This window comes from Sander lucioperca, chromosome 15 (genome assembly GCF_008315115.2).
Source record: "Sander lucioperca isolate FBNREF2018 chromosome 15, SLUC_FBN_1.2, whole genome shotgun sequence".
NCBI classification, from domain to species: Eukaryota; Metazoa; Chordata; class Actinopteri; order Perciformes; family Percidae; genus Sander; species Sander lucioperca.
In genome coordinates, this window is record NC_050187.1 from 9,805,886 (window position 1) to 9,911,955 (window position 106,070).

At 41.4% G+C, this 106,070-nt stretch overlaps 3 protein-coding genes across 5 annotated transcripts; all 3 read right to left on the minus strand.

The window, feature by feature from the left end:
- Positions 1-8,218: 8,218 nt before the first annotated feature.
- Positions 8,219-9,692, minus strand: vent (ventral expressed homeobox). Its single transcript, XM_031296918.2, has 3 exons — positions 9,560-9,692; positions 9,261-9,460; positions 8,219-8,554 (listed from the first exon to the last, which is right to left on the minus strand). Exons 1-3 carry the CDS (start codon positions 9,690-9,692, stop codon positions 8,219-8,221), a joined length of 669 nt encoding a protein of 222 aa, XP_031152778.2.
- Positions 9,693-12,699: 3,007 nt separating this feature from the next.
- vox (ventral homeobox) lies at positions 12,700-14,186 on the minus strand. Its single transcript, XM_031296856.2, has 3 exons — positions 13,590-14,186; positions 13,259-13,473; positions 12,700-13,039 (listed from the first exon to the last, which is right to left on the minus strand). The coding sequence occupies exons 1-3, from the start codon at positions 13,867-13,869 to the stop codon at positions 12,779-12,781; spliced, it is 756 nt and encodes a 251-aa protein (XP_031152716.1). The 5' UTR covers positions 13,870-14,186; the 3' UTR covers positions 12,700-12,778.
- Positions 14,187-21,333: 7,147 nt separating this feature from the next.
- Positions 21,334-80,468, minus strand: LOC116047849 (kinase non-catalytic C-lobe domain-containing protein 1). 3 transcript variants are annotated; one of them, XM_035992316.1, is made up of 31 exons: positions 79,919-80,468; positions 71,622-71,820; positions 66,021-66,079; positions 63,249-63,395; positions 58,696-58,813; positions 58,466-58,605; positions 55,371-56,009; positions 53,530-53,644; positions 52,814-52,885; positions 52,545-52,606; positions 52,273-52,431; positions 50,950-51,027; positions 50,688-50,772; positions 48,914-49,106; positions 45,679-46,364; positions 44,605-44,743; positions 42,369-42,631; positions 40,473-40,816; positions 39,468-39,561; positions 38,577-38,674; positions 38,306-38,490; positions 35,472-35,582; positions 33,776-33,929; positions 32,316-32,471; positions 30,416-30,622; positions 30,184-30,266; positions 29,167-29,308; positions 26,080-26,202; positions 25,653-25,712; positions 24,753-24,910; positions 21,334-21,897 (listed from the first exon to the last, which is right to left on the minus strand). In XM_035992316.1, the coding sequence occupies exons 1-31, from the start codon at positions 80,021-80,023 to the stop codon at positions 21,669-21,671; spliced, it is 5,403 nt and encodes a 1,800-aa protein (XP_035848209.1). In that variant the 5' UTR covers positions 80,024-80,468; the 3' UTR covers positions 21,334-21,668. The 3 variants fall into 3 exon arrangements, with proteins under 3 accessions (XP_035848209.1, XP_031152715.2, XP_035848210.1); XM_031296855.2 differs by having other exon boundaries at positions 40,473-40,828; positions 79,919-80,467; XM_035992317.1 differs by lacking the exon at positions 71,622-71,820 and having other exon boundaries at positions 40,473-40,828; positions 79,919-80,042.
- Between the last annotated feature and the right edge of the window lie 25,602 nt (positions 80,469-106,070).

A 106,070-nucleotide genomic window follows, 5' to 3' on the forward strand; every position in this document is an offset into this window, starting at 1 on the left:
AAGGAGCCCAGCTAGACACTGCTTTTGACAGTAACAAGCCAAAAAAACGGTTGGTTTAATCTTTAGCAATGCACTGTATTATATTCACTTATCAAGTTTCCAATGCAAAACTGTAACCTGCAAAGTAACTATATCTGTCACATAAATGCAGTGGAGTAAAAAGAATAGCAAATTAATATTTCCCTCTGAAATGGTACTTAAGCACATTACTTTGGTTTGGTTGCTAAGCTATTTATTGGTTGGATTCTTATTTATTCGGGTCTTATTATTGAATGTCCTTTTTTAGATATGTAGTGATTGGCTGTAGTTTTAGTTGTTACTTGCTGTTCAGATTTTTATTTTAGTTATTATGGATTTATAGATGTCTGTATTTATTTATCTGGATTTTACTAGTATTGTACCAGCCCTTTATGATGATAAAACTGGTAAAAACTATGGAATTGTAGAACTATAACTATTTTAAATGATCAGAATGTATCATTGTGTTCGATCTGCTGATTATTCAGTGTCCCAGTCATGTGGATTTCCTTCTTTTGTCGTCTTATGTTGTGCTGTGTGTCTTACGGCCGTTTTATGGTTCTGCGGAGGCTCCACGCAGAGCTTTCGCCGTAGCCTACGTAAGTGGTCTGATGTTTATACTTGTGCGCTGGTGTGTGCGTCGAGCCGGCATGTGTGTGTGTGTGGGGGGAGTGTGTGTTAGAGCAAGGGAGAAGTGAGAGACTGACGGCGATTAGCTTCGGAGCGAGTACCGACTCTAGAGTCATATAGTGAGAGAAACAAAGTGTCTCCCCTGTGTTTTCTGATCATGGTGGGAAATCTGGAGCAGGAAAAGTTAACCCTCTCCTTGATTTCATGTTGTTTATGGAGAAGGAGAACAAGGAAATGAGTCAGGGGAAATGCAATGCTACCCAGCCACGGCCGAGCGACATGCGTCGCTGCAACGTAGTTCCATTTTTCGAGAGGTGCACGTCAGGCTACGGCATAGGGTCCGGCGTAGACGCAGAGGGGTCAGCAGGGGTATTCCGTCGATTTGATGCAGAAGCATAAAACTGCCTTTAATTGTCTTGCATGTGTGCCTTGCTGCTCCACAAATTGCCCCTTGGGGACACTATACGTATACATTTGACGTTTCCACCACTGACAAAGATGAGAGTTTTCCGGTCATAACTGTAAAAAAAAACATTTTCATTACTGACCACACATTAAAAAATAATTCCCCTGTCAGCCAGGGGCGGAGCGAGGGGGTGGGGGAGTGGTTGGGCTTCTGGGGATCCAGCCCCCGAATGTTTTCTTAAAAGCCCTGAATCTTTTAGGTTTTTAAAACAAAAGCAACTTTGTGTCATTTCTTCTCAGTCTCTTTGAATGGACCGGCAAATCAATGGATCAAAAGATCTGTTACTGGGGAAATAGCGCCATTTATTCTGTGAACTAAAAATAGGTTTCAAGATTAGTAATTCAGTTAAGACCAAATTCCTACCCTAACTATTCAGCTATCTTAAAAAAACTTTTTGACTTCTTTAGGTGGCAGGAGTGAAAATTAGTTTGTTGTGTTCTGGTTTCAGAATGATGAAGACAGTTGGGAAACAATTAGATATAAAACAGGATGTAGGCTCTACAGGATAATTGTGTATGGCAACTATTATGTTTTTCCCAAAGTATGTACAGATTTTTAGGCATTCTATTATCAATTGGTTTGAAAAATAGTGCATTTAGCTGCCATACATGGAGCATGCCCCCCAGACTCTCCTCTACGTTTGACTCCGCCCTTGCGTTCGCTGTATATACTGTAAGCTTGATTCCATCTCTATAATCATCAGCTGTTGCAGATCTCATTAGCGGCTCTCTCACTGAACCTGTGAACAACTCCATCATGATCATCATCATCATCATCCAGCCTTGGCTCCGGTGTGTCTGGCTTTTTCATGCCACTTTCTACTTCTACTCCACTACATTTCAAAGAGAAATATTGTTCTATATATTACTCCACTGCATTCATCTGACAGCTTTAGTTACGTGTTACTTCAAAAATTAAGATTTTTGCACACAAAACACATGAACTTACAGTGCGCATAGATCATCACTGAGAGCAAAACTGTTAAAAACCTTGGTTTTATTTTCAACTCTCAGCTGAACTTCCAAGACCACGTTAACTGTTACAAAAACTGCTTTCTAGCATTTGAGCAATATTGCAAAGATTAGATCGATTTTAACAAAGCACAATGCAGAAACTCTGATTCATGCCTTTGTGTCTTCTAGGCTAGACTACTGCAATGCCCTGTTTTCTGGCCTCCCTGCATGCTCCTTAGAACCCTGCAGCTCGTCCAAAATGCAGCAGCCAGGGTATTGACAAGGACCATGAGATATGACCACATAACTCCTGTCTTAACCTCACTCCACTGGCTACCCATACAGGCAAGAGCAGATTTTAAAATCCTCCCAATCGCTGAATGGCCTTGCACCCTCATACCTAGCCAAACTGATTAACCCCTATACCCCCGCACGACCACTTCGCTCCCTGGGTACCAACCTTTTAGAAATTCCTAGGGTCAAAAAGATATCGGCAGGCCACCGTGCCTCTTCTTATCGAGCACCGTACCTCTGGAATAACCTTCCGTACATTTTCCTGATGATACTTCCTACATACTTTTACTTAAGTAAAATGTTCAATGCGGGACTTTTACTTGTAACAGAGTATTTTTACAGTGTGGCATTAATCCTTTTACTTAAGTAAAGGATCTGAATACTTCTTTCACCACTGCTGTGGGGCCACTTGGAGGAAGACACAGAAAGCGTGAGAATAAAGTGCAAAATGGCCACTCACCTGGATTCAAAGGGATCAGTGAAACGCTCATTGCCATTCAAGTCACCAATCCTCTGCCCTCTCACAACGGATCATTTATTGATGCCAGTGTTGCCATTAGTGCCAGGAACTGTCCCAGTTAATGCTGCAAACTGAGGCTTTGTATAGAGGATATACGGCCCAGTAAGCCTTTAAATGAATAATATTCTTCTGATTATAGTAGTTATTGACACATGGAATCCCAATCATCTTCTTTGATAACTGTGCCTCCTGGTGGGAGCCGTCAGTATTTATTTTGCCTTTAAATCTACTTGTATATGCAACCCAGTCTCACAGCAGTTGTATGCATGTAATCTATTGATTCGTGTACACGGGCACGTTTTTCTCGTTTTTTTCGTGGTGGCCAGCACGAAAATGTAAACTAATGTATTTCAATGGGAAGTATATTTCGTGATCACAGCACGACTACGGTAGCGAGTAGTATGAAATGCCGAAAATCCGCGTAAGGAGGTTGGTTGGGGTGGTGGATGGGTCAAACAACACAGGACTTTCACCCAGGAGAGCGGGGATCGTGGCCCGCGTGAGGCGTTTTGTTTCCCCGTTGTTGTGTTCCTAATCACAACTGTCACGTTATTGTCGCGCCTCCCCTGCGCCCGTCTCCCGGCGTGTTAAGCGTCCTTTCCCCGTTCATCTTTTCCTAAACCCAACCTCCACCATCCGTCCCCTGCGGCCATTTCACGTTGTGTGACGCGTCCTTTTCCCGTTGTTCTTTTCCAAAACTCAACCGCCGCCGTCCCGTTGTTTTTCGTCGCGTGTCCCCCAGAGACTGCGGATCGTGTGACATTTGCTTTCCCCGTTCATCTTTTCCTAAACCCAACCTCCGTATAGATGGTTCCCATTTCGTGCTGGCCACCACAAAGCGTATTCTTGTACACGAATCAATAGATTAATAACGTGACAATTTCACGAACTGCGGTGAGACCACAAACCAAAAACCGATGTATTCGCGTTAGCCGGGTGCCATCTTGGATAGTGACTGACAGCAGGCTCGACCAATCACATCAAGTCATTCAAGGATCGAGTTTGCTCTGCCAATAGAGAGGCCTTAGAGGAGGGCCTTTCTTACTGTGTGTGTGTGTGTGTGTGTGTGTGTGTGTGTGTGTGTGTGTGTGTGTGTGTGTGTGTGTGTGTGTGTGTGTGTGTGTGTGTGTGTACTGGAAGGTCCTGGCAGAGTCCTGGCAGATAGATAAAGTGACTCCAGAATGAAGCCTGGAGGTTGAAGTGAGTGTGATTTAGCCAACTGATTAATATATGATAATATATGATATTATAATGCATTAGAGGTGACACAACTAACTTTTGGGATAAAAGCGTATGGATGTTTATGGGAACAAATCAAAATAGTTCAATATTTTTACAGTTTATTTTTGTTTCCCCTGATTGCCAAGACTTGGGATAACAATTTTCAAAAGCCAAAAGTTTTCGTTTTTATTGTTCTCTGTGTGATTTCAATACATTTCTGTGAGATTTCATTTCCGCTTAGTCTTTTTATGTGTCTTTATAGTCATATAACAAGTTATACATTCATGTGGCATCCCTGCAGCATGCATATCCTGATAGCCCAGGTTCTCTTGAAAGAACTGATGTATGTGCATCACAGGGTTGAGGTTAGACAATCATTTTTACACAAGGAGACCAGGCGAACCAAGTATCGGAATAAATGGCTTAGACCATTATTATCAAAATAGTTGGCGATTAATTTAATAGTTGACAACTAATCGATTTATCAATTCATCTTCGCAGCTCTATATTTAGCAATGAATCCGTTTTAGACCATTTAAAAGTTTGACCTGATGATGGCGGTAAATGTATTCTAAATTCCATGGCATTCCATCCAATAGTTTTTGAGACATTTGAGTGAAAACTACAAATGTGAACCCCACGGTCACACCAGAGGAAGAGTCAGGGGATCCTTCAAATCTTGAGGATTCATCCTCTAGGGACCAAGGATATGTGTACCAAACGTCATGGAAATCCATGTAATAGTTAATAGAACATTTCAGTGAAAACCAAAAAAAGTTGAAAGATACATTTTAAAAGTTGACGACTAATCGTTCAAACGACTAATCGCTGTAGCTTTAAACCCCTATCCTCCTTTAAATCAGGCATGTGTCTGTTAAACATAAAATCTGCCAAATGATCCCAGCTCTGACCAGTGGTGGAATGTAACTAAGTACATTTACTCAAGTACTGTACTTAAGTCCAAATGTTGAGGTACTTGTACTTTACTTGAGTCTTTTCTTCTCATGCCACTTTCTACTTCTACTCCGCTAGATTTCAGAGAGAAATATTGTACTTTTTACTCCTCTACATTATTCTGACAGCTTTAGTTACTAGTTACTTTACAAATTACGATGTTTGCACACAAAACACATGTAGTTTATAAAATACAATGTTTTATTATAAATTAAACTACCCAATAATATAACAGCCTACAAGTCCAGCTGAAATGATTAGCCGATTAAACACTTAGTTGATTGACAGAACTGTTTGGATCATTTCCAGTTTCTAAAATCTGAGGATTTAAAAGGAAGTACTTTTACTTTTAGTACTTTAAGTACATTTTCCCGATGATACTTACATACTTTCACTTAAGTACCATTTTCAATGCAGGACTTTTACTTGTAACAAAGTATTTTTACAGTGTGGTATTAGTACTTTTACTTAAGTGAAGGATCTGAATACTTCTTCTAGCACTGGCTCTGACTGACGCAGCATATGTCTGATAACCTGCAGCGAGTGGAATCCCTCCAGCAGCAGGTATTTCCTATTCTGAATCCCAATTGCAAATCATAAGTGAACCATGCACAGCCGCTTTATGACTGAGTGACTCAATCAGTTCCCTATTTAGCTGGTGCCACCTAATGACTCTAACGTGAGGCAATAAACACCTCGGGCAGACTTGAGGGCGCCGTCTCTCCGCGTCTCTCACGTAAGTGCGAATGGTTCAATCGGGAGACAATGGAGCTCAATGGATCTCAATGATCTAGCAGTTACCTCCGCTTTGATGTCCCTTTGAAGATGCAAATCTACAACGAGCAGAAAGCGATCACAGCTGGGAGCCATGATACCGGACGCCAAAGGGAAAATGTTTGCCTGCAGCAGCCGGAGGCAGCATCTCTTTGAGCCGCTTCACAGGGCCGAGAGACGGGCTGGTTGGGCCTGTGTTATCCCCCAAACAGCCGGTGCCTTTTTGCCTAATATGTGCTTGTATATTCTAACAAACAAGCGACAAGAAATCAGAGCACGTTTTTCTCCCATCCCAGAATGCTGTGTGGACTAGCCAGACCCTCCTCTGCAGCGTTGTGGAGGAAGGTCTGGCAATGTGAGACTAAAGCAGAAGTAATGCATCATTTTCTGTAATGCCAAGTGGACTTCTGGAACGTTATCAACTCAAACTCATGTTTATAAGCAGTTCTCATAAATTTAGAAAAAGTCATGAAGTATCAAAGTGTTTAAACAGTGTTAGGCATGTTTTGGACCTGTTCTGGAGGGCCCACACCAATGGTGGAATGTAACTAAGTACATTTACTCAAGTACTGTACTGAATTATAAACGTTGAGGTTTCATGCCACTTTCTACTTCTACTCCGCTATATTTCAGAGAGAAAGTTTGTACTTTTTACTCCACTACATTAATCTGACAGCTCTAGTTACTAGTTATGTTACAAATTAGGATACTTGCACACAAAACACATGTAGTTTATAAAATATGATGTTTTATTATAAATGAAACTACCCAACAATATACTTACTTACTTGTAATACTTTAAGTACATTTACCTGATGATACTTACATATTTTACTTAAGTAACAGTTTCAATGCAGGATTTTTACTTGTAACAGAGTCTTTTTTTACAGTGTGGTATTAGTACTTATACTTAAGTAAAGGATCGGAATACTTGCTCCACCTCTGCTGTGTGGTCACCTGGTTGTTGAGATTTCTCCACGGCCAACATGAAGTTTCTTCAAAGAAAAAGACGGAGAGACAGAAAGCGTGAGAATAAAGTGAAAACAGATTCACCAGACTGCGCCTTTTGTTCCGTTTGTAAAAGTTCACATCAGTGTTGCAACAGATGGCGACACACTGGATCTCCTGGTTCAGTAATGACTTTGATTGTGTTTCGACAAGAGTTTATGCGTTTTCTCTTTCACTTTTTCCCGTCAGTGACTTACTTTGGAAGTGTAATGTTGACATGTCAATTCACATATCTGAGTTAATTTACTAAATAATATATTTACAATGTTTATACAGCTAACTATTTACACTATTTGTGTTTACACCATCAGCATTTGCATATTTAGCCTACATGTTTCATTATTTACATCAGCAGTTATGAATCTACCTCTGCGGTTTTCCTCACATTTACCTCAGTCTAAGTTCTGCTATTATCTGATTGGTTAGTTCAGCTACATGTGAGTGAGAAACAAGGAAGTGCCGTCTCCATCAAGCTCCATCCACACATCCAACCTTCACGTTACAGAAGGATCAAATCACATTCCCCCATTTTTCAAAGATAATGTAAAAAGTAGGCCTATAGCCTAAATGTATACGTCATAACTCAAAATCTATTTGATAAGTTGTGATTGTAGGGGGCTGTGGCTAAGGGTTAGGGGTGTCAAAGTCTCTGTAGAAAAATATTGCACTATTCCTTCCCTCTCTATTTCTTGTCAATTTGTAAATTATATTGTATTGTTATACTGTATACTTAACAGCATTTTTTTTTATATTTCTTACTGTCATTTCTGTTTTTATTCTTTATGTGTTAAGTGAGTGTTGTACTTTGAGAAAGAAAGATTAACCGCAAAGATTAACCGGAGTCAAATTTCTTGTTCGTTTACGCAAACCTGGTTAATAAAGCTGATTCTGATTTTGATTCTGATTCTGATTCTGAATATTGAACCCCAAGTTGCTTCCCGGACGCTGCTGCGTGTCTGTCCGCCGCCCCTCGCGCTTAGGACGGGTTAAATGCAGAGATTACATGGTATTGTACGATTGTATGTGACGAATAAAAACAGTGTCTTCTTATAGTGTTTTTGTCTAAATATGAATTTGTGATACAACTGGAGAAAATGTTGTCAGCACTTAAGCAATTGTAACTGAAAGATAACGAAGCGATGAGGCAGTTTGTGTATTCGTTAAACCTATTTTATTTGTGACATAGAGCATATAATATTTTCAGCAAATACATTTACATCATTTCAACCATACATACAAGTTACGTCAATATCTACTGTAGTGCTTCAGGTAGGTCGAAAACGATTATATCCACAACTTTTAAACCTCTCTTTTAAATAAAGGAAAGGGAAAATATCTAGATTCTAGACACTATTATTTAGTCTGGGGTGCAGACAGAGTTCAGTAGAAGTGTGGAGCCATGATGGACGGGTGGGGACGGGGCTGATGGTGCTGGTGCTGGTGCTGGTGCTGGTGCTGGTGCTGGTGCTGGTGCAGAGGAGCGGCCAGGGCTGTAGTATGGAGCGGCCGCCGCGGCAGCTGCAGCTGCGGGAAGAAGCCGCTGCCGGCGGGGAACTGTCCACTCAGGCCGTGGAGCTGTCCATTCAGGGCGGGGAGCTGTCCCCTCAGGGCGGGGTGCTGAAACAGAAGAGCGGCCGGGACAGACAGGAAATCAGGACGCAGGTCCTGGACCTCCCGTTTCAGCTTCATCCTCCTGTTTTGGAACCACGTTTTGACCTGATGGGAAATACAAGGCAGCTGTTAACATATGCACTATAATCAGACTTTATTTATTTATTTATTTATATAGCACTTTTCAGACATGTAAATGCTTTATATAATACCCCACATATACACACACACACACACACACACACACACACACACATATATTATTTTGCGGTGATTTTCCTTTGACACCGTTGGCCTCCAACGCTCTGTAACCAGTGGTGGAATCTAACTAAGTACATTTATTTATTTTCATGTCACTTTCTACTTCTACTCTACTTCTACGCTACATTTCAAAGAGAAATATTGTACTTTTTACTCCACTACATTCATCTAAAACCTTTAATTAGTTACTAGTTACTTTATAAATTAAGACGTTTGCACACAAAACACATTTCCTTTATAAAATATGTTTTATTATAACTGAAACTACCCAACAATATAACGGCCTACAAGTCCAGCTGAAATTATTATTATAGTATCATTAAACACTTAGTTGATTGACAGAACAGTTTGGATCGTTTTCAGAAGTACTTTTACTTTTAATACTTTAAGTACATTTTCCTGATGATACACATTTTTACTTAAGTAACATTTTCAATGCAGTACTTTTACTTGCTATTTTTACAGTGTGGTATTAGTAGGCTACTTTTACTTAAGTGCAGGATCTGAATACTTCTTCCACCACTGGTCTGTAACATTGCCTCAAACCCACCTGAGTTTCGGAGAGGTTCAGCTTGTCGGCAGTCTTCCTCCTCTGCATAGCTCCCAGGTATCTGTGCTTGCAGAAGGCCTTCTCCAGTTTGCTGATTTGCTCCGAGGTGAACTTGGTCCTCATCCTCCGCTGCTGGGTGGCTTCCCCCTCGCTGTCATCCCCCACCTCGCTCTCAGACCCCGACGTGTAACCGCAACTATCTGGAAGGAAGAACACCATTTAATTGAATTACTCCAGCCCAAAATCAATTTCTGTCGCTCTCTGTCCACTCTGGAGACAAAGTTGATCTGTGAACTTACTGTTTGGCGACGTCGGGGAGTATTGGCTTCTTGATCCTTTCCCAAACCCCTCCATTTCGCTCTGGACTTTTGAATGAAGTGCATCGGCCTCGTAATAACTTTTGGAAAGCCATTCCACAGAGAAGTTTGCCATGTTGTATTAAGCAGTGGTCTCAAGGCGTGTGTGTTGCTGCTCCTTTTTTTTTGGTGGGTGACTCTTCTATATAGGAGGGCCACACGTCTTTATTTGCATATGCTAAGGGTTCTCAACGGAACGATAGAAACCTGATGGTCGTTGTAATTGAGGTTAATAGAGGCTGGGTTGTGGTTTTTCTCACCTCCGTGGCTGGCTGAGATGCGCTGGCGCCAGTAAGTCTGAGTATCAGTTACCTGGCATCAGCATAAAGTGATTCAGGGTGATATCCCCTATCAATACACGGCTGTTTACTAAAATGTTACTGTGTAGCACAATTACAAAGCGGTTTCTAGTTGTCTTTCAGTCCTACTGTGCCATTGGTCAAATATATTCCCTTATTGGATACAATGTCACAGTGTATCTCAAATCATTTTAGCCATATGTGGGTGTTTATTTGTTTAATTATGGCTGTCAAAACAGTCTATCAAATAATGTTAGGCATTTGTTGATGTTTTATGACGACTTAAAAGTAAAAAAAAAAAAAAAAAAAAAATCCAATTAAAATGTCTCAGTTCTGGGTGTCAAAGCAGTATCAAATAATTCAGCCACGTGTTGCTGTTTTAAGAAGCCAAAAGTCCCCAAATTGAAAATATTTCCAATTAAAATGTCTTAACCCTGGCTGTCAAAACAGTATCAAACAATCAACCATGTGTGTGTGTGTGTGTGTGTGTGTGTGTGTGTGTGTGTGTGTGTGTGGAGATTAAATAAGGGTAGCCTATATTTCTTCCCACTACTTTTGGGACATCTAAAAAGAAAAGTTGTTATTGTTGTATCTCTTTGCTTTCTATTTTGTGTAATATTGTTATTTTACGACATTCAAAATACATTTCAATCAATCAATCAATCAATCAATCAATCAATCAAGGATAAACTAAAGACACATCACCAGGGAGGGTGCCTGTCAGAAAGAGAGAGAGAAAGAGAGAGAGAGAATGAGTAGCACACCCTACATTTCTTCAATCTCGGAGCACCGGGCCCAGGTGCCACCAGAAAGAATAGTCAACTAAGCCGTCACGCAATCACACAATCAAGTTGACCAAACAGACACTGCTGACTACTAGCAGGGTCGTCACAATGAGCCAACGCACAATGATGATTCAATAAACCAGTTAAAATTTGTGCAAACTTTTTGTTGACACTTGCATGAGATTTATTTTGACTGTAAATGTTTTAATGAAATGCTCTGAGCTAAATTATGTAAAAGACCCACAGCTTTCGAATACTGTATATGACCTTTTAACTACCTTAACGTGTCTCTATATCTCCAAATCTCATAACACAATCAGGTTTAAACTGCAGGCCTCATTCAGACTTCAAACCAGAGATCAGATTCTTCGGCCACACAAAAGCCCAGACTCTCTGGAGCCAGGGCAGAGGGATCCTGCTGTAAGTGTAAACTCATCAATGAGAGGCTTAATTAGGACTAGTTGTTGACCATGATTTCCCCGTTAGTTGGCGTTTGAAGTGCAGAGATGGGGACAAACAATGCACGTGAAGGCAGAGCATATGGCACCAATCCATAGGTGTAGATTCCTGTGGGGGGGGGGACATGCATGGGATATGTGCCCCCCCCCCCAATATTTACAAGAGGTAGATTTGTCCACCTCAAAAAATATGAAAGACTACCCCAAAACAGGCAAAAAAATAACCGTTCAATAGGCCTACAACAATGAAGTGAACAATACTGGACAATCATTTCTAATAATAATTTCCTTTACATAAACAAAGACATTCTGGGGCAACCTCTACCTCACCCAGTAAGAGTGTGCGCCCCATGTAGGCTGAGGCCTTTGCAGCGGCCCGGGTTCGAATCCGACCTGCGGCACTTTGCTGCGTGTCATCCCCCATCTCTCTCCCACCTTTCCTGTCTATCCACTGTCACTTGAAATAAGGGGGAAAAAAGGCCCAAAAAATTAGCTTAAAAAAATAAATAAAGACATTCTAGCATAAATTGATACAAAAAAGGCACAAATAGTTGCATCAAAATGAACCACAATGCCGGAAAATTAAGTGTTGGATTACTGGTTGTAATGTGTCCCCACCAATGTTTTAACAAAACCTCCGCCCTTGCACCCATAGGTGCAATGGGAGAAACCACAATGGCACTGATTAAGAATTTGATGTTTGTTTGATGCATTTGTTACGGGTTTTTTTTTAACGCAAACTCCTCAGTGATTTCATCTATTTTGATTTGTGTACATAGATTGGTTTTACTGGGCTTAGGTCTCATATTAGGAGAGAATAAACCAGGAGATCCATACAATGAGTTGTGATAAGAGCCTTTAACCTTAATGGATGACTCCCAACTTTATCAGTCCTTTCCTCAAGACCTCCTCCCGCCTTCTGATGAAAGACAGGATGATCTATTCATGTTGAACTGATCCTGCAATACAGATAATATCATCAGCTGTATCTTTTAAGATACCCAGTGTTGTTGTAATCTAATAGCTTAGATGTTATGGATGCAAGGCAGTGGTGTAGTCTAATGTATTTTAGTGGGTATGCTGTTCTACATAAATATATGGACCAGAATGGACATATCAAAGTGGGGCATCTGGGTCTGCTCCCCCAAGGAAAATTTGAGCGTCAAAGACTTAATTTTCTGCATTTTGATACACTTTAATGCACCAATTTACAGTGGAAATATCTTTATTCAGCCTATGCGAAGGAAAACACAGATGACAATTCAAAATATATCAAAAATATTATGGAAAGTATGTTGTTATGTGCCCTTGCACATTTTTAGGTGGGTATATGAAAATCCTGGAGCTTTCTTAGTGGGTATACTGCCTATACCTGTGTATCCCATAGACTACACCACTGATGTAAGGCAAAGCAAAGCAAAGCAAAGAAAAGGCAGAGCCTAGTGCTGCAGTATAGAAGATAAACTTTATTCATTTATAAATAGACTTTTTTTTCAGAATTAAATACAACTTTCTATATCAAATATAGTACAAAATCACACATCAAATAAAAGCACTCTGGATTGCACTTGTTTGGACTCTTAAGTGTTTCAATGGGAAAAGTCTCTGGTTGACAGTTCTTCAGTAGAAGTGTGGGCTGCGGATCATGACATGAGGATGGTGGTGAGGGGGCATCTGCTGCTGCTGCATCACCAGCTGCGGGACTACTTGCAGCGGGTAAAAGGCCCGGCCGATGGCGGGGTAGTGGGGTCGCTGTCCGGCCACGCGGTGATACTGCACCGGGGGCAGAGGCTGGAACATCATCGGTGGGATGTGGGGAGCAAGGTAGTCCTGCACCTCCCGTTTCAACTTCATCCTCCTGTTCTGGAACCAGGTCCTCACCTGAAAGAAAGCACGAAATAAAGTTAGTATCCAGCAAGAGCAATGCAGACACAGGTAATCCGTCATTGTTGTTGTTCAACTGAGTTGAAAAAGCGTTGTTTTTTTTGTGATGTGAGCCCTATTTTAGGAGTGAAATGACATGTTTTGCCCTCCTTTACATGGGATCTTTATTCACCATTTGGAACAGATTTTTTTTTTTTGCATTCAGTCTCTTCTTACCTGAGTTTCTGTGAGCTTCAGTTTCTGCGCTGCCTTCACTCTCTCTCCAGCATCCAGGTATTTGTGCTTGGTGAAGATCTTTTCCAGCTTGCCGATCTGCTCGGGGGTAAACTTGGTGCGCACACGGCGCTGCGCTCCGTCCTTCTCCATGTCGCTTCCCTCAGAGGAAGCCGCCTCGCTCTCGTACCCGGAGGAATACCCGCTGATTTCTGAAACTGAAAGTGCAGGGGAAACTCTGGTTACAAACAGTGCTTGTGCGTAAAAACTGAATTGTCGGTTTAAAGTTTAGAGGACTCGTATGTATGCCTACTACTTCTACTGCTGTACTTACTTGGCGAGGCGCAGCGTGTTGGATGGAAAGGGGAGCACATCAGGCTGGAGTCCTGCCCGCTCTCTCTCTCCGCTGGCTCCATGTGTTCATCGGGCTTGGATGCTTTGGGTTTTGGCTGCAGGTAACCCTTGCCAAAAGCCGGCGGGCGCGGTTGCACCATGCAGGGAATGTGAGGTCTGCAGGTCGGCGCAGTATCCACGCCAGCTCCGTGTTCGTCCTCAGTCAGCGCGGTGTGCTGATGGCTCTGGGCCAGCCAGTCCACAGAAAAGTATTTCACCATGTTCGCAATGCTGCTCAGTGACCTGTAAATCCAGCAGATGTCAGAGGGAGTGTGTGGTAGCAGCCTCTGGCCAGGGTCGGCATTTATAGCGCCCTGGCCTTTGGTTTTTTTCCCATTTGCATATGTAGAGGCCCTTGTTAACGCCTGATCGATCCCGATGATTAGGGGTTAATGGCTCGTTATTGAAGTCTTTACATATCCTGTGAGTGTGTGAAGACCTGGCGCCGCCGTGTCTGTGAGAACCGTCCTGAGCTCATACATTTGTCCGCCCCGACTGACTGAAACCACTGGGGGCTCTGGAGAAACAGAAACAGCTGCATCTCCTGCAGAGGTGGAGACCACTTTCATGTTGCTGCTGCCTGCATACAGTAGCACCGGGGGAAAGGTGTCAAAATAACCAGTCTTCTTAGGCCGGGCTCAGTTAGGACTCTGACTTTAAACAATATAACTTAATTTGTCTATGACTGATCTAATGGCTATCTTAATTACCTTAAAACAGGCCTATTTAGTTGGATGAAAAGCATCTAGATATTCGGTGGAAAGTAACTTTGCTTAAGTGCAACTCTACTTTAGTGTTTGCATTTTATGCTTTTATATACTTTTACTTTACTTCATTTCAAGAGCTAATTCTGTGCTCCGCTATTTTATTATTAAATAAGACGTTACATGAAATATGGAGCTTTGCTACAGACTAATCTACCCAAATCCACCTCGAACAGCTGCAACAAGCAGCCTATTGCTTACATATTAATGCAGTGGTTCACACACTTTTTCATGTCAAGGACAAAAAAATTAGACCCCCATTTTATAATATCTCAACCAGGGTCCCTGATGGGATTTTTACTTGCAGATGTTTAATTACAGAAAGTGTATGAAACCAATGACCAAAATAGTCATACATTCCCCTTTTTGCTGGGGAACCCTTGGAATCCCCTTAAGGACCCCTGGGGGGTCCCCGGACCCCACTTCAAAAACCACTGTATTAATGCATCAGCAATATAAATCAATTATTATAACAATAGCATAGGCTATTCTGCACGGTGATTACTTTCAGTTTTGAAAGTACATGTTAGTAATATTAAGCACACTTTTAATTGCTGGACTTTTACTTGTATTGCAGTATTTTTTTTATAGTGTGGTATTGCTTTTGTATATTAAATACAACGATGTAAATACTTCCTCCATCCCCTGGATGATATGACATACTGTATATATCTGTATTAAAGTAGCAGCTCCACATTTGAGTTCCTAATCCTATAGTGATCCGTGTATTACACATGGTACTTGATCTGTGGTAAATGATATACCTCAGCTCTCTGCAATGAGCAATGGAATTGGAATGGGAGAAAGTAATCGTGGTTGGTTTGGTATTGACATGGCTTTGATACCCCGGTGAGTGCTGGCGCCGGCTACCCAAGAGCCAGTATTTGGCACAGAGGCGCTTCAAACATTACAGATCAAAGGTATTACAGTAGCAACACAATTACTGCTGATTGTCGGCCCGTTTATATAGAGATATGCTAAAACAAGCTTCGAGGAAGCTGGGGGTGGGGGTTGGGGGGGTGGGGGGCGCAAACAAGCTCATTGAAGGATGAGGTAATCCTCCGGTTGACTGCTTCACATACCAAAGGCTGCATATTTTACAGATAGCACTTACAGTAGGCCTATATTGTAGGGGCCTAAATACAGGGGTTGGTGTTTTGCAGATTGGCATGCAATCCTTTAAGTTCATAAGCAGTTAGTCATTTATATGGTTCATTGATTTAAAATGAACGTGGAAGGAATATTTACAATAGTAACAGTATTTGCAGCTTGCCTACAGTTCATATTTAAGTTTGATTGTTTTTATTGTTTTTGCACTTAGTATGTATGTGTGCAGATCATTTAAATTACATTTGTGATATTTTGGGAAATGTTATTGTGATTGGTAGTGTATTTGCCTTTCTAATTTTCTCAAGTGTTTTTTTTTTTTTTTTAATGTGGATTAAGACAAAGAGAATCAGAAGAGAGGCAGCTTCATTCAGTGGAAAATAAATGAATAAGATCCCTATAAAGTCAAATGATACGCTTTTCATTGGCGTTGAGTGCCCAGCCCTCTCTCCACTGGGTGTTAACACGATGACTGACAGTATCACATCATGTCTATTAGCTACCAAATAGACGCAAATACAACTTTCCAGCAGGCAGACAGACAGCGCCTAACCCTGCGGGCTATAACCTGCGGGTGCTGGGAGATTTCTCCGCATGCAGCTCCGCAGGGACAATGCGCTAAACTGATCGTTTAGTTATATGACAAAGCAGATAAGAGGCTGGGCCTGCTTGTCTCCTTTTATCGGCGATGTGTCGCTGTGGAGGCAGGAGTCCCTTCAGCCTTTTGGAGCTCTTTATCTCTGAAGCTTTGAAGATGTGCCCTGATCCCGGTAGATAACAATGTAAAGCGCCCGGGACGTCGCCTTCACACTGCGGCGATTTCCTCACCTCTGTGCCTGCATATGGGCTCTGCCTGTCCCGGAGGAAAGGCTAGGACAAGTCACTTCCCATTATAATTTTTTGTATCCAGGGATTTTAAGTTCTAATGGGAGCCTGGATACAAAAAAATTATAATCATCCTATAGGTTCTGTGCTGTTTGGAAGCGGCATTACAATCCTATATATTTTATAACTCACATGGCAAATATAATTAATGTGTTTTGGGCTTTCCATTGTTTTTATACGAGCCTTTTCAGGTTATGTATGACAATATTTACCAGGGCTGGGATGATGTGCTTTTGTACCGATTCAATTATTTCGTGATACATGGGTGCCGATTCGATTTGTGTCGGTTTTTATTTCCTTCTTTAACAAAAACAAAAGTTGAATAATACACTTCTAGAGGCAATAGATCATGATACATTCTAAAAACGAATTGTTGTCTAAGAAGAATGTACATCACAGGTCAGTCAGTCAGTCTGACATTTATTTCATTTGTAAAGAAGTACATAACATGGATTTTCTGCATGTTCTGCTTTCAGTCTGTTTAGCTGGAAACGGATATGATGTAGTCGCTGTTGGCGGTACCATATGAACAGAAAATATTTAGGTCAATCATTGGTAAAAAAATAAATAAAAATAAATATTGATTCTAGAGAAAAGAATCGATTTAAAAAATCGTCGCGGAAAAAAATCACGATACATAGGATTTTGTATTTTCTGTCAGTGGTGGACAGGGGTGGAAAAAGTCACTTATTCAAGCAAATCCTCCATTATCAGTAAATGTCCTGCATTTGCAAGTTTGATTTAAGTACGGGTTTGAGGAATGATGTACATTATTTGTTTGTGACCGAAGTTTGCAGCTACGGAGTTTTAGGAGTCAGTAGAGAACAAAAATGAGTGTAAATCTGTCATTTTTAGATTAAAATGACAATGCATAAGCATAATTTTAATGTTGAAGTGGAGCAGATTTTACATGCTTGATGTACTGATAGATCGAGTACTCTAGTTTTGCAAGTACAACCTTAATTTGCAAAGTAACCACAGCTGTCAGATACATGTAGTGGATTCAAAAGCACATTGTTTTACTGTTAAATGTAAGGAAATAGAAGTATGAAGTAGCATGGAATGAAAATACTCAAGTGCAAGTAGTTCAAAATTCTACTTGACTACAGTACTTGAGTAATTGTACACAGGTACATTCCACCACTGGTGTGGGCCCTCCAGAACAGGTCCAAAACATGCCTAACAGTGTTTTAACACTTTGATACTTCATGACTTTTTCTAAATTTATGAGAACTGCTTATAAACATGAGTTTGAGTTGATAACGTTCCAGAAGTCCACTTGGCATTACAGAAAATGATGCATTACTTCTGCTTTAGTCTCGCATTGCCAGACCTTCCTCCACAACGCTGCAGAGGAGGGTCTGGCTAGTCCACACAGCATTCTGGGATGGGAGAAAAACGTGCTCTGGTTTATTGTCCTTTTTTAAAAACCAATCACATTGGGCGGTGCTAAGCCCCGTACGCTGCCTCAAATAGCCCCATGAAGGAACTTGTTTTGGTGTAACATGTATACGTTCAAAAGTTGTTTTAGTCGTACAACAGAAAACTCAGTTTGTACAGATAGTCCTGCTAGCTGTCTGGATTTACCCTGCAGTGGTCTCGCTTTGCCAGACCATCCACAGCGCTGCGGAGGGTCTGGTTTATTGGCATTTCTTTAAACCAATCAGAATCGTCGTGGGCGACGATAAGCTCTGCACAGAGCCACTGTAAAATTGTTTGTGCAAGAGAAAACTCAGATTGGACAGATAGTCTAGCTAGCTGTCTGGATTTACCCTGCAGAGATCTGAGGAGCAGTTAACCATAGTCCTCATAAATCCACCCGAGTTTAAAATTCCAACACAAAGAAAGGGGATTGTGACATCTGGCGGAATTTCTCTACTTGTTTGGTGTGTCGAAGACCTCAGCTTTCTCTGTGGACTGAACGTTTTGATCCTTTCACAGTATTTATAGCACTTCGACCTGCTTTATAATAAATAAAAAAAAAAAACATGGGACCTTTAAAGCCCTACAGGAGGAGAGGAAGAGCAGCTATAGCTCCAACCGCCACACTCCACATCCCCTGACAGATTTAACAGGGCTGGAACCTGCCACACAGCCATTCCATCACGGATATTGTCTGACAATAATACGCTTTGGCAAGAGAGGGCTTAGAAAATCTCATTTATTTGGCTAAATTAAGCAAATCTTCATAGCACGTCACATTCCATCTCCACGGTGTGTTTCACGGCAGAAGACCACAGAGAGAGAAAGAGAGAGAGAGAGAGAGAGATAGAGAGAGAGCGGGCAGGCGGGGATATAGAAAAATAGACACTGACTGAACATCAACATTGTTCAAATAACATTGTGCACACTGACATCTCATTATGTTGTATCATTTTCTCCGTAACGGTAAGGTCTTCTCCCGACAGTAAGCTCGTCTGGCTTCGTCCCTTCACGACCATAGACTCTATGTTCCTGTTACATGATTAATAATGAATGCAATTATTTCACATTGTGCTGTTTGAACGGGATTCATATTAGATATTAATGGACCAATCTAGTCATATAAATCTCATTTGGTAAACTCCTAATCGGTAAACAAGTAGAAACAACGTGTCGTAGGTTAAGCAAAATATATAATCAATAAAACTTTCAGTACATTTAATACATTTTGCATTATTTTGCCGTGTTTCGAACAAGTCAAACATGTTTCAGCAACATCAAATATATATTTGTCATGGGTCTCCCCCCGACCTTTTCGCAGCTCTATATTTTGCAATAAATCAGTATTGGAGAAATGAAAGGTTTGAAGGATGATGGCGGTAAACACAAAGTGAAGTGATCACCGCTTCATGATTATCTGAAGCAGATTCAATGGCAATCCATCCAATAGTTGTCTAGACATTTTACTGAAAACTACAAATGTGAACTCCACGGTCACACCAGAGGAAGAGTCAGGGGATCCTTAAAATCATGAGGATTCATCCTCTAGGGACCAAGGATATTTGTACCAAACTTCATGGGAATCCATGTAATAGCTGATGAGATATTTCAGTCTGGACCAAAGTGGGGGATTGCCCGACATACGGACATTGCCAATCCTAGAGCCCTGGCTAGAAAAGCAGGATTCCACCTAAAGGCCCTCATTGTGTCAGTTGATATCCTGCTTTAGTGGTGCATATTCCCAAACAAAGTTACAATCGATCATATTACCACATTGCTACAAAGTAAACCTGTGGCGTCTGGGGGTCTCTGGCCCTGGTGCAGCTGCCCAACTCGCCATGTTGGTAATCCAGCCTTGATGTTGGACATGCAGTCTGCATTGCTGCTATGATCAGTCCACATGAGGCCTAAAGAGCCAAACTGCAGGGTCAATTCACAAATAATGATTAGAAATGTCAATATATGAGCTGAGAAAAAAATCATTGCAAACTATTAACGTTTAAAGTTGCCTGGGGTCTAAACTGAATGATTGACTTGCAGGAGACCTAGTATGCTATTTTCTGTCATAACTATAGTGTTACAATGTCCGATGTTAATGTTAAACATGGCCAGAGCTTTACATAATGAGATAAACATATTTAAAAGAAAAACCTGTGAGCCGAAAGCTCAGATTTCCCACTGTTCTGAATGCTCCAGCTTCAACAGTTGTTCTACTCTCGGCTCTGTATGATGTCATAAAGAGCCGATTTTCCATATATGGTCATCTGCTCCAGGCGGCACGCTATGGCAGTGTTTACGTTTCATACCCTGCCACATGTAACTACATGCTAACGCCAGGGAAAGCTATAATCTTGGCTGCAAATGGTGTGAATTTCTTTCAAATTTTAGGTCACATTCCTGCTGGAACATGTCCGGTTGTGTAGTATTTGGTTTAGCAGCCTTTATCTGTGATTTACGATGGTAGAAATTGCTGCTATACTACTATTATAATCCACTGCTTACTACATGTAGCTACATGCAACTGCCAGGGAAAGCTCTAATCTTGTTTTTGTGAACAGTAAAGCATGTTAACATGTTCTAATAGAAACACAAAATACAATTATAAACCTGAAAACGGTATATAATAGGTCTCCTTTAAAGTGGCTGTATGTAACTTTCAGTTTGTGATGATTTCAGCGGCCCCTTTGGACAAAAGCGGTAGTGTTTTTACCACGCCTGCTGTCGTAAAGGTCTAGGAATTAGCATTACGGGGAGGTCATATAGTCGCGATGAATGTTTGGCTCACACAGAAAATCATTCATTTACAATAAGAGAATATGTTACAGACGCATCGTTGCATTTCAAGTGTTGCATATGGTAACTTAGCCTACTTTGGATGTATTGTGACCTAAACCGGATAACGTTATCACTGTGTCACGAGCCAAAGCATTAAGAGTTTGTTGTAGCAACAAACGTAACAACTTAGATTAATATAGCATATTTCATGAAACCCACGGATGCTAGTATATATAGGCTCCTATAGTATAGGGGGAATAATACATCCGCGCTAAATAGAAGGGGGAGGTCATTTAATGTCTGCTACTGACGTACAACCGCATAGCGCAATCTAAAGTTATATTTTATAATAAAATAGACATATTGCATACCTGAGGGCCAATTGGGGATGTTTTTGAATCATTTACAATCCTGTAATTGTCTCTATCTGTAGAAAGCCTGACCGAGTGTGACTCGGATTTTTCCCGTCGTTAAAGTTCCTTCTTTTCTGTGATGGCCCTGTCCCAGTATCAGCCATAACTACAGCAGATAACTTGTAAAACAAAATAAAAACACAATTAGGCCTATATAAAGAAATCTCCTGCTACCCTTTACCTGGCTGGATACGCTAACACAGGCTTTTCCGGTGTTACACCGAAATCTGTGACCCGTCAGAATGTGTTACTGTAGCGCCGTCTACCTGCCGTAAATCGTTTTTTTGACTTTGCGGGAAAAATCGGACCGGGGCAGAGGCATTAATAAAAAAACATAGAAAACTAGTGTTCATTTCACTGTTAGTCTCATTTGTTACAGGTCATTTATGATCATCAGATGGAAAGTTACTCAGTTTCAGAAACATTTAAAAGTTACATATACATATTAGTTACTTTAGGTTAAGGGTCCTTTGCGGATAGTGAACATATGACAGCAGAAAAAGTTCTCCAGTCCGTAAGGCTCTGCTGTCAGGACAACAGAGACATGCGAGGGTCGTGGCTTGGGCATGGAGCCTCAGTCTGGGCTTGGACATTAGGCGTTGACCTGGTGGTGGTGACTCGCTCTGGGCTGTTAGATGTGACCGGGGGCAGGGCTCATTGGAATGTGGCCCTAACCCTCTTCAGCGTGTCCTGGATCCTCCGTGTCTGTCGCTCGCTGGACTGCTGGAAGTTGGCATCGTTGTCGGCGGCCAATAGGTGGATGTCAGAGGTGGCAAGCCGGGCGATGCGGCGCCGAAGGTAGGCCTGCAGCTCCCGGTCTGGGCTGTAGGGGTACACAGCCTCCTGGAAGGCGTGGACCTGACTCACAACCTTTGCTATGCTCCTTGAGCCAAGGACGGACAGGTGGATGAGCGGGCGGAGCAACATGAAATAGGAATAAAGAACAGAAGGAAAAGTGAAAACATTTTCACTTTAAGCATTTATATCTAGGTTAGGGCTGCAACTAATGATGATTTTCATTGTTGATTTTCTCGATTAATCGATCAGTTGTTGGGTCTATAAAATGACAGAAAACGGTGAAAAATGTGGATCAGTGTTTCCCAAAGCCCAAGATGACGTCCTGAAATGTCTTGTTTTGTCCACAACTCAAAGATATTCAGTTCACTGGCACAGAGGAGTAAAGAAACTAGAAAATATTCACATTTAAGAAGCTGGAATCAGATAAGTTTTACTTTTTGTTTTAAAAAAATGACTCAAACTTATTAGTTACTAATCAATTAATCTAAGCAGCTCTTATCTAGATGCATATCTTACCCAAGTTTCCTTCCTCTGGCAGCCTCACCAGGTTTGTCTGTGACCTGATTTAGAGAGAGCGGGGATAACCCTGGGTCCACTACAACCAGCTGTGTCTCTGCCTTTTCCTGCTAGATCTCCTGACCCCAACATCTGGCTACAGCCAGTCGCCTCTCAGCATCTGGCCTGAAACCTCCTTTCCAATCAAACCCCATCCCACGGGCGCCATCTGGTGCAACACTGGCACCCCCTACCAACAACCCAAATCCAACAGCTGTGCCATTACCATCCAACCGCCACTTGTTGTGACCTCGGCATCTGGACGGCCATATTGGAGTGAAGGAGAAGGACACTCATAGCGAGTTGGCCGACTTTGTCATAGATGGATTCTTGGGATGTGGGGAGAGAGAGAGAGCTCATTTTCAGTTGATGACACTGACTGTTAATATATTGTGTCACAGGATAGGATAAGTAGCAGGCTAATTTCACTGGCTGTACATCCATTTCAGCAATATCCCATGAGTGAAAATTACAGCATGCAGGATCAATCATGCAGTGGTGGAATGTAACTAAGTACATTTACTCCAGTACTGTACTTAAGTACAAATTTGAGGTACTTGTACTTTACTTGAGTCTTTTCTACTTCTACTCCCCTACATTTCAGAGAGAAATATTGTACTTTTTACTCGGTTATATTAATCTGATAGCTTTAGTTACTAGTTACTTTACAAATTCAGATTTTTGCAGACAAAACACATGCAGTCTATATATACGACGTTTTATTATTGCTAGAATAATTACATTATCAAGAATAGACAGAGACCACTGAAGAGATATTAAAGTTCATTTTACTTGAGAACCCAACAAGGAGGCCTTATCCGCACTACAGAATAGTACAGACAATGACCTAACAAAAAGCTCTCTACAGCTGCTTTTTATAATACAATGTAGAATGTGATAATCATGATACAAGAGTTGGTGTCGTCAGTTGTTATCTGGTAAGAGACGATGACGTCTCCCCTATCTAGTCAGAGAGCGCCTGTTCCTTCCTCAGCATCACACCGTGCTCCACACAAGGACACGCAATGGCTCCATGTTATCTTGTTTAGAGTATTCAGTATAATTTTATTCTATGCAAAAAAAGTATGTAAATCAAAATTTCCCTAACAATTATAAATTAAACTACCCAACAATATAACGGCCTACAAGTCCAGCTGAAATGATTAGACCATTAAACACTTTGCATTGAGTACTTTTACCTTTACTTTCCGTATATTTTCCTGATGATACTTTTGATGATACATTTTCAATGCAGGACTTTACTTGTAACAGAGTATCTTTACAATGTATTAGTACTTTTACTTAAGTAAAGGATCTGAATTCTTCTTCCACCACTGCAATCATGGTACTAATGTAAAGGCTCTGACACACCAACCCCATAATTGGCCGTTGGACAGTCTGGTGAGGTCGGTGACTCGAGTCTGTTCGGTGTGTTCCGTGCCGTCGTCAGTCGAAGGAGCCGTCGGGATCCATTTTGGCCGACTTGACTTGTTGAATCGGCCAGTGGGCAGTCGGACTCAATGACCAATCTGATTGGTGGAGTACTAGCCCTTGACTAGCGAATCAGTGCTTCTTCCACAAGAAGAAGCCCGAGAGCTGACAATGCGCAGAACGTACGCTCAAGTCGGCATCGCTTCGGTGTGTTCCGAGGCACTTTTTTGACCTCGGGGAGCCGACTGATCAGTCCGACTGCCTTTTCTGCCGACGGTCAGCCGTCAGGTTGGTGTGTCAGAGCCTTCATTGTTGTGTTTTTTATCAATGGGAAAATTATTATGTTTTAAAATGTGTTAGTTCTATTTGAAATAGTTTTTAGTTAGTTTATTTTCTTTATCTGTTTTTCATCAAAACATGAGGAGACCCTTGTTTAAGCCTTTTAGTCATTTGGCCTCCCTTGCACATTTTGTTATTTTTTGCTCGGCGTTAAAGGTGCAGTAGGTAGGATTGGGAAGATCCAGGACTTAGCCAAAAAATTTGAACATCAACAACTTCTCATTCCCTCCCCCCTTTCCGCTAAAGCCCAAAACTGTCTCCTAAGCCCCTCCCCCCACAAGGGAGAATGAATGCATGTGCATGAGCAGTGACTGACACGCAGTTAGACACCCCCCCCTGGTCCTGATTGGTGCATCTGAACAGGGAGCGGTGGATTTTTGCGAATCACACTACAGGCTGTAGGTGGAGCCAGAAGAACCAGATTTTTACCTGCTTCATGTAGTTCTACTGGAACATAGGGTCAGTGTCAGCAAATATGACAAAACCTTTTGTTTTCCATAGCAACAGAGACTGGAAGTTGAAAGACAAAAAGCAGAAATAGAACAAACAAGACATTGGCCGGCCACATGAGGTCAGTGGCAGCTTATCACAGATCTAAAAGTGATCTCCCCTCACCTGAGCTTGGGCCACTTGTAAGCTCCGGTGGTGAGCGTGAAGGCTCCGATCTCCAGCTTCTGGACGTGCATGGCCAGGATGCGCGCCGACGGCAGGGTGGGCCTCCTCCTCCTGGGTTCCCCCCCCATCAGACACAGGTCGTCACTCTTCAGAAACACCTGAGGAGACAGCGATTTAACCGCACAGTAAATAAATGAGTTCTCACTGGACTAGAACATTTTTGAAAATTGATTGAAAAGTGATTTGATTGAAAGAGTTGGAGAGGATTTTCAACAAATGTACATTAAAAAGCCAAGAGAGCATGGTTCTCTACTAGGGCTGGGTTCAAATAATCAGAAATCAATCTTTATATATATATATATATATATATATATATATATATGCCTTTTTCACCATGGATGTATAAGTAAAAAGTACTTTTTACTTTAAACTTTTAAACATACAATTCTTAATGTAAACATTAACCTGGTAAAACATTTGAGGGTGGCTTCTTGCTTGTACAATTTACAACAGAAGACATTTAATTGAATTGGGCCCTTGTGAATCGGAATTGAATCGATTCGGGAAATCATTGCCGATACCCAGCCTGATACAGCTAAATACAGAAAAGTTGGCAGGAGAGTGACGCATGTTGTTTGATGCATCGGTGACTTTCAGAAGCAGAGCCAGCTGTAAGCTCTCAGCACACAGGCGGCTTGCTTGAAGCTGTTTTTGTATTGATTTGTTTGCCCTGCAGCCTAGTTTCATAATGTGACCAGCCTTCAGTTACAAGCAACATACGTGTGTGCTTGCTCAAACACACACACACACACACACACACACACACACACACACACACACACACACACACACACACACACACACACACACACACACACACACACACACACACACACACACCTGCACAGCTCGCAGCTCCTCCAGGATCTCACAAACCTTGGAAGACAGATGTTTCCAAGCCTGTTGGCAAGAGAGGAGGCACTTTTATTTAACAGTTTACTAAAGGAAGACTAATTATACCCTGGCTTTAAATGCAACATAAGAGTCGATGAATATAATGAATATAAGCCATGGAAATACAGAAATTTCTTATATATTCTCAAAACAATGTCTTTTAATTGCGTTAAATGACTCTTATTCACAGGCACAATCCTCCTCACCGTGCTCACACTTTCTACATCTTATCTGAATGCATTAACGCATTTGTGAAACTAATTAAACACCACCCAATTCTATCACAGCTGAGGAAAACGTTTACCTCGAGGGCATCTGACTTATTACAGAAACTCAGTTTGTGTGAGGAGGAATTTTTGAGATGCAGCCTTACTGGTAACTGCCTGACAATCACGTTCTCCAGACCTCCGAGGACCTGCATGGCTGTGGCAAAGTTCCTTGATTCGTAGCAGTGTTTTCCTATCCACAGATACTTGGTCAGCAAAGCAACTTGTGTCTGCAAGGGAGGAGAGCTTGCAATTAAAAACAAGGAAAAGCTAAACGAGGCAAAATGCAAAACCCCAGTAGGTCTTTACAGTGGTATGCTTTTCTTGGGACTACATGAGGCTGCAGAATGAAGCATGCCAACTGGAAAAAAAACAACAAGAAAAAGACTACATATAGTCAAAGTTGTCAATGCACTGTGCAATGCAAGTGTGCTTGGTTATTTGTTAACAAAGCATTGTGAACAGGTTCAAATGTCTCAAAAAAAAGTTATTTGCATTTGACATTTTGAATGGGAATTGCAGTTTAAGAATGTTGTTTTTGAAGTAAGAACCTGAAATTAGTTGAAGTGTAATCACTAAAAGCATTTGGAACTTTTAATTTCAAGTTTAAGTTCCGTAAGCAGTTGAACTGTCAGCTTGTATGTAGTCTATATCCATGACGTTCAAATTCAGACGGATGTCCGTTACCTTTCGCTTTCTTTGTGTTGGAATTCTAAACTCCGGTGGATTTCTGAGGACTATGGTTAACTGCTCCTCAGATCTCTGCAGGGTAAATCCAGACAGCTAGCTAGACTATCTGTCCAATCTGAGTTTTCTGTTGCAAGACTAAAACAACCGTTGAACGTACACGTTCCATCAAAACAAGTTCCTTCCCGAGGCTATTTTGCAGCTGCACCTTGGCTCTGCCCGGTGCTTAGCACCGCCCATGACGATTGTGATTGGTTTAAAGAAATGCCAACCAGAGCACGTTTTTCTCCCATCCAGGAACGCTGTGTGGACTAGCCAGACCCTCCTCCGCTGCGCTGTGATGGAAGGTCTGGCAAAGGGAGACTAGCTTGTATGAGAGCAACTGAGCTACTAACTTGAATGGGGATTAAATAATTTAATTGTGCGGCCCTTCTAGACTTTCCAAATGTTATCAGATCGAACGGATCAAATACTTAAAGGAACACGGCGACTTATTGGGAATTTAGCTTATTCACCGTAACCCCAAGAGTTAGATAAGTCCATACATACCCTTCTCATCTCCGTGGGTGCTGTAACGCTGTCTGACGGCCCCAGAGGCAGCAGCCCATCACAGTACATGCAGGTGAATGGTTCCAGCTAGCCTACTGCTCCCAATAAGTGACAAAATAACGCCAACATGTTCCTATCATCATGTTGTGATTCGTAGAGTCACAGCGTGTACAAATAACAACGTAACATGAGACACAGCCGTCTTCTAACCGTAAACAAACCGGGAACTATATTCTCAGACAGGCTTGCTGCAAAGCAAATCATTCCGCCCAAGTACTATATTCTTCCGCCTGAGAATATAGTTCCCGGTTTGTTTACAGTTAGAAGATGGCTGTGTCTCATGTTACGTTGTTTTTTGTACACGCTGTGACTCTACAAATCACAACATGTAAATAGGAAAATGTTGGCGTTATTTTGTCACTTATTGGGAGCAGTAGGCTAGATGGAACCATTCACCTGCATGTACTGTGATGGGCTGCTGCCTCTGGGGCCGTCAGACAGCGTTACAGCACCCACGGAGATGAGAAGGGTATGTATGGACTTGTCTAACTCTTGGGGTTACGGTGAATAAGCTAAATTCCCAATAAGTCGCCGTGTTCCTTTAAAAAAGAAAGTATCCACTGATTAACAGACGTCTCTTTCACCTTTATGTAAGTCTATGGGAAATAGTCTGTTTGGGCCAGAGGGCATTACGGGACAGACCCAGCAGATGTTACTCCACTGTTTGGCCGCTATGTCAAATTGGCTTCAAAGCCCAGCGCTTCTCCTGGGGGCCTGATCAGAGCAGACTGGGCTTTTTCGGGAGGAGAGTTAAAGGTGCACTATGAGTTCCTGCATGGTTTCAGCGCGATTACATTTTTGTCTCAAATCGTAGGCATCTCTCCTTGATCCGCTAGCTGCCTGTCCCCTGAGTACACTGTGAAAAAACCCGGTCTCTGGAGACAACACAGGGGGCGTAAACGTCAAACAAACACTAGGGTCACAGGCTGTGCACCAAAATACAACAAACCACTCCAGCCAGTCACCGACAAGATGGTTGGGGGAGGGGGTGTAAACATGTTCTAGAAGAAACCCAAAACACAAGTATGAACCTGAAAGTGAGCGTAACATGTCCCCTTAAGGTGAAGTTGAAGCACCAGAGATAGTTGAAGTACAATAGCTGGAGTTAGAGCTGGGCGATATTTAAATATCACATATTCATATTTGACCAAAATACCTCACGACACAATATTACCAATATTGCGGTAATATTGTAGGGTTGTTGCTTTGACAAAATATATTTACACAATGAGATTTTTGATAAATAATCATCAGTAATGTGGATACATTGACTAAGTGGGTAAAGGCAGCTAGAACAGTCTGGTAAGTTGAGGAAATGACATCACTTTACCGTAATGCAGCCTTTAAAACCAGGAAAAGACAACACTTGGGTCATATGACGATATTATGATAAACAAAAAGATTAAGACGATACCTAGCCACATATATCAATGTCGATATAATATTGATATACTGCCCAGCCCTAGCTGAAGTATTTGAGCTGACACGTCAGTATGAAAGACATCAAAAATCTGAAAAGATGTCCTAAATGAGCTGATTATTTAAAAATCATAACATTCAAATTGAGTGTTTATTTGAAAGTAGCTGAGGGACAAAAAAGTGTCCATAATAATACAAATAAATTTATTTTTTTATTGAGTTTCTCAGCTTTTTGTATGACAAATGACAACTTATGAAGCCCAAAGAAGACAGGTTTAAGACCCATGTGTTCTTGTTCCAACCTTTTTTATAAACCATTCAACCATGAGACTAGAGAAGCGACAGAAAGCACATAATGGGTAAAGTCTGTGACTGACATCCAAATGAGAAGTCAAAGCACCGGCTGTGGCAGTAATGGCTTGTTTTTGTTTTTTCTCCCGCTGGCCCTCTTGCTTCCACGAGTTCAGGTCTCCTCTCACCTTAACGGAGTCACAGATGACTATTTCAGCCGAGATCCAGTTAGAAACACTGTCAGCATGCGTGAGCAGCTGCCGGAGGACTCCGTCCTCACATGTAGGTAGAGCGCTGCCCTCTGCTGGCGGGATATGCTGGGACACATTCCTGATGGGGGGGATACACAGAGATGTAGGAACATTTACACCAGACATTATTACTGAAACAACAATTATGATGATTAGTTAATTACCAGAAATTAATTACCAGAAACTTTCAGAATTGATTAATCGTTATTGCTATTTATCAAGCAACAGTGCCAAACACCTCTGTCTTTTTTTGTCTTTGGGTTTTGAACTGGATTTAGAGATGTCACCTTCGGCTCTGGGAAATTAGGGATTAGGTATTTTTAAACTAAATGGCAATTTTTGCATATTAACCTATGATATTATTTACATAATACATGGGTCGATTATCAGGGTGGTTGGCTGTGAGGATCATAATTAAACTATATTGAAAGATTCAGCCCTGAAGTGTTTGAAGAGTCATTTTTCTTTCCTTTATGTATGTGTGTAGTTATGTACATACGTGTGTATATGTATGTATGCATGCATGTGTATGTATACTGTATGTGTATGTGCGCCAACATAATAGCCTACTTTATTTCAACTGACTTTTTTCCTCTTTATTTTACGGTTATTTATTATTATTATTATTATTATCATAAATGTATTTATTTTCATGCTCTCTAATTTATTATTATATTATTTGTCATTATAAAATATATAAACGTCGTAGGAATACTATAAATATGAACAACATCATATGTAAGCAAATGTACGTTTTTAACTGACACACTCCTGCTATAAAGTATTAAAAAACAAAAAAAAACAAATGAGGGAATATTTTTTGGAGGAATGGTGTTCATCTTTCCAGGAGAAAAAAAATAATCTATGCCACCACCTCGCTAATAAACCTTCCATTTTGACCCGTCTGTAAGCAACATCAGTAAACGGTGTGTAAAGCCAGAACAGTATTCTCACCTGTTTGGGGTCGACGCTTTGTCCCTGACTCCGTGTATTCTGGAGTTGAGGAAATGAACTGGATGACATCCTTGGAACATTTCCTGCGTTGCAAAAGGTACAACTCTAGCATGAGATCAGGGGTTGACTGTATTCATCTATGCATTCATAAAGGCATGTCTCCCTCTAGTGGTGAAACAAAAAGACAACAGCAGCCTGGGTGCGGGCTGTGGGAGTGGACCTGTGTGTGTACCTGCTGCAGCAGGGTGAGTTGCTGGCTGATGTGCTGTGCGCTGTATTCGTTCTGGCTGAAGGGGAGTGGCTCCTCACTGTGCAGGCAGACGTTGGAGAGGCCCGCCACCAGGGAGCCGTAGAAAGGCACAGGCAGCGCCGTGGCGATGGAGAAGGTCTTGTCTTTAGGCAGGGATGCAGACGGCTCCACCACTCTCGAGAATCTCCACTAAAGAGATTTGACAAGAGAGGAGACATGCTCTTTATTGTTACTATAATTGCTATAATTTATTGTTACTATCATACCAACTGTATACATATACGTCTTTTACTAAGCAGCTGAAACTATGTTTGGTCAATACATATACATGTCAGCCCCAAAATGATTTATTATGTATGTATTCTGTTAGTTTGCAATGTCAACATGTATGAATTTTACTTATTGTTTCCTCTTAGTTCACTATTGCTTTTACTGCTCTCAACAGCTGTCCTGTCTGATCTATGTACTCTATTATCTTGTAACCTCTTCTGCCTTGTGCTTCGTTTTGTTGCTAATCTTTCTGCTTCTGTTCTGTGTCGTGTTTTGTGCTAACTTCTGCTTTGCTTGTGTTGCCTTTCTTTTTCGTTATTTTGTATTTTAAAATGGCATTTTTTTAACATTGAGGCCAGGGGACTACAGATGAACAATAGTCTTTTGGCTAATTCTTATTATATATATATATATATATATATATATATATATACATACACACACACACACACGCATATATATATATATATATACACACACACACACACACACACACACACATATATGCATATATGTACATATACATATATATACACACACACATGTACATATACATATATATATACACACACACACACACACACACATATATACACACATGTACATATACATATATATACACACACACACACACACACACATATATATACACACACATATATATATATATATATACATACATATATATATATATACATACATACATACATATATATATATATATATATATATATATATATATATATATATATATATATATATATATATGTGTGTGTATATATATATACATACAAGGGAGAAAAAAAAAAAGATTGGGAAGAACCATAGACAGTATATAAACTGGACCAACAGATCCCGTTGCTCTGGATGGAGACCAGTGAAGGATATTAGAAGCATTTTTCCGGTGAGCGCCGAGCGTTACTGAGCAGCCTCCAACTGAGAGAGACGACGTAAATGTGACGTGAGCAACCTGTCTGAAAGTTGGAAGTCTTCTGGTAGCTGTGCCAAGAGAAATCTCAATCATTCCCAATCTTACAGAGACGGAGAGCGTAGGTATATGTAAGGAGATAACATAGGCACAGGCTAATTACTGCTAACTAAAATGCTAGTTAACATTAGTAATTAAACTTAAACAGCTAATGTAAGTCCAAACTGCTTGCAAGCTTCTCCTGTACTATACGGTAATTCCTCTACTATGCGACAGTAAGTCGCGTGGTTATGACACAATCGTTAGCCTATTTTTATAAAAACGTCTGCTACGGAGCCATAACGTGAGATACAAGGTAATGGAGCCTTTTATACATTGTCGTGTTTCTTTAGAAATAAACAATGGACAAATAAAGTCTTTAAACGCTTCAGATGTAAAGTTATTCACTGTCAAAGTGGCGCCAAAATGAATGGGAGTCAATGGGATGCTAACGGCAGGTGATCGTTTGGTAGCATGAAAAAAATGGCACCATAGGAGGTTCGAACTCTGAAGCGAAGCTTACCCCCTTGAGAAGAACAGAGTAACTTTTGTTTTTCATTTGATGACCTTTCCTGTGTCCTTACACAGGAAAGTATTTACAAAACGCAAACAAAGTTGCAGAACTTGTCACCATATTATACTGACCCTTCTCCCAAGATCCTCAGTAGATGAATGCACACTCGTAGAATCATCATCTTCCTCAAAGTTGATTAGGCTTCCTCTTCCTTGGATCAAAGTCGTTGAAGGAGGGCTGTGGAGAGCAGCAAGAAGGGCCTCCCCTCGGCTGTCTACAGGAATCACCTATGGGGGAAAAAATACACGTTATGAGGCAACCACATATGGAGCATAGCGTAAGTTCCGGCAGGTCACGGAGTCAAGCTCGGCTATTATCTCAGCTCATAGCTGACAGTCCCTAAGCCAGCACACCAGCTGATAGCTCAGCTGATTCCCTCCTAAGCATATGATTGGATTTACAAATACAGTGCTTTATTTAAACTGCTTTTCCCAGCCTACCTTGCTGCATCTCTGCTAGCGCTTGCAACCCACCTCCACCCCAGCTCCTCCTTTTAAATTTATATTCATGTTGTCTGACTTAATCAATGTCGTGGCTGCTGTCATTGATGCTGCTCTGTTCTTTGCCCTGGGGGGATCCTGCACTGCTGCTCTCCCCGCTTAAGGCTTTCCATGTATGCACATGGAAGGGCAGGGAGGTGTGCCTCATGCTTTCCACATATGTTAGTGGAAGTGCGGGGAGGCCCCAGAACAGAGCCATACAGCCAAATACAAATTGCAGATGAATAAAATCTATTTATTGACAAAGTGGTCGTGACTGAAGTAATGTAGACATGGGCTGAATTTCACTTCTCTAACTTGATAACTCCTTGCTCCTCGGCTGAACCGGAAGTTGTTCTGTCCCTCCTTCGTGAAGGCTGTCTCAAAGCTCTTATTCCTGCCTGAGGAGCGAGGACTGAGGATGGAGGAGCGAGGATGGCGGAACGAGGATGGATCTTTAAGGAGCTATGAGCGGGGATACACGAGAGCAGCCTTCCCGGAAGACGTGCAGCTGAAAGCCGTTGCTAACTCCGCCCATACTGCTGACAAATTCATGTGACCCTTCAGTGGAAAGGATGTCTCATTTCCTCGATTACGCGCTCTTCCCATGATTTCCTCGAAAGGGAAGCGAAGTGAAGGAAACAGGGATGCAATTTAAGGGAAGGGAGATCCAGCCCCGGTTTCATAAAGAGAAGAAAATGTGACGTGATCGATCACTGTTAAACAGCTTGAACTGCAAAAAAAACTGATGCCTTTTGCACTGGTGATTTGAGTTGTATGCTTCATCAAAGACTTTAATTTTGGCTGTTCTAAATACCCAGTGTCCCATGGTCTTTTGACCCACAAAATATGCTGTCACACAGGAAGTTTGATGCTTCCAACAGCAGAGAGATTATAATTAACAGCAGATGAATTGTTTAGGTAGCATGAGCAGAAACAGCCCCCTTCAGGAACTCAAATCCCAGAGTTAAATACTGTACAGTATGTCACAGTGCAGCCATTTGACTGACAGGCCATCTCCGGAAAGTGCAGGGCAAAATATACGTGGTTACCTCAGCATTAAGGAAGTTTTCTAACGTTTCCACGAGGCTGGACTTCCTCTGGGGGGTGAAGTCCACCCGTTTACAGTCTGTTATCCAGATGTGGAGCAGGTCCAGACTGCGATGGAAGATCTTTTCACTGTCTCCTGACATGTCTGGACCCTGTCTGGCATGGAAAACAAACAGTCAGGGCCAGTACTCCCTAATACTGAGTACCAGCACTTCTGATTTTTGTCCACATGAGAACCCTTACTTCCAATTGTTATTACCAGTATTACTAATAGGCTGATATTATTATTTTTTTTTACCAAAATAGGCTGTATATTCGGGCTGCGATGATTATGGAAAAAATCATCATCACAATTATTTTGGTCGATATTAAAATCACGATTATTTAACAGGATTACTCGTTGACTTTTGGAAAAATATGTTGCATTTATTGAACTTTAAAAACAGTTCAACAAAGCAACAGTGAAAACACCTTGAACTGTGAAATTTCCCTTAATACTTTTCCCGTTTAAACTTTGTTTTTACATTCAGAACACAAGACAAACCAAGGGCTAAAACCAACTAGGGGACGCTATAGAGCAACCATACCATTCCCAAGCATAAATGTGAACTCAGATCAAAGAATTTACTATTCTGCACATGGCTGCACAATTTAGAGAGTTTTCGTGCATCCTAAAGTCCTCAAACAAGTGTTCGTAAAATGAAAATATTCGCACGAAAACAAAGATTGCCGACTTCCTGTCGGATAGAAAAATGTTCACAAAAATGCTCCATGGACTTCAAGATGAGACCTATGTTCCCTCAAAATTTGGTATATTAACTTCTCATTTTTTTTCTCCGAATCATGGAGCTCCATAGCGCTCCCTGGCAACGCCCGAGCCCAATCACTACAGAACTTTGTAGTTTTCGCCAGGTCTGACATGTTTGCAATTTTCCAGCATGCTAAGCCCCTCAAAAATGCGAGTGACTCGTCGGAATAATAATAATAATCCTTACAAAAACAATAGTTTCCTCGCACTTTCGTGCTCGGGCCCTAATAATTCCTTCAGTTTCAATAGGGCCTTCGCCGCTGTTGGCGCTCGGGCCCTAATAATAATCTGTACAAAAACAATAGGTTCCTCGCAACTTTCAGTGCTATTTGTGGTCGGGCCCTAATAAGAGTGTACTTGCAAAACGTAATGTGCAAAATATATATTTTTTTCTCGATACATACAGCCGAAATAAAAGTTGCGATCAAAATTTGATTAATTGCACAGCCCTACTATATATCATGATTTATTTGGAGAAACCAAGCAATTATCTGTCCCCCATATAGCCTGAATGGAATGAGCCTTTGTTTCATAACAGAATTTTGGACACTGCGAAGATTCGACTGTGAGATTGGTAGTTGAATCAGGCTCCTTAGATTGAATCGTCGAATAGTCGACTATACAGATACAAGATGCACATATGAATGTAAATATATCCAAGACACATGCAATGATCATGTTATGCAACGGCTGAATTAAGGTACTAGCACCTTTTTTGGTCCAATTCAGGCACTGGTCAGTGCAAGATGGTTCACACTGTGTGCTATTGTGCATTATGTTTTGTAGTTTCCAGGAGAGGCTGGACTGGAGATTTTCATGTTTTTTCTTGGCATACTGTACTGTACATAGATGTTTCTCGGTGTAATTCTGAGCTACTGGATATACCGTACCTTGCAGCACCGATGAATTTATCAGTTATGAACTGCAGTAACTTCTCAGGAGTGCAGAGGAAACGATAGGTGTACAGGAACTGCTGGATGTAGCCCTCCACAGCTGCATTTCTGGGATGAAAAGGGGCATAGCGACACTGAATTAAGTTTCAGAAAGCAACACAGTTTAACGGTTAGTTTTCAGTGAAATGTATCATTAAACATTCCACTGCAAATTAAGGAATATAGTAGCCTGTGGCAACATAGAATGGCCTTTTCTATCCAGTGCCTTATACTCCCAGCATATGCCTTTAACTCCAGGGTTTCCCCCAGTGTATTGCAAGCCTGGTGGCCCACTGGGCCTAAGATGCCCCCCACCAGGCCTAAGCCACAGGGAATTATTTTTTTAAAACTTCAAATGTCCAGTTAGCTTTTAGCACGGACTTAATGTAGGGCCCTATGGGATCTGTCTTATAGCTTTTTTAAATTCTCAATTTTGCGATTCCGTCCATGATTCAGTTATCACAGAAACTATTGGGCTCTACATTAGTGCTGCCAGCAGTCTGTAACTGGCCCCAGGCGGGCACTCGTCAAAAAAATCGATTGCCACCGGGCTAAACAACTTTTCTGGGGGGAAACCCTGAACTCCTTCCATGGGGACCCTTCCAGAACTCTCAGACCATGTGGGAGACGTACTACTTCCCAGGGTCTTCTCCCATTCAGTTGTGCCCAGAACATTTTTAAAAGCAGATGTCCCTGTGGCATCCTTATGAAGTGCCTGAATGACTTTAAATGGCTCCTTTCAGTGTGAGGCAGCGTCATACCAAAGTGATAGTGGCTGTCATGTGAGCTGCCAGACAAATGGGTATTCATGAAGATCAACAAAAAACTAAGTATACACATCATATAAAAGTTATAGTATATAGTTAACCACTCTCTACTGCTTGTAAAGGTTAAGTGTCTGTGAGTGCACATTAAAATAAACAAGGCGACTCAGATGAGAATTTGAACATTTTGAATTAATCTCAGAACTACTATCTTTGTTTCAGTGCATGAGTCAAACTGAAACTGTACTGTAAGTAAGGTAAACAAAAGTGGGATTTTGAAAAGTGTGGGGGGGCATGTCCCTCCCATCCCCAGAGGAAATCATACCCCTGCCTATGTTTTAGTTGTTACTGTAAATGGTTCTGCAGTTTGACTGAAATTCTAATAAGCCATTAATTAAGACACCTTTTGAGGACATAAACTGAAAACAAGCCTTATCAATGCAATTAGCAAAACAAAACAAAAAAACAGCTTCAGCGTGGGAACTATAAGTGGCTACAAAAATGATGGTTTGTGTTCCTGTTTCTCTGATTGTTGAGGCGGTTTCCCATATGGCAACAGATGCGAACCAGATGCTGTAACGTCAGATGATAGCGTCATTGTTTACAGATCAGAATTAGGGATGGAACAAAAGGAATGTAGCCACCTACACGTCCTAGTCTGAAGAGAGACAGCCTGACAGAAAGAGAACGCCAGTGGGAGTGCACGACAGACAAATTAAAACCTAAATGTAATTGGAGACAACGCATTTACTGACGTGTATTGTTAGGCTTAATAGTAACGGTATAAAAAAGGTCTCTAACCACAGTAACTGTGCAGCTTTGTAGCAAAAGCATGATATATCGTATTACTGTGTGCCATAGAGCTCCATTGTTGGACAAAAAACCTGTACAGGGTGACATGTTCCTTAATTACTAGGGATGCACAGGTTATGAAATTCTGGGCCGATGCCAATGTCTTTCATTTCCCCTTTTGTGCCAGGGAAACAAAGAAATCTTCATTATAAAAAAATAACTGAACCGTTTTAAAGCCACTCAGCAATTCCTTACACCATCTTTGAGTGAGCACAAATTCAAACATCCAAATGTATCAACCTAAACTAAATGCTTCAAAAGTCTTTTTCGCCTGCTATTCAACTACCTGATAAAGAAAATTTCAGCATTGATACAGCCCAACAACATTATTTTTGTGAAACATAAATTAAATGTAAATGCGATTAGAAACATGAATAGGCCTATCTTTCACAACTTGTGTTTTTCTTACAGAAGTTCTTGCCGCTGGTCGTTCTCTGAGACAGTGTTATACTCTCACACAGCCGACATTTCCTTTCACTTTTATCAGTCCCTCCAGAAAAACGTGATTATGCGATCGCATAATTCAATGCATAATCAGCCAAAGTCCGCATATTTATGCGGCGGCCGCATTTTTTCAAATACGCCGCACTTTTGGCGCTTAAATTGCCGATTTCTGCGCAAAATATGTAGGGCTTGCATGATTTCATAATCCCCGCATTTTCGTTGCAAAAAAATCACATATATCTTAGCAGAAAGTTGAAAAATGTTGCGTTTACTTCACACAAGAGCAGCCGTTTTCCCCTGTTGCCTTGGGAACGTTATGAAGTGATGTAATTACGTCATCGAAAAGCTGCAAACCCCGTGATGAAGTCATGATGAAACTGCAGTTTTTGCAAGTTCCCGCAATTTTTGCAAGTTCCCGCAATTTCATCACATAAAATTGCATAAATATCCCGCATATTCCATCGCATTTTTTAAGAAAATGTGCGGCATAATCAAGGATTTTTGCCCGCAACAATCACAAAAAAACTCCGCATTTTTCTGGAAGGACCGTTTTATTTGTTATCAAACCACACGTGCGTATGTCACCAATTCAGTTACCCACCAAATGTGAAATGTGGTCACAATATTCCCTTCTGTTTCTGAGTTATGGCATTGAATAATGCGACCTCAGGACTTGACTAGAGGAAAAAGCAAGGCTAGCACATTCCAAATGTGAACCCTCATCCATAATACCTGGCGTAGAGGTAAGCCATGAGGCCCAGAGGAGACCCAGCTTGCAGAGCGCTCTTCCCTTTGCTGGTACCAAAGCTCAGAACAGACGGGTCCTCAGAGGACTGGATGTCCACAGAGACAGGTCCACAGACAGCCAACGAAGGCAGCAATGAAACCTCCAAACCCCACTGGTCCACACTCAAAATCTGCAGAAATACAAGAAATCATATCAAAGGATAGAAGGGCCGAGTTGTTGTGTGGAGTGTCTGGAATTGTAGCACTTTGTAAGTACCTCAAGGTATTTCTTCACACAATCCAAGAAGACCACTTTGGACCGAAGTTCTTCAAACTGGGACGTGAGTTTGGACAGCATCAGTTTGTTGTCAGAACCTTTGGGACACATTCACGGTTTTGTAGATCACACTAGAAGCTGCAATGCCATTTCCGTATACTAGCAGTTAGGGCTGGGTACCGACATTTTTTCAGTCACCGGCCGAATTGCCTCCTTAGTATAGAGTATCAAAAAATGCCTTGTCGGGCGCCTGGTTAGCTCACCTGGTAGAGCGGGCCCCTATATATAGAGGTTTACTCCTCGACGCAGCGGCCGCGGGTTTGACTCCAACCTGTGGCCCTTTGCTGCATGTCATTCCCCTTCTCTCTCCCCTTTCAAATCTAAGATGTCCTAGCCAAATAAAGGCCTAAAATGCCCAAAAAATAATCTTTAATAAAAAAATAAAAAAATAAAAGCCTTGTCATTCAATATGAATTTGCAATACCTAAGGAGTGACTCTTATCAGTGTCAGTGAGCCAATAAGCATGCAGCATGCTTGTACCAAGATCTGATAAGGCTGCTGATTGGCTGTCTAACCTTACACTTCGAGGAGGCATGCAGGAAAAACTCTACGTTACGCACAGAGACAGGGCTAACGTGTGTGTGTATTTTGAGAGGCTTGACTATAGTGTGCGTCACTTAGGTGAATAAAGGAGCTGGAAAAAAAAAATGTATATGATTTGTACCATAATGTCTAATGTTATTCATTTCTTTTTGTTAAAATGGATTTTATAGAATTGCAACTGGAAAAAGTATTGTCCAGGAACCGGTATCGAATTCACGGTTATCGCTGCCAAAAATGTTTGACCGATACCCAGCCCTACTAACAGTGTTATGAAATGGGTAACCAACCTTTGTTTTTTAGCTCTTGTTGAAACAGCTTTTGATAGAACTTTCTCGTTTTCTTTAGATTCCTTGTTTCAATCATCAGCTGCTGCTGCAGTTCCTGTTCAAAAGGAAATCACGCAAAATCACACAAAAGGCCCGAAAATAACACCACATTGCTTTCACTGAAAGAACCCTTTGGGTGTTTGCAGTGCGTATGGAGCAGCACTTTCTGTTTTCTCTCTCTCTCTCTTTTCACCGTGGCAACAGAACACAGCAGCTCTTTTGAAGTGGAATGAGTGAGAAGTCGCAGCCACACGGCTCTTAAGGTGTGTTATTAGCTGTAACACAACCTTTTGAAGACGCAGTGGTGCCTTCAAAGTGTGCAAACACAAAGCCTGCTCATTAATATTCTTCTGCAAATGATAGTAACTTCCTTTGCCCAGGGCTAAGTTCAACATATTAATATTCAGATCCAGTTTGGAGAGAATAATATGCCAATTATCCTAAAGTCCCCCACATGTTCTCGTCCTATTTACCCCAAAGCCTGACCGTGCCCCACTTTATTACAGATAGTAAAATAATTCCTGCACTTATTCATATGAAACTAGGATGTGAAACTGTATTCGATAACCACATGGAGGAAATGGATAAATGTACAAAAAATGGAAATGGAAACAGTGAATTAAATCACAGCATAGCATTTTCAATCTGCAGTTTATAAACATGAAGTAATGAAACAATTCCAGAGAATCCAGAGAATATTTTGATGGAAATATATACATGTACCAAGAACTATCGTTTTTGTTCTTTTTGCTAAAAAAACTCTTTTTAAAAAACATCCACTCCATGATAGTATTATCAGCTTTTGCATTCATATACACAACTCACATGGGAACACATACTTTATGATATCCATTTCATTGCCTTAGTGTAATAGAATCTGATAAATAAACCATGCTGTCTGATGTTTGTTCAAACACATAAGGTCAAGTGTGACTCACTGGCAGTAAGCTCGACAGGTCTACCCACCTGTGTTTTCACATCCAGACGTGGTGATCCTGTGTGCTGCCCCAGATTCACCGCGTACTGGATCACCTCCAGACTGAAACAATCTTCTCCAAAGAAGGCCAAGGACCAGGCCGGGCTGAAGCCGAGGCCCAGTCCCTCTGCTCTGGATCCGGGCGAGAGGAGTCGCTCCGACACCAGAGAGTCACTGTCCTCCATGTCCTCGGAGCAGTCGGGGCTCATCTGCTCCTCGTGGGCCCCCGGCAGCCCTTCCTCTCTCACCGACAGAAACTCGGCTTCAGAGGGGCTTTCATCGCTGCCCCCCGCTGAATGATCTCCTCCCTCCATGACCCCCGCGTCCCAACTGTCTGTGCTCACACCTCGACCAGTAAACAGGGACAGTGGCGAGAGAGGGGAAAAGAGAGAACGGAGAGGGACTGAATCACATGGAGAGCAAAAAAAACAAAAAAAACTGGATTTGTGAGGAAAAAAAACACACTGAGAGATCAAGGGGTGGTGCTGGGGGTATTGTTGCTAACTCTGTCACAGGCACAATGCACCCGCTGTTTAGCAGAAGAGCTCGAAGGCAACACAAGTTGAACTTCCAACTATCGCTATCTCTTTATCTCAAGTATCTTGTAAGAGGCTGTTTGTAATCAAGACCACGTCTAGCATATTACATGAGCACAACAAGAGCAGATGCATAGGGTGTGTTTGTGAATGTCATTGGCCAGGAATGAGTTCTTCTCCCAGAGGAGAAGCACATCTTTAGAGTTTGCTAGCATGCCTTGGACTCTTATGAATGTGCTTCAATCTTAAGAGCAGCATCCAACAGCCAGTCACAGCTCTCATGACTTCAGTCAGCAGCCAAATGAAGGGAAATATAGAAAAACATCACAGATGGGTTGGGGTTCAAATCTAAAAGCAGTACAGAATCTACTTATCAAATGCACTAAGTGTGTTTACTGTAAATGACATATTTGAGGTCTTTTTACTTTATTTGAATAGAGGCATAAAGGAGAATGAATGGAAATACTCCACTTCATTTAGGCCTGCATGATTACTCGTTATAAAAAAAAAGGACAGCTGAAGGCATGAAAGGCAAGCCATTAAAGAGTGTGCTAAGAAATCATTCTGTTTTTGATACTGTACTTAAATTGGCAAACTCCATTTCTCTAGAGACTGAAGCTGTAGCTGCAGCATGTAGATTAACATGTTTTAATTATGTAAAGACATGTTCAAGGAGTTCAGATAGAGCCTGTATCAGGACCATATTTAGTTCACAGCCATCTTCTAACCGTATACATACTGGGAACTATATTCTCAGAAGGCGAAGCACTGCTACTCTCTGCTACTTGGGCGGAGTGATTTGCACCTGAGAAGCCCCTTGGTGAGGAGCAGAGAGTTCGCTCAGAGTTGGAGTAATAATCACTCCGCCCAAGTAGCAGAAGTAGCAGTGCTTCGCCTTCTGAGAATATAGTTCCCAGTATGTATACAGTTAGAAGATGGCTGTGTCTCATGTGACCTTGTTATTTGTACACACTGTGACTATACAAATCACAACATGTAAATAGGAACATGTTGGCGTTATTTTGTCACTTATTGGGAGCAGTAGGCTAGATGGAGCCGGTTACCTCCAGGATCTGTGCTAAGCTAGGCTAGCGGTGGGTACGTCAGACAGAGTTACGACACGCACGGAGATGAGAAGGGTATGTATGGACGTATCTAACTCTGGGGGATACGGTGAATAAGCTAAAGTCCCAATAAGTCGGCGTGTTCCTTTAAGATTTTGAGATATGGCATGCTTCGGCAAAAGGCTGCGCTCTTCAAATGCTCTTCTAGTTACACACTGTCATTTGAATGGCTTTGATCTTTGTCTAAACCACAAAGTAATGTTGAGTAGCCAAGTCTATCTCCTACCTTGACAGATGCAGCGTTGACTCTCCTCCGTTCTTAATTCAAGAGCTTCAAGCGCAGCCTCATTTTCTCTGTGACAGGGCCGGGCCTCGGCTCCTTCCCAACAATCCACAGCAGCAGCGGGACTGGACGTGTGAATGTTTCCATTCAGGTCGAGACAACCATGCAGGCAAACTTCTCTCTTCCCTCCCCAGACGGTGGCTATCAGGGGCGGGGTAAGGGCTGCCCTTTTCACAGCCTTTGATAGAGGGTGCTCATTAGAGCCACTGCATGAGGTGCATTAGAAGAGAGAAAACACACAGTAAGTTCAAAGCTAGCGAAAATGAGCGATTATGTAAAGAACGATGACAACCATATGCATTTAAGTATGTAATAAAAAAAAAGACAATTGAAGACAAAAACAAAATAGTTGTTCACAGATGAATCCAGAATACAGCGTAAAAGCAGTGGGGATTTACTGATTTAATGTTAAAACAAAACCCCATCGCCCATTACAATAACCACTAACAACCAAACAAAAATCCATGAAAGACTAAATTCAAACATCTTGCAGCTTGTCGCTCACATCTTGCAGATCAGATGCACTTGCGAATCACACCGATCGATCAATAAAACGTAACTGCACCAGGACAGCACACAGTCCACTCCATCTCTCAATAGAGAGGCTACAGTCCTCCGTCTATCGCCTCAGAGAAACTGGAACAGTGGGGAAAAAAAACTGCCCGGGGGAAGAGTGTATATCTCTATGCAAAGCTGTGATGTCTCCCTAGTACCACGGCAGATTAAAGCCAGGGCCTCTCCACACATTGCCCTGAGCATAAGAGCATGGCAACGGCTGGATAAAGAGACGTCTGCCAGAAGTGACAGGCTCGTCCCTCTGCTCGTCTCTAGCTGACATTTAAATGGAGAGAAGAGCGGAGCATGGAATTTGTTGCCTTCATTCATGCATTCATTCATGCACTTAAGACACATTGAACCCCCCCCCCCCACAGGGCTACTTGTCATCATATTTGAAACAATGCAGAAGAGGCTTTACATGCATCGTCAATGTGGCTCGACTTCCTTCCCAGCGCTAACAAATATGCTGCAAATCAGTTACCATAGGGACCGTTTAAGCTGCTTAAGTTTATGTTTGAAGTGCATATTGTATTAATGCTCATTTGAATGCTGTGTGTGGACGGGCACATGTATTTGAGAATGGGCAGAGGAGGAGATTCAGTGTGGACTGGATCATTCTATTCTTCAGAACCCACAAAAGAATACATTAAAAATCTGACCACAAGCAGCCAAATTTGGGCATTTCAATGTTTGGACGGAAGCGCTGGCTGTTTTATTGTTAACTAGATATGCTTTTTCAATTTAGGGTGATTATTCTGACACCACAGATAATCTCTTTTAGGCTAACTGTGCTGATTTGATCCATTAGACAGCCCACCTCCTGAAAAACAGCCATTTATTTAAAGGATTAAAAACTGATGCATGATAATGAAAAAAAAAAAAAAGTCAGAATCTGAACTGCACTGTGGTGATGGTTCAGTCAGTAAACCGAAATGTGTATGTAACTTTTCACATGTTGTAATATGTCAAGAGATGAACTACAGCAACAATGGTGTTGTGATGCGTTATGTAAAAAGCCTGTCACTATTTAAATCACCCACTGCAAAACTGAACTGCGACTGTACTGTGCTGGAAGTGTGCTCCGACTGAGCTTATGTAGTTGATTTGGATGTCAGGCTACTGGTAAGCTTACATTGCCATATGTCTAGAGCTGCATGCCACCACTTGTAGCTACGCTGTGTCGTCTGTGAATTTTGTTTTTTCATCGGACAAACACAAGTAAGTTGGGGTGGAGAAGGAAAAATTCTAGGAGAATCGTCAACACTGCGTTTGGTTTTGATCATTTTAATTGAATGCTTATCTGCATCGTCATTGCAGCCGGGGAATGACTGTAACAGCACTATAGTGGCACTTTCTACCGATATATAGTATAGCTGTGAAATCACAACCTTCCTGACGGCTCGTTTAAAGGCACCGTTTCTGATTATGGGCTGTGAGCGTTTCTCTGTGGATTGAGCGTTTTGATACTTTCACAGTATTTATATAGCACCTCGACCTACTCTGTAATTCAAAAAAGACATGTAAATTTCACTTTTTACAATATGGGACCTTTAAAAGAAGAAATGTTTGCTTTCTGACCTATCTCAGTCAGTTTAAAGGAAAAGTCTAAAGTCCTACTCACAGCGTTGATGGGCTGTAGTTAACCAGGCAGTGCAATACACCCAGCAAGTCGTCTTCCCAGTACAGATCACTGAACCTCTCCTTCACAACACTGGCAAACGTGTGGTTCTGGAGGTCCTTCAAAGAGAAGATGTACTCCCCTCGGAAAAAAAAAAAAGTCGATTTTATAAATTAATATGTCTGAACACCTCAAGGCGGGATGATGGAGTGGGCCATTGTTTTGTCGTTTCATTAAAGAAATGCCTGCAGTGAAGGAGCTAGCTGGTGTTAAAGGAACATTACGCAGATTTGTAAACTTCTTAAACATGTCTGTTCTCTGGAACCCTGCAGCTAGTTACAAGTACCCCTGGTTGGGAATCACTGCATAATGTACAAATATAGATACGATAGGTGGTTCACAATTGCTGCGTAAAGCAAATTAAGCAATAATACAATAAGGGCTTGGTATCGCCAATGATTTCCAGAATCGAATTGAATTCCGATTCACAAGGTCCCGATTCGATTACATTTCTGACTCGATATTAAGTAGGTTAGGGAAGTTACAATACAAATGTTGCTTGGATATAAAATATTCTCAGATAACCTATGCTGTAAATTTTACAAGCGAGAAGCAACCCTTGAATATTTTTTTATAATGCACCGGGTTTACTTTAAGAATTGAACTAACGTGACTTGAGAAACTACAGCAGTGGTTAACACAATATAGTGAAACTTTAAGCCCCTGACACAACAACCCGACAGCTGACCGTCGGCAGTAAAGGCAGTCGGACTGATCGGTCGGCTCCCCGAGGTCCCAAAAGTGCCTTGGAACACACCGAAGCGACGCCGTCTTGAGCATACGTTCTGCGCGTGCGAGATGAAATACAAAAAATTAAAACCGGAAATGACAACGCGTCACGTGGGTCTGGCTTCTCCAGCCGATAGTAATGGCGGCTTATTCGAAATACGATCTCGTATTTTACGAAAATAGTTCACTGAAACGTGTTTCTGACAAACAACTAGTTAACATTATCAGAATCAGTTATTTTAACCCAGCACTAAATACAATTATATGACAGTATCTAAAGATACATACCCATGGCGATGTCCTCATGTTCATTGTCCAAACACCCATCAAGTGAAAACTCTCCTTTGAGCACGTCAATCACCTCCTGTAGGGCGGGGTGGACTTTAGGGCAGATGGACTCTGAAGAAGAATGCTCCTCAGCCCGAGCTCCTGCATTTGTTAGTCCATTGTAAGCCCTGTGCTCCAGGGGGCCGTCAGTAATGATGGAGCTACCACTGGAATTAGATGACGGTGGGTGATAATCATAGGGTCCAGGCCTCACAGGCCCATTCAGACAGTTAATGAATGGACCATCAGTGCTCTCTGGAACTGTGATTAGTCCCTGTAGAGGCTGTGGCACCAGGGAGAGATTGATATCCAACCCGAGGAGAGACTCTGGAGCCCTAACCTGCACAGGCACTAAGGAAAGATCTCCTGTTGTGGGATCCTGACGGAAGATGTAATTGTTGAAAACACCACAACCACTGATGTTAGTGGATAACGGCAGAGGAAGAGAGTCCAGACATGAAATATCAGTGAGAGTAGAAGTAGAGTTGGCCGGCCGGTTACTGGATGTTGTAGTTAAGACTACTTGATTAACAGGCAACTCTTGTGTACGTAGAGTGGGTTCAGTCTGTGTCGGATATGAGTGGGAAGTGAAATCGAGGCCCCGTTCCTCGATGTGTTCACTGCTTTTTGAAAATCCATCCACAGTCCTGTAAAATAAACAATCGCTAATAAGCTTTATTTATCCTTTTAAAGTTGTGCAGCATTTTCTGTCTGTATTACTTTTACAATTATTTTTCATTTTACATTCTGTTGTTTAAAGAAATCGTTCAACACTTCGGGAAAAACGCTCATTCTCTTTCTCGCTGAGGTTTAGGAGAAGATTGATACCGCTCTCATATCTGTTCATTAAATATGAACTAACAGCCAGCAGACGAATAGCTTAAGTGGTGGAATTTCCAGAAACACCATGTTGGGGTAAGATGAGACAAAAGGAAAACTCAGACGTCAGATCATTTGTAGGTCACATGTCAGGGGACCAGAATGTTCAGCCAGTCTGTAATAACCAAAGCTCTTCATGTGTGAATGTGTTTGTGTCTCTACAGTTTCAGAGAGTCTAGACAGCTGCATGATAAAGGGAATGTTTTGTTCCAGGACATTGTCCTTTTGGAGGTTGGTGGAATCAGGCTAAAGGGGCCTGACACACTTTAGCATACATCCCAGAAGAGAGATAGACTTAACTAGGTTTTAGGTGAGCATCTTTTGTTTTGGCGGCATCAGTATCTCAGTATCTTGGCGTACCAAACTTGACAGCTTGAGGGAGAGATATATGCATCTGGGAAAAGGCACAGACCGTCAGAGTCGAGGACAACACCGCACACTAGAAACATCTTGGTTAAACAGTCCTGTCTGCCCTAATTTCTACTCGGCCCGAGATTTCATTAAATGCTTCTGTGTAATAGGGCTGCACAATATGAGGAAAATATGGGATAACATTGTTGAATGTCGCAATAACGATATTACTTGGGATACATAAACAGATATTAAAGTGTACTCAGTTCTGCTGCTTTTATTGAACAAATTGAACATTAAATTAAATATAAAAGGCACCACAAAAAAAAGACAAAAGAGTTTGCTACTGATATTTTCTTTCAACTAATACAATCTTTTCAGTCTTTTGCAATATATCGCGATATGTATATTGCGCCAGTCGATATTGCGATGACGATAACAAAACAGTCCCTCCAGGATTTCGTGGCCTTTTTTTGAGATGGTTGCGGCCCAAAATGCCTGATTTCGCGAGCTTTTGTAAAAAATTGCAGATATTTTTTTTTTTGTATAGTTCTTTGAAAATAAAAAGGAAACTTGTTTTGGGGAGAATAAAATTACTCTGGGCTGAGTTTTCCTAGTAACCTTACCAAAAAAGCTCAGGATGCTGGTATAATATGAAAATGGCTGGTGGATTTAAGACAAAAAATAATAATTCATTGAATGAATCAAATTTGAACATATGTGTCAGTGGCTTGTTGATCTTTACATTGTTAGTTCATTTCCTAACCTGGTCTGGGACACACATTTATACGGTTTGATAAAGTACTTATTGGACTTTAACTTATCATTGCACTTACAATAATGAGCGTAGCTGTCCTCAATGTAGGTCATCGTGTCATCTCGTCTGCTTTTTTTCCTGCATCCACCGTGTGTGTTGTTTGTGTGTGTGTGTCTGTGTGTGTGTGTGTGTGTTTGTGTGCAAGCGTCAGTCGCGGGGGAAATGGAGCAGCAGCCCCGCCCGCTGCAGAGAGCCGACAGCCAGGATTGAAACGGCAGCAACTTCAGCGACTTTTAAATCGTTACAGTCTACATTGATGTTAAAATCAATGGTTACAGGTTGGCAGGACGGTCTGAAATGTTTTGCACGGTCTTTTGCTGTACGTTTTGTTGGTAATGTGAGATGTCCGAGTCAGTCACACGTCTCGTCTTCATATCACAAACAAGGAAATGATCAAACCGTTCTCACTCCTGCTTGGTCATTGGCTCTCAGAGTGCACGTGGGACTGCTGTGATTGGTTGAAGTCGCGGGAAACTTCAGGTTATTGGTCAAATTTGCGGAAAAGTTGCAGTGATTGGTCAAAATTGCGAGTCGCACCAAATTCGCGGTGATTGGTTGAATTTGTGTGAATTGGCGCGATCGTGACATTGCGAAATCCTGGAGAGACTGACAAAACCATATACTGTGCAGCCGTACCGTGTACTATAAGTCACGGCGAGAATAGAGCTTCACAAACACCACAAAGTGACTATTTTCTATAATCCGAATTTTATACATTCAGTCCAAAAATGGAAATTCTAGAAGATATGTATCAGTAAATTATTTCATGGCGTTCATGTGCGTGTGTGGAGCCAGCAGGAAGTCAGTTTACTCAGAAATAGTCCAGTACTAATATCTTGTAAAACCACAACTTGTCCTTCTTACACTTGCGGAAACTATTTTTAAAATTTATTTTATCGGTACATAAACGTACATAAAAGAGCTGTTGGTAGAGGGAGAGCCAGGCTAGCTCTCTCTTCACCCCACCACCACCACCACCAAATTTAACATTTAACATTTAACATTCAACAAGAAAGCAAATTAGTATATTTCCAAAATGTCGAACTATTCCTTTAAATTTTATGAAACTAATTTTACCTAGAAATGTGCTTTTTAAAAACAGAAAAAAAGTAAAGTGATAATAGTTGCACTTTTTCTGGAACATCCTACCCTTCAATGGCAGCTCCAAGGTGTTGGCTCTCCTCCTCTGAGTCCCCTTCATTGGTCAGGATGATGGGGGTGAAGTGCGTGGCAGTGGAGGTGAAGGCTTCTGGGAGTTGGAGTTCCTTGTTGACTGGATAGCTGTGGGGAACAGGGCCAGGCACAGGAGCCAGTCGGCTCTCAGTGGCCATGGGCACAAAGCCTACACACAGTTACAACAATGCCAGATACAATATCAGTGATATTGTCTCATGCAATGCACATCGGTAAATTACAGCTAATGTGGGAAATATCAGGAAGATCGGCTACTACGGAGATCCCAGTTAAAAGCCATGCTCCCTTCTTTATTGAGTTGTCTCTTGTCATGTCATGAATGTTAAAAGAAGTGAAATTTTTAGGACAATAAGAAATTGGTGGTGCGTCTTAATAGCACGATCGAAATGGTCTTCCTAATATTTGGCACATTTAGGGCCCTATTTTAACAATCTAAGCGCACGGCATGAAGCGCCTGGCGCAGGTGCGTTTAGGGCAGGGGTGGCGAACCTGTGGCTCTTGAGCCGTATGCGGCTCTTTGCCTGCTCCTGTGAGGCTCTTACTGTGTGGCTGGGGGCTGTGTCATTGGTTGATTGTTTTTAACTTTTCTGAAACATACAGTATTTCAGATAAGTAAACAAAAAAACACATTTGAATGCATCTGCCAATACTGCCAATACATTTGCCAATTATTTTAAAATGGAAAATAATGCAGCAGAGTTTTGAGGACAGATTCTGCAACCTGAGGAAAAACAGCGGCCACAGATCACCTTCCTCGTTAACCCTTTCACTGCTGAATCCGATTGTTTGAAAGACCCTTTAGTGACAAATGAGTGAAAGAGTCGCTTCGAGTGGCCACAACAGAGTTCTAGCAAGACCTGAAAAGGATTGTGGATAACAAAGACTGTCAGGTTTCCCACTGAGTCAATCTAAGTGAGAAAAAAAACTATGAAAACTGCTATGTATTATGACTGTCATTAGATCTGGAAGACACTGTTGCTGTTGTAGTGTGGACGTGCATGTGTTGTGTGGCTTTTTGCTATGGTGCATTTTTTTTTGTGGCTCTTTATACCTAACTGGTTGGCCACCCCTGGTTTAGGGCGTGTACGAATCCACTTTTGCTAGTTTAACGGTGGAAAAAAGGCTCCATGCGCCAGGCGCATGGTTCAAAAGGGTTGTACTTAATGTCTTAATCATAGGTGTGTTTTGGGCATAACATGCAATAAGAGTGTCATCTCCCATTCCCTTTAAAAGCCAGGCGCGTTTGGACCTTGGCGCATTTATTATGATGGTGGATTTGCTAAGCAGGAAGGAGAGATTTTCAGGAGAAGAAACCGATCTGCTCGTGCGTGAAGTGAAAGCGCGCGAGCTGATCATGTATGGCACGAGCACTATGCCACCAAAACTCCACGAGGTGAAGCAGGCGTTACAATAACAATGAAATGCTACGTTATTGACTTTAGGCAAGGTTTTTGTTGGTCAATGGTGCGATACGGCAAGAACACACCTCCCTGTAAGACCAGCACGACCATGGGCGTGCAGATGGGCGCAGGTGCATTTGCTATTTTAACGACGTGGGCGCTGGACGGGAAATTGACAACTGCGTCGGTCTTAAACTAGCAAAGACACTTGCGTCGGGCTCTGCGCTGCGCTGGGTGCAAGATAGGGCCCTTAAGTGTATATTATGTACATTTTGAGGTAAACTACTGTATATTGCATGAGGGTCATCCATAAAGTGAAGATGTCCTACCACTGTTTAGCGCAGAGTCTTCAAATGAGCTCTGTAAAGTTTCAGGTGCACTCAAATCGTCTGCATCACTGGATGTTGCGGCTGGCTGAAAGGAAATAGAATTGGTTCTTTACAATAGAGAGATCCGATTTTCCCATGAGACAAAACAGGACAGACAGTAAGAGGATGGTTAAAAAAAGAAACAAATGACCCTGACATTGTGACTAGTATACAATAAATAAAGACAAATTAATGTAGCGGTGAAAAACAAAAGAAGGTTTACCGGGTGTACTCTGCTGATGAGATTGTTCCACACAGTCTCGGCATTTGTCCCTTGACAAGATAAGTAGTCACGACAGCTCTGGAACAGATTTACAAGAAAAACAAATGCGATAAAAGTACAGGACACTTCACACACAATCACAGACAGACACCAATAATGTCCAAATTAATTGTGCCCTGAAATTACAGAAGTGTTTGAAAATAAACCATCCAGTATTTGAAGAACAAACAGCTACTACTTAAAATGACTGACCGCATAAAAATGTAAGTAAATTATATTTGTTTTAGGACAGTCCTTTGTTAGCACAAATTGGATTCTCTATATTTAAATTACAAGTGATTGTCTTTCACAAAGGATACGTCTATTTAGAAAGGTACTCCCTCTCTTAAAGGTGCTCTAAGCGATGTTGGGTAACGTTAATTCTTGTTGACGTTTGAAGTATTTTCAAAGAAAACGAGACTAGCTCGCCCCTCCGTCCTCCTCATCCCGTCCCCTCCCCCTCCCTTCCGTGCTTCCGCGCACTAACCCCCCTAAGCCCCACCCCCAAATCCTTCTGGTCGATTATTGGCTGGAACACTGTTTGTTATGTTTCGTGGTGCAGGTTGGCGCAGTTTGTTTTTGTTGCCGTTTGTGGAGCCTGGGCTGTCTACAGAGTGTTCAGGGGACAGGCAGCTCGCGGATAGTGAGGAAATGTAGCCTAAAAAACATGCGGCATCGCTTAGAGCACCTTTAAATCAAATCAGGCTTTTCATAGAGAACTTTTCAATCAATGATATGCAATTATAGGTGCTTTCCAGAGCAAGATTTGATAGACAGAAGGGCAGAATAAAATAAGTCAGCAGAATGTTACATTCCATTCAGTGAAAACTCTGAACAAAGCCTATCATCTGTTTTAATTGGTATCATAAATTTGTATCATAAATTGTTACACTGTTATCCTTCCTGAAGATTTATCTGTTTGTCCTCTACTGTCCTATGGAGTCTCTCTCTTATCTATCTACTCTCATGTCATCGAAGCGAATGGAGAGGTTGTTAGAAATTGTATATATTCTTGTGTTTCCTTAAACCTTTGGAACATTGTGAAGTGAACCATGATTCGCGTCACTTTGTTCTCCGAGCGCTTGCCACTGCTTTCAGTATTAACTCACTGAGGTCCTGCCAGTAGATGATAGGATTCAAACCACAAAACAATCATGTTCGGATTGTTTCCTAACCACAGAACAAAATAAAACTGAATTGAAATATAGAAAACAAACTAAAATAAAAATCAAAATGGAGGGTACTCCTCTACTTATAATGTCAAAGTAAAAACAAAAGTAATACTTTTTTAGCCATGATGATGGTAGGTCTCTCAATGGGCATCTTCTTTGCCATCTCCAGGAGCAGTCTCTTCAGCTTGCGAGGCATTGCCAGTTTTTGATGAGGTGATAAACTGAACTTGGCTGTCGCCCAGAGAATAGCAGCAACACCATACACACAAACCTGAGCCAAGACAGAGAAGAACAGAAGAGGAAAAATGTAAAATTAAAGCAAATGATTGGTGATCAGAAAGTTGGTTTAAAAAAAATAAATGAAGGCCCATCAGACAGACAAACCTTCTCAGTCACAATTCCATGTTCTTGATATTCAGGAGCGAGAAAAAACTCATCTCGGGATCCTGCAAAGAACAATGAGAGTCAGTTATTAAAGTCAACAAAAGCCTCCAGACACTGTTGACTAATTCACTAGGGTAAATAGTGCATTTTCAACATCTATTTTGTAAGTAAACACCTAAACATATCAAAAATGGAAGAACGTTAGCCTGCTGGCTGGGCTTCATTGTTCTGCAGCAGCACAGCTGACTTTAGGACTTAAGTAAACCTACCGATGTTTTTAGGTTTCAGGAAAAGTACTTCTCCCTCGCAGCCCACATGCAGTGTGTCCAGGCATAGATAGGCTAATGGAAAAGAGACAAGTCAGACGACAGAAAAATTGTGGCATATATATATATATTAGATACATATGAAATAGGATGTGCTCTTACATAATATGTTGGGATCTAGGGCTGCACAATTAATGCAATTTTTTTAAAGATTATTTTTAGATAGATAGTTTAGATAGTTTTTTTCCCTTTATTTCAGAGTGACAGTGGATAGACAGGAAAGGTGGGAGAGAGATGGGGGATGACACGCAGCAAAGGGCCGCAGGTCGGATTCGAACCAGGGCCGCTGCAAAGGCCTCAGCCTACACGGGGCGCACGCTCTTACTGGGTGAGCTAGATTAATGCAATTTTATCGAAATCGCAGTATGGACTACTGCAATATCCAAATCGCAGGGGGGCACAATATTTGTTAAAAGCTAAATATGTGCCAAACCATTCCGAATTAAGTATTGTGATGCTGCAGAGACGTCCCAGCCTAGAAATTGTATCCTACAGACTATAGAAAAAAATCTTTGTTTGGTACAGATCCTCGCAAAAATCACACTAAAATCATTTTCATTTTAATATTTTTCAATGAAAATGAGAATGATACATAAATGATCATTCCCTCCAATATCGTGAATCATATTGCAATCGCAATATCAGTAAAAAATAATCACCTGGAAAGTCAATGTAGGTCTGCAGTGAGGACAGGCAGGTGTAACACAGAGCCCATAGCTCATTAACTGTCAGCTTGCGTCCACACCGAGTCAGTAACTCTCTCAGAGAGATCCACTGGATAGAAAATAAAGAAGAAGAAACCCCGTTTAAGAGAGAAATAAGTTACAGACTGTGATCCCTCAGTAGACTAGAACTCAAACTGAAGTAATCCCTATTCTCAAAATCTGCTTTAGAATGTTCCATCCTTCAGCAGTGATTTGTCTTATGGAAGTTTTCACTTGTCTACTTTGGCTTAATTTGGTCTGTTATTGCTGAGTTCCTATGTGATTACTCTGTCTCGAAGAGACTGAACACTACCCTCTGAAAATGTAACATAACTCAGTAATATCCGTTTTTGCCAGAACAGTTTCTGTATGAATAAATGTAATGAGTATAAAGTTAATATAAATAAAGTTTCATTACAGGTTATATTAATGAACAACAGCAACAGATTTTAAAGGAGATAGTTTATTTTTGTAAATTAAAAAAGTTAAGCAGACCTCAGCATCATGTCTCATAGCTTAAGTATCCCGTATAAAATTTGTTTGGCTAACGTTAGCTACTTAGCTTGCTGGCTTCAAAGCTAGCTATGAAGCTAAAAAAAAAAAGCATTGGGATTAAAGGTAAAAGTTCATTCTTGACCTCAGAAATAGTAGGAAAAATAGTAGACAAATGAAAGTAGAAATAGTAGACAAAACGTAATCATAACACAAGGTCCACTTACTAGCTAAACCTGTTTAATGCTCCTTGTGGTCAGCGCGGTTAGCATGTGCAGCACGGTCAAAGCTGTCAGATTGACTCCAAAAATGGCCATCCTTTTATGTTGTGTTTTTTTACTTGCTCAGCCAACATTTTATTAAAGCACTGTTCAGCATTTCTAAAGCGCCGTCATATTTGAATTGGCATGTAACGTTTTGCCTTTCTGGTCCTGTAGCTAGCCAATTACCTGTAGCCTAGCTAGCCTGGTCCTGTAGCTAGCCAGTGTGTGAGCGACCCTGTTGTTAGAAAATCTTGGGAGGTACACAGCTTGGCGCTCAGACCCTCAGCAGACCCCCGCATGCACAGTCTCCCAGGGCGCAAATGCGCAATATCGCCATCAGCACCGCGCCGACTGCCTTGCCCACAAGAAGTCTCATTTTGCCCCCACGGTACAGCCAGCGGTTATCACATAAGTTTTATACTTAGGTACAATGACTCGATATCTACTAAGCATACTCCATCTGCTGATGCGGTTCAAAACATGGAACTTGAGTTAAGATTTTTTGTCAGTCTAACTTATTTAGCTTAGTCTCACATTGCCAGACCTTCCTCCACAGTGATGCGGAAGAGGGTCTGGCTAGTCCACACAGCATTCCGGGATGGGAGAAAAATGTGCTCTGGTTTATTGGCATTTCTTTTAACCAATCATAATTGTCTCGGGCGGTGCTAAGCGCCGGGCGGAGCCGCGGTGCCACTGCAAATTAGCCTTGGGAAGGTTGTTTTAGTCGTGCAACAGAAAACTCAGATTGGACAGATAGTCTAGCTAGCTGTCTGGATTTACCCTGCAGAGATCTGAGGAGAAGTTAACCATAGTCCTCATAAATCGTCCGGAGTTTAAAATTACAAAAGAAAGAAAGTGGAAGGTAACGGAGATCCGGCCCGAAAAGAGTGACATCTGGCGGCCCCGGAGCAATCCACGGCCACTTACAGTATTTGCAGACAGACAACTCTTTAATGGGCTTCCATAACAGCACCAGACAAGAAACAATCTGACATGCAAATGCAAAGTCAGAGGTCTGAGAGCCATCCGGCACTGTCTCACCTCATCTTGAGATTCTTCATTGAGGCACAGCATGCTTTTGGTCATGTAGTTATTAGTTACGTAGAGCCTGTGGTTCAACAAGCTCTGGTTCTCAGTAGGGCCGTGCTCGATTTCCAGCTCCTGACAGGAAGTACAGGAAGATGCTGAATCCTGGGTGCCGTCTTTCGATTCACATTCATGGCAACGTTGAATCTTTGTTTCCCCACTGCATAACGTCTCTGCACCGTCCTCATTTCCTTGTGACATGGATTGGTTGTCCACAACGGATTTCGCCCAATACTCAGTACTACTGTGTGGGTACGACTCGCAGGACTTGCCCCGGTCGAGTTTTTGAAGTCTGTTACTCCACACCGAATTGCAGCTCAAGTGTTCATCCGCTCCGATCTCTGTGAGGTCAGATATGGGTATGCTGATATCTCCGTGAGTTTGAGGGGAAAGACAAGGGGGGTTGTTGGAGTCTGGGACAGAGCAGGAGCGGTTCAGAGCCCCCCTCACTCTGTTCAGCCTCTGCTGGGCTCTCTTCCTCACTGGGGAGCTGTTGTGGGACCTGCAGTCCAACTCGTCTGCCAAGATGCTGTCATCTCCTTCACCGCTGTCCATATCCTCCGCCCAGAGAGAGGAGTCCCAGCCTCCGCACACCTGTAGAACGCGGTGTTAGTATACACAGGCATTTGTTTCAGCAGAATGCAGAAATAATCTTAATTATACGTGAATGGGTGTAAAAAAAAGAAGATTGTATAACTGCAAAACTGAAGCGGAGCTAAAGAAACCTTGGTCAATTTTGTCATCGTTGAGATGCTGCGCATGACTGAGAGCTAATGGAAAGATTGGAAAAAGATTAGTAAAGAGTGCATAATGAACTATTAGCATCTATGGACCAGGTCTGGCTCTGGATTTTATTAAGATGGTGGTGGTGAACAGGAACTAAATAGGAAGAAAAGGCAGTTTAAGGTAAGACAGCTGACACACTGTTAATGCTTGCTTATGGCTCGTTTGAAGAATAGTGGAAAAGTGTCAGGCACTATGATCAATGCAATGATGATCGGTTTTAGCATGCGACTTGTTGACAGCTGATAGAGATGGCTGATAGGGATTGGAAACAAAACACGCAATTCTTACCTTTTACGACTCAGAATCGATTCACAAATGCCACAATGTTTTTTTTTTTTGTACGTTATCAGAGTGCAGCACCTGCTAGAGTAATCTTGTAGCTAATTTTCAAAGAGTTTGGGCACATTTTAGGGAAATAACTTAATAATCAGCTTTATAAATAATTCACACATACTGTATTTGTATCTGTGGATACTTTGAACACGAACAAACAAGACCAGCTGACCAACACACTGCAGCCAACTCTGGTCGGGAGAAGACATAAACAAAGCTGCATACTCACATGTTTTTTGTATTTTCCTGTTTGGTCAGAGAGTGACCTTCATTATGACTAGTTAGCTTAACTGTAGGTTTCATTTTGCATTTCAGTGGAGTAAGAGCCTGGAAAGAGTGCACCCCTTTGGATTTATTCAATCCAGAATTGGGTTTTAAATCCGAGTATTGACTCTCGAACAAAGAATCGCAATAAAATCAAATAGTAGCACACCCAAAGACACCCACCCCTAGGAGCCGAATAGCTTTGGATGCGAAATGCATCACGTTGTTGATGCTCATAATTAAAAGTAAAAAATAGTTTTAAAAAGAGTCTCTTTTCATGATCCCCTGCAGCTGATTAAATCATATTATACTACTGGCAACCAACATTAGGACATATAATAATAAGATAGCTGGCATATGTGCGTATTACTATGGAATTTCCATACATGCCAAGTTACTAAAATCCAGAATGAGGCTTCTGTGCCTTTAACTTGTGCAGGTATACAGCAGCAAATGTCATACTGTACATGCTAACCAGGGGTTTCCCTACCATTATAAGGCTAGGTGCAGCACCCAAGCCATTTTGGGAACCATCTAATCAGAATGAATGTAAAATCAGCATCGAAACTAACTAAATGATGGTTGTAGTGGACTTCTTTAGCAAGTTTTGTCTTTTGGCTTTTTGAGTGTTTCTGAGTGTATGTATCATCTGCTTTAGCTTTTCCAACATTTTATATATGGAAATAATAATGGTTCAAAACTGCAACATTTTCGTAAAGGAAGGCTCTCTACCCCCTGCGAAATACCTGCACCTAAGTAGGGCTGCTCGATCATGATAAAAAAAATCATAATTATGATTATTTTGGTTTAAAATCACGATTATTAAAACACGATTAGTCATTAACTTTTGAAAAGATGATGCATGTATTGAAGTAAAAAAAAACAGTGAAACAGTATCAACAATGAAAACACCTTGAACTGTGAAATTTGTGAAACTTTTTTTTGTTGTTCTAATACAGAATAAGAGTTTACTTGCAAAATGTAATGTGCAAAATAATCGTTTTTTCACTCTGTTCTTGTGATCGTTAGGAGCCAAAACCGTAATCCCGATTAAAAAATTGGATTAATTGCACAGCCCTACACCTAAGTCTTACACAAACTTAGGGAAAACACTGCTGACATTACCTTTTCAAAATGCTAGCTTTACAAGTGTAAAAGGGAGGAGGGAGGCGTCAGTGCTCTTAACCTGTAGCCTACTGTGCCACATTCTGGTGTACTTATATGATTTCTTCCTCCACAGCAGGAGCTTCCTAAAAATGTTTATATCTAAAACTGTGAAAAAAATATAATGTCCGCAACACTGCTTTAAGCTCCCATATTTAATACAAAGACAACGTTTCGACCCTCAGCATCATGTCTCATAGCTAAAGTATCCCATATAAAATTTGTTTGGCTAACGTTAGCTACTTAGCTTGCTGGCTTTAAAGCTAGCTATGAAGCTAAAAAAAAAACAAAAAACATTGGGATTAAAGGTTGAAGTTCATTCTTGACCTTAGAAATAGTAGGAAAAATAGTAGACAAATGAAAGTAGAAATAGTAGACAAAACGTAATCATAACACAAGGTCCACTTACTAGCTAAACCTAATTTCTCATTTGTCCTGCACCTTCCAGAAGGTGGGATGTGCACACAATTACTTTTATAAATATAGCTAAAACTGTCACATACCTGCTGCCTAGACAGACCATTTGCTTTAACAGAAGTGTCAACACACAGGTCTTTGGTATTATCATCCGAGCTCAGTCTTGTAAGCAGACATCTGGGTTTGGGATGCTGCCATCTTGCCTCCCAGGAGCCTTCCTGTCCATCTGTGGATATACAAAGAGAGCAATTAGTGCCAGGAGAAAAATCGCAGCCGAGACCAAACGCTGACGTGTGAATTGAGATGATAAAAAGACCTTGAAAGGTTGATACGGATTCGATCGAGAGCACCCGACGCCCAACGGAGGACAGTTTCCGGCACACAGCTGCAGAGGAGGTATGAGACAGCCTTGCTTCAGCCAGAGACAGGATGTCCTGTGGGAGTATTACACTTGCAGGTTTGTAATATTAAGCGAACAACAACAACACAATGGGCCCTATTTTAACAATCTAAGCGCACAGCGTGAAGCGCACGGCGTGAAGCGCATGGCGCGAGTGCATTTAGGGCATAAAATCATCTCTAGATGCAAATCAAACCAGCTATTAGGCTAACTGAAATAAAACCATGCCAATCTCTAGGTATGGTGAAGGGTATGTGATGATGTGGGGCTATTTTAATTCCAAAGACCAAGGGGACTTTATCAGGATGCATAGTATCCTGGATCCATGAAATAACTGGCCTTTAAAAATAAAAATCTGCCTGCCTCTATGGGAATTTAACATAGGGGTGTACTTACTTATGCCCCCTGTATTTTAAGGAAGAACATTTATTTATTTACGATACATTATTCATTCACAAAGAAAATTGGTGTCCTTAAAGGTTGGATTTTTCCAATTTTTTTTTAATTAAGGCATTAAGATCAATTTCCAAAAGAAGATTTTTTTATTCCTCTTTTTAGTCAACTTTAGCATGGGTTCATAAACTTATGAGCACCACTGTATTGTCATTTGTCTTATGAAATGCCTGAACCAAGGTTGCATGAACGATATGTAGCTATTCCTTAAATCTACTGTGTGCAGGAGCTGATTTTTGTCACATATTGTCATGGCAACAATCTATCTGCACACATTTCAATAATGTCTTCTCTATGTGAAGAGAACAACAAACACATTTAAGATGTGTGAGGGTGTTCTGTGAAACTTGTAAAACACTTACAAAATGCACTACTGAGGTCAATTAAGTATAACATTATGAGACCTGGCATTATCATTTCTTTTAAAATCACATATTTTCTAGTCAATTTACAATCCATCACATCCTTAAATGCAAGTATAATTTTTCGATATTATTCTGTAAGGAAGTGCTTGAGCAGCATTTTGTGAATGAAATATGTTCTATACGGTGTGTATATATATATATATATATATATATATATATAGATAGATGGATGGTTACCATGGCGCCGGTGAGTGCAGTAGCCGTAGTACCTGCTCCATCTGTTTTCTGTTTTTTTACTAAATCTACTAATCTAACCTGAGCTATGTCATCTACTACATACGACAAAAAGACACTTTTAAATATACGAGACTCATGCCGTCTCCCTGAAAGTTTCACTCCCGAGCCAACCTGGCCCAGCGAGATCGTGAGGAGAGGCGACGACAACAACAACAACGGATGCGCTAGCAACAGGCCACGCAGAAGGCCTAGAGGGAAACGGGCAGGCATCAGCAACAGACTGAGGAACAGGGCACACCGCACACCACTGCCCAGCATCCTGCTAGCTAACGTCCAGTCAGTAGAAAACAAGCTGAACAAGCTCAGAGCCAGAATTAAATACCAGAGGGACATGCGAGACTGCAACATCATCTGCCTCACTGAGACATGGCTAACACCCTCGATACTGGACCATGCAATTCAACCAGCGGATCACCTCTCAGTTCACCACATGGACAGAACGAGAGAGTCCCGAAAGTCGAGGGGAGGAGGCTCTTGTTAACCACCAGGCTGAACATCGGGATGCAGCTGTCATCGTAGCCGGGGATTTTAACAGTGCTAACCTGAAGAGAGTCAGACCTGACCTTCGGCAGCACATCACATGCCCCACCAGAGGAGAGAGAACCCTGGATCACTGTTACTCACCCTTCAAGGAGCTTCTTCCCTCAGGCTGTCCATCTGCTCAATGAGAACTGTGGCTAGCCCCCCACCCACCACCTCATTTTCTCGTGTTGTATATATTACTATTTTTATGGATTTTATTGTTATTGTTTTTATTGAGACGGAACAGGAACACAATGAATTTCCATGCACATTGTACTGTGTATGATTGTGTGTGTGACATATAAATTTGATTTGAATTTAAAGTTTTTTACTATTATTACTATTCATTGTTAGTATTATTATCTACTATGTTGTGACAGATTGACAGTGAAGGGACTTATGAGTGTGAGTGCAATAGAGTGTAGTGTGTCAGTGTAAATCCCAGTGTGTGTGACTTGCACTGACACAGCATTTCCACTTGATGCTGCTCAAGAGCGCTGACTCCCCACATTCGGTGAGAATCACAGTAGTTCATCTAACAGTCATAAGAGAAAAACAGACTCACTGTAAACACATGTACTGTAAGGAATAGTGATGCAGTGCTGTACTGGGATGTATTCTATGATCTTGTTGTGTGAGGACATTATCAGGGCTGACAACACACACATGTTGATGTGCAATCACCAGCCATCTCTTTGGCTCATATGGCTATGGCTTATGTTTTATGCCTATGTTAGTTTTTTTAGGTATTGAAGATTTCCTAAGTGTTTGCAGAAAGAAATTCTAGAATGAACTGAAATGGCAATAAATACTAAGGGCCCTGTTTTAACGATCTAAGCGCAGGTGCGTTTAGGGCGTGTTCAAATCCACTTTTGCTAGTTTGACGGCGGAAAAAAGGGTCCGTGCACCGGGCACATGGTTGAAAAGGGTTGTACTTAGTGTCTTCATTAATTCATAGGTGTGTTTTGGGCGTAACATGCAATAAACCAATCAGAGATCATCTCCCATTCCCTTTAAAAGGCAGGCGCGTTTGTACCTTGGCGCATTGCTATTATGATGGAGGATTTGCAGCGTAATATTTTTATTTGTAATCTTTTGCATGTTTGTGTGCTGCTGCGCTTCCCTGTGTGTAACAAGCATAGTGTGTGCGCGCTGTGCACGAGCCTAGCGGCATTTTACTAATTTGCTGTTAAAATAACAATGAAAAGGTTTTTGTTGGTCAATGGCACAATCACTTCCCGCTGCCTCAGGATAGCAATACGCCAAGAATGCACCTGAACACACCTCCCTGTAAGACCAGCACGCCCATGGGCGCAATGATGGGTGCAGGTGCATTTGCCATTTAAACAACGCGGGCACTGGACGGGAAATTGACAACTGCGTCGGTCTTAAACTAGCAAAGACACTTGCGTCGGTCTTTACGCTGCGCTGCGCCGGGTGTAAGATAGGGCTCTAATACTTATTGATCGCATCATCATTTACTTAATTTCGTATGCCTTACTTTCTAATTTTACTGCTAAGTTGTTGTTTTTAATCACAAAATGGTTAAAAAGAAACCATGCAATCCCACTCATTTTGTACGTGCATTGAAGTGAACCTAATTTAACACTTAACTAAACACTTGCCTTGCTTTCTTTCAGACACTTTATTTTTATTTTTTTCATTATCTGAATGCCATGACAACCCAATCGGTGAAATCTCTAATTATTCCACACTTTGGTGTGCTTGTACGGCTTCGCAGCCGAGGATTTCGCACTCCACTACCTGGGATATTTCTCCCCAACGTGCGCTTACTGTGAAACAACACTGGACGAACTTCAGCTAGTGTTGAGAGAAAAACAGCAACTTCTTCCACATCTGCCATTTGGTGCTTCGCGGAGACATGGCTCGGTGAATTAATACCAGACTCTGCGCTTCAGATGGCTGGCCCCGGTCCCCCACTGTCACGGTCACTGATACTCAACGCCCAGCCCTAGTCACTACACTTTGAATTATCCTTCAACCTGGACTATAAATCTGCCCATGCACATATTATACATTAAGCTCGTTGGGGATGAGCTGCTCCTCGCCTGTAAAGTGGACGAGAGCAGCCGAGGGGGGTGACCCATCCTGTTAGGTCCGATTCCAATTTATTAAAATATTATCAGACCATATATCAGCTCGTACACAGTCTCAAGATGTTTTTATTAAGACAGAGTAGCTGTTAAAATGCTCTACAGGCGATCTGTTGCTGATGTTAAACAACAGACTGTAGATGATCCGTAATCTGAACGGATTTAGTCTCTCTGACTTCTAAACGTCACTATCAGCCACACAACATGTGTCCTGTAAAGAATAAAGTTTATATAAAAAAAGCCATCACGTTGAGTCGATTTTGAACCAATCAGCTGAGAGCCAGGCGTTTCCCATCATACCCTGGGTCTTGCAGTCGGTGGAGAGCAGCTGCGTCGCCTGGGTCTATAAACTGCGGCCGCCTTGATCTCGTGAGGTTATCGCTGCCTACGTGTCCATGACGTCAGAGCAAGTCGGGATCAAGTCGGACACAAATCTAACCGGCATGCATTGGGCGGCGATCGCCGGTGATCAATTCTGCGCAGGCCTGGCTCATCTCATTTCTCTCATTTCATCTCACATTCTGCACTCAACCCATTTAGCCTCTTTTTCCGTATGCAACAGCTATTTTGTTTGTATATATTTGTTTCTGTATTTATTGTTTATTTCATATTCATGAAATAAGTGCGACTTATTGGGGCAATAAATCCCTTTTCTGACTTTTCACACCATTCCATAAATCATTGCAGCAGTTAGGAAGAGTCAGCAGAGTGTTTCTACCTGCAGGAGCGGCCTGCTCTCGGGCTTCTCCTCCTGCATCTGCTCCAGCAGCCTCTGGATCTCTTCCCCCAGCTCCGCCTCCAGCTCTGGCTCGATGACAAAGCTCAGTGCGGCAGAAAGCGTCGAGCCCAGAGAGTAAACATGGCCCTGCAGCCGGGGATAAAGGAGGAGAAAACACTATCATCATCATCATCATCATCATCATCATCATCATCATCATCATCATCATCAGGAACCGGCTGCAGCTGTGAATTTACAGCAAGTACAGAGATCTGAATCTGTGAATGACCTGAGAAAATACAGGGTCTTCTTACCATTCTGGGTAGTAATTGTCATGTATTGCACATACTGTATTTATGACAGAGCTTTTGTTTTGCTTTGCTACACTGACAGTGGGTATTATGGTCAGCAGCGGGTTTGAACAAGGTGCTACCAAGTTCACATCTCAGACGTAACCATCACTCCCAACAACTGAAGTGGACTGTACCCATACTTATGTGGTAAACACATGTGCAAGGCGGATCCCAGTGTGGGTCACCAAAATAGCAGAGTAAATACTCGGCTGAAGGCCTTTTGCTCACATGTACGCCATTACTTTGGCCGTGCGTAATATCTCCCTTGAGAAAAACACATTGAAAAAAAACACGTACAGAAGAGGGTTTGTTTTTTCCTTTCTCAGAAGTGTTGTGTATTTTGACAGACTGCAAAATTAGAATGCACGGTTTATTTGAAATTGGGTTACATAAGTCTAGTGTAAATGTATTCATGTTGTGGTGAGAACAGTGACACACTCGATGAGAGTGTGTGAGCTTCACATTTGTATGCAAAAGAAGCCAAAGGCGTTAGAACCCAGTCAGATCAGATGCAGCAGAAAGACTATTTCAAGACTGCCCCTAAAGCGTAGCAGACACAGATGCGTAGGGGAGTATCTAAAGATAAAGAGAGACCTGCAGTTTATTTTTTGACCCTCTTCTTTCACCGTTCCCTTTAAGCCCCTGACACACTAACCCGACGGCCGACCGTTGGCAGAAAAGGCACTCGGACTGATCAGTCGGCTCCCCGAGGTCCAAAAAGTGCCTCAGAACACACCGAAGCGACGCCGACTTCAGTGTGTAATATGTCTCCATAACAGCAGGCGGCGCTAATCTGTACGACTGCAACTGATTGGACGAACGCGTCACGTGGGTCTGGCTTCTCCGGAAATTCAAAGCCAGACTGTCATGGCGGCTTGTTCAGAATACGATCTCGTATTTTACTAAAATAGTTCACCGAAACGTGTTTCTGAAAACATTTTAAGCGAGAAATAGGCCGTGCAGTTGCTGAATCTGTCTTTATTTCAGATCGACAAAGGTCAGTTTAAAAGATTTTCGTCAGATTGTGAGAGGCATCCCGCTCGTCATTTCCGGGTTAGCACTCCACCAATCAGATCGGTCATTGAGTCCGACTGCCCGCCCTCCGACGCAACAAGTCAGGTCGGCCAAAATGAAGGCCGACAGCTCCTCGGCGGACGACGAGTCACTGACCTCGCCAGACTGTCCGACGGCCGATTATCGGGTTGGTGTGTCACTGGCTTTATACATCCATGGCTCGCACACCACAGCAAAGTTAAAACTGATAACTGCCAGCTCCCCCGATTTGTGTTGTCCCGCGGGATCCCAACGCAGTGTTAATGTGTTAATGAAAGTGAAAAATAATGTGTGTTTGTTTCTTGGCCCATGCTATACCTTTCCACCTTTCAAGTTTCATGAAAAGTTTTTCCATAATCCTGCTGACAGATAGCCGTCGCTGCTATTTTAAAAGATTTCAAAGGCAAGTTTTCTCTGAAAACGGAACACAAACTTGCCCTGGAACAATTCCTACAAAAGAAGGATGTGTGTGCCTTACTACCGACCGGCTTTGGTAAAAGCCTAATTTACAAGCTAGCACCTCTGGTGGCCAAAAGAATGGAGCTCAGCTCAAACCCTGTTGTTGCGTACGTCACCCGGATCGTTAGTCTGATTGGTTGAAGGACTATCCAATTGCGTGCAGAGTCATTTGAACTATGCCTGTTGATCACATCTCTTGTGCAGTATAAAAAACGGAGCAGACTCCCCAGACTAATGTTCAATCTTAAAAGATTGAGCTTGGTCTGGTGATAGCCAAATAATACCTCTCGGTACACACGATCAGGCACACACACACTACAATTACCGTAGTTTTCCCCACTCATCCTGTCTCTTTCTATTAGGGCGAGAGAGAGAGAGAGAGAGAGAGAGAGAGAGAGAGAGAGAGAAGGATTTGTGTCCGGTATGAATTGCCAGATGCGCGATCAGGCACGTATCAACGCTTCGCGGGCTATACGCGACGCTTACGCGCCTGGTGTGTTTTCACTGTTACACAGGACAACTGTGTGTGTGTGCACAACTCATACAAGCGTTAATTAAAGAGAGGAATGATAAGATTTGACCGAAAATCAGAGGCAGAAGAAATACCCAGATATTTTCAATAGCAATACCAGAATGTATAGAAATACTCTGTTACAGGTGAAAAACATGCATGTTAGAGTAGGTACTGCCTTCTCCCTATGTCACATTATAAGTTAGAGGTGACTGAGGTGAGTTTGTAGCTGAATGACTGCTGAGGGAATGTGGGGAATTTTAGGTGAGGAAAGAAACTGAGCACCACTCTCCACACCCTCCCTCAGCAAACATCACCAAGGTGCCTTAGTGGTGTGCGGTCCCAGGGGTGACTGTGACCAGAACAAAATCTATAAGGACATTTGTCATCTCTCACCTCAAACGTGCTGCCTGTGGTGTCCAATTCAGGAGGCACGAAGGAGCCTTCTGGATCATCTGCAAGGAGGAAAACATACCAATTAACTGCACCATTGGGCACGTTTGATAAGCATACAGTGTATCATAATGTCATTAAAAGGGAACAAACGGTGCATTTGTCGTTTGATGTGTGAACACTATGACGTATAGCCATGTCAGGTCTGTACTGTAACCTACATGCCAAGCATCTACCAGAATGAGATGCAAATCAGAGGAATATGCTAAACCCCAACAGTCCGGTGAACAAGTGCAGCCGCTTCCCTTCATTTGCATAATTCATGTGTCAGAGATAATCCCTGACAAACAAGACAGGAGCTATCAGCGCAGAGGAGCAGTGTGGCCTCCGCCTCCCCAAATAGGCCACTGATCAGACTGGCTACAAGCAGGACACACAGATACATGAAAACACCAACACAAACAGGGCTTAACTTTTTTGCTCACCAGCCACTGTGGCTAGTGGTTTTCCAAAGCTACTAGCCACTCAGCATTTTCACTAGCCGCTATTTTGTGGAAAATTACGCTTTATTCGGTTTTATTTGAATAAAGTTGACTATGGTGTTCATAGGCGGAATTTTCAATAATCAAAACTGGCCAGTGCAACCCCTCCAAATGTCTTTATTTTTAAATATTTAAAATATTAACTGTAATAAAACATGGTAAGTGGTTGGCTTTCTCGATTCAATGTAGGTAGGGATCTCCCCCCCCCCCAATGTTGAACCCAAAGTTACGCCCTTGATGGTGTGCTACAAGTAGCTTGAAGAACCAGATTAACAACCCTTTCAAATGTAAATGAGCACTGAAAACACCGAATTCAAAACTACATAAAATATAACAATGCAGTCATCAATATCATTATCAATATTCAGCTCTGATAATGTGTGTAAAGCTCCTTTTTGTATGAAAACATGCAACCGAATAAGACACAGACATAAAAAGAGTAGCTTCTCATTGCATAGGCTAGGTGGTGCAGGGGTGTAGAAGATGAGTTGAAAGTGATTTGGAGCGCACTCGTGTGTCACTAATCTGCCGGCCCTTGCCCTCGGTGACAGAAAGAGGAGCGCACAGACCAAATGTCCTGCTAAATTGTCCTGCTGCAAGCTCTCTCTGTATTTCTTCTACAAACCTGTACCTTATACAGTCTATAACCTATACAGACGCAACTGTTGCCTCGGCTTGCTATGTCACGTGCTGAACGGAGCTCTTTGGGGATATTTTAAGGAATCGCCGCGGCTTGCTGGTCTGATGTGCCGTACGGGCCACCGTACTCCGGCCGTGGGCTGCCGCTGCACACTGGGTCACAGCTGTGTTCCTGTGTCGGGCACACAGTACTCCAGCCACCAGTGTTACAATATAAAGGCGTGTCACCCGCCAAAGTGGCTAGTGAGAGTGACTGTGTTACCCGCCACTGCCGAAATCTACCCGCATTTGGCGGGTGCTAACGGCAAGCCCTGAACACAAACATGCACTCCATCCACTGGACTTATGACTAGACAGGTAAAGAGGCATGTGGAGACAGAAGGAGAGCATAGACTGAGAGATAATGGACGTTGCATCACGTCAGCATGACGTCACCATTGGTTTGGGGCTGCGGTTTTGAAGCCTCGAGTTTCGCCATCGTGGTATTTTGGAGCCAGAAGTGACCATACTTTGACAAGAGGGCAGAGCTGGGAAGGGTGACTTGTCTAAGCCAGTGTATGGTTTCATGGAGCTGCGCTAAGCTAAAGGAGGGAAAGTCGCCTATTTTTAACCCTTCTGACGCAAGTCATCCAGCGGTTCATCAGCATCTACGGCAGGACAAAGAGCTGGTTGGAAATCGGCAGACTTTCCCATCAAGTTACCTAGCTAACGCTTGCGGTAGCTAGCTAGCTTGGTTGGCAGAACACTGACCAAGACATTTTTTGTAACATGGACAGCACCCAAAACAAGTTTACGGCTACTGAAATGAACACAGTGGCATGGATACGCATTGCTAAGTAGAGCTGCAAAGATGAATCGATTAATCGATTAGTTGTCAACTCTTAAATTAATCGCCAACTATTTTGATAATCGATTAGTCGGTTTGAGTAATCTTTTAAGACAAAAGTAAAAATTATTTGATTCCAGCTTCTTAAATGTGAATAATTTCTAGTTCCTTCTCTCCTCTGTGACAGTAAACTGAATATCTTTGAGTTGTGGACAAAACAAGACATTTGAGGACGTCATCTTGGGCTTTTGGGAAACACTGATCGACATTTTTCACAATTTTCTGACATTTTAGAGACCAAACAACTAATTGAATAATCGAGAAAATAATCAACAGATTAATCGACTATGAAAATAATCGTTAGTTGCAGCCCTATTGCTAAGCCTCTGTCCTGTTTGACACGTTGGCAAGTAGCCTAAGACATCCCCCGCTTTATTGTCCATTTTAAAATAAATGGGACCATAATTTACAAAATGGGCATCATGCTGTATTAAAGAAGACTTGAAACTACAATTGAGGCCATAAACTTGTTAGGAAAATGTTTACTGAGGTAGTAAATCAAGTGAGAAAAGACTTTTATACAATCAGACCTCTTTTTTCGCCCCCTGCTGGACATAGATAGAATGCAGGTTAACGTCACTTCCACATTGGCTTCACTTTTCAGACCCAGAAGTTACCGCTTGAGGGAGAGAAAGGTTGTACCAAGAGTGAGAGAAGGAGAGATAGAAGAAGGAGGGGAATAAAATGGGTCATGACAGATCTGGGTTGGTCTACTGGAGTTATGATTTCCCCTCCCATGTGTAACGAGGCCGATATCCATTTCTCCTCTCCTCCTTAGCCTTTTTTCTTTCTCTCCTCTCCTTCCGTTATTCCTTTACTTTCCATTCATCTCCTCACCCCTTTCCTTTCCTCCGTCCCTCTCCTCATCTCTCTTTTCCTTCCATGCCTTTTCCCATTTTCCTTTTCTTCTCTTTCCTACCAATTCCTCTCCTCTTTCCTACTTTCCTTCCTTTACTTCCCTCTCCTCATCTTTTTTTTCCTCTCTGTCTCTGTTTTTTTACTCTCCCTTTTTATTTCCTTTCCCTTCTTATCCTCTCCCCTCCTTTTTCCTTCTCTTTTTCTATTATCTCCTCTCCTTTTATATTTCTTTCCTGTCCGCCCCTCTTTAACTTCCTCTCCTCCTGAGCCTTTTTCATCTCATCTCCTCTATTACCTCTCTTTTTTCATTCCCATTTTCCTTTTCTTCTCTTTCCTGCCTATTCCTCTCATTTCCTTTCATTCCTTTTATCTCCTCTTTTTCATTCCCTTTCCCCACCTCCTTAAATTCAATCAAATCAATTTTTATTTGTCGCATGAAATTGTACGAGGTACAATTCCAGTGAGATGTAATCCAATCAGCTCCTTCAACTTGTGCACGATTCATCATAGAACAGAATGTGGCCGCCAGATCCTTTTTCATCTAGTCTCCTCACCTATCCTCCCCCTTTTGTCCCTTCCCATTCCCCTTCCAATTCCTCTCCTCTCATTCCTTTTCTTTCCTCTCTCCTTAGCTCTCTTATACTGACCTCTTTCCTTCCCGTTCTCTATCTTTTCCTTGCTTCCCTTTCCTCTTCTCTTTTTTTTCTCATCTCCTCTGGTCTCCTCTTTTTTTCCTTTTCCTCTCCTCACCTATTTTCCCTCTACTCCTAGGCCTTTTTCCATCTCCTCTCCAAGAGGTTGACAGTTCAAACAAACATGAAGGAGAAATGGACAGACAGGAGTAGACACGATATTTCAACCCTTTGTATTCAGGAAGAACTGTAGCATAGTGAAATCAGCAGCGAATAAGAGAGAGAGAGAGAGAGAGAGAGAGAGAGAGAGAGAGAGAGAGAGAGAGAGAGAGAGAGAGAGAGAGAAGAAAAAGACAGCCTGCTTGTCAGTGACGCAGCTGCCTCCGGGGTGATGGCGAGAGCTTGGTGAGTCATGTATGCCTACAGCATTTTAGCACAACAGGTAGTATGAGCTGAGAAATAGAACTGATTCAACACACTTTCCAAATGGTGCTGATCCCATTTCCCACAGAGCACAGGCAGTCCAGTTTTATCAGAAATGAACAGCTTAGCGATGCTAAACCTTAGCAGAAGGTCATAATTTACTGAAAACCACCGGAGGACGTGTTGTTACTATGGCTGGGTACGTTGGTGACGCCGGCGCTGCCGCACCATCACCCACAGTCACGTACAACTAACCGCTCTGCTATTACTGTAGTCATTACTTAGCTGCAATGAACCCTATTGACGAGTTGTTGTGGCAACAGCCATTCTCGCTGAGATTCATCACCACAGCCCTCGAGGTCACTCTTTCATACGGCGGTACAGGGGGAGCCGGTTTGGGGTTGGCCGTGGAAGTGTGCCTCAGCTTGAAATGTCATCCCGATCGCAAAAAGAGCTCAATTAAATGGAATCGATAGGGAAACTGTGCAACGAGTGAAGCGAGGAGCTTAGTGTTTTTGATTAATGATATAGCACCGTGTCCAGCACAAACAACTAACACAATGAGGGTAATGTGGGCACTGCTATTTACAGGATGAATCATAGCAGGAGGACGGAACACAGCCCGGTGAAGCACAACAACAAATGACGCTGCGAAGGATTTTGTAAATGTTCAGGCATGAGAAATGTCAAAAAACATGACTAATAAACTCAGCGAAAAAAGAAACTGTCCCATTTTCAGGACACTGTATTTTAAAGATACTTTTGTAAAAATCAAAATAACTTTAGAGATCTTCATTGTAAAGGGTTTAAACAATGTTTTCCATGCTTGTTCAATGAACCATAAACAATTAATGAACATGCACCTGTTGAACGGTCGAAAAGACCATAACAGCTTGCAGGCGGTAGGCAATTAAGGTCACAGTTTAGTTTAGTTCACAATTAGGAAAGTAAAGAGACCTTTCTACTGACTCAGAAAAACACCAAAAGAAAGACGCCCAGGGTCCCTGCTAATCTGCGTGAACGTGCCTTAGGCAATGTCCCTACTGTAAGACAGCGCTACTGGGAGACAGGAAGCACAGCTGATGGCAGACCACGTGTAACAACACCTGCATAGGATCGGTACATCCGAATATCACACCTGCGGGACAGGTACAGGATGGCAACAACAACCGCAAGAACTGGCCAGTCTGGTGCAGTTGTACATGAGGAGGAGATGCACTGCAGTACTTAATGCAGCTGGTGGCCACACCAGATACTGAGGGCTACTTTTGATTTTGACCCCTCCATTGTTCAGGGACACATTATTCCATTTCTGTTAGTCACATGTCTGTGAAAATTGTTCAGTTTATGTCTTAGTTGTTAAATCTTTACAAATATTCGCCTATGTTAAGCTTGCTTAAAATATAAAAGCAGTTGAAAGTGACAGGACGTTTCTTTTTTTCGCTGAGTATATGATCAGTCAGTTCCATCAGTAGCATGCCTGAAGTCAAACCTGCAAAATCAGAATATGATTAGCCAAATATCGTGCAAAAAGTGTGAATCAAGGACAATCCAATGGAAGTGGAAAGCGGTTTAATTATTGCCCAAACATATACATGAGAGTGTCACTGTGCTGTAGACTCACCACTCAGCTGCTCCATGAAGCAAACATTCCCATGGGCGTTGAAGGCCAGAGTGTCTGGTGTTATGCACAGGGTGTGGAAGAGGTGGGAGGGTCGGATACTCTGCAGCGCCAGGACGCACTCTGCACACACCGCCCACACCTCCTCCTCAGACAGACAGCTGTCCCGCAAAGACAGGATGTCTGCCAGAGACACATTCTCCTGTGGACAAACACACATACAAGAATCTCCAGGTAAGCGCGCACACACACACACACACACACACACACACACATTTTATATATACTGCTTAAAATGCTGGTATCGGTAAGTACTGGAGTTTATGCACCGATCCGATACCACGTAATAAAGCCCTAAAGAAAATCTACGTTAAAGTAGTTTATTTATGTTCTTTTTCCGTTATAACTGACTGTCAAACTGCATAATAAAAGAAAGTTCTGGGGCATTCATCGTTCATGTTTCACAAAGAGTTTAACCTGAGCCAGACCTACAACAAAGATAGAAATAATATCACATCCATACAGGGATAGTAGTATACAGTTGTTAAAACATAATAAAATATATGACACGTATCGGATCAGTACTCTGTATCGGCCGATACACAAGTTCAGGTATCGGAATCGGGAAGCAAAAAATGGTATCGGACCATCTCTAATATATATATATATATATATATATTAGGGCTGGATGATTAATCGAAAAATAATCGTAACCGAAATTCAGAGCCTATAACCGACGTAATTTTACCAAGTCGGTTATTTCGGTCTTTTAATCCTATTAATATTTCCGCGGCCGCCCACTGTGTGTTAATGTACTTTCCCCTTAAAACATATTACGGCCGCCACGTGTGTAGTCACGTGACTCCGCCCTGTCCAGTCTGCGACCATAGGTGCTTGGATAGTACTTGTACTTTTTAGAGGAAAAGTACACTTCTAAGCAGTTCTAAGAACTACTCTCCCACAAAATCTTTTTTCCCATTTGCATTCCCACTGGCCAAGTGGCCATAGGGACTGGTAGGAAGGGTAAGGGAGCGACGCAAGCACGGCAACGGTCTTTATAGCGTCGTCACTAGACCTTAGCGTCACATACAACAACAACAAATGATGCTAATACTTGTGCACTTTTGCTATATTAAATGTACGTCCATTCTCGTAGTAATTCACGTAATGTTTTGCTCAACACAGACGGGGCTTTATTATACTCGGAACAGACCCCGCCTCTGCCTGCAGCGCTGTGAACGTGTGTGTGTGTGTGTGTGTGTGTGTGTGTGTAACGGCCGGCGAGCCACAGGACACGCTTGTGGAGTTTAACTCCGAAAAGATAGTTAACCACAGGTTCCCGTTAATCTTATGGACATTTATTATTTATTTTCTATATTTTTAGGAAACTTTTTTTTTTTTACATTAAAACTTAAATTACTTTTTTATAAGACATTTTTATTTCATTGTAAAATCTACTGTTGTAGATTTCAGTTCAGTTGTTTGAAATATTTAATAAATAAGCATTAATTGCTATCTGTGTTGTTTCCTTATTTTAGAATCACAAAGATAGGATGTATAGTATGCACTCTTTCATTAGAAAAAATAACCGTGAACATATTTACAGTATAAGAAAAGATTTTTTTTTTTAAATAATCGTTCAATAATCGTAATCGAGGTAACTTGTTCGATTAATCGTGATTATGATTTTAGCCCAAATCGTCCAGCCCTAATATATATATATATATATATATATATATATATATATATATATATATATATATATTCCATGCTTACACTGTGACAAGTAAAAAAATGTTGTTTGAATTGCTTAAGCCCTGATCTGCATCAGGTATTTAGTTTAATCCAGTCTTGGTGTGAGGGCAAATGTTAACACAAATTTAGCACAATTCAGCCTTTTGTCTAATTTTTCCATTTCCTGGATTACATGAACTTTAGAGGACAGAAGGAGGCAGAACCATAGACTTTATGAAAGAAGTGGACGTAGCTTCCGGGTCTGAAAAGTCAAGCCAATGCGGAAGTGCCATAAACCTGCATTCTTTTTAGTGGCTAGCAGGGGGCGGCTCCACTGGCTGCAAAAAAAAAGTCGGATTCCTTTTATTGTTATTCAGCAACATACAGAAATATGTAGAGCATGAATGAAATTACCGATTACGAAGTCCGATTGTATAGAAGTCTATGGGAAAATGACCCTACTTCTAACTTGATTTATGACCTCAGAAATCATTTTTCATAATGAGTTTATGGACTCAGCCGCTAGTTTCAAGTCTTGGCCAATACAGCGTGTGGTACAGACTGTGGTAGTCCTCCCCAGCTCCACCCTCTTGTCCAAATATGGTCACTTCTGGCTCCAAAAAACCAAGATGGCGACAGCCAAAATGCCAAATCCGAGGCTTCAAAACGGTAGACAACACCAATATGTTGGCTATGTCCACTTCTTTTGTAGAGCCGATGGGCACACTGCAACAACTAATTAGGGCTGCACTTCCAGGTCGAGTCTGGCAAGCCAGTTTAATATAATGATTCAGCTACTTTTAGAAAGGGCTTTTAATGTGGCGAGGCAGAGCATATTATACATTTTAATGTCCAGCATTAGAGACCAAAAGGCACAGCATTCACGTTTCCTTCCACTCCTTGAGCACCTTAACGCACCACCAAACAAGAGTAAACAAAGTCCCTGCTCTCTGCTGCACTGCAGTCAGCCAACTCATGTAAAACGCATTTTATTAAAAGTTAAAAGTCTGGCTCTGAGCTCATGCCTCTCTGCAGCACAGAGGGGCATTGGAGAGGGATAAAGTTCTACCAAAAGCCTGGAGAAACTAGATCCTACAGGTGGATGCCGGGCTGGAGATGGGTACTACATCACGCAGTACATAAACTGCCATGCTGCTGCTACTGATAACATTGCATTATCACTGTGTGGGCCTTCTCGCAAAGATACAGATAGGGAGATAAGGTAACCAAATGCTAATGTCATCATCATCCTAAAACATTAGGAAAGCCCATTTTTAAGTAGCTATTTTAAATCCAGCTTTTTTTACATCAATGTTTACTAGCAAGTAGTCTTCTTCTTTTCTGACTATTTCTTTTCTGTGTATTTCTGCTTATCTTAGCTGCTTATCAGTCTGCCAAACAAACTACTCCCTGGTGCTACTAGAGTTCCCAAAACTCCACAGGGTACCTTTACATATATGACAAATCAAGACATTTCTCATCACATTAATGCAAAAGAACTAAATATAATACTGCCATAAAGCAGTACTGCTCAGTGATATACAACATTGTAAATCACTATACAATCTATACAATCATAACCAGGGAGCTAAATAATGTCCAGAAAAGTGTTTTAGCAGAACACTGTGATGTCACAGTGAAGTTGACCTTTTGGATATAAACTTCATCATCTCATCGTTTCATCCTGTTGGACATTTGTGTGAATTGTTGTTATAATTAGAGTAGGAATTCTTGAGTTATGGCAAAAAAATGCATTTTTTGAGGTCACAATATTGACTGCAAAAATGTATACTAAAAATGGATACTAAGTCCAAGTGGACGTGACTAAATTTCCTCCAGGGGGTCCTGTGATGTTGCGTTCACAAGAATGGGACAAACAGTCAGACGGACGGACAACCCAAAAACATAATGTCTCCGGCAACAGCCAGGACGAATTACCTGGGAGAACATACGTGTCAAAAACAGCAATTCCACAACTGTACAGCAGCGTGAAAGACGACATACTAAAGGAGATCAAAGACATATTGTGGATATTTAAAATGTCTTCCAGTTCCAGTGTTAAATATTCTTTAGAAATAAAAGTGTATTGATCTTTGAAAAGGTGTACCTGCATTATTATGCCATTATCATTATATTAGATGAAAATGGTCTCGGAACGACAATATTATCGTTTATCGCAATAATTTCTGGGACAATTTATCGTCCAGCAAAATTTGTTATCGTGACAGGCCTATGAACAGTATTTCAAAGTCTCACAACACATTTCTATCATCTCACATTATATGTCGTCGTATCGCGCACACTGGAACTATGCTGCAGGATGCACATTATGTCACATGAAGAAGTTTGTTTGCCTGAACTTGCTCACAGGTTTCACGCCAACATCAGACATGTCGCATACCTGCAAACTCAGAAGGGCTGAAAAAGGTAACACATCCATCCGAAAATAAAGGGAAAACAACATTTTGCCGGTGCTAAAACGATACTTTTAAAACGGTGCCTGAACTGAAAGATTTAAATATATATATATATGCTAAGGCCACAGGGTCAAAATTAAATGATTTATTAAAAATGTAATAACAATACACTACACCAGCTGTTAGCTAACGGTAGGCTAACATTACCTGCTGTCGAGTGTAGTGTTGACTAGCGTCCCGTGCGGCGATGTTTCAGTTCCGTCTAACGTCCGTTTTTCGGAGCATCAGAGAGAAGCGCAGGCATTTAAGTGGCACCTAAATATTCGGTCCGGTAGATAATGGTCATTAAGGCACCGGTGCCATATTAGCACCGGGTCTTGGACCCCCCCCCCCAAATAAAAACTCTTCGGATCTACACGATTCACGTGGATGACATTTTCCCATTCAAAACGGCGATTTTCGCCGAAAAGCAACTAGTTTGCAGGTATGATGTTGACTAAACCGAGGCTAAACTCAAGTTTCTTTGAATGTATGTTTCAAATAGATTTAATAAGATTTAAGCAGATAAGGTCTGCTATTTTATATTAGTAAACGTCTGTTACATTCAAGCCATTGCCAAATAAGTTGATACAAAGCTAATTTAAATCAGCTCCACAGAACTCTCTCTGTATTTCTCAGTATGACTATTGTTCATGAAACGGTGTAGTCCGGCGACTTTCACGCGCAGCAGTTCGAGTGATGCGTTTTACGTCAACGCTGAGAAAAGGACAACAGCAGGGTTCAGCTTTGGTGACGAAGAGGACATAAAAACTACAAGATAATTACCTCTTCTGAAGAATCCATCACGTTTTGGTTTTTTTTATCCTCCGTGTCCTCCATGAGCTGCTAGCAACTGCGTGGAGGACGGGTGGGGGTAGTGCACAATCACCGAAGGCTTGCGTCATGTGGATGCGCCAACAGTGTTGTTGCCATTATATAGAATTCCTCATGGGGGCGACAGCAACTATGCAATATAGCTTTAAATGTACCTCTTGTTGTAAGAAAGATTGAAGAAGTGAATGCAAACTTAAGGCTTTTCTTGACACATCACATATCACATTGTCAACACTTGCACGCTAATACTCGGAAATAGTCTCCCGAGTAGAGGATGACCGTTCACAGCACTGGCAGAAAAGTTATTGTATAAAAGAATGGTCTTAGTTAGGGCTGGACGATATGGAGAAAATCAGATATCACGATATTCTTGACCAAATACCTCGATATCGATATTGCGGCGATATTCTAGGGTTGATAATTGCTGCTTTAACAAAATGTCTTCACACTAAGATTTTAGATAAATAATCATCAGTAATGTGGACATAATGTCTAAGTGGGGAAAAGGCAAATAACAGAACAGCTAGAACAGTCCGATAAGTTCAGAAAAGTACATCACTTTACTGTAATGCAGCCTTTAAAACCAGTAAAAGACAACACTTAAGCCATATTACGATATTACGATATCCAAAATCTAAGACGATATCTAGTCTCATATCCCGATATCGATATAATATCAATATATCGCCCAGCCCTAGTCTTAGTTATGAGAAACTGTGAATGACCCTGTCCACAAGAGGCTGCATCTTTCCAAGAGGATTCCATAAACAGTGCCCTCATTTTGACGCAGCAGAAAATCCTGAATTTTCTTAGGTAGCGAGGGCATTCGGTACACAAAGTACATGACATCTTGCACACCCACACACACACACACACACACTATTTATGCAATGGAGTGACTCTACACACCCACGTGAACACACTACATCATCTGTGATCCACTATTACCAAATGGCCCCATTAACCCTGGCAGACGCAGTGATCTCAGAGATTCCACGCCGCACCCGGCATAATGCTGCTGTCTGATCATTACAGGATCTTCTGTTCGCTTCGCAAGTGGACACAAAAGCTGGCCTTAACTCCGACAGAAGGGGCGGAAGAGGGAAGAGCAGGGCATCACAAAGCAACAACTGTCCAACACTTTATCCAGTACTTCCATTACCATGACCCCTTTTCTTCCATGACATTATTTATACCACAGAGCATCTCTCAACGGGGACTTATTTTTACTCCAACTGTGAAAGTAAGTCTTAATGCATTAGAACAGTGGTTCTCAAACTTTTTGAGTCACGACCCCCCAGAATAATGAGGTCGGTGTTCCAGACCCACCCCCCACCACCCTCGACAACGAGAGAGAGAGAGCTGCAAACCGGTGTAAACGGCTGTATCTACACGCCTCCCCCTGCTAATTTTTGAGTGATTTTTGTAAATGCTCTGATTAATACATGTAAACAAATAACGCTTTGCTTTAATGACAGTTTAGTTTTAGTTTTAGCTAGCACCTAGCCTTGTCCAATGTGCTCCAGGCTCTGTGGATATTGATGCGTTTGTGACTTTTTCTCTCCACCTGACCGGCCTTCAGACCCCTTCCTGTGTTCCAGGACCTCTTGATTTACAAATACAGCTCTGAATATAACACATGAAATGTACCAAACTCACACAGTAATGTAACAACCATTCTTCAGTCTAGAATATGTTATTTCATTTTTTTCCCCCACCCCAACCATCTGGCGACCCCCAGACATTATCTGGCCCCCAAGTTGAGAACCACTGCATTAGCTTATCTCTGAGTGGCTACCAGATAAGAGTGTCTGTGACTCTCTTGTAGTCGAGTTACAGCAGATTGTGAACAAAGCGTATCAATGTGATCTAGTAGAGTAGAGCACAATTACATGCAGAAAAGTGCCACTTCAAGCAGCAGCAGGAGCAGCAGCAGCCTCATAAATAGACAGTTTCCCTTGAGAAGAGTGCAGAGGGAAGCTGGAAGTCTCTCTCACCCCCCTCAAGTTAAATAGCTGTCCTACATAAGTTTGCCTCTGAGCTCCAAGGTTCTGATGAGACTGCTGGTGTGCATGGCGGGACTGAGAGGAAAGCGCCAGTAGTCAATGTGTTTATGTGTGACTGAACTTCCTTACGCTTTCAAAAGTACATTTACTCAAGTACAATTCTGAAGTACTTAAGTAGATCCATTTTATGCTTATTTAATACTTCTACTCCATTTCAGATGGAAATATTGTACTTTTAACTCCACTCATCTGACAGCTATGGTTATTTTTCAAATTAAGATTTTACATATTACATATGTATATGATGAGGTTTCAAAATACAAAGCATTGGCTCGTTTTTGGTTTGTGACACCCTGCAAAAAAGAGACGTGTGGTCATGGCCCCTTGTAACATTTAAGATGTAGAAGTTGTTAGAAGTTCCACTAAAGAGACATTTCCCCTCTACACGTCTCAGATGGTTTAACTTAAATTTCTCTTCAAGGCTAAAGTAGGCAATTATCCCCAAAAAAGCAAAGATTCAATCCAAAGGCCAAAGAATGAATAAAAAATTATATAGCAGAACTTTTTGACTCCAATAATCATCTCAGAGCTACCCAGAATTATCTTCGGAGGGGCCTGACTCCTTACTGTAACTGTATAGTTACTAAGGTATGTTTTACTAAATACATTTTGCTGCATACTTCTGTTCTTTTACTTCAGTAATATGTCAAATGCAAGACTTATTTTCAAATGATTGGTACTTTTACTTCAGTAAAGAATCTGAATCATTGACCTACTTCTTCTGCCACCGGTTATGGGAAGAAGTTACAGTGACAAAGCTGGTTCATGGCTACTTCTATGGGTGACACATAATATATAAAGAAGAACGCAGCATCAGTTGCATTGCCATCTTGTGCAGACATTGGACATGAAATTACAACTTCTAAGACTTGATGCAGCTGAGGGGCATTGTTCTAATAACCCAAGGCCTACACCTGATTTAAACCCTCAGTAGTTAAATAAGTAGGCCTACCTGGTTTCTGAAGGGGGAAAAAAATCCTCGGTGGTCTAATTATGAAAATGTAAGCAACTTGAATTCGATATGAAAGCTTTTAAGATACATCACAACCAGCCAAGTGCTGGTAAAATATGCAAGTGGCTGGTAGATTTGCTTCACTCACCAGCAAAAAAAAAAAAAATCAGTATGATATGACATTCACTAGCCGTTTGGCTGGTGAACGAAAAAGTTAATTTTGACCCCTGAATCACAACATTTATAACATTGTCTCACCTCATCCTCCAGCAGTGGAGGTAGGTGCTCCAGGTCATAGCATCCGTCTGTTTCCTCAGCTTTCCCCAAGTATGTGACCGCTGCATCACTCCCAGAAGTCTCCATTGCAGTAACTTTGGCTCCCTCAAGTAGTAAAGCGACTGTCGGTCCAGACAACAATGTTTCTAGTCGAGACAGATGGCATGCCTGAGCTCTCTGGGCTACACTGGGCACGAACGGGGGTTGACTACTTGCTGCAGTCCGGCAGTCAGTCGATGGTCACTGCGGGACAACACAGTCCAAAAACAACGCCGACAATGCGCCTGAAGTCGACCGTCTACAGTCTACAGCGAGCCGGGGCAGGAGGAGGAGGCGGGAGTGAGGGGGTGGGGTGGGGTGGGGTGGGGTGTACTGCACCTCCACAGAAACAGGCGACACACCGAAGGCGATTATAAACTGCAGTTTTGTGAATCCTCCTCCCCTCCCAGCGGAGCGGAGGAGCCGGTGTTGGCAGCGTGGAGAGTGCCGCTGCCGCCTGCTGCCTGCATGCTACAGTTGGATCCACGCCTCCGCTCACAGCGCAGAGCCGTCTGAGTCAACACTATCTCTTCTTATTCCTGCGATCAAGGGCGTAGGTTTTGTTTAACCACTGGTGGGCACACATTATAGATGTAACCAGGGGGTCTGGGGTGTCTTCCCCCATAACATTTTGAGCAATCCAACGCTTAATTTCCAGCATTTTGGTGAATTTTGATGCAACAATTTGTGCTTTTTCTGCATCGTCTTGTTATAGGCTATGCCAGACTTTAACCATAGCCCTCAGGATACCTAGGCTTAAAAAAAAGCTAGTCCAGTGATTCCCAACCTTTTTGGTTTGAGGTCCCGCCAATGAACTCACGTACCCCTTTCATTAATTCCTAATGTATGCTTCAAATGCATAACACTAGTGGATATTGTTCATTTTTATTTCAACCATGTTTCTATTATTTTTAGCTAATTATTTGAACTGTTTAGTCATTAGGCCTACTTTTAGCTAACTATTTCAGTTGCTTAATGCAATACTTTAAGATAATTATTTCAACCATTCAGCCATTACTTTTAGCTCGCTAATTATTTGAACTGTTTAGTCAGTAGGCCTACTTTTAGCTAACTATTTCAGTTGCTTAATGCAATACTTTAAGATAATTATTTCAACCATTCAGCCATTACTTTTAGCTCGCTAATTATTTGAACTGTTTAGTCAGTAGGCCTACTTTTAGCTAACCATTTCAGTTGCTTATGCAATACTTTAAGCTAATTATTTCAACCATTTAGCCGCTAATTTTAGCTAGCAAATTATTTGAACTGTTTAGTCAATAGGCCTACTTTTAGCTAACAATTTTAGTTGCTTATGCAATACTTTAAGCTAATTATTTCAACAATCTATCCATTACTTTTAGCTAACTACCTGTTTAAACTTCTGTGCTCACTTGCTAACTAGTTTTCAAGCCCTCTTACATAACTGAAGCATCTAGTGTCCAGGTGATACAGCTGATATATTATTTTAATCAAATCATAATTTCTATTTTTTTTTTTTTTTTTTAATTAGTTGAGCTACTCCAAATTATGTACGTATTCCTTGGCAACAGCATGAGGGAGAACCGGGACGAATTAAACAGTTTTTAATCAAACGTCATTTACAAAGACATTGTAAAACACTGAAAGCTAATATTTTGTCACTAGCAACCTACATCTGTCCTCTGTCAAACACAGTTGCATTTTCAGCTCTGAACGAAACCGTTCGGGAGTTATTTAAGCAGAAGTCGGACGTGCGTTTTGTTTCATTCGTCCCTCCTGGCCTGGACGAATGAAACAGGCATGGGGAACAAAAGAAACGTACAGTTTAAGCTATGTACACTTCCCACAACTTCAATATTTGGCAACATATCATGAATGGTACTTCAGATAGGTGTTATTTCAGATAGATTGCTGCAGGGCTATACGTCTTGGTGAATGTTAACTCATTGCCGTCATCGTGAAGCGCGTATCTTGTGGTTATGGAAATACCATGCACTATGCCATTTATATAGCTAGAATAATACATGTTTCCAATTATATAATGTTATTTCACTCTGTTCTTATGTGGGTAAGGCCACCGCACATCCAAATAAGTGCCCTCCATGACCCACAGGCCGTCAGTTAACATGGCAAAACTCGACCCCCTACCTGATAGCCCCAAATATATTTACATCTTTTGTAAAACCACTTTTCCATGTCTCACCTGCATAAAATATGGTATAAACACAGATATGTGTGCAATTACTTAGAATACATGGGGTTTACTGCCTGGTCGGGACGAATGAAACAGCTTTCATTCGTCTCGCCATAGACATTTATCATTATAGGCTGTTTTGCATCCATTGCAAACAAACATGCAATGTGAACGTCTGGGATTGGAGAGAGCACTAAATGGTCTACTGAATAAGCATGATGTCAAACCTTTAGATGAAAAACACTCTTTAATAATCCAAAAAAATAAGCCGCTAATGAAGTTTACTTTTGACTATCAAAAATTGTTTATCGCCTGTAACTCTGTGATAAAAGGATGTAACAGGAAGGTATTTGGCTGAGCAATGGAGGTTAATATGTTCTATGTTTTGTCCAAATGATGTCTGTCTGTGGTCGTTGCACTCAGAGAAAACTGGAATGTTTCATTCGTCCTCCGTTTCAATCGTCCCGGTTGTACCCTACGGGTTACGTACCCCTGGTTGGGAATCACTGATCTAGTCGACAGCTGGAGAGCACAGTACGTCAACCCTGACAGTACCTGGTAGCATCCTGCAGACTTAGTTAATTTTACTGGCATGGTATAAAGCACGTCAACTCTCTAGAGGAATGGGAGCTCCTCAGCCATGCGACCCTTCTTGCTTTTATATTACAAATGCAGACACACACTTTTGCACTCTTGTTCAGGATCAATGCTATTTGTACACACTTTGATCCATCTTAATTGCCCACTCCATTTGAGTATCATCTTGTGCTAGTGCTAGTGATGATGGAAAGCCTGTCTGGGTGCCAGCTGAGCCCAGGGTGGCAGGGAATGAGATTGCTATAATGCCGGCAGTGCCCTGCGGCTGCTGAGCAGTGATAGAGAGCTCTCTCTGGCCATGCAGAGGGGAACCACTGTGACATGTGTGGACTGCTCAGCGTTCTGGCATGTTGAGATAATAAAGAGAAATACTTTTACTTCAGCAGCCAGGCAATTAATGTGATCATACATATTCTGGCATATCCCCTCAATGACTTTATAACTCGAGAACAAGGCAGTCTATTTGATCCTTGTTGGCATTGTACAGTAGCCAACTGAGAGATGCATTCAGAAGATATTGCATCTTCAAAAGGATTAGCTCCTAATGGAAATACTGTGCCTAGCTGCTGGGAACAGTTGAATCATTTACAGTGAGGGAGCACTTAGCAGTGATGAGCTTGACATTGGAATCTGAAGTTATGTGGTTGTATTATGGCTGCTCAGTTTTGCCTATTGTCATATTTGAGACACATACATGCTGTTTTTCTTTATTTCAATTTTTTTTTACTTTTGTTCAATCTGCTTCAGCTACATCTTTTTGCTCTTTTCAGTTTGAATATAACAACTCCACAGATACATTTAACATATAAGTAAACAGTGAATGGCATATGGTTTATTTCAACAAGTTGTCCAAACCATATGACCATATAAATTGTTTATTACTACCCTCTAATATGAACCATAGGAGCGTTTCATAAATTAGCGCCCCTAGCAGTGGCAGGTAATACGACCCACAGGAGCGTTTTCCGACCACATATATAAACGGTAGGGTCACAGTTTTGAATACGTCGTTAGCGTTGTGAAACAGCCGCAGTTTGGTTACGTTTAGGCACAAAAACTACTTAGTTATGTTAAAGGTCCCATGACATGGTGCTCTTTGGATGCTTTTATATAGACCTTAGTGGTCCCCTAATACTGTATCTGAAGTCTCGTTCCCGAAATTCAGCCTTGGTGCAGAATTACAGCCACTAGAGCCAGTCTCACAATGACCTTTCCTTAGTATGTGCCATTTCTGTGTCTGTAGCTATTGAGGAGGAGAGAGGGGGGGGGGGGGGGCAAGGTGGAGAGTGGGGGTGTGGCCTTGACCAACTGCCACTTTGCTCGTTTGAAAGCCATGATGCCTCTCTCTCAATTCAATTCAATTTTATTTATAGTATCAAATCATAACATGAGTTATCTCGAGACACTTTACAGATAGAGTAGGTCTAGACCAAACTCTGTAGTTTACGAACTATTACCCCAACTATTACAGTGGTTGCCTCAAGAGCAAGCATTAGCAGTAGCTATTGCGACAGTGGCAAGGAAAAACTCCCTTTTTTGTTAGGAAGAAACCTCGGACAGACCCAGACTCTTGGTAGGCGGTGTCTGACGGCACCGGTTGGGGGTGTGATGAATGGTGGCAATAATAGTCATAATAAAGATGGTGGAACAGTGACCACAATGGTAGTCGTAGTAGTTCATGTCATAGTAGGGCACAGCAGGGCGTTATGGGGTGTAGTGTGGCACAGCAGCCTGGGTGGACGCGGTTGGACGCAGCAGGACGCAGTCGGGCACCGCGTGGAATCGCAGAGCGTAGCAGGGTGTAGTAGGTCCATAGCGACAGCTGCACCCCCGGTCTAGGTGCCACCCTATTCCAAGGCGATATTCTGGGTGAAGAAGAAACATAGGGACTCCGGGGAGAAAACTCCCCAGAGCTAGGTTAGTAACAAGCATCATGGGTGGGCCAAATTCTCTGGGTGGGCAAAGCAGAGAAAGGGGAGGTACCCTTCCTCCTTATGACGTCATAAAGGGAAGATTCCAGATCGGCCCATCTGAGCTTTCATTTTCTCAAAAGCAGAGCAGGATACCCAGGTATAGGATAGGTTTACACCTATCACCATTTCAAGCCACTGGGGTACCATAGGCAGGCTGGGGGAACACATATTAATGTTAAAAAACCTCATAAAGTGACATTTTCATGCCATGGGACCTTTAAGGCAACAAAACTGCTTACTTAAGTTTAGAAAAAGATTGTGGTTTGGGTTAAAACTTGTTGCATTATGTGTTGTTTGACCTTTCCACCAAAACACCTACATCCTTAGTTTGGCGCTCCTATGCTTCGTCACCTTACTTCCTGCTTTGCTCCCGTCATAATGACCACAGCCACAAGAGGGCGCCGCCACAATAAACGTAAATATGGGTCGTAATTGCTGCTTGAACAGACGATTTTGGCTTTTTCGGGGGAGGAGAGTAGAGGATAGATACCTGACGGGTTCGGACAGATATTTAGAAATGATGTTCGGGTTCGGGTCGGTCTCGGTCACATCAGCGTGATAAGGCATTGAACATTTTAAATTTAAAACAGCTTATTATGTAGGTGCGCGCCTGTGTAACGTGAGCTTGTTGCCCCATGTGCGCTGATGCGCTCATCTGTTGACATTTCTGAATGCCTTCCTACAGTTGCTTAATAATAGCGGGCTTTCCACACAAAGAAACGTACATGTGTCATTAGTATGAGAATAAAATGGGATTTTAACTGGGTCGGGCTTGGGTCGGGCTCGGACATAAATATCTTAATGCCTGTCGGACACGGGCCGGGCTTGGACAGAAAAATGTGGCCCGATCTGCACTCTAGAGAGCTTCGTCTATTCACTGTTTCACTTTATTCCACACCACCACCAATGATGTCACAGCAGGTGTTCTGTCTTTTACAGCAGATGGGAGTGGTTATATAATGAACTGGAGTGTGGTCAGTAATGCACAAAATTCATATTGAGATACTAGGTCAAAATATCGGGATACTAAGTCAATATATTGAGAAACTAAGTCAATATATTGAGAAACTAAGTCAATATTTTCAGATATTAAGTCAATATATTGAGATTCTAAGTCAATATTTTAAAGTTTCTCATTAATTTGAGATTCTTAGTCAATATTCTGAGCTACTAAGTCAATATTTTAAAGTTTCTCATTACTTTGAGATTCTTAATCAATAGTCAATATTCTGAGATACTAAGTCAATATATTGAGATATTAAGTAAATATATTGAGATACTAAGTCAATATTTTAAAGTTTCTCATTACTTCTTACCCAGTAAGCAGCACACATACGTCGCCGTGATGTATTGGCAATGTAATCAAAATGTGGCAGGAATACGTAGGATATTGCTCGTTTGCTCACTGGCACTACGTCCCTGGGAGATAGATAGATAGATAGATAGAGAGATAGATATATATATATATATATATATATATATATATATATATATATATATATATATATATATATATATACACACACACACACACACACCGTTCCAACGTTTGTCATGCATTGTACAGATGCGGTCTCAGGCACATCTTTCTTACATCTGTTATACGTAGTACAGATGTCAGGCAGATATATCTATATCCACCGGATATCCTTTATACCGTCTGCAGATGTCAGGCACTATTATATGTTTTCCTGACATCTGATATACCTCGTGCAGACGCCAGTTTATGTCCCTTATTCTCTAAATACCTTTACTTAATAAATGTTGATAAAATAAATCATTACATATTACTTATCTTAGTACAGATATGTCAAACTCAAGCCAAATCCGGCCCCTTGCAAATTTGTATCCGGCCCCCATATTAATTTAGATTCACAATACATTTCGGCCCGTCTAGTTTTTGTCACTTTTTACAAAGTTTTTGGGCCTTTTTTCAGCATATTTGCAGGTTTTTTTTCTACATGTTTTCCTGATGTTTTTGGCATTTTCTTCAACATTTTTGTCGACCATTTGAGACCTGCAATAATAAGATCAAAGATATTTGACTTTTTCGATGACATAAAAGCAATTAACTCGACATGTCTGGCCATGGATGGGATCCTCATTTCCCACGGTGGCCCTTAGGGAAGCTGAGTTTGACACCCCTGTCTTAGTACATCGAGCAGATTTTAGATAGGGGCCTAATTAGCATTTTACTGCTACTACTTTATAATAAACTATAGGCTACAGTCCAATAATACCATAGTCTAATCTGTAGAAAATCATAGCAATATCTAGAAGATGACAAACAATTATTAACCTAATTACTTGAAAACATCTTAATCACTCTGTAGGATCGCTGGTATAAACAAGACCAGTAAACTTCTCACTTTTTGCTGAAAAAAACATTTATTTTAGGCTATTTAGTTAAATTCGATTAACAACATAAAAAATAAAAACATAAAAAAAATATAAAAAAATTTAAAGAAAAGAAAATCTTGGTCATTTATCTTGCCCGGCGTTCCAATTGCTCGGGTGCCAGCCGGAGGAATTCTTTGATGCTGCTGCTGTAAGAAAATCGTTGGATTTGAATTATTATCATAATATTTATTTTGTTTTATCTATCCCAGCACCAGCGCCAGTGGTCTTTCCAACATCCACTGCTGACCCAGATACTTCTCTTGCTTGCTTGCCTGCCCAACCCGCACCGCCCCCCTCACTCTCAGTACAACACTCACCTCCACCATCAAAGGCTGATGCACCCTCTCCCAAAAGGTGGCTACGGACAGTGCAGCTACACTGACTTCAGTCACCAGCCTCCAGTCGTCACCACCCACCAGACACCACCCACAGACGCACTCCTCCCCTCCCCTCCATCCTTCCCCCCTCCCCCTTCCCCCCATCATCACGGCAGACCAAGTCCGTGGACAGCTGAGGAAACTCCACCCCAGGAAGGCAGCCGGGCCTGACAGACTGTGTCCGAGGCTGCTCAGAGTGTGTGCTGCTGAACTGGGGGAGCCACTGAAGCACATCTTCAACCTGAGTCTCCGTCTCGGAAGAGTCCCAACACTGTGGAAGACATCATGTCTCATCCCCGTCCCAAAGAAGCCACACCCAAGTGAGCTGAATGACTACAGGCCGGTCGCTCTAACATCACACATGATGAAGACCATGGAGCGACTGGTTTTGTGGATACTCAGACCCTAGGTACGCCACGCACTAGACCCACTACAGTTTGCATACCAGGAGAAGGTGGGCGTGGACGATGCCATCACATATCTACTGCACAGGACACATTCTCACCTGGACGAGGGGAAAAGTGAGAATCATGTTCTTTGACTTCTTCAGTGCTTTTAACACCATCCAACCCCTCAGACTGGGAGACAAGCTTCTGCAGATGGGTGTGGACGCTCACCTGGTATCCTGGATTAAAGACTACCTGACAGAACGGCCACAGTTCGTCAGACTGAAGAACCGTCTCTCTGACACTGTGATCAGCAGTACTGGAGCTCCACAGGTAACTGTGCTCTCCCTTGTCCTGTTTACCCTGTACACGTCTGACTTCTGCTACAACACAGAGTCATGCCACATGCAGAAGTTTTCGAACGATACTGCAATTGTGGGTTGTATTATGGATGGACAAGAGGAGGAGTACGAGGGCCTGGTGGATGACTTTGTGCAATGGTGCAAACTCAACCACCTACAACTCAACACTAAAACCAAGGAGATGGTGGTGGATTTCCGTAGGTCTAAGCCCGCTCTGCTGCCAGTCTCCATTGAGGGGGTCAATGTGGAGGTGGTAAACACTTACAAGTATCTGGGAATACACCTGGACAATAAACTGGACTGGTCAGCCAACACTGAAGCACTCTACAAGAAAGGGCAGAGCCGGCTGTACTTCCTGAGGAGGCTGCGGTCCTTTAATGTCTGCAGCAAGCTCCTCTGGATGTTTTACCAGTCTGTTGTTGCCAGCATCCTCTTCTATGCTATGGTATGCTGGGGAGGAAGCACTAAGAAGAGGGATGCTGGGCGACTGGACAGGCTGTAAGGAAAGCTGGCTCTGTCATGGGTGCTGCTGGGTGGAGTGCATCACTTCAATATCAGGACCCTGAACAAACTGCTCAACATTTTGGACAATGACTGTCATCCACTCCACCGCACTTTCACAAAGCAGAAGAGCATGATCAGCTCAAGGCTACGCACACTGCCATGCACTACTGACAGACTGAGAAAGCCATTTGTCCCCAGGGCCATACAACTCTACAATGCTTCACAAAAGGGAAGAGGAGAGAGAGACTTCTCTGCATAGTCTGTCTGCCTCTCCTCCCTCTCCACCACTTCCACTACCTCCTATAATAACAGTTATGTACTGACTGTCCACTGGCCCACTGTATACTGCTTACACTGTTTACTGGCTATATTAGCCCATATGCACAATCCCTCCCTCCTCCCCCCAGCCTAGACTGAGGTCTAACTTAATACTTGAACAATGGCTGTAACACTATTACTTCAAACCTCTAATATTGACTGTTGATTTGTGTCTATCCTACTGTCTACTTTATTCCCTTTGTAACTTCAGTTAAATATGTGCTGTGTTTATGACGCATAATTAATGCAAAATTCATAGTAAATGTATAGTTTATATTCATAGTCTCATACAGTAAATAAATAGGAAATGTGTTTAATGTAAAAGGTTAAAATGAATGTGATGTAATAGTTAGATTTTAGTCCGTTGTGTTTTTTGTTTCTCTCGGAACTAAAGTTCTCTGTTGTGGTTTCCACTGCTGCGGTATTTGTTAATGGACCAAAGGAAACCGAACGTGTGCACATGTTACGGCGCTCTGCTAATTAAGTTGGAGTTTCACTGTTGTCGGAGGTCAAAGCGAACTGTGAAGGATTTTCAAAGGATTTAAGAACCTCTTTTCAGGACAAGCAGCCAACTAGGTATTTTATCTTACATGTAAAACTTTGTTTATATTCGCGCAGCGGAATTTGTACTTTATTTTCTTCAGAAATGTATAATTAATTTGACGTGCTTACTATGTTCATTCATGTAGTTCTCACGGCGTGACGTGGATACATTAAGGACAGAAGAGCAAAGCAATAAACGCCCGTTTCAAAGAACCAACCTGTGTCTGTGTTGTCGTGAAGAGAGCTACACCCTTATAATGCCCATATTTAATTCTCTCTTTTTTAAAGTTTATCCTTGCACTGCTGTAGTTTTTATATTACTATGTTTACATTATTCTCTTATATTATCCATATTTAATGCTGGTCTCTAGACTTTATCCTTGCACTATTGGACCTATTTGCACTACCACCATGACACACACTCTCATACTCAATCACAGGGTCAGTTCCTGCCCTGTCACTGCAAGCATCTCATGCTTATACATCCCTTAGTACATTCATGTGGATTTTTTATTTTATTTAATTTTTTTATTTTATTTAGTATTTTTTATTTTATTGTCCATGCTATTCATGTGGATTTGCTTTTTTTATGATCCTGTTTATGATGTATGTGTATGTTGTATGTGATGTCTTAAGCTACTGGGACCTTGAATTTCCCCTTGGGGATCAATAAAGTATCTATCTATCTATCTATCTATCTATCTATCTATCTATCTAGTCTTTTCGGTTTTCTATAGAGGTAGGGTAAATATAGTATAGAAGGGTTTCTGCACAGCAAGTGAACAAGAGACTGTTTTAATTTAGTGGAATATGTTTGTAAAATTCGGGTTTTCAAACCAAATATATCTTATATTTTTTAACATGAGGGTCTATGGGGAATGACTCGCCTCAAGCGGCCACTCGAGGAACTGCAGTTCAGCCCCGGAGCTGCTGCTTCAATAACACACACGTAACAAACATCATATTGAGCATCTTACTGAGACATTACTAATTATAACTAATAATAAAAATATATATTAGTATCAGGAAAGTTAGCCTCCTTAACTTTGTTAGTTTAAAAAGAGGAATTAACATTACGTCTTGTGATATTTAACACGTTTGTAACAGTAAAATATTGTAAACATTTTTCACATGTGAAATGTTACTTAGTTTGGCATATCTTTCGCAGGAACATCCAAGAGCAGCACAAATATAGCATAAAGAGTCTCTCTTTTTGTGATTCTTTGTGGTCATTGATCAAGTGGGTCAGATGTGTGTCACAAAATGGCGGTAGAACAGGCACATCTTGCAAGACAGGCGGTATTGATGTATTTATATCTATACATTGTTAATTGCTAATATACTTATGCTAAAGTTATTACACGAGCTAGCTGTTTAAACTCTATAGCTATTGATTTCTTTGTTGTGAATTGATTTATATTTCCAGAGAACATGACTTCTCAAGTTTGTTTATGCCATTTAAGTCAACGTATAAGGGATGGAGATTTCTAGCAAAAATAGCGTTACATTTCGATATTGAGGAAAATATTCTACCATTTTATTTCTATCTAACCATTTAACTGTTTTATGCACCTCTAAGTGAACTCAAACTTTTAGTAGTGTATTAAAGTTATTAATTTACTTACAGGTCACTAAGGCACAGACACGTGTGCCTTTAATACCAGCTTTCCCTCTTCTGCCACACCAATTAAGCTGAGCAGCTAGCTGGGGGCAAATACACCAACACGTTTTCCTGATTGTTTGCCCCCCAACCAGTGACAACTTGGAAATCTGTAAACAACAAATACAAATAAGGTACAATTCTGAGTGGATCTAGATCTTAGAAAATAGAGAAATGTGAGCATTAATTGAGTGTTGCTGCCTAACTTAATATTATACCATTCACTGCCTCCTCCCAGCATCTGCCAGCTGCCTGTCCAGGTGGGTAAAGTTCACCATGGACATGAGGGGGAGGAAATTCTCCTCCCCCTCATCCACTGGTGGTGAAAGTAGTGGTGGCCGTCTGTCCAGAGTCCACTAGGGACAGCACCATGGAGGTAAGGTGCTGCAACTGCAGCTCAATACCTCCTATTGCCTCCAAAATTGTTCTTTCAACAGCTAGAAAATAATTTGAACAGACATGTCAGATACTTGTGTCTTTGTTACTTTACTTATAAACACACTATATGTTAACTACATTGTCTCATTGCTTGACAGAGCTAGTTGTAGAGTAGTGCGTTAGAGGGAGTTTAAGTGAGCTAAGGTACACTAAGCAGTTGTTCTACATAATATGAAGCGTCATAACAGGTAAGCTATCTTTACCCAACAAAGAAATGTAGAAAGCTGAGCTAAAAAGCAATTTACTAGATGAAAGCTTATTTTTTTAATACATCCATGTACACAACATGCACAATTATTTTATATATTTGCTGTAGGGTTTAAAGAATAGACAGACTTAAAAAGAAATATAAAAACTACATTTCAGACAGATCTCCTAACTGCCAGCTCTCATTAAAAATGGAATGACTGTCGCTCTCTTAGTACAAAGACATATTGCTGTATAAATTGATATGATCAAATTCACAAAAGCTTACCAGTGCATTGGGTGGGCACAAGGCGGCCAGATGAGATGCATCTTGTGGAGTCGCTTGAAGACTGAAGAGCTTGGGAGGTGGGGGGGGGTTTGCATTTAATGACAGTTTAATTACAGTTTGTAAGACCATAACTCACTACAGAGTAATTTGAGCTTTCATGTACAGCTGCAAATGATGTAGATTAACTCAATATTGCCATTGTTATTATTGTGAGCATAAAAGAAATTCTGAAATTACTTGGAGCAATAGGTTGAAAATTCATCCCCTGTAGACCCATATGCCATGTTGAGCTTTCACCTAATTTTCAAAGAGAGAGAGCAAAGGTGAAAAAGTCCATAGTTTGACAAGATTAAGCATTTGCTAAGTAGAGCTGGGGGTAAACGATTATTTATTAAACGATTAATCGGGCGATTATTTTATCGATTAGTCGACTAATCTAACGACTAATTGGACGATTAATATAACGATTATTTTTCTCTTGCTCGATTAATAAAAACCATAATGTATCTCAAATAAATACCCAAAAATTCTTAATAATATATTTTATTAAACAATTTTGCACAGCAAAAAATCTTCTGCTTTACACAAAATAAAATAATTATTTTACTGTTATACAAAATGAAAGGCCAGCCTGTTTACTCTTTTACAGTACCAACATAACTCTTGTTCAAAAAAATCAAGTTGTAGTGCAAAAAAGAAAAACACTGTGCAGTGCACAGTACAGACATTCCTTGGATTGTTTAACACAACATAACAGTCCCAACATAAAACCTGATGCATAATCAAACTGACTCTCTTAACTGCTATTCTGTAGGTTTACATGCTAATGCAGCTGTGCACTTTGGTGGTGCTAGGCTAACCAACGCATCTTAGCTCTCTGTGCAGTTTGTTCGTGCTAGGTTAGTAGCTAACGTTCACGTTAGCTAACGTTATCTACTATAGATAGCTGTGTTCTGCAGCCGTAAGCTAGCTACCATTCAAGCCAACATTAGATGCATAGGTGTGATTGGCAAAGGACAAAAAAGCAGGAAAATATACGGCGCACCCATGACGCTGCGACAGCCCCCTCCCCCCCTCATTTTTTTTTAAAAATAAACCATTAAATGGCACTTTCTGGAGAGTTTTGTGCAAAGAAATGGAGAAATTGAGTCTTACATGATATGTAGGTATTAGGGCATTTAGCATTTACATTACTTAATCAGTCATCACTTGATTACACATTGCATTACCTTGTTATAATATAAATAATAATAGTGCCACATGAAGAGACAGTGCAGCATATGACAGTAGCAACAGCTGAGAAGATTTGGGTCTGTGGTGACCAGGTCCACCTCACACAAACTTCCTTCTCCTATTCTCTCTCCTTACTACCACACACACACACACCAACACACACACACACACACACACACACACACACACACACCCACCCACACCAGCCCACATTACCACGCCCATGCAGCCCCACCCACGGACATTTACGGATTTTTAAACATTTAATGTAACTGGCAAACAATGCTTTCTACTTTTTAAAGAGCAAACGTTTATAACAAATTTTTATTTATGCCGTTTGTATGCTGTTACTGTCATTCTCTACAGTATGTAGGTATGTAGTATGTATGTTGTCACTGTCTGTTCAATTGTCCATGTTTCTCTGTTGACACTGTACATATTAAGTTATAACTAACTCTGCAATTTAAATGTTTTTTATGGCTGTCTGTGATTATACTTCAGGGTTTTTCCTTGCCCAGACTTTGTCTTTGCGGGAACACACAAAGCAGGGGGGGAGGGGGTCTGGGGGTCCTCCCCCAGGAAATTTTGAGGGTAAATGACTTCAATTCCTGCATTCTGATACATTTTTAGGCACCAATTTATGGTAAAAATGTCAATATTTATTGCAAGGAAATCACAAAATTCTGGTGGCAGGTAACAATTCAAAATACAAAATATAATGGAATATTATTATATTCAGTAGTCCAGTAAGGAGGCTTTCACATCCGGGACATGGGCCGGATACAACAACACTTGACCCTAAAGTCCAGTTGTTTGTAGGATTGACTTAGGCTACTTAATCAGTGATGTTGAATATAGCCTACAGTGTAACGGACCACCACAGTTCATACATACATGTGAACCGCGGATTAATTGCGATTAATCTACATAGTGTAAAACTACTACGTGAATGGGGCACAGCAGAAAGACAGAGCAGAGCGACGCTGCTTGTTCAGGGTTTTCATGTGTACTCCTATAGGCCTACACTTTGCATCAGGCGTTAAAGCCAACTGTACCGAATTAGACTACTATTTAACGCGAGACGTTTTTAACCGCTAATAAAACTGTCTCAATTTAATACTGATGCCGTCAGACGGCCGCGCGGACAGACAGCAGTTGGAGTTCAGAGCTCTGCGCCGGTCAGCAGCGGCTTCTCACTGTACAGCCGGTCCCCCAGAGCAGCATGATCACCGGGAGGGTCCGGTACAACCTGAACCCTGCAAACAGAGATCCCGTTTGAAGGTGACATGATTGATTTTGACTGAACGTCTCAATTTAAGTAACCTCTGATCGGGTCGTAGTAAATTAAGTAGCTACACTAAGCTTAAGATTAGGTGTTGGTCATTCTCAACACCTTTCTACCCCCCCCACACTTATCAACTCTGGACTCTGTGCTGCTGCCAGCCTGGGTAACGTACGTTACTCACCATCGATCGACTGTTAGCTTCAGCTGGCTAACGTTAGCTGTCAACCTCCCGACTAGCTAGTGATCTAGCGAGGATTAGCCCTTCAGACCGCAGTGGACTTCAGTGGACTCTCCATCCAATCTCCCGACTGGACCTTCGTCTACCACAACTGCCGGACTCTTTCAAATACATGTACTCCCTGTCTCCGCCGATCACTTGGTAGCGTTGGTCAGCTGTCAGCTTACGCCAGTTAGCTTCTGTTAGCTTCGACCGACTGACGGCTCGCCCAGCACATCTTTTCGCTGTAGAGCTCTTTTAGCAATGTTTCCCGGCTCAACACTAAGTTAGTGTGGGCCACTACCTTTCTGCACTGCCGAAAATGGTGCTCCTAAAATATTCCTCACTGCAACTTCTCAACGTCATCTGCTACGTCGCTTCAGCTTGCATTGCCAACATAAAATAAAAATATTGTCCAGTTGTCGGCTTCAGCTAAGAAGATAGTTCGCCCCCACACGTCCAAAATTCTTATTCAAATAACCTTCCGCAACGATTACAGGCTCTCTGGTGGAGCTCTGCTCTGAATGAAGTTACATCGTGACAAATTAATGGACCACTTGCGGAGTGATATGAAGACATGAGTCAGAGGCACAAAAAACGTCAGGTCAGGAAAAGCCGGATTTCCGGAATTATCCGGAAGAATCACACCCCTGTAGATGATAACTAACGTTAGCTAAACACAGCTGCCTAGGCGCCAGTAGCTAGCTAACGTTAACGTTAGCTACTAACCTAGCAGGAACAAACTGCACGGAGAGCTAAGATAGTTAGCTAGCACCACCTAAGTGCGCAGGCTACACAACACACTACACAAACATGAAATTAATTTAGCTAACGTTAGTACTTGGGACTATATTTGAAGTATTCCCATACCCTCGATGATTAAGGACGAGCTGTTTTTTTAGGACTTTTTCTTTTCATGGGGCTTTTTGCAGGGCTTTGTTGGGAATTCTGTGAGGAGGTTGCTGTTTCCTGCAATGTTTTGGTCTCCCACGTGTGTGTGTGGCGAAGCGTAAACGCAAAAATACAATGTCGACGTAATTTTGACGTTGATGCGTCGACGTCATCGACGCGTCGCTGCAGGCCTATTGCTAAGACAATAATTATTATATTCCAAAGCTTTAAATAACCTTAGTGCTGGTTTTCACGGAGCTTACCACTGGGCATGGGCCGGAGGTTATGGGCAGCCTCATCTGTCCAACTGTCGTTCCAGTGTAGAGCCACGGCCGAGGATATTACCGCGGGTAAGTAATCTGTAATGTAGCCAAGATGATATGTCAAGGTAACTCAGTACTCACATAGAGCAGAAAGTTCAACTGCACTGCTCTGTGTTGAAAATTTGAGGTGTGTTGCAACTGTGGTCACACAAATCAGTCTGTGCATGCCAAACGATGATGATGACTTTATCGTGGAGTTGTTTGCCTATAATTTGTTTGTTCATTGTACAGTGTACTTATTTCTGGTGGTAGCAGAGGCTAAACTTACTACAAATACTTCTGCTACTATTAAACACAGCGTTTCTATTGATACTGTTTCAGACAGCTTACCACAGGGCATTGGTGGAGGGTTGTGGTCTGCCTGCTCCAAGCTGGTGAGGACCACTCTGAGCCATTGCTAAAAAAAGACAGCTTTGGTTAATATGCTTTATTCTTCATAACTCAGAATTTGGTATGTGGTATGTGTAAAACATACCAATGATAGTGCCAAGAATGGAACACTAACAGTACTGGTAAAGGATCAGGTTGATAGAGGATGTGTGTAATATTGTGACTGAGCCAATGTTTTAACAGCTAAAGTCCAAAACTACAATCAAACTATAGTGGCCAGAAAAGCAAGTCAATCAATTCGTCTTAACAATACCACTCCATGTAAAAGGGATTTTTATGGCTGACTTTAAAGCAAGTGAGAAATCATACAATGTCACTGCAAAAATCCAAGTGATTTAAGGAAGCATGGATTTGTGTGCTGGGGAGAGACTGTTTAGAACTGGTTCACATTGGTCATATAGAACAGGTGAATACCATCCAACAAAGACAGCAGCTTTCACAGTGTTGAGTTAGGAGGAGAAATACAGACAATGTTTTCATGGCATTGGACAACGGAATGATTTTAGGCTGGAGCTGCATGTGAAGAGCATTTAATCTTTGTGTAACAGAGAAAGTGCTACAAATTTCCGCCCATGCGGAACAAGGAATGCCTTCTGTTCTATCAGGTCTGACTTACAATATCTGACTGTGCTCGATAGACCATCTAACAAGTGGATGCCATATGTGGTGGAGGACAACGGGTACTCAAAGAAAGAATCCTGATGCATAAAGGTACTATATGCAATATGCAACTCACTCCCAACAGAAAGTATGTTTTTGACCCTTGCAACAAGACCATTTAAAAAATGTGACTGTTGGCCCTATCAAGTTTAATGGTGAATGTCTTCGTCTTCAGCTCCCTGTACTGTGTGACACTGTGTGGCACTGGGACCAACAGTTTCAAGTATATCTCGCTGCAGTCTGCGGGAAGACGGGGCTTGACATCAAGCCCCGCCCACATCCAAGTCAGCCATTTTTTTTTTTGCTTACGTCATTCCCCATACGCTCGAACGGACCAAGACAGCTTGGTAGAATTTTTTTACTATAAAGAAAATTATTTGGATAAATGCCATGTTTTTTATTTTGAATCTTTTAATTTTATATCTATAAATGTAAATGATCTGAAAGAAAACCGAATAGGCTGTTCACCAATTTAAAAATGACATGAAATTATATTTTGAAACTTTAAAAAAGGACTGACAAATAAGAAAGCCATCCAGACTCTGAACATTTACAATGCCTTACAACCTCTTTAATGTAAATTTCATGCGCCCCTTTTTCGTGTATGTATGTATGCATTTAATGTTTTCAATGTGTTTATGGATCTGTACTTGAATAATAAAGGACAAAAAAAAAAAAAAAAAAAAAAAAGACAGCCTGGTAGCGAAGCTGATATAGCCTCTTGATTCACATTACCGTATTTTCCGGACTATAAGTCGCTCCGGAGTATAAGTCGCATCAGTCAAAAAATGCGTCATGAAGAGGAAAAAAACATATATAAGTCGCACTGGACTATAAGTCGCATTTATTTAGAAATTGATTTCACAAAATCCATGATCAAGAACAGACATTTAATTTGGAAAGGCAAGTTATTCAACTACACAACAGCACACAGAACAAGGGGCTGAATACGGTAGGTGTCCGGTATGTTAACGTAACACATTAACAGTTATTCAACTATACAACAGAATACAGAACAACTACCAGGGCGTGGAGACGTAACTGCACCGTTGACGTGCATCTACATCTGTGGACTCGTTCCTCCAGCTCTCGCCATCTTGCTTTCAGCGCGCGACTAGCTTTCTTTGTTTCCTTCATTGCAGTAAGAGTCACCTTTACAAGTTTCTCTCTCACTCCAAACTTTCTTTCTGCTGCTTGATTACCGTTTTCGGCCGCATATTTTATTACTTGCAGTCACCTGCAGTTTCTTTTCTTTCTCAGTTGTCTTTGGAGCAGCATATAGTCGTCAGAAGCCTAGAGCGCCCTCTGGCGGCTTTAGACGGTAATGTTTTCAGCATGAAATAACATTTAAAAACGTGAAATTATAAATATTTTGATATATAAGTCGCACCTGACTATAAGTCGCAGGACCAGCCAAAGTATGAAAAAAAGTGCGACTTATAGTCCGGAAAATACGGTAGATAGAAACTGATGATGTAGGCTAAACAAACGATATTTCATGCAACAGTGAAGTTTTCATGTAGTTACTACTGATTTCTGATTTTGAAATGATATCCAAATTTGAAAAATGGGTCATTTTAAACCTTGTTAATATTGATGACAATGTGTTCAAACGGAAAACGAGCCATATTTCATTTAATTTAGCCCTCAAAAATAGAATGGTGTGTTGTTTCGTTATGGACTTTCATATCAACAGCAAGAATCTTTCCAGCACGCTTCAGAGTCCTGGTGACGTATAGGTCCTGGAGCGGCGGCAGATTGCAAGAAAAATATTCACACACATGTGATCTGAATTTGAAGTCATACAAAGAAAAAATACATGAGAGCTTGTAAAAAAAAATCTGAACTTGTAAGTTGAAATTTGCACTTGTAGAAAATGTTCACACACCTGTATTCTGAATGTGAAGTTACAGAAAAAATATTCACAAATGTGTAGATTGATATTTACATGAACACAATGACAGCTGCAAACTTATAATGCAACATTTACTCGTATACTTTTTTTTACTCTGGTTCATTTTCCATCACAACCACAACTCAGTGATTACAACCTCTCGAATCTGTCACTGCAACTTCACATATGTGCTCTCTCGCATCACAAAGTGGCGAATCTGCGCACCTCGACTTTCACAACACTCTTGACGATACATTTGGTGCAAAACTAATTTGTACCTGTGGACTTAGGCTGTGGAGCTCTGAGCTAACAGAACGGGAAAAGCCTTCTTATATACAGTCTATGGGAAAATCAGGGTTTCTATCGCCTGATGAGGGACAACTCTGTCCGGCTTATTTATGTAGCATGGAAACTTGGTGGAATAGCATGCTAGCGTTAGCTAGCTAACTAGCAGCCAGCCCGCTTCTAAATAAATACCTTTTAATTGTCTAAACACTTTTTAACAGTCAAACTAAAACACTGGCGGTGAGCTCCACGGCCTGCAGCCGCAGACGGACCGTCATCAGTGGGTAACAGGTGCAAAGTTTCGCATCCCTGCCGAGAATTGCATCCACTAGGGAAAATAATGATTTTATAAGGCAAAGTACTGTTTAAAAACTAGGCAATAGTAAATCTCTTTGTCATGTTCATCAATAATGATTAGGATTTTAGAAGGTTTAGAGACATCAATGTTTTATCAGACTCTGTAGTAGCATTTCCTTGCTACCTAGATGCAATTTTCGGCAGCAATGAATTCTGCAGAAATTATTGTTTCTGCCCAAGCGGGTGCAATTCTTAGCAGGGATGCACAACATCAGCAAAGCAAGCTCTGGTCATGGCCGGGAGATGGGCCGCTGCTACCGGATGTGGGGCTCTCCGTGTCCCGCTGGAGCTCCGACTGCAGGTCGAGGTCGGCAGCGAAGCTTTCTGGCAAAAGCGGTGTTGCTACGCTGGTCGATCCCCACTGATGACGGTCCGTCTGCGGCTGCAGGCCCTGGAGCTCACCGCCAGTGTTTTAGTTTGGCTGTTAAAAAAGTGTTTAAATAATTAAAAGGTATTTATTTAGAAGCGGGCTGGCTGCTAGTTAGCTAGCTAACGCTAGCATGCTATTCCACCAAGCTTCCATGCTACATATATATATATATATATATATATATATATATATATATATATATATATAAGAAGGCTTTTACCGTTCTGTTAGCTCAGAGCTCCACAGCCTAAGTCCACAGGTACAAATTAGTTTTGCACCAAATGTATCGTCAAGAGTGTTGTGAAAGTCGAGGTGCGCAGATTGGCCACTTTGTGATGCGAGAGAGCACATATGTGAAGTTGCAGTGACAGATTCGAGAGGTTGTAATCACTGAGTTGTGGTTGTGATGGAAAATGAACCAGAGTAAAAAAAAAGTATACGAGTAAATGTTGCATTATAAGTTTGCAGCTGTCATTGTGTTCATGTAAATATCAATCTACACATTTGTGAATATTTTTTCTGTAACTTCACATTCAGAATACAGGTGTGTGAACATTTTCTACAAGTGCAAATTTCAACTTACAAGTTCAGATTTTTTTTTACAAGCTCATGTTTTTTTTCTTTGTATGACTTCAAATTCAGATCACATGTGTGTGAATATTTTTTACAAGTGCAAATTTTATTTTTACAAGTGCAAATTTTAACATACAAGTTCAGATTTTTTGTTCCGCAAGTTCTCACATTGTATTCTACAAGCTCTCCCTTTTTGCACCATATTTACCTTCATAGAAAACGCCCTAAGTCTTCTTTGATTTTCCTGGAGCTGATCATTGGTTGAGCCTTTGCCATTTGGGCTATTCTTTGATCCATTCGAATGGTAGTTGACCGTTTTTTCCCACGTCGTTCAGGCTTTGGATGCCATTTCAAGGCATTTGAAATCATTTTGTCTGAGCAGCCTATAATTTTCTGCACTTCTTTATATGTTTCCCCTCTCCAATCAACTTTTTAATCAAAGTCCGCTGTTCCTCAGAGCAATGTCTGGAACGACCCATTTTGCTGAGTATTTCAGTGTGAAATGCACTATAACCAGCATGCACAACATTTGCTTCCTTCCTTCCTTAAATATGGGCCATAACTGACACCTGTTTCTTCACAGAATCAATCACCTCACTAATTGAAAACAACGCTGCTATTATTTTGAACGTGCCCCTTTCAATTACAGATTCAGTTACACAGAATGAGCAGCATGATGTCACGACTGTTGGGTCTGTTGGTTTTCTATGACTCTACAACACTTACTAGTAAATTATTTGCCATGTAGAAATATCACTTCTACCAAAAAAATTGATTTATGAGGTTAGTGGTTGGACTGCTATTATTTTGAACACAACTGTAGTTGTGCCAGTTGTGTGATTCTTTAACTTTTATTATCATCAAACATAATTTTTAATTTGTAAGATTTATGGATCTTCTGATGAGTTAAAAAAGTAGGGTAAAAGTACAATATATTTTTTAAATGTAGTGGAGGAGATGTAGGAAGTGACATGAGAAGAAAATACTCAAGTAAAGTACAAGTACATCTCAATTTTGTACTATACAGTACTTTACCCTCTAAGGTCTAAGCCAGGGGTGGCCAACCAGTTAGGTATAAAGAGCCACAAAAAAAAAACGCACCATAGCAAAAAGCCACACAACACATGCACGTCCACACTACAACAGCAACAGTGTCTTCCAGATCTAATGACAGTCATAATACATAGCAGTTTTCATAGTTTTTTTTCTAACTTAGATTGACTCAGTGGGAAACCTGACAGTCTTTGTTATCCACAATCCTTTTCAGGTCTTGCTTGAACTCGGTTGTGGCCACTCGAAGCAACTCTCTCACTCATTTGTCACTAAAGGGGCTTTCAAACAGTCGGATTCAGCAGTGAAAGGGTTAACGAGGAAGGTGATCTGTGGCTGCTGTTTTTCCTCAGGTTGCAGAATCTGCCCTCAAAACTCTGCTGCATTATTTTCCATTTTAAAATAATTGGCAAATGTATTGGCAGATGCATTCAAATGTGTTTTTTTTTCTTTTCTGAAATACTGTATGTTTCAGAAAAGTTAAAAACAACAATCAACCAATGACACAGCCCCCAGCCACACCGCATACGGCTCAAGAGCCACAGGTTCGCCACCCCTGGTCTAAGCCATTTCCTCATTTTACCGGACCAGGCTAGGTAGACCCCAGATCAGCTGGGCCCAGTTTTTCAAAACATTTTATCTGGATCAAATTGATGCTGATTTGGAAATCCCATGTTTTGCTCTTCAGGATCACCCGATCCACCTTACTCTTATGACAGTTTTTTAAAGGAACATTGGATTGGATCACTGTGATCCAAATACCAAATTTCAGGATTACCAAATCCTGTTTACCAGAGCCTGAAATGGAACCAACAGTGTAGCCTACTGGCTTAGCAAAGAACAACAGGTAGGCAAAATACTGGTGGCCACAAATAGCCATAGTTTGTTTTAATTTTAAGAAACAGAAACACTGTAATAAACAGAAACATTTTACATTCCTTATTTTGTTATAATGTTAAATAACAAAACAAAAACAATACTATCCAATAGTCCATATATCATTAGATGTGACATGCTTCATATATGCTTCAAATATGAGAAATGTATATATCATCAGTAAACCTTTATTTTATGATAATTCACACAAAAAAAGCGCTCTGATTTTATTTAGTTCGAAAAATCACAACTGAATCCACCCTTCTGATGGGATCAGGATAATCCTGTTTTTTTTGACCAAATAGATCCCAAACCAAGTTCCAAGTTTTTAAAAACCCAAAGGGCAGGTTTGATCCAGATCAAAATGTAAGATCGGATTACATGATCTGATCTTGTTCGGAATCCCTCTTTTGCTTTTGAAAAACCTATTTCCAAGATCTGATCCAATCCGTGATCCTAAATCCCACTGGATTACTTTTGAAAAACTGGGCCCATCAGAGCCATGTGGTCATCCATGATTATGACATCAAGCAGGTGTCCTCCTTTAAATATCTAGGAGTTTATATTGATAATGACCTGAGCTGGCGCACACCTGTAACAAATGTCTGCGCCAGAACCCATCAGCGTCTCCACTTCCTGTGCAGATTTATAGTGTTTGGGGTCTGTAAAAATATCACGTTAATCTTCTATAGAGCACAATAGAGTCAGTTCTTTGGTATGGTATTACCAGCTGGTTTGGGAATTTGACAGTCAAATCCAAAACTCAGATTTTCAATCTGGTTAAGATGGCAGGCAAAATTATGGGAACACCTGCACCTCTCAACCCGCAGGAGCATTTTGATCAGGCAACAATCAGGCAGGCTAAGACCATTCTATCTGATAACTCTCACGTGTTGTCTTCAGAGTTTGAGCTATTGAACTCAGGAAAGAGGTACAGGGTTCCTCTGTGCAAATATAACAGGTATAAGCACTCATTTCTTCCTCTCTCAGTCAAGCTCATTAATGAGCAGTGATGAACGTATGACTATGAATTCATTAATGTATATCTGTGACTGAATGTATGGATATGAATGGAGGATTGAAGGCATATTTATACTGTAACTGAATGTATGGATATTTATGAATGGATAAATTCATGTTTATTTATGACTGAATGCATGGATGCTTATGGACGTAGGAATGAGTGTTTGTAAGGCATGTATGGGAGAACAGAAGAATGTAGGAAGGATGGCTTTTTTGCACAAGTATAGAAAATGGTAATTTGCTATTTGCATAGCTCTTTGAGTAGCCCAAATGTTTACTGTACATTTGTCTTTTAATTGTTTTAACCCTGTGCTTGTTGTGTATTTCTGTTGTAACTCTTGCAGCAATTTCTCCCAGTGTCCAAAACAAATTTCTCCTTGGAGAGACTAATAAAGATACTTTGACTTTGATCTCACTTACCTTCCACAGCCTGGCTTACAGCTAACAGTTCAGTCTCATCACCTGGCCATAAGGAACGATCCTTCTTGGAGGAGCTTGCCTGCGGTTTCTGGACCACAAATGTAATGTAACTATCTACATTTTATGATTTACTAGTTTTTAAATACCAAAAGTAAACATACACATTTATCCAATTGCTTAAAATATCATAAAAAAATTAACAAATTGTAGTCATTTGCTATCCCGCTCTTCTTCTTTCATGACAAATAAATAGTCAAATCAACACTTACTTGTTCTTTGTCCCTGATGTATTTCTTGTATTTCTGGAACCTCTTCATCTGCACGCTGGTGATGTGGGTGACTGGTGTGTTGAGCCATCTCCTCACAGAATTGGAGGCCTTTTGTATTACCTCCCTCTGCTCCTCGCTGTAGTCACCTGGCCTGTCTTTTTGTTTATTGTACTGACTGTAGAGCTCCCACATCTCCTAGAAGGTGCGATCCTCGAACCCTCTTTGGCCGTAGATGCACCTGTTGATGTTGGCTTCGAGGTGACAGGAGATTTGTGGGAAGCTCTCAGCGTATTCAGCGAGGAGGTCTTTCACCCACCGGTTCCCCACCTCTCCCTTACGATGTGGGTTTGCGACCTCTGACTGGCGCTTGTCAAGCACGCTCAAATTATACAGTGTAAACGTGCTTATTAAGCCCACCAACATCGCTTTTTAGTCCAGTCATTTTAAGCCAAAATGGGGGTCAACCAAGAACAAATTGCAACAGAAGCAAACTCAACTGATTTTGTATCCTCAATATGTCCGGAGTACTGAAAAAAAAGCCCCGAAGAATCCCATTAGGGGAAAGTTTCGAAAAAGACCCAAATATAACCTGCCTATTCATACGCCTATTCATTCTTTTTCTCACGTGAATAGGGTAAAACTTTTAACCTTCAGACAATCACCATGAAAATTACTGAGTTGATTACTTACATCAAGACAAACAAAAAATGTATTTCAAGTTTTTTGAAATTTTTTGGTAACATGAGCAAACGGTGCATAATAATGTATGCGCTAATTTGCATAAATACCACAACATATCTAAACATTGGATATAGCCAGGTGAAAATGTCTTGTATAATCTTGTTGACATCTTACAGTGAAAGACTATAGAGGCAAACAAATGTCACCATAAGGGGCAGCGATTCAGTCATTCATTCAAGGTCCACTCAACTGTCAATCAACTGTCACTAAGCTGTCACTCAGGTAAGAAAGATTTCCTTTTGTTTCTCCTGCATGGATTATTCAATGAAGATGAGATTCTCTAGTGGTGCATTGTGTACGTAATTTGATTGCTTGATCCAGCCACATTTTATTTTACCTACCTTGTGTCTTCTGCATTCTCCTTACCCTTGTCTCCTGTTCTTCCCTCAGACTCATCCCCCAGAAACAGTCCCACAGACCCAGCCCCAAACCCCATCTCTGCAATAATAATTAATAAAGGCTGCTTTAAAGTACTTCCTTCTGCCTCTATGTATTCATGTTCATGGGTAGCCTAAATGGGTTCCATTCAGACCTTAACATTAAATCTTTTATTATATTATATATATATTATTATATATATATAATATATATATATATATATATAATAAAAAAAAAAAAAAAATATATATATATATATATATATTTTTTTTTTTTTAATATATATATATATATGTTATACGTCAACAAGATTCAACAAGATATTTTCACCTGGCTATACCCAATGTTTAGATCTGTTGTGGTATTTATGCAAATTAGCACATACGAAGGCAAGGCAAGGCAGCTTTATTACATAAAAACGATAAAAAACGATTTTTTTTTAAAACAGATGAAATACGAGAACAAAAGTTACAGTGCAGTATAAGAAATTAAACATTGAAGAGCAGTTCAAAACAGTTAAACATTTAAAAGCAGATAAAATACGAGATTACTTTTACTCTCCTTTTACATTCCACTATTGGTCCACCTGGGACGTGTGTCTTACTCTGCCATCCATTCTGGTGTGGAAAAAGTACTTGTATTTTAAAATATAGT

What these genes read in the sequence shown, in the direction of transcription:
- vox (XM_031296856.2), bottom strand. Translation starts at nt 13,869, where the DNA reads ATGGTGAAATACTTTTCTGTGGACTGGCTGGCCCAGAGCCATCAGCAC. An exon ending in AACACGCTGCGCCTCGCCAA is followed by an intron (nt 13,474 to 13,589) that starts GTAAGTACAGCA and finishes CTGCACTTTCAG; the next exon opens with TTTCAGAAATCAGCGGGTAT. An exon ending in TGAAGCTCACAGAAACTCAG is followed by an intron (nt 13,040 to 13,258) that starts GTAAGAAGAGAC and finishes GCTTTCTTTCAG; the next exon opens with GTGAGGACCTGGTTCCAGAA.
- LOC116047849 (XM_031296855.2), bottom strand. Translation starts at nt 80,023, where the DNA reads ATGGAGACTTCTGGGAGTGATGCAGCGGTCACATACTTGGGGAAAGCT. An exon ending in ATGGAATTGTGACTGAGAAG is followed by an intron (nt 52,432 to 52,544) that starts GTTTGTCTGTCT and finishes GTCTTGGCTCAG; the next exon opens with GTTTGTGTGTATGGTGTTGC. An exon ending in CTTGGAGCTGCCATTGAAGG is followed by an intron (nt 46,365 to 48,913) that starts GTAGGATGTTCC and finishes TTTATTTTACAG; the next exon opens with GACTGTGGATGGATTTTCAA.
- vent (XM_031296918.2), bottom strand. Translation starts at nt 9,692, where the DNA reads ATGGCAAACTTCTCTGTGGAATGGCTTTCCAAAAGTTATTACGAGGCC. An exon ending in CTCCCCGACGTCGCCAAACA is followed by an intron (nt 9,461 to 9,559) that starts GTAAGTTCACAG and finishes TCTTCCTTCCAG; the next exon opens with ATAGTTGCGGTTACACGTCG. An exon ending in TGAACCTCTCCGAAACTCAG is followed by an intron (nt 8,555 to 9,260) that starts GTGGGTTTGAGG and finishes ATTTCCCATCAG; the next exon opens with GTCAAAACGTGGTTCCAAAA.